The sequence below is a fragment of the Polypterus senegalus genome, chromosome 16 (genome assembly GCF_016835505.1).
Source record: "Polypterus senegalus isolate Bchr_013 chromosome 16, ASM1683550v1, whole genome shotgun sequence".
Lineage (NCBI taxonomy): Eukaryota > Metazoa > Chordata > Cladistia > Polypteriformes > Polypteridae > Polypterus > Polypterus senegalus.
In genome coordinates, this window is record NC_053169.1 from 23252729 (window position 1) to 23396907 (window position 144179).

Here is a 144179-nt window from a genome sequence, read left to right on the forward strand (position 1 = left end):
CATTTTCCTAGTAGGTGGTAACCTACTGGACCTAAGCTGGATCCTAAGAGTAGCAACAACAAGTCTGTGGTCAGAAATCACAAACTGGGCACTTCTGTAGACCCTGCAGCTTTGCAAGAGCCTCCAGCGTCTGCCCACGAGGATGTGATCGATCTCCTTCACCGCACCACCAGTATTGGAGTACCAAGTCCAACGATGCGGTTCAGGGCGCTGGGACCAGGATCCAGCAATTCGCAGCCCCTGACCTTTTGCAAAGTCAAGGAACATGGAGCCACTTTCTCCACGGTCACCAGACCTATGGGGACCAAGACAATCCTCCTAGCCAGCCCTGTCAGTGCCAGTGGTGGCATTGAAGTCACCCATGACCAGAGGAATGTCACCTCGTGGGCACCCTTAAACCACCAAGCAAAGCTGCAAATAAAATGTCTCCCTTGCCGAGACATCACTCCTCACGGTCGGAGCATACACTGAGACAACAGACAAGGCACCCAGGGAGTGCCGTAATCTGAGCCTCATAATACGCTCGTTGAAAGGAGTGACATCGGACACCATCGGAAGATGCCAATCCACTACAGCAACAGCTACTCCCTGAGTATGACAGCCATCAGACCGACCAGACCAATATGAGGTGTATCAACCTACAGAGATCTGGCCAGTGCCCGGTCTGCGCACCTCAGAGAGTGCCGCCACTGAAACATGGAGTTTACGCAGCTCCTCCAGCAGCAGAGGAAGATGATTATCTTGCCGGAGAGACGAGATGTTCCATGCACCCACCTGTATGGTCTGCCTCAAATTGGGCATGGCCACGAATCAGATAAATATCTGTCAGTCAGAGTGCCCACACTGATCCCTGTCCACCCTGAAAGTGCCTACAATGGGCCTGTGAATGTCACAACTGCACCGTGGAGAAATGGAAGAAGGTGGCCTGGTCAGATAACAACAACAACATTTATTTCTATGGAACATTTTCATACAAACAATGTAGCTCAAAGTGCTTTACATGATGAAGAAAGAGAAAAAAGACAAAATAAATAAGCATTAAAATAAGGGAACACTAATTAACATAGAATAAAAGTAAGGTCTGATGGCCAGGGAGGACAGAAAAAAACAAAAAAAAAAAACTCCAGACGACAGGAGAAAAAAATAAAATCTGCAGGGTTTCCGAGGCCACGGGACCACCCGGCCCCCTCTAGGCATTCTATCCAAAATAAATGACCTCAATCAGTCTTCATTGTATTCAGGGTTCTCATGGAAGAACTTGACGATGACTGTCATGTGGACTTCTAGTTTAAAAGAAGATGCAGCTGATGAAACAATGTCATATGAGACAATAAAACGATTTACCTGTAATTAGCAGTACCCAGCAAAACAAAACTGTGTTGATTTAGAAGTTTATAGTGTGTACACAAGATAAAGGTCAAGTGAACAACAAAAGACAATGATGTTCTAGGAGAAGGGTGACGTCGTACACAGGATGTTCCAGTAGGATTAAGAAAACGGCAGATGACCTGCACCCAACAAAGACTGGACAGTTGTCATATTACATAGAAATTACAAGGGTGAGGGCTGAACCTGAGAGATATGAGAAAAACAAGAATGTAGCATACCACATGCAATGTGTTTTCTTTTAGGTCGTGTGGATGTGGCTAACACGGTACGACACCCTAGTACTACAGATCATGTGGACAAAAGGTTACGTTTACCTGTGGAAGAGGTAGGGAAGCAGGATACACTATGGGAAGAATGCAACCCAATGGATGCAGTGTAATGATCTTGGTGATGTTCTGCTAGGAAACCTTGGGTCTTGGCATTCATGAGAATGTTACTTTGATATGGACTACCTAGCTAAAGATGACTGCAGACCACCATCATGGCAATGGTATTTGCTGATGGCAGTGCCCTCTTTCAGCAAATAATGTGGCTGCCACACTGCTTTCAGGAACATGACAAAGGTTTCATGGTGTTGACTTGGCCTCCAAATTCCTCAGATCTCAATCCAATCAAGCATCTTTGGGATGAGCTTGAAAAACAAGTCCAATCCATATTGGGCTTCCAGGACTTAAAGGATCTGCTGCTAAAATCTTTGCTCCTGATACCTCAGGACACCTTCAGAGATCTTGTGTGGTCCAGTGCCCGATGGGTCAGAGCTATTTTGACAACAAACGGGGGACCTACACAGTGTTAGGCAGGTGGTTTTAACGTTTCTAGCTGACTGATGTGTGTGCGTGCGTGTATAATATATCTATATTTTATTTCCTTGCGCTTCTGTAAAATTTTAATTTTCCCTTGGGCACAAATAAACTGTAATCTTATCTCTCTATTACAAACAACTCCGATGAGAATCATCCAATGAAAGCAGTAGGAATGTTCTAGATTTTTCTGTTATACATTTTAACATCCAATTACATATTTTTCTCTCCGCTTGCTCAGCTTTTACCAGCCGTAGGGTCGTGACCTCAAGTGGGGTCACTTGATATGCTAAAGGGTTTGCAATAAAATATTTAAAAATAGAAAAAAAAAACATTAAATAATGTATTGAATGGGACGCGAATGCCAGTATATCACACAGCTGGGGTCGCAAAATACTCAGATTTCCAAATGGGGTCAGAAACCAAAAAGCCTGGGAACCCCTGCCTGGCTCTTATATTGGAGTAGGCGTCTTGGAAGATAAATGGATGAATTAAGTAGGATTATATTACCTTACTAAATAAATAATTTACAAAGTAAGCTAACGTAGGATGGGAAAATTCTTGGCAAAATGGTGGCTTGCATTTAGAAACTTTTAAATGTCCTTCTGTTTTCAAATACACATGGAAAACACAAGAGCGTCCTCAGAAAGGCAGAGCCATAGTTAAGCAGTACTTTGCTTCCTGAAGACTCTTGACTGCCATGTTTGTGCCAGGGCTTCAGGCCAGACTATTAATTGTCTGTTTTCTTGATGTTACAATGTCCTATCAAACCAGAGCTTTGGAGCTTCAAAGTTCAAATCCTAGCCTGTCCTTTGCTGTATGGTGTGGATTTTTTCCAGGTTCACCAGTTTTCTCCCACATCTTTGGGTTTGAGTTTTGGCTGGTTGTTGTCCATGTGGAGTCTGATTGTTTTTCCTGGGCACATTACTTTCCTGCCACATCCCAAATGTTTCCATTTGAAGTCATGTAATGACCCTTACTGACATTGGTATTAGAGGTGCTGATTGTTGTGTGAAGGAGTCATAGGCATGGCAGAAAGGGGTGTGTGCCCTGCAAAAAAAAAAAAAGATCCCACAAACAAGGCCACTACTTTCAGTGACCCGCCTAAAGGTAGTCTTACCTCGGGCAGCCTGACCCCAAACTCAACAGGCAGATTTTGACCTGTTCAGGCCCAAAATGACTTTAAATGTTCAAAAATATACAGTGGTGTGAAAAACTATTTGCCCCCTTCCTGATTTCTTATCCTTTTGCATGTTTGTCACACAAAATGTTTCTGATCATCAAACACATTTAACCATTAGTCAAATATAACACAAGTAAACACAAAATGCAGTTTTTAAATGATGGTTTTATTATTTAGGGAGAAAAAATCCAAACCTACATGGCCCTGTGTGAAAAAGTAATTGCCCCCTGAACCTAATAACTGGTTGGGCCACCCTTAGCAGGAATAACTGCAATCAAGCGTTTGCGATAACTTGCAATGAGTCTTTTACAGCACTCTGGAGGAATTTTGGCCCACTCATCTTTGCAGAATTGTTGTAATTCAGCTTTATTTGAGGGTTTTCTAGCATGAACCGCCTTTTTAAGGTTATGCCATAGCATCTCAATTGGATTCAGGTCAGGACTTTGACTAGGCCACTCCAAAGTCTTCATTTTGTTTTTCTTCAGCCATTCAGAGGTGGATTTGCTGGTGTGTTTTGGGTCATTGTCCTGTTGCTGCACCCAAGATCGCTTCAGCTTGAGTTGACGAACAGATGGCCGGACATTCTCCTTCAGGATTTTTTGGTAGACAGTAGAATTGATGGTTCCATCTATCACAGCAAGCCTTCCAGGTCCTGAAGCAGCAAAACAACCCCAGACCCTCACACTACCACCACCATATTTTACTGTTGGTATGATGTTCTTTTTCTAAAATGCTGTGTTCCTTTTACGCCAGATGTAACGGGACATTTGCCTTCCAAAAAGTTCAACTTTTGTCTCATCAGTCCACAAGGTATTTTCCCCAAAGTCTTGGCAATCATTGAGATGTTTCTTAGCAAAATTGAGACGAGCCCTAATGTTCTTTTGCTTAACAGTGGTTTGCGTCTTGGAAATCTGCCATGCAGGCCGTTTTTGTCCAGTCTCTTTCTTATGGTGGAGTCGTGAACACTGACCTTAATTGAGGCAAGTGAGGCCTGCAGTTCTTTAGACGTTGTCCTGGGGTCTTTTGTGACCTCTCGGATGAGTCGTCTCTGCGCTCTTGGGGTAATTTTGGTCGGCCAGCCACTCCTGGGAAGGTTCACCACTGTTCCATGTTTTTGCCATTTGTGGATAATGGCTCTCACTGTGGTTCGCTGGAGTCCCAAAGCTTTAGAAATGGCTTTATAACCTTTACCAGACTGATAGATCTCAATTACTTCTGTTCTCATTTGTTCCTGAATTTCTTTGGATCTTGGCATGATGTCTAGCTTTTGAGGTGCTTTTGGTCTACTTCTCTGTGTCAGGCAGCTCCTATTTAAGTGATTTCTTGATTGAAACAGCTGTGGCAGTAATCAGGCCTGGGGTGGCTACGGAAATTGAACTCAGGTGTGATACACCACAGTTAGGTGATTTTTAACAAGGGGGCAATTACTTTTCACACAGAGCCATGTAGGTTTGGATTTTTTTCTCCCTAAATAATAAAAAACATCATTTAAAAACTGCATTTTGTGTTTACTTGTGTTCTATTTGACTAATGGTTAAATGTGTTTGATGATCAGAAACATTTTGTGTGACAAACATGCAAAAGAATAAGAAATCAGGAAGGGGGCAAATAGTTTTTCACACCACTGTATATATCAAAAATGTCCTTCAAGGGGAGAGTATAAACCATCAAACGTGTGTTGTTAATCACAGGGCCAACAAAGAACCTTTACAAAGGAAGAAAGGATTTATTTAGACTAACCCAAAAGAGAACAACAAATGAAAAAAGGCAAAAGGATACTCCTAAAAAGCAATCCAATCCAATGCAAAGCAGTCCAAATTCACAATCCAATGCTTAGAATCCAAAAACAGTGACACAATTCATCCATCCATTCATTTTCCAACCCGCTGAATCCAAACACAGGGTCATGGGGGGTCTGTTGGAGCCAATCCCAGCTAACACAGGGCAGGAACCAATCCCGGGCAGGGTGCCAACCCACCACAGGGCACACACACACACACCAAGCACACACTAGGGATAATTTAGGATCGCCAATCCACCTATGGGAGGAAACCCACACAGACCCGGGGAGAACATGCAAACTCCACGCAGGGAGGACCCGGGAAACGAACCCGGGTCTCCTAACTGCGAGGCAGCAGCGCTACCCACTGTGCCACCATGCCGCCCAGTGACACAATTCATAAAAGCAGAAAGCCCACAGGGTAAGCACTCCCTGCTGGCCTCACCAACACCTCTTCCAGCAGCAATCCAAGCTTTTCACTGATGGTCTCCCATCCAAATACTGCCCAGGCCTGAACATGCTTAGCTTCAGCAGGATGACATCTTCTGAAGTGCAGGTATTATGGCTGCTGGTAATAACCCTAGGTGTCCCACAACTGTGGTGCAGTAACTTGACAGTGCCAGCCAGTATCACCTCCTAACTAACTAGTATCATGACGGAAAAGGACTCGAGAGTTTTGGAATTCGCTCCCCTACACACTTTCTGTGAAACTTCTATTTTAAGATGTACAGATTATCATGTCACAATGTGTTGTGATTCAGAACTAAGAATGTAATAATTTAATCTTCACCCTGTCAAATATGCAAACCACCTGCCGCTGTGGCGCAACATCAGAGGGGATATAAAAGTGTGTACTGTTTGTCAAGTGCTGTATCACATGTCTATGAGCAGCTTCTCGCAACTTTGAGGAAGAGGTGGATGTTTGCTGACTGGCCGATCAGCTACAAGCGTTAGTTACCTGGTAGGTGACCACCACCTAAATAATCGGATTGTGATTCAGAACTAACAATGTAATATATATGTACAGTATACAGTGTATTTGTAGCTAGAAATCCATAAAGGGTGAAGATGACTGGTATCTTAAAATAGTTTTTTTTATTCCTAAGCCTTCTACCCCTACTGGGAGTCATCATCAGAGAAAATGATTAGACATACAGGAAGGAATCAAAGGCAGTTTATAACCAGTGGGGAGAGTGTTGTTGGCCATGAAGTCTTATTTAATATGTGGATGTTCTTCTTTTCAAGCCTGCATATGCTAGGTTCACATCCAAGTGTCTGTTGGTAGCGTTCTCGTTTGATAGCCACGATTCAGGCAGCTCTCTGCCACTTTTAGAATCAGCCCTGAATTTTACTTGCACTAAATCCCAGTTAAACGTGTGACCGGTTGAACTTGTATGTGTGTATATCAGGGACCGTGGGTCCTTCCTTCTGCTGGCATTTTGTCCCACATATACAGCCGGGCATGCACTGCAATGGTATTCCTATACTGCGTTCCTGCATCTCTGCTGCTGATTCCTGCATTTTGCCATTATAAAGTGCTGCCCGCAGAGTGTTTGTTGGTTTTTGTGCTACTTTGATGGCTGACCTGGCGAGGATGCGTGCTGTGGTTTCTGATACCCTGTAATGATAATGAAGGCTCTGCCAGGTGGAATGGGGGTTCATGTTGGAGTCAATAGTTTGGCGTCTCCTGTGTAAGAATTGTTTAATAAATGTCTTGGGTAGCTGTTTGATGTGAACAGATAGAAAAGATAGCGCCTTTCATTATTTTTGTTTTCTTCATATTACAATGGGTGTAAATCCTTTTATGCACCGAAGGGTGATTGCTAGAAAAATGTAATATTTTGTCTACATTACATTCGTTACGATAAACAGTCGTAATCAAAGTGCCGTCGCTACCTCTTTCAATGGAGATGTCCAGGAAATAAATGCATTGGTTCATTTGTCTTTCCACAGTGAACTGGATTGCAGGGCATATTGAGTTGACATACAGTATATTGTAATGATCGGACCACAGACTCGGAGGGTCACAAGACTGGACAGCAGCTGAGCACCGTGCAGGCCGAAGGTCCACCTCAGCAGGAGGAAGAGGAGGAGGAGGAGCGGAGGTCAAGCACATGGAGTGGCACGTGTGGGAACGACGTACAGTGACTGACGGTGAGGTTCATGGCTGGTGAGGCACTGACTCCTTCAGAGTGAGTTTTACAAATATATGAACCCTAAAGAGAGGCTTATTCACTATTCAGTTGGCGGCATGCACACTGTCTGCTGGTTATGTTTCATATCTCATCAGCATTTCTTTACACACACACGTAGGTAACGTACATATTTGTCACATTTATAGCGGCGAGAGAGAGACAGCAGAGACAGCGCATTTGCTCTGCACCCTCCATGTGTTCTAAACTTGCCGTTGCAAATCCACAATTCATACTCGTTCAATACAAATGAAAGTATAGGGAGGTGTACAAAAAACAGAATTCAATTTTGACCTTAATTGAAATATTAAGTTGTTTTTAAAAGCTTTTAATTCTGATGCTTTAATCAATTTAAATACAGACTGTTCAACAAAAGGATAAGAACAAAAACAAAAAAATATTTTATTTAAGGTCAAGATTTAGTTTTTAAATATTGATTTTTTTTTTTTTCTTAGTCTGATTCCATTTTTTATAAAATTGAAAACCGTTTATGGTTTTTCCTTTATTTGTAAAGGAAGTCCATGTGCCTATCCTTCATGAAAATATCCCTCACTTTCTTGTAAAAGTCCTCCTTATTTTCCTTTAGTTTAAAAAATCTTAATCTTCCATTTTGGTAGTCAGTTGGAACAAAAAATAAAAATAAACGGGCCGCGGCAGTGCACTTGACTTTCTGATATCGCTAACTTATTGGCGCCCTGAGCGTCTGCGTAGAACAACAGCAGCAACAAGCACCTGTTGATTTAGTATGCGTATACATCAGTGATCGTGAGTCCTTTCTCCTGACGGCGTTGTGATGTTCCTCTTTAATGCTAAAAACAAGAAATTGACAGCAGAAACACAAAAACGCAGTTTATAGCATTCCATGCAGTTCATGCTCAGCGGTATACATTGGACAAACATCAAAAAGAATCGCAACATGTATACAGAAATATCGCAACGCCGTCAGGAGAAAGGACTCACGATCACTGATGTATACGCATACTAAATCAACAGGACATACATTTAACTGGGACGATGTACAACTAAAATTTAAAGCCAGTACTAAAAGTGCCAGAGAGCTGGCTGAATCCTGGTTATCAAATGAGAACGCCATCAACAGACACTTGGACATAAATCCAGCATATACAAACTTAAGAAGAACTTATTCATAATAAAAAAGACGTTACACCCAATAACCCCGCCCCCATCACACTGACTTAGCCACCAAAATGTAATTTTTGCTGTATATTGCCTTTGATTCTTGTAAGTCTAAACATTATCCTCTGATGAAGGCCCCTGGCAGGGGTTGAAAGCTCAGGAATAAAAACTACTTTATGATACGTGATTCATTTTTTCTCCTTTTGCGGACCATCCATCTGCAAATATGCAAACCATATCACAGACCTTCTCTTCCATATATATATATATTGTGACAGATTAGGTGCTTTCCTCGCACCCTTGTACCCTCAGACCACACGTCAGACACCAGATAAAAAGTCCAATAATTATTTATTATAATAATAATTGTGCACAAAGCACCACCACTCCACTATTCTTCAATAACAATACAATAAATCACAATCCTCCACTCCCAGACGCTTAGCCACCCTGCCTCCCAACTCAGCTCCTTGTCTGGGAGCTCCCACAGTCCTTTTATATTCCCTGACCTGGAGGTGTTCCTGCCCAACAGTCCACAAGTCCTTATTCCTTCCGGGTCAGGGTAAATAGTCCCTTTCTTCAACCCGGGAGCATGTCGTTTCTTCCTGTCACGTGACCGTGACGCACTCCCGGATCATAGGGCACATAAGAGCCTACGAGCCCCCCTACAGCGACGCCTGGTGGCCCCCAAGGTATCCAGCAGGGCTGTGTACAAACACTACATAGTCCATGATGCCCTGCTGGAACTCGGGCATGATCATGCTGTCGGGAGAGCTCCTCCTGGCGGCCTGGGGTTGAGGGCCGGAGTGAAATGCCGGCAATCCACCACAATATCCATCCATCCATTTTCTAACCCGCTGAATCCGAATAGGGTCACGGGGGTCTGCTGGAGCCAATCCCAGCCAACACAGGGCACAAGGCAGGAACCAATCCTGGGCAGGGTGCCAACCCACCGCAGGACACACACAAACACACCCACACACCAAGCACACACTAGGGCCAATTCAGAATCGCCAATCCACCTAACCTGCATGTCTTTGGATTGTGGGAGGAAACCGAGCGCCGGAGGAAACCCACGCAGACACGGGAGAACATGCAAACTCCACGCAGGGAGGACCTGGGAAGCGAACCCGGGTCTCCTAACTGCGAGGCAGCAGCGCTACCACTGCACCACCGTGCCGCCCTTCCACCACAATATATATATATATATACTTTGTATATATATTCTTAGATCTTATATATATATGTGTGTGTGTAAAAAATGCTAAATTATATACATATTGTAAGAAAGGCGCTATATTGTGCCTGACCCGACACAGATTGGACTCGGGAGGCACGTGTAAAACAAATAGTCTTTTATTTTTCTTCAGCTGGAGGGCACGTCTTCCCCGTAATCCCTCCAGCCACAACACAGTCCCTTGCACAAATAACACCCAAGCACTATCCTCTGTCTCTTCCGCCACCACTCCTCCTCCTCCTCAAGCTCAGTCCTCTCCCCAACTCTGGCCAACGAGTGATGGTTTCTGGCTCCCTTTTATCAGGCACCTGGAAGTGCTTCAGGTGGTTGATTGTTGGCCTCCAGCTGCACTTCCAGGTGCGGCAAAACCAGTGCCCAAAAGGGGCCAGTCATTCCTGGTGCAGCACTCCCTGCCGGCGCTCGTGGAACCCCACAAAGCTGTACAGAACTCCAATCCGCATGAAGCCCTGGGGAAGTCTGCGGCACCGCTGCAACCCAGGGATGCTGCCATCTAGCGTCCAGGGGGAGATGCTGGGCTTCCCACCCTTGTCCACCTGGCAGAATTGGTGAAGGGGCACCCCGTCCATCTGCCACAATATATATATTCTTCTTAGATCTTTTTATTTATATATATATATATATATATATATATATATATATATATATATATATATATATATATACGAGGTGTGGCAGAAAAGTAATGAGACTGGCAACACTGCAAGCGAACTAACGCTGCGCTGTTGTCCTTGATAGAGCACGTGTATCAGTACCCTCCCATAGCTCAGTGCGAAGTTTCAACTCCTTCCGTTAACTACGTGATTTTTGTGACTGCTATTAACAAAGTTGTGTTTTTGGTTGTGCGTCACGCAAAATGGAGCAGCGGAATTTGGAGCAACGTTGTGCCATTAAATTTTGTGTTAAGCTTGGAGAATCGGCAAGTCTTCCTATGGGGAACTTTCTTTATCCTGAGCTCAAGTTTTTCGCTGGCACAAATCATTTTTGGAAGGCAGAAAACACGTTGAAGATGAACACCGCTCAGGGAGGACTTCAACTTCGAAAACCAATGAAAACACCGAAGGTGTGAACACTCTTGTGAGATCAGACCGTCGTTTAACATTAAGAATGTTGAGTGAACAATTAAATTTGAACAGATTTACCGTTCATCAAATTTTGACTGAACATTTGCACATGTGAAAAGTCTGTGCCAAAATGGTGCCGAAAAACCTCACAATTGAGCAGAATTTTTGACCTCAAAAGGCATTCCTGTGGTTCCCCTGCCCCCTTATTCACCTGACCTCAGTCCGTGTGACTTTTTCCTTTTTCCTAAACTGAAAAACGTCCTCAAAGGACGTCATTTCGACTTTAGAAAACATCCAAAAGAGTGTAACGGACATGCTGAAGACCATACCGTTGAAGACTTCCAGCGCTGCTACCAACAGTGGGAACAACGTCTCCATCGGCGTGTAGCTGCCCAAGGAAACTACTTTGAAGGGAATAACATTGATGTTTGAAAAAAATAAAAACTTTGGTAAATAAAAAATCAGTCTCATTACTTTTCTGCCACACCTCGGTATATATATATATATAATGTGTGTGTGTGTGTGTGTGTGTAAAAAATGTTAAATTAGAACAGCTGTAAGTCATCCCCTTTGCTATGAAACCCAGAATAATGTCTGGTCCAACCTGTTAACTTCAGCAGTCACATAATTAGTTGATAAGGGTCCACCAGTGTACAACAAAAGTGTCACATGATCTGTCAAATAATGCCTGTCCTGAAAGGCCCCTGACGTGGCAGCACCACTGAGTAAAGAAAAATGAAGGCCAAGCAGCACTCCGAACAGATCAGAAACAAAGTTGTGGAGAAGTACAGAGAAAAAGTCCCACAGAGCATCGTTAAAACAAAATGGAAAGAATATGACAGCACTACAAACCTGACAAGAGAAGGCCACCCACCAAAACTCACAGACTGAGCAAGGAGGGCTTTAATCAGAGATGCATCAAAGACACCAAGGATAACACTGAAATGGTTACAAAGATCCACAGCAGTGGTGGGAGTATCTGTTCATAGGACCACTTTAAGCTGTACACTCTACAGAGCAGAGCATTATGGAAGTGTGACCAGAAAAAGAAGAACAAAATGGAAAAGTGTTTGGAGCTTTCTCAATAGCATGTCGTAGACTCCACAAACACATGGACGAAGGTTCTCTGGTCAGGTGAGAGTAAAACTGAACTTTTCAACCATCATGGGAAACGCATTGTGTGCAACAAACTCAACATTCCCCATCACCCTGAGAACACCATTCCCACAGTGAAACATGGTGGTGGCAGCATCATGTTGGGGGGACTGGAAAACTGGTCAGGATTGAAGGAAAGATGGATAACACTAAATATAAGGCAATTCTGGAGGGAAAACCTGCTTCAGTCTGCCAGAGATTTGAGACGCAGGACAATGAAAGACCCTAAACAGTCTGCTGAAGTAACATTGGAGTGGCATAAAGGGAAACATTTAAATTAAATGTCTTGCAATGGCTGCATCAAAGCCCAGACCTCAATCAAATGAAGTATCTGTGGCACGACTTGAATTGGCTGAGGGGTGAATACCTGTGCACGCTCGAGAGTTTTGATTATTATTTGTGTCACAATAGGAACTGTTTTGCACCTTCAAAGTAGTAGGCATGTTGTGTAAATCAAATGATGTTAACCCCCACAAAAATCCATTTTAATTCCAGGATGTAATGCGACAAAACAGGACAAACACTGGTGGGGATGAATATTTTTGCAAGGTACTGTGGATGGATGAAAAACACAATATGATAGACAGATACATATAACTTTATGTATACCCAAGAGGAAATTTGGCATTTTATAGAGGTTCATTAGATAGATAGATAGGAGTGGGCTGGCACCCTGCCCGGGGTTTGTTTCCTGCCTTGCGCCCTGTGTTGGCTGGGATTGGCTCCAGCAGACCCCCGTGACCCTGTAGTTAGGATATAGCGGGTTGGATAATGGATCGATGGATAGATAGGAGTGAAAGGCACTATATAATAGATAGATACTTTGGTTGGCCCTAAGATAAAATTTGGCTTCTTACAGATAGCTCAAATAAATAAATGGATAAATAAATAAATATACACACACATTTTGGTCTGAACACACACCAGAATGACTGAAATGGAAGAAAATTAAAAAGAAAGAAACGTTCTGACTTGACAGTCCTAGTCACAATGAGGCATTATGCAGGCGTACTGTATTGCTGTTTGTATAAAGGACCCCCATAGCATTTCTTCACATGCTTCTGCTGAACATTTCGTTGTCCTCACAGTGTTAGTGTGTCAGAGAGTGGATGTGCAGCATTGTTCATAATGGCACTTAGTTCTGTTTTCATTCTTTCCTTTGCTGCAACATCTCAGGGGTCCAAAGTGCATACCATAACTGAGACTGCCCTTTTAATTAGCGTATGGATTCGGTGAGCCTCTCTTGAAGTGATGTTACCAGCCCAGTACACCACAGCGTAGGAAATCACCCTGGCTATCACAGTGTTGTAGAAGATGTGAAGTATGTCACTACCCTCATTAAAGTCTCCTAAGGAAGAAGAGTCTGCTCTGCCTTTTCTTATACAATTCTTTTGTTTCCTGAGTCCAGTCCAACCTTTCATTATTATGGACCTCCCCAAGTACTTGTAGGAGTGGACTACCTCTACATCCATGCCTCGAATAGTGACTGGATACAGAGGCTATTTGGTTCGGTAAACTCAATAAGCAGTTCTTTGGTTTTGCTGATGTTAAGTTGCCAACAATTCTCAAAGTTCTCCCCCTAACTCCTTCCATTATCAATGCCTCCCATAAGGGCAGGATCATCTGAGAATTTCTGCTAAGTGACATGACCTGCTGTTACATTTCTAGTCTGAGGTGTACAGACAGGCCTGTTTCTTGTGGTGCTCCAGTGTTACTCACACAGTTCTTGAGCCTCACAAACTCTGGTAGATCAAAGTGAATGTGGTGGGACATGTTGGGTGGACGCCCATCAGTCCTGATGAGGACCGGAGAAGGTGAAAGGAAAGAAGCCCATATGTGTCTGTGTGTGCTTGTTCTACCTTTCCAAGTTGTATTTTTAACATTTATTTATTATTTATTGACTGATTTTACTCCTTCATTGGTGACATGTTTCTATTGCAGATTATTTATTTTATTCAGTATACTGTATATTTAAATGAGATCTGCACTGCACTTTGTTTGGAGCACTTAAAGAACTGTAACAACAACATGTATTTATATAGCACATTTTCATACAATGTAGCTCAAAGTGCTTTACAAAATGAAGAATAGAAAAATAAGACACAGTAAGAAAACAAAATAAGTCAACATTAATTAACATAGAATAAGTAAGGTCCGATGGCCAGAGGGGACAGAAAAAACAAAAAAAAAAACAAAAACTCATGGCTGGAGAAAAAAAATAAAATCTGCAGGGATTCCAGACCATGAGACCACCCAGTCCCGTCTGGGCAATCTACCTCACATAAATGAAACAGTATGAAATGTCTGCACTTTACACCATCCCTTGCCTGCTGGCTCATGCCAGTCATGCCTATCAAAGGTCCCGGGTTTGAGAAGTGCCATGGGTGGTGGAGCCAACCCAGACCGTCACACTGGTACCCCTATCTATATGTTTTTGTTGATGCACACACTTATTTATTATATTAAATTTAAAACAGCAAAGGAAAACATTAAATTACATTTTGCACATTGTTATAAAGAAACGACAGTATTTTCACAGCCTCTTTAAAATATGCATGCATTGTGAATGTAAATGTATCCTTGTGTGCAATACTATACTGTAATCACTCTAATATCATTCCAACTTTTTGTGATGTACAGCAATAAAGTAACTACATTTAATAAAACTAAATGTCCTGTGTATTAAAAATGCATAAAAATTCAAATAGTACATTGTACTACTTACCCCACCGAGAGAACTTCATTTGTCGGTCACCGGCACATCCCAAGCGCACAGTTTCAGGTGTCATCAGGTTTGCAGGTTGTTGCATAGCAACTAGCGTGTCAGCTGATTTCAACAAAGACAGCATCAGAGGTGCAGCAGGAACAGCTGAAGCATTTCCTCCTCTTCAGGTCACTCACGATGTTCCAATTCTCTAATCTTTTACTCCAGAGTTTTAGGGGAAAAAAAACGTAGAAATGTGTATTTTGAGTTGACAAACCTGACATGTTGGAGTCACATTCAGATGTTTTACGTTGGTCCTACAGTACGTGGTGGACGGCCGGTGCCCTTGCCCGGCTGGGACTCCTTCAGACTGGAAGGACCCCGGAGAGAGAACATGCACAGGGCATTAGCACTAGATGGCAGACCCCACCCCGGGTTGTAATGGTGCCTTGTATTCCCTCAGGGCTCCATGGGAGTTGGAGTTCGGCACAGCCCTGTTGGGTTCCAGATGTGCTGCAGGGCCTGAGGAGTCTCACTCTGTTTTGGATTTTGCCTGACCCAGAAGTATTTCCAGATCAAGCAGAAGGGTGACTGGAAATGCTCCCAGGTGCGGCTTTAAAAGAGCCCACTGCCACTGCTCCAGGAGCCAGAGTCTCCAAGCTTACTGTACGAGGGGAGGAGGCAGAATGAGAGAGAAATAGAAAGAGAGCAGAAAGACAAAGACAAGCGGTGTATTTATTTATTTATTATGCTTGGTGTATACTGTGCTGTGCAGGTGGGAAACAAGTGAAAGTGTTTCCCACAGTTAAATAAAAAATTGTGTTGTTCTGAACTTGTGCTTTGCGTCTGTTTGTGTCGGTTTGGGCAGCTGGTGCACCCCCTGGTGACCACAAGTATTATACCCAAATGCACACAGCATTTCCATGAGTACAGTAGAACCTCGGGTCACGACCGTAATTTGTTCCAAAACTCTGGTCGCAACCTGATTTGGTCGTGACCCAAAGTAATTTCCCCTATAGGACTGTATGTAAATGCAATTAATCCATTCCGGACCATACAAACTGTATGTAAATATATATATATTTTTTTAATCTTTGAACACAAAAATAGTTAATAATACCATTGAATTTACAGCGTAATAGTAAACTAAATGTAAAAACATTGAATAATACTGAGAGAACAGAGAAAACTAACATTGCAAGAGTTCACGCACCAGCCTTACGAACCGCTCACTTTATGAGTTTTAAGCACAGAGAAAAAAAATGAACACTTGAAAAATCCGTAATTTATACAAAAATTGACCATAAACAACCAAGAAAAGTAACTTTGCTTGAGTCGAGTTCTGGCATGAAGGAAGTGAGGAGGAACTGCGTGGAGAGGAGATTACAGTTTTGAGGTGAAGTCTATGACGATGCGAGTTCGCTGCATGCTGCCATCTCGCTTCTGGGAGCCCTTAAACCCGTCACCGTCTGTAATGTTACCAATGAGCACGACAGTGAGGCACTGCTCAACTGGAAGAATCCTAAATCCTAAGCACAGTGCTTTCAGAATCCTTCAATAAATAAATAATCCCATAAAAACAGAAGTGAAGTGGAGGTTAAAATCCAATAGAAAAAAGTCTTCATTAAATACAACAAGGTTAAAACAATGCTGGAAGCAGTCTCTTTAAAAACAAGCCCGGTGCATTCTTTAACTGTTGAGCCCCCTGCTTCTCCCTATCCAGGCTTCGCAACAGGGAGCCACTCTACCTGCAGTTGTCCTTCCTTCTTCCTTCTAGTCTGGAGGCCTCGTGATCCTGGCTTCGGTTGCGCACTCTCCAGACCAAGACTTGGCTTCCCTAGCGACCAGGATGCCCACTTCAGGGAATTCACTGCCCAAGTCTCACGACTCCCACTGCCTTCTCAGCCTTATGCGGCCTGCCGTCCTTCTTCTGGTCACTCCAGCTCCTTGATCGCTCAGCTGGAGCGACCACTTCCTTCTGCCCCACCGAGTGTCGGCCAAACACCTCTTCTTGGGCTTACTGTCTAGCTGCCTTCCTGCGAGCACGTGCTCACTCACTCCAGTTCTTTCTGCACTGCTTCCTGCTTACTTCCTCACTTCGCAACCTCCGTCTTTCTTATCTTTTTCCTAACTTTAGCCGCCTCGCACTTCTATTTATGAAGAGGACGTGGCAGCTGTAGCTTATTTAAAACTGGACTCTTGACATGAGCTGTGGACCCACTATACCACAAAGTCCCTCTGTTCGATGCACATCTGACCTAGAACAATATACTGTACAGGAAGAGACTGAACGCGTGCGTAAATCACCGGCGCATACAAACTGGAAGGGAAACGAAATAGAGCATAAAGAGTTCACAGAGAATGCACAGGGAGAGACTGAACACTTGTGGAAATCACGTTTGGAAGGACTGGGAGAGACGGTCTGCACAGGGCATCGTCTCTCCTGGAATTCTAGATGGCAGCCACAGATTTCCACAGGGCATCATGGGAACTGGAGTTCTTTGACTCCTGGGTTTTACATAAAAGAAGCCGCCTGTCTCAACTCAGGGAATTAGAATCAGGAGGAAGGAGGACAAAACTTGCTGAGAGGAGCAGAGGAGAAGAAGGCAGAGAGTGACTGAGAGAAGAAAAGCAAAGTGATACTGTGCCTTAGCTTTGTAATAATATTGCATGAGGTGTGGGAAACTCTTCCCCATAAGAGTATTTTTTTTTAGCTCTGTCCAGAAGTAGAAAGTAAATGGAATGCGTTCATTGCCTTCATGTCTATTTAAATGTTTTCAGTCATCAGTGGGACTGCTCACATATTATAACTGACCTTCACATTCCTGTTGATCGTGGATTACCGCTTGAGGTACTTCTTCTTAGCCTCAGTTCTGTCTTCCATCCTGCTGATCATAACGCTCCCCTAAAGCAGCTGAAGCTCTGTACTGAACGTGCTGGCTGGAATGAACCTCTGTAGAGGAATGGAGTCCATTGGTCTGGTGGTCACTTGAGTAGTCTGCAGCTGTCCCTCCTGTGATGTGCCTCGACTTACAGTGCTTACAATACTAATGTGTCATACTTGGATACTTGATTCACTTCAAGATGACATTCTTTTTTTTTTTTTTTTGCATTGTATTGATTTTGTTAAAATCAAATAACATTCCATACAAGCAAGTCTGGTTTAACAGTAACAAATCGACCCCCACCCATGAGAAAGAGAGCAAGAGTGAAACTTTAAACTGGTAAAAAATAAGTAAATAGATAAATTGATAAATGAATAAAAATAAATAAAATAAGAAAGAGGGGAGAGAATCTGCTTCCTTGATTTAAATGCTTATTCTATAATGTTATTGATTAGATCCTACCAGCTTTTAAAAAACGTTTTGAACAGGTCTTCTTAGTAAGAATTTGATTTTTTCCAGTTTCAAATAGCATATAACATCAGTTACCCATTGACTTAGAATAGGAGAGTTAGGGTTCTTCCAGTTGAGCAAGACAATCTACATGCTAATAGTGACGTAAATTCACTTACAGTTTGTTTGTCCTTCTCCACTTTACGCCCATCTGGAAGTACACCAAAGACAGCTGTTAGTGGATTAGGAGAAATTGTGACACTCAGGCTGTCAGAAAGGCTTTTAAAGACTTTGGTCCAGAATGATGTTAATTAGGTACATGCCCAAATCATATGGCCTAATGATGATTTTTAAATATGAAGGTCACTTTTGGCTTCATATCAGGTATGGACAAACTGATTGCTTTCCTCAATAACAGTAGTTAACTTACTACAGCAAAATATGAACAAAATGGGACTGTTCTGTAAGAGATTTCCACCTCAACTCAAAAACCTCGTCTCCTGCTCACTAGATCTCCATTCTGAAGCCTTTCTTCTATTATTCGCAATCATCAGTATTGAAACCTCACTTGATGGCACTCAGCTTTGCAAGTCAAACCTTCTGAAGGGGGTGGCGTGGTTGTGCTGCTGCCTTACAGTAAGGAGACCAAGATTCACACCCTGGGTACTCCCTGCATAGAGTCTGCATGTTCTCCCCGTGTCTGTGTGGGCTTCCTCTGGGCGCTCCGGCTTCCTCCCACAGTCCAAAGACGTGCAGGTTAGGTGAATTGGCAATCCTAAATTAGTCCTGGTATGTGTGTGTGTGTGTGTGTTTGTCCTGCGATGGACTGGTACCCTGTCCGGGGTTTGTTTCTGCCTTGCACCCTATGTTAGCTGGGATAGGCTCAAGCAGACTCCCATGACTTTGTTCAGAACTTAGCAAGTTAGATGATTGCAATGACAGACTGACTGACCTTCTGAAGGCCACACCATCTGAGTGTTCCTCTCCTCCTCTGAAAATAGAAATGTACTGTCATGCCTGCATTCTATTCTCAGACGGATTACTGGGATCCATCCATGCTTATTTCAAAGACTGCTTTGTTTTCATTTATCATGCCTTTAATAGTCTTGGATTGTTGTTTCCTGTTACTTAGAATCATGAACTTCCTTGCTTTGTAAAGTGCCTTTGTTGTCCTAGTAAAGTTGGTATGTAAAATGAGAATTCATTTATTGATCCATGTCTCATATTCACTTTCTCCATTCAAGGGTGGCTATCCTAGTAGTATCAGGCAGAAGGCAGGATAACAAAGGTAAGTGTATATTGCCTTCACAATGTATTTAGACCCTTTCACTTTTTTCACAACAACAACAACATTTATTTATATAGCACATTTTCTAGCACAAATAATGTAGCACAAAGTGCTCTACATGATGAAGAAAAGAGAAATAAAAAACAAAGTTAGAATTAGAATAAGACAACACTAATTAACACAGAATATGAGTAAGGTCCGATGGCCAAGGAGGACAGAAAAAACAAAAAAAATACAGACGGCTGGAGAGAAAAAAAATAAAATCTGCAGGGGCTCCAGGCCACAAGACCACCTAGTCCCCTCTGGGCATTCTACCTAACATCAATGAAACAGTCCTCTTTGGATTTGGAAGGACTTGATGATGATGGTCATGTAGACTTCTGGCTTTTAATCCATCAATGTAGGGACATCACGGTGCTTTGATTAGCTGGTGATGGCGCAGGTCGCCACCACAGAAAACCGGGAAAAGAAACAGAAGGGAGAGTAGGGGTCAGTATGGATTTTATAGCCACCATGAACAATTATGATAATGAATTGAATATACAGAGTATCAGGATTAAATTAAAATGAAGTTATGAGAAAGGCCATGTTAAAGTCATGTGTTTTCAGCAGTGTTTTAAAGTGCTCTACTGTATCAGCCTGGCGAATTCCTATTGGCAGGCTATTCCAGATTTTAGGTGCATAGCAGCAGAAGGCCGCCTCACCACTTCTTTTAATTTTTGTTCTTGAAATTCTAAGCAGACACTCATTTGAGGATCTAAGGTTACAATTTGGAATATAAGGTGTCAGAGATTCCGATATATAAAATGGGGCGAGATTATTTAAGGCTTTATAAATCATAAGCAGAATTTTAAAGTCAATTCTGAATGACACAGGTAACCAGTGTAGTGACATCAAAACTGGAGAAATGTGTTCAGATTTTCTTTTTCTAGTTAGGATTCTAGCAGCTGCATTCTGCACTCGATGCAAATGATTTATGTCTTTTTTAGGTAGTCCTGAGAGGAGTGCGTTACAGTAATCTAGTCGACTGAAAACAAACGCGTGAACTAATTTCTCAGCATCTTTCAGTGATATAAGAGGTCTAACTTTACTTATGTTTCTTAAGTGAAAAAATGCTGTCCTAATGATCTGATTAATATGTGATTTAAAATTTAGGTTACAGTCAACAGTTCTTTACCTCAGTCTTGACTTTTAATCCTAATTCATCAAATTTATTTCTAATAACCTCATTAGATCCATTATTGCCAATCACTAAAATTTCAGTTTTCTCTTTATTTAGCTTGAGAAAATTACTATTAATCCAATTAGAAACACAAGTAAGATATTGTGTTAGTGAAATAACAGAGTCGGGGTCATCAGGTGCTATCTATCTATCTATCTATCTATTGATAAGTACAGCTGTGTGTCATCAGCATAGCTGTGGTAGCTCACGTTGTGCCCTGAGATAATCTGACCTAACGGAAGCATGTAGATCGAAAAGAGCAGCGGACCCAGGATAGAGCCTTGTGGAACACCATATTGGATATCGTGTGTCTTCGAGTTGTAATTCCCACAACTAACAAAATATTTTCTCCCTGTCAGGTAGGATTCAAACCAATTTAAGACACTGCCAGAGAGGCCCACCCATTGACTAAGGCGATTTCTAAGAATATTATGATCAATGGTGTCAAATGCGGCACTCAGATCTAAGAGGATGAGAACAGATAAATGGCCTCTGTCTGCATTCACTCGCAAATCATTTACTACTTTAACGAGTGCAGTTTCTGTGCTGTGATTTGTTGTCTTAAATTTTACTTAAGACAGGCAGGTTAGAAATGGGTCTAAAATGTTCAAAAGCAGAGGGGTCAAGATTATTTTCCTTGAAGAGGGGTTTAACTACATGAGTCTTAAGACAGTCTGGGAAGACCCCCGTATCTAGTGACGAGTTTACTATGTCAAGAACATTATCAATTAGCACGCCTGATACTTCTTTGAAAAAACGTGTTGGTATTGGGTCAAGGACGCAGGTGGAGGCTCTCAGTTGAGAAATTATTTTATATAAATCAGGTAAATCTAGCCTTATGCTTAAATTGTTTAAATTCATTTTTTCCTTCATCAAGTAACACTCAATACCCCAAAAGTGAAAAGAGGAAATTAGACATTTTTGAAACTGAAATACTGTATCACATTGACATAAGTATTCACAGTAGCCCTAACCCTAAGCCTAATCTTGCCCTCAGTACTTTGTTGAAGCCCCTTTCACAGCGACTGCAGCCTGGAGACTTCATGGGTTTGACACAACACGCTCCACACACAGGCATTTGGAAATTGTCTGCCATTTTTCTCTGCAGATCCTCTCAAGCTCTCTCAAGATGGATGGAGACGATTGGTGGTGCAAAACAAAGGAATTTTTTGCTAAAATAATATTGAACAGATACATCTGAAAAAATCCGAGCACATCATAAGCAGGAAATGCAAGTCACATGAGATTGAGATTTTGAATTCAACATCCACCAGTCTATTTCATTTATTTTTTTAATCGTACCACTGGACAGCTGACATGTGGATTCTGCGAGACAAGTAACGTGATTTTTTTTCTTCTTTTTTTGCATGAATGTTTTCCACATCGATTGCCATTGGACTGTATTACATCATGAACTTTTTTAGCTATGTTTTTCATGAAAATATGACATTAAACATTTTTCTCTGGCATCACTACAAACTAAATGAGGTAACATATACAAAAATCTTTATATATATATATATATATATTTGGATGGAATATTCCTTTAGGTAAGTGTAACACATGGAATGTGGTGTTCCTTTATTGACAGAGGATAGAGAAGACCAATCAATCATTGAATAAATATGCAAGGATATCCAAAGAAGAAACCCCCAGCTCCTAGTGAACTGCTTAAATAATTTTTTACAAGGCACATAAAACTACAAGGGTACAACCCCGAAACCACCCTACTGCTTCTTGCATTTGTACAGCATACTCAAAACTTCAGATGATGCCGCTCTTTAAATTAATGCTAATTTTCATAAAATGGATTAATCTACGTCAACTACATCCCCTGGAATAATAAGTTGTGTCCGGTTTTGGAATTATGTAAATCTGGTCAGGTAGTTCATGTACAGAAGTCCTTTGCCAATGCTGGGCGTTTGTTGCACACAAGACTACATTCCCCAGAATTCCATACGGCTCACTGTACGCTTGCGTAATTAAGATGCGATCGCAGACTGGCGTTGACAGCTGCAAGCAGGAATAAAGCAAAATAAAATAAAAAGGACACCGGTTTGGGTTCTGTAGTGGCTATCGGAGAAACCGAGAACGGACAGAAACTGATAAAGACAGCTGAACTTTGGTGCATTTACTATCTGTGGATCTGTTTAGTAGAAGCTTGTGGATTAAAATAGTTGTAATAGCTGGGGAAATGTTTCCAAGACTTCAGAAACAGAAAAGCGTCAGACCGAGATCTTCGTTGGGCGGCAAATCGTCAATGTGCTTTCGTTTCGTCGCGCACCATAAGCGAGTGGTCAAGAGTTTCCTTTAAATAACTTGCTGTCCTCCCGGCGTATAACGAGCGCGCCGCGGGTGCAGCGGTACTGATGAGTCAGAGCGGAGTCGGCGGTCACAGCGGCAGCAGACTGGAGCTCCACTCGTGGAGGAGGAGGAGGCGCGTTTAGCCGGCTTTGTGTTGTTAAGCGCCGGTGCCACCATGTACACTTTCGTCACCAGAGACGAAAATAGCAGCGTGTATGCCGAAGTTTCCAAAATGCTGCTCTCCACCGGACAATGGAGGAAATTAAAACGCGACAATCCCAGATTTAATTTAATGCTGGGAGAAAGGAACCGGCTACCCTTTGGAAGGCTTGGTGAGTAGCCAGTGGCTCTTGACTGTCAGAATTGAAAACCGGAAAGAAAAGCAGTAACAGAACCATGCATTTCATTTGATTTATTTTAGTTGTAATTGTAACATTGCTTTCAAAATATTAACGTGAATCGATGCCTTAAAACGGATGTTTCTGCATCTTGTAAACTAGGGTGGGGTTTGCTCACGTGACACTGCCATTGTCTTCAGAGGCCATCCAAACACATCCCCAGTTAACCTGATTTGACTGGTGTCCTTAACAGATCCGTTATTTAGGGATCCTGTAGGCTTCTGTTCTTTGTATTTTTTTTTAAATCATTTTTCTAGTTAACCTCGGCTGAACAACATTTCCAGTAAACTACCATGATGTTGCCAGGAATGCCCCAAAACTACCGAGCTTGCTGCTGGCGTAAACTCACTTAAGTTGTGACATTTTAAATCAGTGATTTCCCCTTTTACTGGCACCAACTGCAATTGTGGAATTGTTGCACTAATTACCATTGATGCCAAACGGTTGCACTAACAAACCCCCAAAGGCTATTGAACTTATTTCAGTTTGTCAAGTTCTGTTTCACTTAGTTTTTAAGATAGCATTGTTCAGAAATATCTAAGACTCCTTTGCTTTCGGACACTAGAAATTAAGGTGATTTCTAAATTGGGATACAACAGTCAATGGTAACACAGGTGGCTCTTCCAAGCTATCCTGATGTTAATGTCATGGCAAAGGACGCTGGAATCACTGTAAACAGAACACAATTCCACAGAAGAGTAACAGTGGGCAACAACAACTTCTGTTAAACCTAAGATTAGACATTCTGCTTGCACTGCACACTAGACTAATGGAGTATCAGGAGCCTATTTATGTCAAGTCAAGATTATTGTCAAGTATGTAGTACAATGACATTTTTACTGGCATGTCTCCTCAGAACAGCTGACAAAAATTTGATGCAATAGTACTGTAATTTGTGAACTTCTCTCAATGTATATTATGATCAGAAAAAACTGGCAGTGTCAAATGATGTAAAATGCCATTCCCATTGATTTCTGTGTATAGGAGGAATATGTTAAGATGAGAATCCTGAAACCATACACAACCCTCATTCCAATTCACCATTTCTTCCCATACACAGAAATGTAACAAACATGGACATAGGAAATTTGACAAACAAGAGGAGACCGTTCAGTCCATCAAGCGCGTTTGTTTAGCTAATAGCTAAGCTGTCCCCATATCTCATTCAGATTCTTCTTAAAAGTTTCTCAAAGTTTCTGTTTCAACTTCGTGTCTCAGTAGTTTGTTCCAGATTCCCAAAACTCTTTGGACAAAGAAGTACTTCCTGGCTTCAGTCCTAAATGCTCTTCCTCTTAATTTCCAATGAAGCCCATCTATCCATTATCCAACCTGCTATATCCTAACTACACTATTAGGTTGAATGAACTCTACTGGATCTACTTCATCAATGCCTTTGAGAGTTTTGAAGACCTGGATTAGGTCCCCATGCAGTCTCCTCAGCTTGAGACTAAACAGGTTTAATTCTCAGAGTCTGTCAGAGCATAACATGTTCTTAAGTCCTGGGATGCACTTGGTTGATCTCCTCTGCTCAGCTTCTAGTGCTGTGATGTCTTTCTTATACCGTTGCTGCTGCTTTGTCTTCTTTGTAGTGCTGTGACCAGAACTGCACACAGTACTCCAGATGTTGTCTCGCTAGAGTATCATATACTCTAAATGCATAATAACAATTGGCAGAACATAATGAGCTAATCTGAGAGAATAATTCGGTATAGCGACTTTGCTCTTCAATCTCATGTAGATTTAAAGTGTCTTTTTTGCTAAGCATTCACTTGAAAGCCTTTCATAACTTTCTGCTGGTGGGGCTTCCATCAACTGCTCTTAGACCTCTTCAGCTCCTCCAGAGGTCAGCTGCTTGACTGGTGGCTGCAAGGGTCCAGTTCAAAAATCTTCCCTTGACTTGTAGTTGTCTGAATAGTTCTGCTCCTCCGTGTCTCCAGTCTTTGGTCTTTCCATGTGTCCCCTTCAAGACGTCTGTGTTCTACCTCTGCCTGTTGGCCAGACATGCCAAGATTGGTCAATTATTCACTCTTACTCCAAAGCTGTGGAATGATCTCCTTTTGTCTATTTGAACTGCACTCAATTTACTAATTCTTTAGATTTCTTTTGAAAATGCAGCTTTTCGATAAATATTTTGGAACTACTTAGTCTGTCTTCTGCCAGATACCTGCTGTTGGGAGACTGATTCTCATCTCAGTGTAGCAGCATGTACTGTATAATTACACACTAGTACTACTACTCCCTCTGGCACAGTTTTCTATCTTGTACTCTGTTGCTTTTGTGATTGCACCTTCAACTCATTCTTGTAGTATAACTTGCTTTGTAAGGTGCCTTAGATAAAGACATCTTCTAAATAAATAATGTTGTTGTTTGCATGTTTCCTACATGCAAGTAAGATTTTCACTGTACTCTGTACACATGACACTACCACCGCCACTACTACTACTACTGAAGTTTGGTGGATTAAGTGACTTCGCCAGAGTCATTTAGTAACCCAGTGATGGGACTTGAACCCGCTATCTTATGGTTTACTGTCCTGCAGAATATGTAGTAACTTTTTTTCAGTCAGGAAAGTTTATATTCTATTCACAATTTAACATGCCATTCTTAACTTGGTGTACTATGCAAGATAAGATAAGAACTTTATTCATCCCAAGGGAAATTCTTATGTCATTGGCATGTTCAGTACAACAAGAAAAATAAAAATAGTACAATAAAGATAAAGACAGCATATGACAATTGTGCAATATACAAAAATATAACATTATTATTATTAAATACAAATTATTAGTGTCGGTTATGAAAAGTGACTTAATACTTGTGCCTGAGTAAAATGAGCCACCTGCTTGTGATGACAGGATGGGACTAACATACCGCAATAAAGGCGGAAGAAGATCATGTAGTGTCATTGGTTATTGATTAGCAACTTATCATCTTATGTAGTGTTCCATCAAGTGAATATTTTAAAATAACTTTTCTTTTTTCCCCACTTTTAGGTCATGAGCCAGGGTTAATGCAGCTTGTGAACTATTACAGAGGGGCAGACAAGTTGTGCCGGAAAGCTTCATTAGTCAAGTATGTACCGCTATTGCTAAAATTGACCTTTATGTTTTTAATTGATAAGGACTAGCAAGATTAATGACTGAATAGCTGAAATAAGGTTAGGGGATACACAATAAGAGTTTACTTTTACTTTATCTGCCAAAAATCTATAAACATTAGAAAACTGTGACGAGAACAGGCCATTCAGCCCAAGAAGCTTGTCCATCCTATTCACCTAGATTTCCCAAAATAACATCAAATCAATATTTGAAGGTCTCCAAAGTGCTGCTGTCCATCATGCTCCTTGGTAGTTTATTCCAAGTATTTGTGGTTCTTTGCATGAAGAAAAACTTTCTAAGGTTTGTACAAAATCTGTCTTTTAACAAGTTTACAACTGTGTCCCTGTAGTCTTGTTGCAGAATTTATTTTAAAGTAACTACTGGGATCTACTGTACCAATTTCTTTTACAATTGTAAACACATTTCAATTATGTCACCTCCTAATCTTTTGTTTGCTTAATACAAAAATTAAAGGCCAACATTGTGGTGTAGTGGTTAAGGCTTTGGACTTCAAACCGTGAGGTTGTGGATTCAGATCCCGCTACTGACACTGTGTGACCCTGAGCAACTCGCTGGACCTGCCTGGGCTCCAACTGGAAAACCAAAAGTAATGTAACCACTTGTATCGTAAATGTTGCAAGTTACCTTGGATAAAGGTGTCGCTCAAATAAGTAAATGCTCACTATTTTTCTGAACAAGTTTATTATAGTATAGGCTTTGGTGATAGTATGTTGCAGCAGCATTGGAGACGAAGCAGTAACTGACCCTGCAGAGTCATTCAGGCACTTACTGTTACTATTCCAGTTATCCTGCACATCTTTGGGGTATGGATGATATTTGGTGTACTAGGAGAGAACACATAGTAGGATTAGGATTTGAACGCTAGTCTCTAGGGCCATGAGGCCTTCTATCTCGAACTACAATGCTACAGAGCCATCCTTTTAAATCATTATTCATTCTTAAAATCTGTACCATGGGAAAAGATGCATACAGTCGACGTTGTTTGCATGCATTTTCAAACCTGTCTGGCAGAATGGATACTACGCTGCAGTCACTGTGTCACTTATGTTTTCCCTAAAAGATGAAGGTAAACACATTTTGAGAGGGCGGCACGGTGGCGCAGTGGTAGCGCTGCTGCCTCGCAGTTAGGAGACCCGGGTTCGCTTCCCAGGTCCTCCCTGCGTGGAGTTTGCATGTTCTCCCCGTGTCTGCGTGGGTTTCCTCCGGGCGCTCCGGTTTCCTCCCACACTCCAAAGACATGCCGGTTAGGTGGATTGGCGATTCTAAATTGGCCCTAGTGTGTGCTTGGTGTGTGGGTGTGTTTGTGTGTGTCCTGTGGTGGGTTGGCACCCTGCCCAGATTGGTTCCTGCCTTGTGCCCTGTGTTGGCTGGGATTGGCTCCAGCAGACCCCCGTGACCCTGTATTTGGATTCGGCGGGTTGGAAAATGGATGGATGGATGGGGACATTTTGAGAGGTTTTATAATTCTAATAAACACGGTCAGATAGTTTGAATTTGCCAAGGTCATCCATCAAAATAAAGGTAATCTCGTTCAATGACCTGGAATATTGTATTAATTGTATTAAAAAAAAAAGTTTATAGTACCAGATAGATAATCACCACCACCGTACTCCCAGTGATGCACTGTTTAATCAGTTTCTGTATGAGATTATCAACAATTACAAATGTTAAAACTTGGAATTTATCTGACAGTAGGTTTACACAGTTAATGATTTCTTTATAGTAAAAACAGAGGCAAAAAAAGATGTTAAGCCTTCATTATTGTTCTTGTAAAAATATTGACAACAAATCCGGTAACTTGAACTTATAATTTTGGAATTTCGTATTATTAATGTAACTGATGAAAACAAAAAACACAAAGAAATGATAAGCTGTGTGTACAATGTTTTCTGTAGGTTAAGGTTTTGATGAAATATTGTAATGTTTTGAAATTAAGTGTGGAAATTTTAGTTTTTTGGTGTCCGCACTAATGTGTTGCTGCAAAACAAATTTACAAATCTGTGACCACAGAAAGCATGTTTAAAATCAATTTTAGATCTCTTTCATAGAACATTGTATGCCTTGAAACAAGAGTATACACATGTAGTTTTAGTGAGACAGTTTAACTTTTTAAGATATGTTGTAGGTAACTACAATTTTACATGTGTCTGGATGTTTAAAAAAACTTTAGCCAAGTTTATAATCTTAAAAGGGCGATATATACTTTGTCCATTGCAGTAGCGGGACCTTATACATAGAATATGCTAGATGATTATAATACATTGGTGTTTGTTTGCTATTTTCAGAAATGGAATTAAAGTCTAATATGCAGTGCAGATTGTTAAGTTGCTCTGGGCAAAATAAAATTGATTTGGCATCAGCAAGTCCAAAGAGAAATACCTGCTCAAGTAAAAAATATTACATTAGGGGATAATAAACTGCTTTTAATACAAACAAAACAATGCTGCTCAAAATATTGTTATCTACAGATTTATAAAGACATGCCCAGAACTCTCCGAGTCCTGCAGCTGGTTTCCTGAATCATATATAATATATCCCACAAATCTCAACACCCCTGTGGCTCCAGCAACAAATGGAATCAACCATATGAAGAGCAATCCAAAGACTGATGAACGTGAAGTGTTCCTTTCATCCTACCATCGAAGAAAAGAGAACAATGAAGGGACTGTGTGGATTGCCAAATCTTCTGCTGGCGCCAAAGGTAAAGAAGCTTTTGAGAAGCTGGATGTTGAAAATGCCAAATGTCTAGAAAGCAGGCTTACTACACATTAATGTCAAACATGTAGTGTAAGCTCACTCTGATAACTGCAAGAATACATTCTCCTCCATACAGTATACTCTGCAACAGCATTTCAGTAAGTTCTTCACTGGTGCTTATGAAGCTCATCAGTTGTGGTCATTCACCAAGAAGTGGCCTCACCCTCTTTGTCATTTTTACCATCAGTTTACTGAGTAGTTACAGGTACTCCTTACTGCCTCTAAACGTTACATTTTGGTTGTATTTGCATGTTGTTATTCCCGCCCTGAAACTTTAGCTTTGTAACTTGTTAATTGATTTAACGGACTGCTGTTTAGGTGCCATATTGTGTACACATAATCAAAATTTCATAAAGCATTCATGCTGATCTCTTACAGGATGTCCTGCAGTACACTAAACATTGGAGGACCAACGTGACAGCAAGTTTTCATTCTAACCCTTTTCTTAAATAGTGACCAGTTTTTACTACTAATTAACTCTTTGGCCTTAAATATAACTGACTTGCAATTTAAGACTCAGACCCTTTACTTATTTTTCCTTAATTAGCAGCCAAACAATAATGAGTTACAAAATGAGCCAACATATGACCAGCAACCAGTGTTGATCATACGATATCTGAAAATGAAGCAAGGCCAAGGTCTCAGTAATGCTGATCTACTCTGGTCCACTAACATTTTGACAGTGTCCTTAGAAAAAAGGAAAATCGACAGTTTTGGAAATGTCTGCTGTGGCAGAATGGGAGCACCAACAAGACTGGAATTTAATAATGGATTTAATTAACAGCAAGAATTGACTTCTAAGTAAGAAACTGGTTGGAGTGAAAGCCCCGACTTAGCTGGTTATCTGCTGGCTCATTTCTATTTGGGTGTCATTTAAGGAAAAAGTTGGTTATTTTTTTAAGATTCAGTCATTTGAATTGCTTCAATTAAAATGAAGAGAAAATAAATTTTCAACATAACTGGCCACTAAATAAGAAAAGGGTTAGAATGAAAACCTGCAGCCACAGTAGTGCTCCAGGAACAGAGATGGGGACCCATGGTATTTGGGTAGCTGTCGTGTTTGCGTGCCAATGGCATGTGGAATGTACTTCACTGTCCCTGACGGTCTTGCTTTTAGTTCGTCTTCTCAGCCTTATGGTATTTATCACTCTGTTTTTCAGTGAAGTTCATATGCTGAACTTGGGCTACATCACCTTGCCTTTTTAAAGTGGCCCGTGCAATGCGTTTCACCGAGTTGTTTGTGAATGTGCTGCTCTGCCTTTCTGTTGATGGCGCCAGAGTTTCTGTTCCTGTTTGCAATGTTGTGTGCCTACACCTCCCTTTCTGTTTTCATGTCAGACATGTGGGGACCTCGCTTGGTCATGGTTTTCGTGTCAGCTGTGTCAAGCACGCACACAGCCATGCATTACTTGGCTGGTGATGCACACATTGCTCAGATGACAAAATCATAGGTCGTGTTGTGTGTGTGTGTGTGTGTCATGAAAAAAGCGGTCAAATGAGATCAAGCTTTAAAGGCAAGGGGTGCAGAAGTCTTTGTGTGGAAGGCCAACAACCCTTAACATTTTATATACTGTACATTGAAATACTTTTTTGAGATTTTTGTATAGCTATGAAATCAATGGAAAGAATATAGCCATTCTCTTTGATAACAAAGAAAAATAAATCTTAAAAGTGTATTTTCATTTGGGAGATAATTAATAGTGGTATGTATGTTACTGTTGGCGCACCTATGTTTAGCTTTACTTTTTTACTTTATTAAAGTTCTCCATTTCACAGCAGAGGAATTTGTGGGGGAAGTTTGAAAAGCTTATTGCAGTGAGGCCTAATGCTTACCTTGGGCAAGTTTCACGGGTTTTATCTCCCTCCTTTACGCACAAACACATAATTAACCTTAGTTCTGCATCCTCCCATCCGGATCTTTAAAACTGTTTTGTGTCATACAGTATCAAATTAAATATTAAGGAACCCCCAACAGGAATGCCTCCAAGTGTCAATTTATTGCTACATACTGTAAAAAGAGACAAGACAAATGAAAAACATTTCGGGCAACACCGTGACCCCATATATTATAAAGGCAAAGTTTTAAGGGCTTAACAACAAAAAAAAAGCATGTCTGTCAGGACACGAGGCTAAGACCAGACTGACAAAAATGATGACACTTCCTGTTAAGTGCAGGCCAGACAAGAAGAGGCAGGTCCAGAAGTGATGTCAGAGATGGTCAGGCTGTCAATCATTTGGTCTGTAGAAGGAGGAAGAGAAGAAATGTTAGTTAGTATACACTGCCACCTTGTAGACTGGCATTGAATTACCACCACCAGAGCCTTTAAGCTGTCCCAAAGGTGCACATGTGTGACAGTACAAATAAATAAAGCCTTTGCCTGAAACTGTGTCATATGGTCAAAAGCCCTGACTAATTTCACACATTTTGCATTGGTTTTTATTTTTAGCTCACTTATCACTTAGGTGTTTGCTCTGAATGCCAGATTAGTTTCTTTCTTGACAACCGTGTTTTATAAGTAATTACGTAGACATGAGGAGTGTAAGTGTTGGCAATTAACTGACATTTTTTTCCCCACATTTTTACATGTTGTAGAGAGCAGCTGGTCTTTTAACTCCCAGGTTATCAAGAATTAAGATGGGTCGATTTACTATAGGTATCTGATTCAAAGTAATAATAATTTATTCTTGTATGAGGAACAAGTCTGGCTGATTCCTGCAAATTACATTATTGACAGTATGAATACATTTGCCTCTTCCTCTCATTCACTGGTCAAGATTCCTGCCTTCCGTTCAGAAATGCAGTATTTTGGGAATGTGTTTCCTCTTTATGAAGTACGCTAATTTTGTCTAAAGTAACATTTAATAATACTTTAGTGACAAAATGAATGTGTTTTGCACATTTTGAACATATAGTTGGATAGCGGACATATCGATTATGCAACACATGTTATGTAGATTTTTTTTTTTTTCGTGTGCATCATTTAGCATTGTCCTGAGTTGGTCACCATTACGTTCTATTCTATAGTGAACTCTTGTTCTTCACGAAAACATAAGATCAACAATTTTCTCAGCTATCTTTTACCAGACTACACAGGGTAAGTAACATCTCATTTCTGGGTAGAGTATTCATTCCAAAGTGAACTGTTATTCATGTTTTGTCAAATGTATTTTTTCAAGTTCACATTTGTTTACAACTGCTATTTTTTATTTTGCTTTTCTTTGTGATTACAGATTACGATTTCAGCATTAATAATGCATTTCCTTTTTGTTATTTTTTTATATTGCAGGTGCTGGAATAGTAATTTCTTCTGATGCCAACGAACTGCTGGAGTTTATTGACAATCAAGGTCAGGTTCATGTTATTCAAAAATATTTGGAAAGACCTCTTTTGTTAGAACCAGGCCACCGGAAATTTGATATTAGGTAGGATTTCGCTTTTATTGTACTACTCTTTATTATATAAAAATGCATTGCTTTCTGTTTTAACGTATTTTATTATTCTTCTTTATGCAAGTATAGTGTTTCTACATGAAAAACCTATTCTCGTTCTAAATCGTAATGAAGGGTGTATTTTATGTTACAACTTTCATCCATTTTGTCTTTCTAGTTTTTTTTCTTTTTCTGTCCTAATCACTGAAGACTAACTTTATTTGTAATTGATGTAGATGCAAAAATATAAAGTCACCGAATAGAAAGAAAAAATTACATACCAGCTGTTTATAGTGATCACCGTCTTAGTTTACAAGTTCAGAAATACAGTATATGAAAAACAGATTTATTCCATGGAAAATCTGGGTGTGTTTAAAACATTGTCTTTTGTTTAGCGCATTGTCGGGTAACCGGAGTGCGCCGCGGAACTTTGTAGGGGCGCCGCGAAAACTTTTGTAAAATATTCAAAATTTTTAGTGTATTTGAACTTTTGGTTGATTAAAAAGATAATGTTTTTAAAAAAAATATTTTATGTTGGAAAAACAGATAACGGAACACTTACGGAAATGAAGTCTAAGAAACGCGAGAGACTTCAAATGATCGACAAGGAAATGCGCGTCTGTCTTTCGAAAATTGATCCTCGCATCAATCTCGTATGTGCTGAAAAACAATCTCAACGTTCACATTAATTAAATTTAAGATTTATCCTTTGATTCCTTTATTAATAAAATGTCTTTCAAACTTGTAAAATTAACTGTTTTTATTGGCGATTGTCCATAGATTGTGTCGTCACGACTTTATTTACCGTCAGTCCCTCAGGTGCGCCGCGAAAGAAAATTTTTGGACTTAGTGCACCGCAATTCGAAAAAGGTTGCCTTTCACTGGTTTAGCGCACAATTAACTGTGCAGAATGACTAATGCATTGGGTGCTCTAGACTGAACTAGAACGAGGGAAAAGGATCAAGCAATATGTTAGAATGAAAAAATCTGGCTAGCTGTACAAAGTGTCATTCATACTAGGATTGTATGATTTTTCTTTCCCATCCTTTATTAAATTTTCTTTTTAATTTAAGGGCTGAAAAAAGAGTAGAGTTGCATGTTCGTATTTGTTCTAAACTTAATTGCAATGCAGATGATAGGAGCCTAATCCAAAGATACACGATACACTATGTTTGGAATTTGAATTTCTCGCTAATTGATAATGGTTTCATTGATTCTTGGGACTAGCTTGTATTGTTCTATGCTCTGTCATGGTCAGTTGTGTAACCGTGCCTATAGCGCTTGTTCCAAGTAGACCCCCAGAGTGATGTTTACTTGATTATTTCAACCTCTTGTGTAAGTAGCTTTAGATAAAAGTATCTGCTACTTTTATTATTTTATCTTTATCATTACTTGTAAATGTAATGTAAATGCTCGTATGACATCCAAAACTTTTAAATCAGCTTTACAGAGTAACATACTGTGTATTTATGGCACTGTCTGTATAGCGCCTGATCCGGCACAGACTTGACATTGATGCAAGTGTAAAACACAACAAAAGACTTTCATGTTTTTCAGCTGGAGGACATGTCTTCCCCGTGACCCCCAGCCACAACACAGTCCCAAGTACTAAGTACAAGAAAAAAACTCCCGTTTGGCACCACCACTCCTCCCTGGCAACCTCGTCCTCTTCCTCCCGATTCTGGCCGCTGAGTGGTGGTTGCTGGCCCTTTTTATAGCCCACCCAAAGTGCTGCTGGTGCTTGATCACCTGCTTCTGATTGCACTTCCGGGCGAGGCTGTAGAGTTGTCCACAATGTCCAGGTCGGCTCAGGGACCCATGCAGCACCTCCTGGCAGCCACCCCAGATCCCAACAGGACTGTGGAGAACTCCATCTCCCATGGAGCTCTGCAGGAAACTGAGGCACCATCGTCAGCCAGGGAGGCTGCCACCAAGCATCCCTGGGGAGGTACTAAGAAGCCCATGGTTGCTCCCCTGGATCATATGTAGATGGGGTGTCTCGGCTGCCCGCCACAAAACTTTAGGAGGAATGTTTTGTGTAGTTATTTTTGCAGATATGTCTTTGTTTTTCCCTTCAGTAAACAGAAGTATTGTGTATGGTGCCATTTAGCAAGTTACACGTTCCATCCTCCTCTGCCTTATTTTTACTTTATCTTTGGTTCCATACTTGCATTGCTATTTATTTTTTTACCATTTTTATTACAGGTCCAAAGTTATTAGATAATTTATTTTATTATTGTAAATGTTAGAATCAACTTGTCAGCACTGGAAGTGGACCTTTGCTGATAAGACTGATCCAGTGAACACTTCTTTTCTTTCACTGTATGCTCTCCTTCTTCCAAAATTTAAACCATGTACTGTACTTTAATTCTCCTGTAGTTAAGTGCTGTGTTAATTTCAAACCAATGGGAAGATTATTGGGAATTAAGTTACAGCTTGCTGCTGTATTGTGAAAAGTGGCAAGAGGAAAAGAGAAAGGCCTAAGAAAAAGTTTATGGATGTAGTAACAGAAGACATGTAGGAGGTGGGTGTGACAGAGCAAGATGATGAGGACAGGAAGATATGGAAAAAGATCTGGTGTGGCAACCCCTAACCGGAGCAGCCGGAGGAAGAAGACGACTTTCTGTTGTCTGATAAAGAAATATTGGTGTGCCAGTTTTGATTCACTGCAGTCAGAAATTCTGTTCTATTGTTATCCACTCCGCAAATGTGATAGTATAATGAGTAAGTGCTGCTGGTACATGGATCTTGCAATGTGTCTTGTCATTGTGTATTTAGAGTTGAATTGGCCCTGTGTGAGTAAATATGTAGGTGATGGACTGGCACCATTTCTAGGGCTGCTTCTTGCCTTGCATCCAGTGCTGACAGGATTGGCTCTATTCCCTTACCACCCTGCAGTGGATTAAGTATGTTTGCAAATATTATGTTATACAGTATTAATTAGAACATAGACCTATACCTTAGTTTATATTTTAAAATGTAATGAATTTAAATTATGATTTGGTTCTAAAAGAGGTGAGTAAAAACATATGGGTTCCAAGGCAATAAACTAAATGACCTACTTATGCAAAAAATATAAATTATTATAAACTTGAAAAGGGAAACCAGTCATTTCTTTCCTTTCTTTTGCAGAAGCTGGGTGCTTGTGGATCATCAGTACAGTATCTACCTCTATAAAGAGGGTGTATTGCGGACATCCTCGGAACCATATAACAGTTCTGACTTTAATGACAAAACCAGTCACCTGACAAATCACTGTATCCAGAAAGAACACTCCAGAAATTTTGGGAAATATGAAGAAGGCAATGAAATATTTTTCGATGAATTTGCACAATACCTGCAGTGTTCCTGCAATACGTCGTTGGAAAGCAGCATTTTACCTCAGATCAAACAAATAGTAAGGTAATGTTTGAATGCATCTTACAAATAGTTGTACTGTAAACTGATTGCTATTTATCACTAATCCTGTTGTAAAATGTGACGTAATATATTAAAATTGGAACAGATAAGATTTTTTTTCCATTTTGACATAGCCTTTAAAGTACTTAATACAGTATATGTTATCACACACGTGCTAGCCTCGGGCATGTCCCTTACTTCTGCTTAGCTAGCAAACAAGAGAACTACTTTACGGATTTAGATCGGGGTTTTTTTTTTCTGTAATTAGCTTTGTGAATTTCCCCTTGGGATTAATAAAGAATTTATCTGTCTATCTATGTATCAATCACATAGTGCCCTATCTATCTATCTTGAACATTCCAGTTGATTTTGCGACTTCTCTCATCGCGCTAAGAATCATAGTTCACTTGCAGGAGTGATATATGTGTGCTAATCTGAGACAGAAGCTGCATGACGTCAGGAGTGGGGAGCTGGGCAGGGCCCTCCTTACTGTCCTGTTTCACTACTAGGTGAGCGGACACGCAGGGGACGGCGAGTGTTAAATAAAATACTATTTTTTAATTTTATTGTATCCTTTGACATTGTACCATGATGTGTAATATTTTTCCAGATACACTGACTAAATGTTTTATAGTAGAGAATGGTAGCTATACAGTTTTAACTAATATGCATTTGATTGTTCTTTTTGTAAGTAAATATTTTCTATGCACATTGTGCACATACTGTAGTTTTGCATAAGAGGTTGAAGACTACTTCGTCAAATACTTCACTGTGGGGAAAAAAATAACAATATAACCAGGTTGTATTTCAGAAATAGTATGCTAAATATTATGGATACTACTAATCGGACTTGCACAGGTTTTAGATTTCCTGCCTCCACTCATTTCTTACTGCCTTGGGTGCTTCTTGGAAAGACAAAATCTAAGGTAGTGAGCACTGATAGAATATATAGGGTCAGAGTTAATAAGCCATTCAGATGCTGCCTTTAGCTTCTCTCGGGGTGTTACTGTGAAATTACTGGTGCCAAACGATATTGATTTTGACCATTTCTCTGAACTCTCCAGAAAATACAAAATGGGAGGAAAGGGGGGGGGTCTACTGCACACACACTAGCCAGTTGCCCTTCTGAAAGGCAGGCTTGAACTCTGAAGAAGATTTTCTGTCTTTACCACATGCCATATATACAATGTGAAAAGCAGCAGATTGAGGTGTGTAAGACATACACACATTGTTAAGGAAATGCTGCCTTTGATAGCTCAAGCATGTTTGGTGTAGCCAAGGCAGTTGAATATGAAGAACTGTTCATAATGGTGTAAGTGATTCGACAGGATGCCTCAAACTGTGTTTTAGACATCTATGCACAAGGTGATGTGTAGATGATTGGCATGCATACAAAGCACCAAGAGGACATTGGTAACAACTGCTCCAGGTACAGTCACAATGTGCTTAATTACCTTAAATTAGGAGAGGAGAAACTTCAGCATCTTGCTGAAGAAAATCATTTATCACACTGGTGCTGCTACCTACAGGTAGCATTGCATTCTTGCATTGTTCTTTACAGTCACAGCCAACTTTGTATTAAGTAAGATTGTCAAGAAGCACTTTCATAATCCATTATTCTATATAATAAAAGGCCAGCGCCGTGTCCGAGTCCGCGTAGCCGCCCCGTAGAAAAGCCCCAGTCTGTCCCCTCTCAGAATTCCTGCTTACCCCCCTCCGTTCTTTCCCCTTTGCTTTTATTTTTCCTGTTCCCAAAAATCTTTTCAAAACAAAAGTAAAGAAATGGACAGAGCGTCACATTAACGTCTTCTCCCCTCTGCCTATTAAATAATCAATAAAATGAAATAAAAAAATCACGAAAGAAACAGAAACCACAACCTACCCTTACAGCGTCCACCGCGCTTCTGGCGTTACAGCCAAACACGTGGTGTATGCAGGTTATGAGGTGTGACGCTAATTAACGCCCGTACTACAACAGATTATATTGTTCATATACTATTAACTATTTACAGGGATCAACTCTTTTGGGGAAGTTCATAACAAAAAAAAATTAAATAATAAATAACATGTGCACTTGAGTATTTCGAGCCCCGCGTCTGAGTCGGATGGTTCCCCTGGTCACCAATTCGTGTGTTTCACTATGCCTTTCCGTCTTCAGCTACCCATATGCACTTGTACGGAGGAGACCTTACGGAACAATGCCGAAACGAAACACAACTAAACCTGCTGTTGCGAGAGAGGACACATTACAGCGTGATCACAAAGCGAAGAGGCAAAGGCATTACAGTCACTCGCAAGAAACGGACACTCAGCATTCACACAGATTAGCTCAATGACGCGTCTCTGCCGCACAACGAAAGGCAACTGAAACCACTACAGAGAGAGAAGACAGATTACGCCGTGATCGCGAAAGAAAGAGGCAAAAGCGGGCCAATGAGACACCCGACGAGAGGTCCTTACGATTGAGTCCTTCAACTGTGGTCATCCAACGCAGCGTAGCGCCAAGTTGCTAGTATTTAATAATATAACAGATGGCATGAACTCCTACTGCATTACCATTGACTGGTAAAGGTGTGTGTTTTTCACAATGCTAATAATTAGAAATTTAAAATGTTATAATTACGGCTAATGAGAATTGCAAATATTAGAAATATGTAGATTATGAATTGTAGCATTACAGGGCAGTTGCTTAAATATAAAAGAAGTAACTAGCATTTCAGACATTCATAGAAAAGTCTAGATTTATAAACCGCTAAAGACTTCCTGCAAGAAAGACCATTAGAACAGCTAATGGAAACAAAATGAACAGCATTCCTATGAAATATTCAGTGTGGTGTACAAAAATATTTCCAAGTAAACACAATAAACAAGAAACATGTGAACCCGTAGGTGCTGAGATGAGAAGATGGGAGATTAAAGTCAACAAGTAATGTGTGAACAGTGAAATAAAATTTCATGTGTTTGTAGAAGTTGGAAAGCATTGATGTAGATACCATGAGAGTCTGTTGGATCATATTCTGGCCGTCATATTATGTTCCTCTTAGTTTCTTGTGTCCTCCTTAAAACTGCATTCCACCTACTATCTTCACCAGCAAATCTCCAGAGTCGTATCTCTTTTTCATGAAATGGTAAAACTAAAAGTAGTGCTCAAACCCCAATCAGAATCGTTTGTTCTTCCCACAAACACACACATAAACACATCAGGCTATTCTTGATCTGCCGCACCAATACTACAAGTGCCCTAAAGTCACCATCTTTTTCCTGATCCGACTGGTCAAGTTATAGCTGTTTTACGTCCACACTGATCTTCTGTACAGATTTTTTTACATACACTGGAACACTACTTGTAACTGCAGTTATTCTTTTGTTAGAGTATACAGTGGTGGTAGTCGTATATTTTTCATTTCACTATGTATGTTCACTTTGAAAGACATGGCATTTACTGTACATAATAAAATATTAACATAAATGATGAACTCTAATGTTTTTATTATGCAATTGTATTTTATTTTCTGTCAATTTTTGAGAATTTAAGCAAAGAACTAATTGGAAATGAGACAGTTATTTTGGATTTTCATTGTTAACTTGCTATGTTTCAGGCTAAAAACTAAAATGGCTTGCAATTACAATGTTCTTGTGATACTGAAGATAAAACATTGATAACATTTATTGTATCTTTATATGCAGGAGCTGTCTCATGTGTATTGAACCTGCTATCAGCACCAAATTATTATCTTATCAGAGCTTTCAGTTGTTTGGTTTTGACTTCATGGTGGATGAAGATCTTAAAGTCTGGTTGATTGAAATCAATGGAGCTCCAGCATGTGCCCAGTAAGATCACATCAAGTTCTGTTAAGAAGCTTTTCATTCAGCTAATATTTGTATTTATGTTGTATGGAAAATTTGGCAGTACTGGTGAACAACCAGAGCTTTTATATATGCAGTCTCGAAACTGTGTATTTTTTCTTAATTTAATTTATCTGTAACATTAAATAGTGGCCTTGCAAATACATGAATGGATGAACTATACAAAGAAGGGCATGCTATGTAGTGTACACATAGAATAGGTTAGTATTGTTGAATTTTTGTGTAGATTTGTATTGTTTTCTGCAATTATCTGTGAACAGCCTTGGTATTTAAGTGCTTAGACACTATGGAAACTAGTCTGCTTCAAATATTCTTTAGTTTGTGGTGCTGCCTAATCTTTCCATGTGAGAAATTGTAAATAAAAGTATAGCGCTGTCCTTATTTTTATAATGCTAAAGATTTAGTGCTGAGTTGCCAATGATACCTACAGTGCATCCAGAAAGTATTCACAGCGCATCACTTTTTCCACATTTTGTTATGTTACAGCCTTATTCCAAAATGGATTCAATTAGTTTTTTTCCTCAGAATTCTACACACAACACCCCATAATGACAACGTGAAAAAAAGTTTACATGAGGCTTCTGCAAATTTATTAAAAATAAAGAAATTGAGAAATCACATGTACATGAGTATTCACAGCCTTTGCTCAATACTTTGTCGATGCACCTTTGGCAGTAATTCCAGCCTCAAGTCTTTTTGAATATGATGCCACAAGCTTGGCACACCTATCCTTGGCCAGTTTCGCCCATTCCTCTTTGCAGAACCTCTCAAGCTCCATCAGGTTGGATGGGAAGCGTCGGTGCACAGCCATTTTAAGATCTCTCCAGAGATGTTCAATCAGATTCAAGTCTGGGCTCTGGTTGAGCCACTCAAGGACATTCACAGAGTTGTCCTGAAGCCACTCCTTTGATGTCTTGGCTGTGTGCTTAGTGTCGTTCTGCTGAAAGATGAACCGTCACCCCAGTCTGAGGTCAAGAGCGTTCTGCAGCAGGTTTTCATCCAGGATGTCTCTGTACTTTGCTGCAGTCATCTTTCCCTTTATCCTGACTAGTCTCCCAGTTCCTGCTGCTGAAAAACATCCCCACAGTATGATGCTGCCACCACCATGCTTCACTGTAGGGATGGTATTGGCCTGGTGATAAGCGGTGCCTGGTTTCCTCCAAATGTGACGCCTGGCATTCACACCAAAGAGTTCAATCTTTGTCTCATCAGACCAGAGAATTTTGTTTCTCATGGTCTGAGAGTCCTTCAGGTGCCTTTTGGCAAACTCCAGGCGGGCTGCCATGTGCCTTTTACTAAGGAGTGGCTTCTGTCTGGCCACTCTACCATACAGGCCTGATTGGTGGATTGCTGCAGAGATGGTTGTCCTTCTGGAAGGTTCTCCTCTCTCCACAGAGGACCTCTGGAGCTCTGACAGAGTGACCATCGGGTTCTTGGTCACCTCCCTGACTAAGGCCCTTCTCCCCTGATCGCTCAGTTTAGATGGCTGGCCAGCTCTAGGAAGAGTCCTGGTGGTTTTGAACTTCTTCCACTTACGGATGATGGAGGCCACTGTGCTCATTGGAACCTTCAAAGCAGCAGACATTTTTTCTGGAACCTTCCAGATTTGTGCCTCGAGACAATCCGGTCTCGGAGGTCTACAGACAGTTCCTTTGACTTCATGCTTGGTTTGTGCTCTGACATGAACTGTCAACTGTGGGACCTTCTATAGACAGGTGTGTGCCTTTCCAAATCATGTCCAATCAACTGAATTTACCACAGGTGGACTCCAATTAAGCTGCAGAAATATCTTAAGGATGATCAGGGGAAACAGGATGCACCTGAGCTCAATTTGGAGCTTCATGGCAAAGGCTGTGAATACTTATGTACATGTGCTTTCTCAATTTTTTTATTTTGAATAAATTTGCAAAAATCTCAAGTAAACTTTTTTCACGTTGTCATTATGGGGTGTTGTGTGTAGAATTCTGAGGACAAAAATTAATTTAATCAATTTTGGAATAAGGCTGAAACATAACAAAATGTGGAAAATGTGATGCACTGTGAATACTTTCCAGATGCACTGTACATTATTATATGGGACCCAGTGCCTTTGGAAGGTAAAGAACGCTGCATTTCTGGTTCTTCTGGCATTCCAGTGGAAGGTGTCTAGTCTAATTGTTTTTCTTTCATGTCTCCAGTCTCTGTCCTGTTGCTCACTGCTTTATGTTTGGGATAAATATGCTATTTTCATTTTAAAAAGTATTTTTTAAATGAGCCACAATCAGTTGAAGGCTAACCCAGGGTTAGTTCCTGCCTAGCATCTGACTGCCCAGGAGTAAGTGTGTTAATTAAGGGATGTATAAGTGAAGCACTTGGGAATTTTTATCATATTGTTTTAAAAATGTGAAAGCATCTCCTTTAAAATGAGAAATGCACTGGTACATGATTCTGGATAGATGCAAATAATCATTCTGATTTTATTGACAAATACAGATATGATATTAAGGTAAAAAAAGTTTAAATATTTTCTTATTGACTGTGATTTTATGTGCCAGTAAATAGAGAAAATAAAAAAATAAGTAAAAGTAGTAAAATATACACCGCCGTTTTGTTAAAACCAAAATTTAAGATTGGCAAAAATGATCTGTTAATTTTATATATCCGCTTCATATGGAGTATATTGTAGAAATGATATCCTACAAATCTGGAATTATGTTGATTAGTATGTTATGTACAAGATAATGATGACTTTTCATAAATATGAAGAGTACATGCAAGTATGTGATTTTTATTTGCTCTCATCTATGGTATTTTTATTTATTTTTTATTACCATTCATCCAGGTTTTATGATACCAAATAAAAAAACACATATCCTGGAATAAGGCTGGTTTAATAATTAATCAAAGTCAAAGAATATATTTATTAGACAATGAATGCAATAATGAACTTAAGATAAAAATGCATAACACATTTCTTCTTTTCAGTAAGATAAATGATTTCCATTTGAAATTTCTTTATAAGATTTAACCCAAAGGGCATGTTACAGGGCAGTATTTAATATTGAATGTAATAAAGCTAATGTAGAAAAAACAGAGCATATATTTTTGTACTTCAGTAAGGGACTGTTTTAATAGAAAATGTAAGTAGTTTAGTTGAATTCTTTTGTGTTTTTTAAATGATCACATGTGGTCTTTATGTACTGGTCTGTTGAATTGAATATCTGTGTTGCTCCTACTAATTATAAATGCCTTGCTGCCTTTTCCTAAACATTCTGACTTTTTATGTTTACTTTTTCTCCAGTATAGCAACTGGTATGCACTAAAGCATATATCACCTTTTATCCTTATTATTATTGGTAGGACAGGAGCTAGTCTTATTCCTGCTTTATTCTTGCTAACACAAAGGATAACATATTTCTTATTGACTAGAATATTATCAAACTTATTTTCTTCATCAGGCTGTATGTTTACTTTTATATTGACTAAACATTTACTTGTATCTGGCCAGTACGGTTACTCTTCTCGCAGTACTTTGTGCACAGCGTTTACCTTCTACAAAGCAGCATTACAGAACAGGTTGCATCACTGTGTATCAGCAAATCGAAAAAATAGGTAGAAGTTCACATGTTGAAAAAAACAGAAAAGTAGGTTAGAGATGCAACATTTCAGCTATGTAGCCATCACATCATCAGTTGTATTGGCATTTATATCCTAAAGACAGGAAATGAACTGACTTCTAAGTAGTTATTGTAGACTGCAATTAATATATTTGACAATCAACATCCATTCAGCAAATTTTGGAAAGTGAGGGGTCAGAATAATGTGTACGCAGCCTTACTTAAAAAAGGAACACTGATACACCATACATACAAAAATGATAATATGAAAAATCAAAAACTGGTCCAATATTCTCTACTTATGAAACACTGCCCATACAGTATCTCTAAATCATAAGTGTAGTCCATAATATGAATCAAAATGTTATGGCAATGGCAGCAAGCATAAGAAAGCATTTACAAATAAACAACGGATACTTTTAAAATGAACAAAATATGAATATGGGCAGTACAATGGCACATTGGCACTGCTGCTGTCTTGTATTATGGAGACCAGGGTTCACGTCCTGGGTCCTACGTGCATGGAGTTTGTGTGTTCTCTCTGTGTCTGCGTGAGTTTCCTCCAGGTGCTCCAGCTTTCCTTTAATGTCTAAAGGCATACAAGATTAGGTGAATGGGTGACACTAAATTGGCCCTAATGGTGTGTTTGGTGTGTGGGTTCATCCTGCAATGGACTGGTACCCTATCTAAGGTGTGTTCCTGCCTTACGCCCAATGATAGCTAAGAGAGATTCCAACCACATGTGACCCTAGTGTGGATTAAGCAGGCTAGAAAATGACATGGAAAAATAAAAATATCAAGTATCATATGTCAGTCAGTTTGGAATTGGTGTCATTGCTAGCATGGACTGATTAACCCATTTTTAGTTTGTAAATGGGCAGGCATACAGTTTTCTGACCATTTTGAACTGGTTCAGCTATAGGAGCAAACTTAAAGAAACAAACAAGATAAAAGCCATAAACTGATTTTTTTTCTTTAAACAACGACTTTACTTTGCAGTACCAATTGGGTGAACTGTTTTACTGTATTTTACTAAAGCTTTTAAAAATGAAGATATTTTGTTTCTGGAATCATTTCAATGTGTCACACTATTGCCAGAATCTAATAAAGCAAACTCTCATTTTTTATGTTGATAACCCTTCATAATGAAATTCTTCAATAAAATTTGGACATAATACATCTTCTTTAATTAGGAACTTAAAGTGAGGAAATCATTAAAATGTATAAGAGCTGAGAGCGCCGTGTGTGTGAGAGAGACGAAAGCTTCCAAAACGTTTTGTTGCATCGAAGGATTTATTTTATATAATAAATAGAAAAGATTTATTCTTCACAAAAAGTATTCCAATCACAGTTATGCTCCATAGAGCAAAATGGAATTGTCTGTGACATGAAAGCAATCCAAACCAAACAAGTCTCATTACAGACTCCAAAAGCAAGGTCAAAAACACAGTGCAGAAGGTTGAAAATATCCAGAGAAAAATCACAAGGCACATAACATTTACAAAAAGCACAAGAACTCATCGCTTCTAAGTGCATTTGAATGAACTGCCAGGAACCGTAGAAGAGCCTCTGGATTTCTAAGGGCACAGGGCAGGTCCTGCCGGTGACTGGAAGGTGTTTCCACCTCTTGGGGCACCGCCCGCAAAACACATGGAACATAACAATGGCAACGTAAAACCTCAGATAAAAAAAGAAACACATAATTAACATATAAATAAACCAAAAAGACAACAAATATTTATTTTAACCCAGACATGGCAATAAATTTACATGTTTAAGAAAACAAATCACACATATAATTGAAATAATTTTACAGCATTATCACTTGAAATAATTTTTATAGTATTAAATAATTTTTTAGAGCATTATCATTGTAAAGAAAGAGGTGTGTGCTGATTCTATAGATGTGTACTCGGTAAGATGTGCTAAATTAGTGGTTATAAATGCTGATATTTTTATTTTCTTTTTCTTTTTTAAAGGAAGTTGTATCCTGAGCTGTGCCAAGGTATCATTGATATGGCAATCTCCCCCATATTTCCTTTGAATGATTCTACTCAAAAAACTTCTGTCCAACAGTCTATATTTATCAAGCTGTAATGTACAGTATTTGAAAGACCCAAGTGTTTCACATCTGACTGCTTCTTCAAAATTCTCTCCAAGATTTCATTTGACTACTACTTTGCTGGATTTAATTTTCTTCATTTTGTTTTATTTTTATTTTTTGGCAACAACATGTGGAATGATGCAACAAGAAAGGAATAGATGGGGAAAAAAACAATTTTCAAGAGACCTGCAATCATCTGCACTTCTAATTCTTGATGAAGTGGAATTCATTAATTTTTTTGGGACGTGGGGTTTTGACTTTTGTTCTCAGATGGGTTACCAGCATGCTTTGGTATGTGGTACGGGTGCCAAAGACATGCAAGATACACAAGGAGAAAATACTCAACCTATTATGGGAACATGGTAGAATTGCCAGGATATAAATACTCAAGGGTGCATTTTTTCCTTCATGTTGGCAATTGTCCTTCTACAAATGACAAGCTGTTGCATAATCATGAACACTGGGATGCTCTGCCATTCATAGTTATGAGGGTTGCATACTTTATCATACAGCATTTGTGACTTTAGTGCCTTACATCTTTTCACACAAATGGAAGATATAAGATTTTTTTTAGTGTGGTATCTAAAAAATTATGAAAAGGGATTAAAGTTTCATGTTATTAAGAAATACATGTAGAAGTGCATAATTATTGTTATAATTGTAACATTTTTATGCATCCTGGTGAGTGCAGAAAGACATTTCTTTCAGTAAAACCTGCATGCTTTAAACTTGGTAATTTGTTTTGTTTAGTTTTGGTCATACCATACTTAGCAGCAGACATCCTTAATGGTGAAGTAATCTGGCATCTGTTACAAGGGAATGGACAGTAAGATATCTAGATTTCTGTTACCTTTGTTACGAATACAAAGTATTACTCACCATTTGATAAAAGCCGAATATATATATGTTCCATATTGCCAGTGTACAGTAATGGCATAGTCGCTGTGATTTAAATGTTACAATACACACTCATTAAGAATAATTAAAACATTCTTCATAATCTAGCATAAAACCATTCATTTTAATATGTTAAGATTTTAATTGAATGTTGACCGACCTGACTAGTAAAGCCTTAATTACGCTACTTAAATATATCCAGTGGCTGTTAAGTAATAAAATGATCCATTGCCCAGTAAAACTTACATACAGAGATTTCCTAGAATAGACCCCCTTTTAAATGTAGTAATTTGTTTTTTGAGCACTTGTATTTCACAGGTATTTTTTTTTTTTTATCAATGTTGCTATATATTTTCACATTTTGAGCAGATAATCAATGTTCAATGAGCCATCACATTATCTGATAACTTAGACTTTTCAGGGAAGTTCACATGTAGATTGTGCTGAACCTTGATTGCAGTTAAAAAAAAATCTGTAATTAAGACCTCTAACTTGTGATGAATTCAATGTATTGCCAATACGTATTAAATGTTTTATCGTTTTATTCTTCTAAGTTTACATTGGACAGATCTGTTACTAGCTAACTACTAGCTAGGCCATGTTACATTATGCACCTTTTCCAGCAATTTTCAGTCCGCAGCCTTCATTAAAATGACTTTAGGGAGTCCAAGGCAGCCAGCAGTACGCGTCTGTGAAACCCGTCACCTAGTCTGACATACCCACCGACTCGCTCTAATTAGTCCATGACTTGCTCTGACAAAATCTGATAAAATCAAACAGGTTTGATTTTGCCTTTATTTGTAGGGATGGGCTCTGTGTGCATGAGAGCTGACAACAAATTAATGCTCATGCAGAAGTACAATGCATAGAAAATAGCAATGAGGAATAAAAAATGTGGGTGCTTAGACCTCACAAACACAAGAGAATCTCGTCTGTCTGATGTCTCATGTTTTATGTACCACAACAGAATACAAAAAGAAAAAAAAAGTAGAGATTGAGGCTGAACTCACAGTAGCTGTTAGCTATTCGTAATGGCACTGGCTCCATCAAGCAACACACTATTGGCTGTCACAAAAAAGGGTGAAGGTCAGCAGAGAGTCACGTAATTTGATATTTGTGTAAATCGATGTGGTTCAGTGAGGAGATCGGCAACCGAGGTCAGAATGTCTGACATACCCCACGACTAGAGGCCATAGCTGATAATTTAAAATTAAATCTCATTCTGTAGACATTGTGAGCTATAGGAAATATTTTTGATTTAAATTGGTTTTTGTTTTTATTTCAATTGCAGAGTTTTTTTTATTATTTAAGAAAGTGCAGGCCTTTTATTTATAATAAATATATGAAGGACCAAAAAACTTACCTAGGAGAAGGCTACAGCATGTTGAGGAAAGTTTCAGTTTATAGATAAGCTAAGCATAATACATTAGCAAATTGTTTCCTTGTAAGACAATTTTTTTGCTTCTGTTTGCTAGACAATACATACATTTTAAAGGGTGCTTGAAAATGCATTAGCTTTTATTATAAAAGATTTGTTGATTCTGAAAAAGTGACTGCGTTTGGAGAAAAAGAAGATCGTACAGAACTGAAAAAATGAAGCTGAAGTAAAAGTCAAATTTTTTTCTGTAAATGTATTCTTCACACTATAGAGAAAACAAACGAGTTGACCACAATCAGGGTCAGAATTATAATTCTAATAAGGTGTTGCTTGGTTCCCCAGTTATTCAGTTGGTTTTGTTAAGCCTGTTTTTAAGCAATAATAGTTGCAATATTTTCCTGCCATAATAGTACTGGAAAGGCATTAAAGAATAGCACCTTATGAGATTGTTTTTAGGTTTGATCAAGTATACTTTTGAAGAACCATGTTGTCTAATTTCATAGAATATTTAGGTGACTTTTTTTTAGAAATGTTATTATTTGTACATTTATTTGGGGTTTTCTTATAAAGCAGAAGGATAGATGTGTTGATTTAAAGATTGGTTTGAAAGTCGATGTAAGCGTTTTTCTATTTATACTTTCAAAGGTAAATGCTAATAAGTTAAAATGTTTAAAGGCTGTTTTCTTTTTCACTGACAGGTAGATTTGGTTTATGAAGTGAATGTCTAGAATCTGCCACCACCAATATGTAAGGAAAAAAGTAGAGCCTTTTTTTTATTTTAGATAAAAGGAATATTTTGTATACTTTTCAGTTAATAGCAAAATTCCTTATTGGCTTTACCGTTAGTTTGCAGCTGCATTTTCTATTGAATTATTGTCAGATTTCATACAAACTTTATATAAAAATTAAAAAGATTCCATGTGAAACGTCCGATTTGTTCACACGTAGTCCTTTTTGTTACGTACATCCTAGCCTCTTGGGGACACATTTAAAAGAAGCTCAGGATTACACCTATATTGCCTATCATCCCTCTTGGCAACATAGATCTATCTGCCTGTCATTTAAACCAAACTAACTTGACTTATTTTTCTATTTGTCACTGCAAACTTTCGACATGCCTGTGTGTATAATCAAACAGATAAACACGATGAAGACTGTAATGGTTATCAAAAGTATTTGTTTCAATTGGAATAACCGGTATAGGACACCTTGTATGTAAAGGTGATTTTAAAAGAATGAACTGTGAAAGGTCCGTTTCTGATCCAGTCGACACTCCACACCATGCAAAGTCTTCTTTTTCAGCTAACAGTTATGACAACTGAATGTGTTTTTCCTGTCTGGAAATGTGGAAGAACAAAAAATAATAATTTGCTAAAGAATGATTAAGAATGTTTGTATTTTTTTTTCTTTTCTAGTTTGGTGTATAAATGTTTGTGATTAACATTCATTCTCTACAATTAATTTCCTTCGCCCTTTTCTAAATAAGTTTCCTTGGAAAAATTCATTCAAGTCTGCCTGCTTTATAAAATTGGGTGTGTTTTATTCATTTGCAACTGGTGCTTTTCTTCTTATTAGATATGCTTGACAAATAATTGGCATGTACACTTCTTAACAACTGAGAAGTGGTTAAATATGATGTAACTATTTAGTAGGAAATTATGTTGTAGATATGTTGTGTTCATAAACTCTGTCACTGCGTAAATAGAAAAACTATTATGTATCTTCTATTATTGAGTTTTTGTACTGTGAAATACCACTCCGTCTCTGTGGATTTAATTTTACTAAAAAGTTTATATTCCCACCCAACCACAGTTTGTAAAAATGTGTTCATAAACACAGTAAATGAAGTTTACAACAGAAATGGACAGTTTCCCATACAGAGTTTACTACTACAGGGGTAGACCCACAATTCCTACGATCCTGTTATGGAGTATGGAGCTGTAGAAAATGGACAGTTGGGAGTAAACAAAACGAATGTTCACCTGCATACACACTTGGGTAGACCGTGTGGAGTAGTGGTTAAGGTTTTGGACCTCAGACCTTGACGTTGTGGGTCCACATCCTGCTACTGAGACCAAAGTGACCATGAACAGGTCACATAACTAGCCTGTGCTCCAATTGGTTGGGGGACCCCAAAAGAAATACAAGCAATACTGTAAGTCGCCTTCGATAAAGACGACGGCCAAATAATAAGTAAGAGATCAGGTGCAAATCATCAGGATAAATCCTGTTTTGCTTCAGTACTTTATTGATAACAATGAAGTTAAACCAAAACTCATGCAAAGCTTATTTTTTTTTATACATTTTTGCGTAAACTCGAATCATGCTTTAATTTAAATCACAATTTGCCCAAAGCTAAAAGATGTCTTTATTTTATATGTGGGTGTTTTGGTGCGAAAGCTTACAAGTAGGTGTATATTACAGGCCATTTTAAGGTTTACACAGAGTGTCCTATAATGCAAGCACCTTTAGCATAAAGAAACTGTTACAGCTTGTAGAGCAAGTACTAAAATAAAAGAGGATTTAATTACAAACTTCTGTACGCAAAAACAGCCTTACGCATGGACAAGTAAAGACTGCATGTACAATGGCTCATGTATAAAACACTCACTTGAAATTTAATACATCATGATTTACTGCCTGCGGTGGGCTGGCACCCTGCCCGGGCATTTGTTCCTGCCTTGTGCCCTGTGTTGGCTGGGATTGGCTCCAGCAGACCCCCGTGACCCCGTGGTTAGGATATAGCGGGTTGAATAATGGATGGATGATATACTGCTTTTGAATAAGACACCACAATTTTATAAAATCTTTGTAAATTGGTCGTGTGCCTAAACATTTATTTTTTCTCACCTCTGAAGACGTTTGCTGAAAATAATGAACTAAAATGTATGTTTGCATTAGTCTGAATTGTTAGAAAACCAAAAATATTTACTTTACAGGTATTACAAATGCCATCATGTCATAACACGTGATCCATGGTATGACATGATGAGGTGAGGAATTCCAGCATTTTTGCATTTTTTTCCAAGATCCAGCCTCTAATAACTACAGTACAGCCAATCACTTAATTTTTCCCCTCCATACAAACTTCTCCAGTTAAGGAATGGATGAATGTAATGGAATAGCTCAAAATCAATATGCTGGTTTGAAAGTAGGGCTGTGAAATGGGGAATGACTTAACAAATATTGTATAGCATATACTCTTAAACCTGTTCATGTTTAACAACTATTTTGGGAGAAACACTATAAGCGCTTTGCTCTGGAAATTGTTTGCAATAATCTGTGTAACATTCAAACATATTGTATGATTGCTGTTATTTTACAGAAACCAACTAGACTGTAAATCTTCTAAACGAACAGATATCGTCAAAATACGAGTGAACTAGTTTTATTTGATCGAGTCTGTACATTAAACAGTCTTGTGTTATAACCTTTGCTTAGCAGAATGCTGCATGGCGTCATGAGGTTCCTCAGAACACTGTCATGAAAAAATAAAGCTGTGTCTTGCTCTCATTGTGTGTGTGATTTATTAATATGTAAGCTTGTGTTTGCTTATTTGACACATTTATACAGTGGATGTTTTACCATTCAAAGTACATGCCATCTTCAAGACAGTACAAAAAAGTGAATGTGTTCTCTTAGTCTGCTGCAATAACTCTTTGTACTGAATTGCTCTTTGTTTTTATAAAATTGTAACTTACCTTGAGTCACCAAAAGAGACACAGTAGTGGAAGCCGTTCCATCTCACAAGAGCTCCTGCACTGCCAGGTCAGAAGTCCCCCAAATATGACCTACTGAGTTCTGACTTGGCACAGCTGCCAATTTTCTAAAATTCCTTTCCCCAATACAGGATCATGGGAAGCTGGAACCTATCCCAGTGGACCCCCAAACCCCCGCCCCCCACCCATGTTATTAGTTAACCTAAGCTGCCCATATCGGGGGGATGAAGGAGGAATGGAAGAAACATAGGAATAAAATGTGCAAACTCCAGTAACCTGGCCAGGAGAAAGTGCAATGCAGCCACCCTATTTATATCATAGGCATGGAGTAAATCTATTCTGTCTGCACTCTTTAATTTTGATTTTTAGACTTTGGCCAAGTGTTAACCATACTAAGCTAAGCAAACCCAACAATTCTTCAGCAAGTTGACAGCGCCTCCTGTGTTGCTCATCCTTAATTGTTACTATTCAGATACAACTAAAACAAACTCCACAGAAAAAAGTGACTGAAACTAAAAAGTAAGCACTTAAAGAAAAAATACAAGGGCCCAGGAATTCCACTGAAGGAACTGTAAACTGTCGCTGATAAATTGCGTCTACTCAGCTTAGTAACAACTCTGTCACAATGCCCTATAAATATAAATCTGATACCACTGTAATTAAACAACGGGACCAGCTAAAGGAATCAATAACTGACTGTTTTGAGAAACAGTTTGGAACAAAAATCTGAAGCCCCAGGGAACTGAACTTAATAAGAAAAACTGATCCAACGACAGCGAGCTACATAAAAGCACAATGAAATGGGAGACAGCCAAGCATTGTTTGCCGATTTTATTCAAGTACTGGCGTGGGTTCGGGTTAATGTCATTCTCACTAACTCGAATAATGAGAGAGTTTAAGAAAGAAGCTTCTTCGCAGCTTCTACCCCCCTCCTTGCATACCTGAGTCAAGCAGAACGCTCACCATCTCTTTCTTCGCCTTGTGCCCGCCAGAAACCTAAAATGATTTTTGGTCCGAATTGTTTCCCCTACATTGCGTTTTGTGTGGGCGTGGTAGTGTCGCACTGGCTTATGGGATTGTAGTCCTAAACTTCATTAAGTGCTCCGTTATCCAATTAAAAGAAAACTACATTACCCACCTCGGAGAAAAGCATGTTCTACAGTTACCTCGACTATACGCTAAACTTGATTTAGAGAAAACATGGATTCTGCTTCGAAGTGGAAAAATCTGCCAGCTGCCCCATGTTTGAAACATTTAACTGATTCGGGATTTGGCTCAGTGCCTGCGGAACAGCATGCTGCGGTACAGGAGCTGACGAGAGCTCACATTGAGTCGTTTGATCACGCAGCTACAAATGGGTTGTGTCGAGCGGTGCAGGTTGGTACATTGTAACGATACGGCATGCCGCACGCTTCTGCGGGCTACACGTGGGTAGGTGTGCTCCAGTGGAGGTTAATGAAGTAGCTGGGGATTGCTTGTTTAAAGGGAGAATGCGAAACTGACAAGAGCGTGTTCTGAAGTGAAATAAAAAGTAAATGAAGTACAAGCTTGACAGTAGTTTGTTTATATCAGCCGGGTTATAACAGGGACGTCCAACTCCGGTAGTGGAAGAAATGAAGCAAGTAAGGGGAACAAATCTAACAAAAACAAGTCAATTAACATTGATTAAAAATTTTAATTAGCAGCAAAAACAGGCCACCAATTAAAAAAACTGAATGAGAATCTGCAGCCACTGTGGTCTTCCAGGACTGGAGTTGTCACAACATCTAAAGCATATGGCAGTTATTTTTATATTAGTTTAAGAAAGCAAGCACAAGTATTTATCCAACCCATTCTCAAGCAAGGTTTGTATTGCAGTGGTTGTTAATTACAAGTTTTATTTGTGGTGTAGGTGATGTGAGGGATTGCTTTTTCACTTTGCAGTCAGGACGGCAGAAATCTGTTCGATTTGTCAAGTAGGTTTATTTATTGGCTAAAGTGAAATAACCATTGCTTTCTCTATTGTTACCTGGACTTGGAGAAAACTTAATTTTCAACAAATAAACCAAACATATCTGCCACAATAAGCCAAATAATACAATTCATTTATAAGGATAATAGAGGATGGTTATTTTTGTGTATGTGTATGAGTGTATATGTATACAGGGGCTCCTCGGGTTACGACACAGTTCTGTTCCTACAACAGTGATGTAACCCGAATTTTGGTGTAAGTCAAAACACACCCTAGCCTAAGTCACTTACCTATCCTAACACGATTGCAAAATTATAATCTAGAGCATGAAAAACACAACTAAGCCACATAAATATACTGTACTGTAGTAACAGAAAAAATTACCTTCATTCCTTCTGATCTGTTTACGATGTCTAATTTCACTTCCATCGTTATGGCTTTCCTTTTCTTCGAAGCACTAGCATCTGAAGACTCTAACTTTCATCTAGGAGCCATGATAAGAGCCAAAAAGTCACCAAATAAAGCAACCAAACTAGTTCGCCAACTCATTCATACACCATGTTAATGTGTATTCTTCCGCTGTGCGCAACCAAACTAGGTCGCCCACACAGTCTGTAAGTATGACGCTAATAGCGTAAGCCGAAACACTCGCATCTCAATTTTTTTTTTTTTTAAGTTTTTATGGGAGTGACCGTTGTAAACTCGAGACGTTGTAACCCGAGGACCCCATGTATATATGAGGGACGTACAAAAAGTTTACAAACTTTTTTTTGCTCTAATTATTAAGAATTCCGAAAACACATTACATCACTTTTCTACATTGTCACCTTCCTCTGTGATGCAATTTCCCCAGTCCCATGACACTGTCAGACGCAACCAATTACCACTCCTCCCACCTTCACGGTTTCCAACGAAAATATAAAAGTGCGGAAACTTTTTGAACTCGTGTGTGTGTGTGTGTATATATATATATATATATATATATACAGTAATCCCTCCTCAATCGTGGGGGTTACGTTCCAGGGGCCTCATGTATAAACGGTGCGTACGCACAGAAATGTTGCGTAAGAACTTTTCCACGTTCAAATCGCGATGTATAAAACCTACACTTGGCGTAAAGCCACGCACTTTTCCATGGTACCTCATGCCTTGTCGTACACAAGTTCTCCGCTCGGTTTTGCAGACTGGCAGCACCCAGCGTCAAAGCAGTGCTTCTGTTCCTGTGTGGTTACTCATTATTTTCCTGACGCGGCTTTATAAATACACTGAACCTAACCACATATTGTTTATTAGTGTAACGCATCTGATTGTAATTAACTTGTAACAATATAATGGTACAGGGAATAGCCATAGTATTCCAAATACCATAACTGCTTTAGCGTTGTTACTCTCACTTCTCCTTCTCCTTCTTCTTCTTCTTCTTTCAGCTCCTCCCGTTAGGAGTTGCCACAGCGGATCATCTTTTTCCATATTACTCTCACTGCACCACTCTGAGTATTTATATCACTGTATCTGAGTGTGAATCCCAGCAGCAGCTGATCGGAAAGAGAATTATCGGTATACAGCTTCAAGGACATGATGTCTCAGCCACTGCAAAACGTTTTAAAGCCTTTCCTGTACAGACCTCGCGGTTCAGAAACAGTTTAATCTCAAGAACTTTAAATGCACTCAATCAATTGCTCCTTGTAGAACTGTTTGTACTTATAAGTACAATCACCCCACTGTAAACTTGCACTACAGTTATAATATCGCACAACCTGAGCCACTTTATAAAGCGCGTATTTACATATGATGACGATATCATTTTTAAGGTGAAATGCAGCAAAATATGTTTATTAAATTATACAGATAAAACTTTAACTTCATTTAAATAATCTATATTCTTCACTGGGACTGGCGTTAAGGATAGAATAATTAAACATGTACTACGAAGATATTTCAATGTTCCTTAAACGTTTTGAAGAATCGCGCTAAGCTTACAGATGGCTTAACGTCTATTACAGAGCTGATTGTGTGGCGATCGGTTACTTGGGGAAAGAAAAGCACTGACTGCAGTGACGGCTACGCCAATATATATTGAATATAACACAGAAAGAGAAAATAACAACACAGCTAAAAACACAGCGACAAATTTCGGCAAAAGTTAAATGCTTGTGTCATGAGCACGAGGCGGCTATGCAGTATCTGCAACGGACGAGGCCATCCACCATGCATAAGATACTTTACTGACATTGGCGGGCGAAGGAGCCACCGATTCTTCCTCTGCCCAGTGCCACCACAAGCCTAGAGCCGCCCCTGAGTACTGCTGCAATAAATTATTTCATCGAAGTGAAACACGTTTAATAACGTGCTTTAACTCCTATCATCATGAAAATGATATCACGTATAAATCTCAGTGTTTTAGTTATTCAGAGAGCTGTAATTTCACGAATGTAATGGATTCTGTGTCCAGTTGGAGGAAGAGAGCCGGTTTAAGAAGCAAGTAGTGATTCACACACACAGAGCACATAGAAGATCAAATACAAAACAAAGCATTTAATGTGCTACTTTAATTATGATGGGATTTGAGAAACTGGTTAATTAAACGATTTTAAGATGAAGTTTATGATGTTCTACTTAAATGACAAAATAAACTACGTGATTAAAGTGGAAATGTCGAGATTGAAGTTGACATTTCATGCTTTTTCCCCACTCTGTGCCTTTTTTTCTCTGTACCCTAATAAACTTTCATATGACACTCAGACAGTGGGCTACAACTCGTCTTTTCACGGCGACTTTGATATGTGATTTCTTTTTTATTTCCATCACTGTGCGATTTTGTGAACATGAGCTTTCAAGTTTCTCCAACACGCTATGTCACTCGATCAACTTCCTTTTGTTGATTATACCACGGCTTATTTGAACAAATAGTATGTTTTTCCTTTGCCTCCACTTGGTATTCGCTGAAATTCTTATATTTTCCCCGTGCTTTTCCCATTGTCTTTTCACAGAAGGCTGAGTTTAAGGGCGATTTATATTGATTTACATATTCAAAGAGGCGTAATTCTGGGAGGAGTTGGGGCGTTACATAAAGCGCGTGCACGAGCGTTAGTTTTCACGCTGATCGGAATTTATGTAGCGGAAGAATGTGGGAGTTGGAGTACGCACAGATTTCTGCATCTGGATTTTTCTGTGCATAAGCACATTTCGGCTTTTGTGCTTACGCCATGTTATAGTGTGAGTTCTACGCACGGCGTTATACATGAGGCCCCAGAACCCCCCGTTATAGGTGAAAATCCGCGAAGTAGAAACCATATGTTTGTATAGTTATTTTTATATATTTTAAGCCCTTAGAAACTCTCCCACACTGTTTATAAATATTCTCCGCACAGTTGTACAGTGAACCCTCGTTTATCGCGGTTAATCCGCTCCAGACAGATAAATGAATTTCCATGAAGTAGGATTCTTTATTTATAAATCTAATATTTTCGCAGTTAGAGCATAGAAAACCTGTTTACGACCTTCTAAATACGTTTTTTAACATTATTAGAGCCCTATAGACATGAAATAACACCCTTTACTCAAAAGTTCAAACTGTGCTCCATGACAAGAGAGAGATGACAGTTCTTTCTCACAATTAAAAGAATGCAAACATATTTTCCTTTTCAAAGGAGTGCGTGCGTCAGGAGCAGAGAATGTCAGGGAGAGAGAGCGAGAAAAGCAAACAATCAAAAATCAATAGGGCTGTTAGAGCTTTTAAGTGTGCGAAGCAGCGCGCAGGAAGCATATCTTATATCATTGAGGAGTTTTATTTAATATGTAATACGTGCTCTGATTGTGTAGCTTCTCAGCCATCCGCCAATAGCATCCCTTGTATGGAATCAACTGGGCAAACAAAATGAGGAAGCATGTACCATAAATTAAAAGACCCATTGTCTGCAGAAATCCGCGAACCAGCGAAAAATCAGTGATATATATTTAGATATGCTTACATTTAAAATCCGCGATGAAGTGAAGCCGTGAAAGTCGAAGCGCGATATAGCGAGGGATCACTGTATTTGAGAAATACCTAGACGAAACAGCACAAAAAAAAATAAAGCTCATAGTTTAGTTGATTTGTCTCTCACTGCATACGACTTATGAATTCAATATCCTGACATGACCATGTGTCACACTGCATGACCTTTTGTTGTGGTATGACCAATTTGCAAACCACGGGTGCTGATCTCACACTCCCCATCATGTCATATTACATGATTGAAAATTGCACCACAATGTCACATTTTCTGAATCTGGAATTCAGCAGAAATCTTGATCCTTTATTTCTTCATGGTGTATTAAACATGAGACATCAGACAAACGAGCTTCTATTTGTTTCTGAGGTTCACTGCCCTCGTGTTGCCTGATGGAGCAGAAACTGTACGAAGTGTTATCGTGTTACATACAGAGAGTTCAGTTTCCATTCTCTTTTAACATGTAAAACACAAGACATCAGCCAGACAAGCTTCTCTTCTATTTCTCTGGTTCAAAGTATGCATGCACATTATTCCTTGTTGCTTTGTTCGGTGCATTTTTATTTCCAGATAACCATTCAAACAATTCACAACAAAAACTGACAACTCTTTCCTCCTCCACTCTGCCCTTGTGAGCGTCACTCAGCTCTGACTCTCCTTTCACACATGGGGCATTTCCTTTTTAACCTGAGCAGGGGAGTACTTCTGGTGCAATAAGTTTGTCACATGGAAACGCTTCCAGGTCAGGTTAAATCTCTGTCTGATAGGGGAGACCACTTGCAGCAGCTCCGTCTAGCGATACCTGAGGAACCCAACAGGGCTGCCTACCAGAACTACATCTCCAGTGCAGCCCTGTGGGTGTGCAAATGGGAGCAGTAGCAGCAGGATGTTGCCACCCAGTGTACTGGAGGAACATGTGGCCCCAGAAAGCACTCTACCTTTGTTCTGTTGCTATGACGGCTTCCAAGCTGGAAAACATTTCACTAACCAACGCAGCCAGGATTCCTTTACACCCGCATCCACCTTTACATTGTAAAAAGTGAACAGTTTAATGATAAATGAATTAATTTTGTAAGGGCAGGATAATAATTACTCATTGTTCTTGTTAAGGAAATAGTATTTATGGTTTAACTTTATGGTGCAGCACACCAGGCACTGAATCTTTATATTAAACCTCAAACGGCAGCATTTCCAGATATCAGGCGGATCCCATGTTGTTGAATAAGACAAGTCTCTGTTGTGTCCCCGATGTCTTTATTGTAATTTCAGTATTTCTTGTAGAGAAACTGAACATTGCATACTCAATCCAAACAATACATAAATGCCATCTTTTTGTGGATCGTTTGAAGTTGCACTGAAAACACTGTATTTTAATAGCCCTTGTAAAACTCTTTAATGACATTAATTGGAAGACATTATAATCTAGAACATAAAAACACAACTAAGCCACAGAAAAAGGAAAAGGACATAAATATACTGAAACATAAACCCAGACGTGTAAGTGGAATGAAGAGCTTTCTGATGATGTAGAAATTGTACACTTCTTTATTCGGGTAAAGTAAAGGACTTTACATAAAGCTAAAAGTGATTAGTGTGTGAGTGGTCCCTGCAGCGATGGACTGGTGTGCCATCCAAGGTGGTGTTCTGTCCTACCCTCAGTGGGTTCTGGAGCCGCATGGTCCTGGAGTGGAAAGCTTAAGAGTGATATTTTATTTTAGAGCATTCATGTGTGACTATTACCAAAAGTAGAAGTGTCATTTTATGTCAAGTGCACAAGTGTTAATGAATTCAACATGTTTTGGTGAAATAAAGTTTAAGGGAAGTTATGAAATTATGCTTACATCTCGCAGCAATCCAGCACAAAAAATAATGTTGATTATTGTTATTCCTGCAGGCTATACCTCCTCTGGAGATGATGTACAAAAACGATCGGCTCACATTTACATTTGTCGATGCTGCAGTGCACTCGCCAGGGGTACCAAAAGGAAGTATTTGTAAAGAAACAAAAGTGTTCCCAGCAGAGTGCAGAGGGCGTAAAAGCACTTACAGAGGAAAGATAATGGTAACTACAATTATTTATTGTAATCTGGGGAATATACTTGCCTTCATTTTAATTTTATGGAAAGATGCCTCCCTTAGGGGAATCACATTGATCCTTCTGTTAACTGTTTGTGGAGTTTTGTTTAAACTTTAGGAAAAATACAGAAAAGGTGATTAAAAATAATAATAAAGGTGATTTTTAGCAGGGCTGTGGAGTCGGAGTCAAAGAGAGTTTTGGGTACGTGGAGTTGGGGTACATTTTTGCCGACTCCTAATAAATTTAAATTGTAATAAAAAAAAATACAGCAAATTCAAATGTCCCATTTTACAAACAGTCATAATTAAGTACTTCTCTGATGTAAGAATAAAGCCCGGTGCAGAGTCGTGTTACTACTAGTGTGAAGTTCAGCTGAGCTGAGCTATTATACAACCTGACATTCCCATATTGTAATCTGAATTATGGCACATTACAAAAAGTGATTTTGTTTTATTTCAGATATAATGTGTTTAACAAGTGTAATGATGGAGGTGGAGGTGTGTGCTATGGCCTGATGTGTGTTCAGGGGTTCTTGTCTTAGATAGATAGACACTTTATTATTCCCAAGGGGAAATTCACATACTCCAGCAGCAGCATACTGATAAAAAACAATATTAAATTAAAGAGTGATAACAATGAAGGTATAACAGACAATAACTTTGTATAATGTTAACGTTTACCCCCCGGGTGGAATTGAAGAGTCGCATAGTGTGGGGTCTCCTCAGTCTGTCAGTAGAGCAGGACGGTGACAACAGTCTGTCTCTGAAGCTGCTCCTCTGTCTGGAGATGATCCTGTTCAGTGGATGCAGTGGATTCTCCATGATTGACAGGAGCCTGCTCAGCACCCATCGCTCTGCCACAGATGTCAAACTGTCCAGCTCCGTGCCTACAGTAGAGCCTGCCTTCCTAACAAGTTTGTCCAGGCGTGAGTCGTCCTTCTTTATGCTGCCTCCCCAGCACACCACTACGTAGAAGAGGGCGCTCGCCACACCGTCTGATAGAACATCTGCAGCATCTTATTGCAGACGTTGAAAGACGCCAACCTTCTAAGGAAGTATAGTCGGCTGGCGTCTTTCAACATCTCCAGTAAGATGCTGCAGATGTTCTATCAGACGGTTGTGGCGAGCGCCCTCTTCTACGCGGTGGTGTGCTGTTTAAACTGGCCAATACGGTAGAGAGTCAGCTTCCTAGCCAGTAGTTCTGTGGTTAAATGACGTGTATGTTGCCTTCCTTCAATCAACATGGAAAATATATTAGCATTTTAAATACAGAGGAGTCGGAGTCAGAAGTACCGGAAGTGAAGGAGTCAGAGTCGAAGGATTCATCTACCGACTCCACAGCCCTGATTTTTAGGCATGTTGCCTGGAACATTTCATCGATTTCAAATTTTGTTTCTTTAAAGTATACAGCTATACATGTTCAGTACTGAAATATTAAGTTTATTGCAAATAAATAATTTTAAAAAGTTTTGATTTCTTAAGCCATTTGTTAATAGTAAATATAAATTATTGTGGCGGCACAAGATTACACAGAATTGTGGTTAGCAATATTGCCTCACGTTTCACGAGTCCTGGGTTCATTTTCTGGCTTGAGCCTTTTCTGTGGACTTTGCACCTTCTCCCAGTGTCTGGTTAGGTTTTCTATGGATTACTCCCCACACTTTCTAAAGACATGGATGTTGGAAATTGGAAACAGTAAATAGTTATGTACGTGAATGTACCTACTGTGGATATGTTCTTTATTTAGCCTTTATACAATTTCTTGCATTAGGAATTTGTTAGTTTTCACATGGGTGGCACGCTGGCACAGTGGGTAGCGCTGCTGCCTCACAGTTAGGAGACCTGGGTTCGCTTCCCAGGTCCTCCCTACCTGAAGTTTGCATGTTCTCCCCGTGTCTGCGTGAGTTTCCTCCTGCAGTCCAAAGACATGCAGGTTAGGTGCATTGGCGATTCTAAATTGTCCCTAGTGTGTGTTTGTGTGTGTGCCCTGTGCCCCTGCCCGGGGTTTTTTTTCCTGCCTTGTGCCCTGTGTTGGCTGGGATTGGCTCCAGCAGACCCCCGTGACCCTGTAATTAGGATATAACGGGTTAGATGATGGATGGATGGATAGTTTTCACATACCCCTTGGGGTCAGAGTGCTGTGTCAGCCATTGTACAGCACCCCTGGAGCAATTGTACATTAAGGGCCTTGCTCAAGGGCCCAGCAGAGTGGCAGTGACAGGGATTCACACTGGCAACCTTCTGAATACTAGTGCAGATCCTTCGCCTCAGAGCCACCACTCTGCCCCAGTTGTAATCTTTCTTGAGCCCTGTACTGCTTTAATGAGCTCCATAAATAATACTAATAGTCCTAATACTCTGAACTGTAGTAAATGAGTTTTACAATGGATGAAAGGGGTTAAGATTATTTAAGACAGGAATATCTGTGTATTCTGTTGGTTTCCTAAGACATTAAAGGTTCATTATGTTATCATGACATAACCTGGGTTAACTTGCTCATGTGAACAGCAGCTGTGCACAGACAGAACAGGTAAGAGGTGCTAAGACTGTGACACCATATGCATATTTGAATGCACTGAACTTCTATATGAGTAATGGAGCAAAATGTATAGAGTTAAGTTGCTATGTTCTGCCCTTTGACCATGTGGATTCTTTCAGAATACTCTGGTTTTCTCCCACATCCTGAAGATATGTATGTTAGGCCAATTGGTATTTTATAATTAGGCCGGTGTGTCTATGTGAAAGTGTGCCCATCTAGAAATGACTCCTTGCTTGGGCATTGATGCTGCTGCAGGGCCTGTAGCTTACTGTGACCCTGAATTAGACTAAGTGAGTTCAGGAGCTCTGGCTTTAATTAATTCTTTTTAATGGTAGTGACTTAGCTAAAACATGTATCTTGATTAATGAATAGTCATTTTCTAAAATACATTTGATTTTAAAATGGTTTTCTTTTTTTTTTTTTTTCTTAGGCAGATATTAGCTGGTCTGTTAATGGTATTCCAAAGGGAATTATTAAGCAGTCCCTTGGTTATGTGCCAATCATGGTGAAATCGAAGCTCTGCAACCTACATCGCCTTTCTCCAGAGGGCCTCATTGAACATCATGAAGAAGCTGAGGTAAGAATGGCTATAGAATTCCAGTTACTTATTTATATTTTTTATATTTATCTCCATGCATCTTATTAAGCATGCAAAGTGAAGATTGGCTTCTTCATAGGAACAACTAAACACGCTTTACTTTTAAAAATTCGCTTAGACACAGCCATCGGCAGTGTGTCTGTCTATGAAGAGAGTGTCGACCTTGTTGAGAGGTTTACTTACTTCAGCAGTGACATATACGTCTCTGGTGACTCTTCCTATGAAGCTAGTAGGATTGGGAGAACATGAAGGGACATGAGGTTGTTGGAAAGAGTGTGTGGTACTCTTGATATCTCTGCAAAAGGATGAAGGTCTGAGGTTTTTAGAGTCCTGGTGCTTCCTGTTTTGCTATATGGTTGAGGGACATGGATGCTATCCAGCGACCTGAGACAAAGACTCGAGTCTGTCTCTCTCTTCTGAGAATTCTTGGGTACCACTGGTTTGACTTTGTGTTGAATGAGCAGTTGCTCAAGGACTACCGAATGAGGCACATTACCTGCATTGTCAGTTACGGCACCACAGACATGTGGCGTGATTCCCCGAGGGTGATCCAACTTGCAGGATCCTCATTGTTAAGGACCCCAGTGGCTCGACCAGATCAAGGGGATGCCCATGTAAAACCTGGCTGCGCCAGATAGATGGTCATTTCTGGGGTTGGGGGACTGGACTGTGTGTCTGCTTGGGGGGTTGCCAGCCAGGATTCCGAGCTGTTTTGTCGTGTGTTGGGTGCGGCAATGTGCTGTGCTAGTGCATGCTCCACAACCTGACCTGACCTGCTACAGGTACATTATGTACTGCAAATATATATGGAGTACATTGATGATACAAGATGAATTTGCACAAATAAGAGTTACAATAGAAATAAAAAAAAAAACTCTTAGGAATTAAAATAATTGGAATGCTTTTTATGTATGAACAGGGCCACATCGATATAAACACAAATCATGGCTCAGAGTCAGTATGTCTTAAATTTAAAATGTTATTTACTTGCAGTGCCCTCTTCATTTCCTTCATTATTACTACGAATTAAAAATGCATACATTTCTTGTCAAATATGTCCACATCAGTTCAAAAGGTAGTAGTAGTGGCAATACTATACGAAGATCCTAAAGTCACTGTCTTATTTTCTCTGCCTTTATTAGGCCTGTCCATGCTTCTTCAGAAATAGCTCCTTTCGGTAACACTTTACATTAAGTGTCCATGAGAGCAAACCCAAAACTGCAAAAAAAATGCAGCTGTAATAAAAAAATTAAATTGCCTTACGCATTTTACATTGTGGAAAGCATACCCCCGGATACAGACAGACCGACACCAGAATGTCCAAAACACACTTCTTTATTTTTCCAAAACCGCACCACAATACCTTCATCCACCAACTCTCTTTCTTTTCTCTCTTTCTCTTCCTCTTTATCTCTTGACCTCCTCTCCCCTCCTCACAAGCTTCGTCTTCTTCCTCCCAACTCTGGCTCTTCTACTGGAGGAAGGCGGCCCCTTTTATCATGACCCTGATGAGCCCCAGGTGTGGCGGAAGTGTCAGGAGAGCACCTGAAATTACTCCGGGTGCCCCGGGGATTGCTTCCGGCAGCACTCTCAGGTGTGGCGGAAGTGCTGCCATCCAGGATTCCCTAACTGTCCGTGCACCCCCGGCAGTGGCCATGTCCTCCCGTAGGGGTGAAGCGTCCCTGCTCCGTTCCCGTGGCCCTCAAACAGACCCGGGCGGCTGCCCTCTCGTGGCCCAGGGGAGGTATCGTCCAACTCGGGGACATTCCAGGCGTCCCGGCTGGGCAGGGTCCCCGTTCATCTGTGACAACATTTGCTGATGTATTACTTAATAAAATAGAGGTACCCCCCCCTCTCCGCCACTGTGACTAGACTTGCCAAAGTCAAGTTGTCTGTGGTTTTTCTACAGCATTGGTTCATATTACCAACGGTGATTTAAAAGAAATTTAATATCATTCAGTACCTCACTTGATCACTAAAAATGTCCCAGACATAATTGCAAAAGTATTTAATTTGATGTAAATTAAAACAAAACTTTGCTTTATGACAAAGATACAAACTAAAGATAAACATTTATCAATTTATTTTGTAAATGTTCGGTAAGTAAGAATAGTAAAAAAATATTTCGAAAACTCTGCTGAAAAACAGTAGAGGCTGGAATACTAAACATTGGCAATTGTAAATAACAGTAAACTTCTTTGTAAGTAAGTCAAAATGTTAATCTATACGATACAAGTGGTGACTTTAAAAGGGATGTTTGGATTATTTTTTATTAGGAAAAAAACAGTAAACCAGAAAATGTAATGTTCATGTGGTTTAATAGTGATGGTGTTATAAATGTATGAAAGGAAAAAATCTCTGAGCTTATTGGAATGTCGTTTTTTGTAACAAACTGAAGTATTTCACCATCAGTACCAGTGAGACTGCTGCTTTCCTCATTTGTGAATTTAGGCGCCAACCTGGTTATAGAATTTTGAAAGCATTATTAAGACAATTGAAAATAAATTTATTCAAACATCTGTGGTGATGACACCCTGACGCACACTAGAGATCTTTTGAAAAGAAAGGAAACTTTATTTGAAGAACAGAAAGTCATTTTTTGGAGGAGAGTTTAATGCAGCAAACGTGTTAAATGTTCCAGACATTTTAAAGGGGTGGCTACTGCCTTTAGTAAAGCCTGACTGCAGTACTACTGACCTGATTTAAGTCAGTGCTTCTCAACCAACAGTTTGAGACCGACTTTTGGTTCTCTTCTTGCCGCCGGTGGGTCACAAGTTGCTTTAGTTTATAATGGTAGTAGGCTGTGCAGTAGCTTGCTGCTCCAAGGATCATCTTTGATCGAAACTATTTACTCAGTGAAGTATACTTTAAACTTTAGAACAGTGATGTTACAACCAAAAAATCTTTAGAACATTTTCTATAAAAATCTATATTCTACCAGAGTGCATTGTTATGTTTTAAAGTCATCATTGGCCAGTTAGGCTGTTGCCTTATGTACCTCCATGGTATAATGTATTTTAAGCTGACCTCCTGCCAACCTTGCATATCCAATCTTTGTTCCAAGCAGTTTTATAGTATGTACTATATAGTATACAGTGCATGTAGATTAGAGTGCTTTAATAATCAATCAATCAGCCACACGTCATGTAGTTTTGAATACGTGTTATGTTAGTCAAACACTTCAACTGTGACAATAATTTTGTTTTTTCTTCTTTTAGTTATATTTTATTACCTATTACTGTAAATATATTATTCTGAAGTATGTATTGTACATATTTTTGCTTACAGATTTTTGAATTGCTTTTCTTCATACCTCACACTGTGAATTCTTTGTAACGAATAAATTCACTGTTTTCATGGAGTTTTTGGAAGGACATTTTCTTTTTATAACAGACATCTTTCCTTTTATGCAAATGCAAGATGTATCATATGCTCATGTACACATCAATAACCATATTTATTTAATTATTGACTTGATTGTAATAAATATTTTAATAGGAAATGGGAGGATATTTCATAATAAATGGAATAGAGAAGGTAATAAGAATGTTGATTATGCCCCGAAGGAATTTTCCTATTGCATTGGCAAGACCAAAGTGGAAGAGCAGAGGTCAAGGCTACACTCAGTATGGTAAGTTATCATTCTTGTGTAATTTATATTTCTTTGACATGTTAAAGTATTTCAGTAGGTTTTTTTTTTGTTTGTTTTTATAAATTATTGTTTAGTGTGACAGCCTATTGGCCAGGGTCCTTGACTTGAAACCTGCAACTTTGCTGGTTCAGCCCATTCCCATATTTCACTCCTTGTTTGTTTTTTTAATTCCCCAGGTGTTTCAATGCGTTGTGTAAGGGATGAGCACACTGCTATTAATATGAACCTGCATTATTTGGACAATGGAACTGTAAATGTTAATTTCATTTACAACAAAGAACTTTTTTTTATTCCACTGGGTTTTGCACTCAAGGTATGGAAAAATAACACATTGTCTTTGATTTAGCAGTTTTACTATACAGTTGTAGATATTAAAGTTACTTTTTATATTTTGCTAAAAAGTGGGGGCAGTGAAATATGATAGATATTAATTACAACAACGTCTTTTTTATATATAGCTAATTTTCATACACATGATGTAGCTCAAAGTATTTTACAAGATGAAGAAAGAAAAAAGAAAAATATAAGATTAGGCAATGCTAAGTAACAAAGAATAAAGTAATGTCCGATAGCCAGGAGGACAGAAAAAACAACAACAAAAAAAAAAAATCAAGAGGCTTTAGAAATAAAACAGAATCTGCAGGGGTTCTGTGGCCATGAGGCAGCCGAGTCTCCACTGGGTAAACAACAAGAGTACATTGGAGAATTCGCACAGAACACAGAGTGTGTTCTGAATTTTTTTTGTAATTTGACACAGATCTTTGCTTACCAGAGCTTTACAGTCGGTACACAAAATCTTCAACTCCGACCCCTCAATTTATGGTACCATCGACTCCAACTCCTCTATTTGTAATTTAAGCCAATATATAGTACTGGTCAACCCGAATTTTTGATAGACATTGATACTGTCTTTATCAAGATGCCATTAAACTGATTTAAAAATTTAGCAAAGGCATTACTAGTGTGTGTAACGGCTAGTACTGCTTGAAATAACTAACTATTAATGTATTATTTGTATATGGCTGCATAGTTTTGTTTTCAGCAGCAGTCCTTTTAGTGTCATAATGGTAAACTCCCCTAGGTTGTCCTTAATTAGTCATGTGTTAATGCTAACTGGTTATTAGAGAAACCTTTTTAACTGTACTAGCAGCACTGAAACCTGTTGTCCTGTTCAGTTGTGTTACAAGGTACTAGCATTCCTAAATTTCAGTTCTGGGTTCAAAAATAACCAAAATGAAACGGCTTCCTCAGGAAACATATCAGTCTATTGGTTTTTCAAATGTGAGAAACAAATTAAAAATCAGTCATTTCAAGCAATATTTTTAAATCAATGTAATGGCATCTAGATAAAAAAGTATCATTTTTGTATCAGAAACATTAAAATTCCTGGGTGACCCCAAAGTTTTGTACAGTATAATATTTACTTTGTTGACTGAAAGCACCCAACATGCAAGATACAAAGCATTTTAGCACTGCCATTGTGAATCATCGGGCTACATTTTAACCTGTTAAACTTTGTGTTGAAAGGCTGTAGTAATCCAGTCGTGGCTTTTTATATTATTTATTAAGGAAGTTGCTAACTTTGATAAGATTAAAGAAATAATAAAATGTACAAAATTAAAAAAGTGGTTACATTTTTTATCAAAAGGCTAGAAGAAAAATAGGTAACTTGAACCAGCATATGTGAAATTGGAAATTTTAACACATTATATTACATTTAGTCGGAGTCGGTACATTTTTACCAGCTACCACAGCCTTGGTTTTTGCCAAGTATAAACTGCGGATTATCAATTTTATTATTCTTATAGGCATTCATTAAAACATGTCTTGATTATGGACTGCGTAGCAGTTATGTTCAGGGATGATAATATGTACTCTTCAAGTGATTTTTTGTTTTGTTTTTATGTAGAATCAGAACAGTTGTATTGCAGTTAATTATGATATAGATTGGCAAAAATGTCTCCTGATGATGTGTATTTAATTTTTTTCCTCTAGGCTTTAGTTGACTTTACAGATTATCAGATATACCAAGAACTAATCAAAGGAAGAGAGGACAATTCCTTCTTTAGAAACTGTGTGACTGAAATGCTGCGTATGGTGATGGAAGAAGGATGTATTACGAAGAAACAGGTTCTCAACTATCTTGGTGAGAGATTTAGAGTGAAGATGAACTTGCCAGACTGGTCCACCAATGAAGAGTGTGCAGAAATCCTTTTAGAGTGAGTATGCCTTTTTTCTTTGAATCAAAACAGATTTATAGTCTGTCTTGATTTTGTGTGATCATTTTGTTGGTTAAGTAGATTTTTCTGCACTTCTTGTACTTCCTATAATTATACATTTTTTTATTAGACAATGTTTTATGGCACCTGTAAGTTTCAGTGTTGTATTTTCATTATACAGATATTAGAATGGGCAGAAAAATCATTTTTTGTAACATAGAGGACAGTTGCTGTTTGTTATACACTACATCCGAGTGAAAGAAAACATATCTCTGATGAGATAGAAAAGGGAAAGACAATGTGACTATCTTATGACGTCAAATAAAGAAATGTAATGTAGTTCTTGGGTGTGCAACAGGCTTTTTCAGGAGTAAAAATGTGTTGGATTTTTATTACACAAAAAATGTTTTTAAACTGGTTAATTTTTTTTTTTGAAGTCATTTATTTGTTGATCTGCTGTATCTAAAACTCAGAATTCCATTCAGTTTTTACTAGGGATATTAACAATTATTAAGTTATATTCACTGTTTAAACCAAATATTGTTATGTGGTTAATTTGCCTCGTTATTTTATTGCCCAATATAGCAATACATGTTGTTCATTTAAATCAACACTTGAGGAAAATATTCTAATTAAACATGATTGTTTTGCACATGGAAACAGAAAAAGTGTTGTAAATGAAACTTGGTTTGGAAGTATTTCATGCAAAAGAGAAATAAACATCCCTGCAAACTTTGTATTACAATGTTCAAATGCAAAAGCCGCAAATCTACAACACAACTTAAACAAACAAGCGTGTCCCTTCTGAGGTTTCTACCGGTCAGTTAGCTCTTATGGTCCCTCGCAATAAGTGTAAAACTAAGGGGGACAGGGCTTTTACAGCTGCTACACCTCGTCTGTGGAACTCTTTACCTCGTTACATTAAGGTGTCACCTTCAACTGAACTGTTTAAAATGACACTGAAGATGCATTTCTGTTCTGTAGCTTTCGGTGACCTTCACTGATACTGATGGTTGCCTTACTCTTAGTCATCTTCTTTCTTTTCTTTAACTCACCACTGGCTGTATTTCATTTTATTGTACTTTATTTTATTTATGTTCATTGTATGTTTTAAAGTAAAGCACTTTGGATACAGCATTACTGATGTTGTTTTAAATGTGCTCTATAAATAAATTGACATTGAGGTTGGATTGCAGCAGTTTAACGTACAGGCAGCAAGCACTAAGATGGAAAACTAGTCTGACTGGCATTCCCTGAAAATCACACACATACACACAATGATAAAACAGGCCATCAATGCAGTTGACTGCAAAAGTCGGTAGTCTTGAACCAGGGTACAACATTCCATCTGGAGGCGCTGTCGCCAGCCATATACAGAAACGTTTTTATTGAGAAAGCTTTAAAAATTGAAAACCAGTATTTTTTTGCCAGTAATATTTGACATACTCATTATAATTAAATCCTTAAAATGAATTAAGTAATACATCAAGTACATTTTATTGAACAATACAGCATGTGTTTGAAATGATTATTTCAAGTTTGGGTTTTGAAATTGGCTGGTGTTTGATACAGGTTTTATATATATATAAAAAATGAATGAAGGGCTTTACTTTCTAAAACTTAGGTTTGTGTAATGCATTTATTTTAGCATGGATTATCAGTTTGTTCTGTTCTTTTTTTTTTTTCTTGCAGTCGGTGCGTTTGTATTCACTTAAAATTTAATTCTGAAAAATTCTATCTTCTGTGCTTAATGACACGGAAGTTGTTCACTTTTGCCAAGGAAGAATGCATGGAAGAAAACCCTGACAGTTTAATGTGTCAAGAGGTCTTAACTCCTGGACAGCTCTACCTGATGTTTTTAAAGGTAGGTTACGAGTAGCATGAGCTACACAGCTTTTGTGAGCTGTTCATGGGAGTAGTTCTCATGTGGCTTTACAATCAGCTCACCGTCTAAGGTCATTTGTGGCTTATGTACTATATGTACTATATATGTGTGTGTATGTGCGTGTGTGTGTGTGTTTATATACTGTATATATGTGTATATATATATGTATGTATATATATGTGTGTGTGTGTATATGTATATATGTATGTTTGTACTTTTGTTTTGTTATGTAAAGCTGAGACTGGACAAGTCTTGTATATGCTTTAGCAAGGAAAGAACTGAACTGCATAAAAGATTTGTTAAATAAGAAAATTACATATTTCCTTTTGAGTAAAATATCTGTTAACACTGGAGTGACATGTTCAGCTTCAGTTTTCTTGATTTTATTCCCCAAAGCACCAACCTCTGTGTGTGTGTGTGTTTTTTGAAGTGTCCACGCTTTCCCTGTGTTTGCATAACATTTTTTTGGATTCTCTGCATTTCCTCCTACATCACAAAGGAGTACAAATTAGATTATGATTGTCAGGTTGTGTGTGAATGTGCCCTTATGAAGGACTGCCCTAACCTCCAGCATGGGCACTGGTACACTGAACTGCAAGGGTTAATGTGTTTTCAATTCAAAACACAGCAATAGATTATATATTTTTTTTCTGAAATGTGAAGAAGTCGATAACCTCTGAGTTGCTATTTACTACAGAGACTATTGAAGGGGTACTAAATGGCATGGAAATTAAAGTGAGAGAGAAGTGCTGCAGAGATTAAAAAGGCTGAAATAAATAAATTACCCAGTACTGTATAATCATTATCCTAGAGTGCTTAAGGATTTTTGATGATTGCATTTAAATGTCATCTTTTAAACTTAAGGAAATTATGTTGATAAAAATGTAACCAACAGACTGTTATGTTAGCAGATGACCCACTCTAGGAGTAGTTCTGAAGTAGTGTAGTGGATAGTAGTACCTCTGGGACCTTCACATTTTGACTTTATCATATTTTGTTGAAGTTCTCTGAATAGGAATTTGTAAACTATATTGGAAAATGTCCTGTTTATGTTAAAATTGTTCTAATATAAAGTGCACTTGTTGGGGTAAAAACATCCATAACTAAGATTTCGTTAAGGTACTGGGTCATTTAATATTCCATGGTACCATTCGTAATAATCATAAACTTGTCACATATCTCTTTGGGATTAACTTTTTCTTACTTATCATTAAAGCATTGTATAAAACTATTAAAATGTGTATCCTAGTGAAATTAAACACACACTGGTCAAATGCGTTAGTGTTCATAATTTGTGTACATTTTTTTCAGGTTTGGTTCATAGCATATGTGACACATAGTATATGAAATTGTTTATTTTTATTATTTCTAGGTTTATAATATAAAATTATATTAATACAGTTTAAACATATACCTTATTTATGAAGCATAATTTAAAATTAAGAGACTCCTGAAATAGTATACTTTAATTTCCGTGCTGCTACTTGATGAAGAATCCATTTCAAGAAAATATATTTATTTTTTTTAATCTATAGGAGCGAATGGAGGCTTGGCTTGTATCTGTAAAAATTGCTATGGAGAAAAAGGTGCAGAAAACAGATGTTCCTCTAACCTCAGAAGGACTCATGAAAGTTTTTAATATGGGGATGGAGGTTACTAGAGCCTTTGAATATCTTTTAGCAACGGGAAACCTTCGATCTAAAACTGGTAAATATTGAGAGCCATGTCTGTTATAAAAAAATCATTTTAGATTAATCATTTGCCAAATACTCAGCAAGAGTTGTCAATAGAATCCGTAAAAGCAGGGTTCCTCAGAAAAATACTGTGTGTGCTGCTGTGATCTTCATTGTGTTGGGTAATGTGGCGTCACTTGCTCCAATATTAAGTTTTGTGTCACAGTCCATTAATATACTACATGTCCTAATCTTCATTTGAAAATACTGCATGAGCGCTTGTAACAATTCAATGTAGAGGAAAAAATGTAATGACTCACTTGGGTCAGTTAGGTGTGAAAATGGGTGCCATCATACAGAGTGCAGATATTTAAAATTGGAAGTGTGTTATCAGTCTGACCTGCCATTGCTTAATTTGCATACACTTGTTAACAGTTGTGTCGTTCTGATTTATACATTTCTTTGGGAGTCTCTTGTCTCTTACGCACTTGTAAATAGAACAAGAGATGCGGTTAAAGGAAAGCTTTAGTGTCTGAAACTCAGCAACACAATCTTGAGAGCAGTATTGTAATAAAAGTAATGTCTGTTGTGTAGTCTGATTACTTTTTAAAGTAACACATAACCTAATGCAATACTTACAGGATCTTATTGAAGTAAAAAACAAAAAAACATACCTATGTTATTATTCAAGCAGCACTGGGTGTAAGGCAAGGAGCACACGTACTGTGGAACCTCTGGTCACGACCTAATTTGTTCCAAAACTCTGGTCGTAACCCGATTTGGTCATGACCTTAAGTAATTTCCACCATAGAATTATATGTAAGTACAATTAATCTGATCCAGATCGTACGAACTGTATGCAAATATATTTTTTTAAAGATTTTTAAGCACAAAAATAGTTAAATATACCATAGAATGCACAGCGTAATAGTAAACTAAATGTAAAAACATTGAATAACACTTACGCGGGCAGCCCTCTGTCTCTCTCTCGCTCGCTCAATGCATAGGGAGAGACCGAACACGTGCGGAAATCATCGGCACGTACGAACCGGAAGAGAAACTGGCTTGTTTGTCACCCAAGTGTGTGGTCGTGAACAGATGCAAAAGTTTGGTGAACCTTTTGGTCGTAACCCGATTTGTATGTGGTCCGAGACGTTCGTGACCCGAGGTTCCACTGTACTAGGTAATTTGCAGGGCTCAGGTGCTCAGTCAAGCAGAAAAAAAATTACTCTGTGCATTCCGGTAACAGAAACATATAAATAAGTCATCAGTTTGACTAAACATATTTATAAAAAACTAGCTGTGTAAGCCTGTGCTGTAAAAAGCCCGGGGTCCTAGAAACTATTGAAATCGTCAGAAAAACAATTTAAATGGAGAGATGTCTGGTAATTGAAAGGAACTACTCTGGGCATCTCTCTCCTAGGAGGTTTTGTTTTGCCGACATGCTTGCATCGCTTGTGCATTAACGGCTGTTCATCTTTGTCTTTCTTTTGGGGTTTTGTTTTGCTGACGCGTTTGCCTCGCTTGTGTATTAGCGGCGGGAGGAAAATTAAAAGGGATACCGATTTGCTGATCTGTATTAGTGGCTAAGCGGTTTCGTTTTGACGACATGCTGTCGTCGCTTGTGTATTAGCAGCTAAGCGAGTTTCTGTTTCCTCAGGGGTGGACCCCTTACCCCAACTCCACCTCTCAGTTCCAGACCAGACAGACAGACAGACAGACACACTTCCACGCATAGACGTTTATATATAAGATACGAAAGTTATCACGAGTGTCAGGCTTTTCTTCAGTTTGTGCACAGTTTAATGATGTTAAGAGAGTTTTGCCAAAGGAGAACTTCATAAGATAACTTGCACATGTAAATGTGGTTCATAAATCAGGTTTCTTAATTGGTTTATTCACTATAAGAGGATTATGTATAGGTATGTGCATGTGCACTGCATTTTTCAGTTCTGTAGGGATGATTCATGACCTTGCATATAAACAATAATTCTAGAAATAGGTATTTATTTTTACTGTGAACAGCTGATTCCTTTTTGTTAATTATTTGATGTTGTGTATTTATATTTTAGGCCTGGGAATGCTGCAGGACTCTGGTCTGTGTGTAGTGGCTGACAAGCTGAACTTTATTCGATACTTATCTCACTTTCGTTGCATACATCGAGGTGCTGCTTTTGCCAAGATGAGGACCACTACAGTGCGGCGACTGCTGCCAGAGTCCTGGGGTTTTCTGTGTCCTGTTCATACACCTGATGGAGAACCTTGTGGTCTTATGAATCATATGTCTGCCACATGTGAAATTGTATCTGAATGTTTAGTTTCACCTACCATAGCTGCTCTGCTCTGCTCACTTGGTAAGTGTTAGTCTTCAGATGGCAGTTTAACTGTGTATTGCTTGCTATTGCACACTGATATTATTAAATATATCTTCAAAGTGATCTATTTACAAATAACTCCTTTTGATGTCTTCTTGCTTTTCTTTTAATCTATTGTTTCTTAAAAAAAGTAAATTACAAGTGCTTCATGCAGATAACAATTTCTAAACCACTGCTTTAGTATGATACGTTTGCAATAGGTTTATTTAATAACATTACCCTTTTAAGGAACATAACCAAAAATTGCTGCTTTATGACTTTAACATTATAAATCAAAGTCTCCATTGTTTTTATTTTCTCGGTTTTTTCCATAGTATGAGTAGGCAGACAAACTATTATCTGTAAATATTTCTGTTCTTAAGAGAAATTACTTTTGTTTTATCAGTGTAATTTTTGGATAGAAGGTAAATCTTCTGTCACCTTGAAAGATCCAAGTCTGTTGTTGGATCAGTATTTTGTGGAAACAGGGAGCAGGAGCAAGGTGCTGGAAAAATCTATACGGGTACATCCCAATTTAAATATGCTATGTTAAATTAAGTGACAATTCTAAATTGGTCCCTTTTGAGTGAGTGTGCCATGAGTTGGACTGACTCTTTATGTCCTCTGCTGCTGTTTTCGGCTGCAGCCTCAATGATCCTGAATTGGATTAAGCAGGGTCGACAATGGGTGAATTGATAGAAAAATATGTCTGCTCTGTCCAGTCTCGGCATTATGGATCCTATACTTGCCAGGCTTAGTGCAAGGCAGGAATTAACCCTAGATTGGGCACTAACCTAATTCATTTACAGTGGGTACGGAAAGTATTCAGACCCCCTTCAAATTTTCACTTTATATTGCAGCCATTTGCTAAAATCATTTAAATTAATCTTTTTCCTTATTAATGTACACACAGCACCCCATATTGACAGACAAAAAAAGAATTTTTGAAATTGTTGCAGATTTATTAAAAAATAAAAACTGAAATATCACATGGTCCTAAGTATTCAGACCCTTTGCTCAGTATTTAGTGGAAGCACACTTTTGAGCTAATACAGCCATGATGCAACAAGTTTTTCACACCTGGATTTGGGGATCCTCTGCCATTCCTCCTTGCAGATCCTCTCCAGTTCTGTCAGGTTGGATGGTAAACGTTGGTGGATAGCCATTTTAGGTCTCTCCAGAGATGCTCAATTGGGTTTAAGTCAGGGCTCTGGCTGGGCCATTCAAGAACAGTCACAGAGTTGTTGTGAAGCCACTCCTTCGTTATTTTAGCTGTGTGTTTAGGGTCATTGTCTTGTTGGAAGGTAAACCTTCGGCCCAGTCTGAGGTCCTTAGCACTCTGGAGAAGGTTTTTGTCCAGGATATCCCTGTACTTGGCCGCATTCATCTTTCCCTCGATTGCAACCAGTCGTCCTGTCCCTGCAGCTGAAAAACACCCCCACAGCATAAAGCTGCCACCGCCATGCTTCACTGTGGGGACTGTATTGGACAAGTGATGAGCAGTGCCTGGTTGTCTCCACACATACCGCTTAGAATTAAGGCCAAAAAGCTCTATCTTGGTCTCATCAGAACAGAGAATCTTATTTCTCACCATCTCAGAGTCCTTCAGGTGTCTTTTAGCAAACTCCATGCGGGCTGTCATGTGTCTTGCACTGAATAGAGGCTTCCGACAGGCCACTCTGCCATAAAGCCCTGACTGGTAGAGGGCTGCAGTGATGGTTGACTTTCTACAACTTTCTCCCATCTCCTGACTGCATCTCTGGAGCTCAGCCAAAGTGATCTTTGGGTTCTTCTTTACCTCTCTCACCAAGGCTCTTCTCCCCCGGTAGCTCAGCTTGGCCGGACGGCCAGCTCTAGGAAGGGTTCTGGTCGTCCCAAACGACCATTTAAGGATTATGGAGGCCACTGTGCTCTTGGGAACCTTAAGTGCAGCAGAAATTTTTTGTAACCTTGGCCAGATCTGTGCCTTGCCACAATTCTGTCTCAGCTCTTCAGGCAGTTCCTTTGACCTCATGATTCTCATATAGACAGGTGTGTGGCTTTCCTAATCAAGTCCAATCAGTATAATCAAACACAGCTGGACTCAAATGAAGGTGATCTCAAGGATGAGCAGAAGAAATGGAAAGCACCTGAGTTAAATATATGAGTGTCACAGCAAAGGGTCTGAATACTTGGGACCAGGTGATATTTCAGTTTTTCTTTTTTAATAAATCTGCAACAATTTCAAAAATTCTTTTTTTTGTCTGTCAATATGGGGTGCTGTGTGTACATTAATGAGGAAAAAAATTAATTTAAATGATTTTAGCAAATGGCTGCAATATAACAAAGAGTGAAAAACTGAAGGGGGCCTGAATACTTTCCGTACTGTGTATACTAGGCCTGCACTCATTTATACTAGGCCAACATAGAGCTGGTAATCAGCCTACATTTTTGGGTTATGGGGTAAAATCCACCTATGTGTAGCAAGAAGGTTATTTGTGCCAAATGTAATTTGTGAAATTTATTTCACAAAGCCATGCAATTCAGCTGAGAGAGAGAAAGAGAGACTGCCAGGGAGATTGACAAATTACAGGTGTAAGTCAGTTTAGGGAGATAAGCAGAAAACGTGAAGGACACAAGCAGTTACTTTAAAAGGTGCCGATGTCTAGTTGACCAATATAGTTTAAAAAAAAACAAAAACCCAGAGACTGTGAAGGCAAGTAACTAGTTCTTCTGGTAGTTTATTATTATTTTTAGGATTATACATTATACTCTGGGAATGAATGTTATCTTTTAAAGCAAGTTAAATGCATACATCTCTTTTAGTACCAAATTTCTGTCTTATAATTATTTTATGCCATGGGTACAAAAGGGATGGTTTTGGGTCTAGTCAGTTCTGCGTCAAGAAACACATCCTAGGGGAGAAAGAGCACCCCCCTGCTGGTTATACCGTGTAAAATCCCACACAGACATAAGCAGTACGTGCAGATTTCTCCACATTGATAAGAAATGGCATGGGCTTTCAAAACTACTTCTTAGAAACTAGTTAAGGATATGGGTAAAGCTTAAGCTTGTTGATGGTAGCTGCATGTTTCGTATTTAAAGGCAGCATCCTCTTATGGAAATTTGCATCAATTTATTTATGTTTTAGAGCAGGCGTCCTCAATCCTGGAGGGCCGCAGTGGCTGCAGGTTTTGCAGATTTTGAACCCTTATTGCTTATTTTAGTCTTAAACAGCTGTACTCTTGGTTTTTAATTACTCCTAATTAGCAATAACATGCAAATGACAGAATAGACCAGCATTTCTCCATTTAGCTTGTTACCATTTACACGTGTGTGTATTTATCATGCAGTATTGGGTTTAATTAACTACTTGGAAGGAAAGTGAAGAGAAAAAAGTGAAGGACTGGGAATTTTGCATCCATTTTAGCCTTCAAATCATTTGGATGATATCCTTAGAAAGGGGAAGAAAATCTAGGATATGAGAATGAACCGACATAGCAGAGTTAAAGCACAAACAAGCCATGAAATTAAATTATTGGTAAGAATTGCTTTCTAATTAAGCAACCAGGTTAGAATAAAAACCTCCAGCCACTGCGGCCTTCCAGGACTGTGATTGAAGACCCCTGTTTTAGAGCATTTAATTACGTATAGCTAATTCACGGTGCTGCCACAGCATCTTTGTTTGCCTGAGGCCTGGACTCAAAACTGCAAAGCAAAAGGAACAACTTCTAAATGTATATTACAAAATGATAAAAAAACCAACTCTTGTTTATATGCACAAATAGATTTACCTGTACAAGTAATAAATACTTTTCACATTTAAATGTGCATATAAATCAACTGATATTTAATTTTTTTGCAGTGTGGACAGTTTTAATGATATGAGATTTTTTGAATCCTAAATAAGGTAACATGCTTTTTTGAAGAAGGTAATATAAAATAATATCTAGAATTTAACTGGTAAAATAAGATAAATGAAAACCATCTGATTCATGATTTATATTATCTTAGCAGGAAGTGTTATGTGTAGATTTCTTACATTTGATGTTACCAAGACATATTTGTACTTACCTACAATTAATATATGCTGTTGTTTAATTTTTTTTTTCTCTTCAGTGTTTTATTTTGGGTATGGCTTCTCATACTTGCAGCTTTTTGATATTCTTATTTGCTGTACTTTGTTATGAATCTAAGTTTCCAAGTTGAACTGAACAATGTCAGTAAGTGCATGTAACTTTTCTGTTTTGACGGAAAACTTGTCACTCCAGTCTGTGTAAAGTAAGTACAGTTTGTGTAAAGTAAGTAATACACAATTACAAACAACTGAAGTGAGCATTTATAAAACAACTAAACTGGCAATGTGGCAGTAGAGGCTGCACACAGTTGGTGACTGTGACTTCATCACAATCTTGTTAAGAGGTTACTGGCTTGAACAGGTGCTGCATAAAGAACAAGAATGAGTCTTGCAAATTCAATTTCATGCTTGGATCCTAAAAACTTAGCTTAGTCTGCTCTTGTCTTATTGTTAATGGATAAAGTGTCATAAGTAGTGATTTTTCATGAGCAATTCCTATATTTAAGTAAATGTCCCCAAAACGTCACGTTTTCTTTCTTTTTTAGTCATTCTGGAGTGTGTTCAGATCATAGCGTGTGAGTTATTTAATAAATGAGGTTTGGTTAAAAAGCCAAGTTTTCCCCCTGTGTTAAAAATGAATTTTTATTAGTCCATCTTTCTGTCTACCTATTTTAAAGGTACTTTGATTTTCAAATAAGTAATGTTCATTAGTGCTTCATTTTTCAGATAGCACAAGTGTTTGAAGACCTTTTGCATTTGTATTATGTGTTTCAGGAGTTACCCCAGTAGATGCCACTCCATGTCAGCCTTACTCAGAAAGCTACCCTGTGGTTTTGGATGGAAACATGATAGGCTGGGTTGAAAGAAATTTCGCTCCTGCTGTGGCAAATGCTTTGAGAAAATTTAAGGTAACTTGAGAATTTATTAATTCTGGCAAAGCTTTCTTTATGTCAGTTGTACTAACAGTTAAAGTGCAGTGCAGTGGGTCACATGATATGTTTGACTACATTAAGTAATCAATACATTCTGAAATGCAGTCAGTGACGATATAATAATAGTAAAAGGGTTTATTGTATGTTGGTTATGGTTTTGAATCGTCATTTGCAGTAAGTGCAGTCAGTATTACCTACTAAAGCATACAGGCCACATGTCATCATGTACCATCAGGCCCTTCAGACAGAAAGTTGTAGTTCTTTATCATTTTTTGGGGACTTACAAAGTTTAATCTCACACAGTGAGTGTTTTTACAAGTGTTTTAATCATCTGCCTTTAGTTATTTGGTTAGACTGCAAAGACGTTGATAATGTTAGCAAAGACTACTGAATACGTTTTGCATTTTACCACCCACAGTATTAGCAGTATTAATAATAATGTTGTTCACTGCTTTTGTAGATTAAAACCCAAGGGTAACTTGTTATGGTCTGCATCACTGCTTAATTACTCCTCATACCCTCTAGTTTCGTAATGATTGTAAATTGTAAATATAATTAGAAAGAACTGAGTAAAAGGGGCTATCTAAGTAAAATTACAATGAACATTGCCACAGGTACTTAAGGAAAAGAAGATCCCACCAGCAACTGAAATTGTTCTTGTTCCAATGACTGGAAAAGCTAGCATTTACCCAGGACTTCTAATCTTCACTACACCCTGCAGAATGGTTCGACCAGTCCAGAATTTACTACTGGGAAAAGAAGAACTGATTGGCACTTTTGAACAGGTATAAAAAAAAAATGGAACTTAACTGGTACTTCAGTTTTTCATCAGCATACTTATGATTTAGGATCTGAAAATAATTATCCCATTAATGAAAATGAATTTGATCTTCACTTGAGACTATTCAGTTTTATTATGGTGTAGTTATCTGATCATTTTAACTCATCAACTAAGAGTTTATTTTTATGTGTATAATTATTGTATGTGTGTTTTCATTTCTTATACAAACTATTTCATCTTACAGCACAAGATAATAATTCAATAGCAAGGTTACCACATTATACTTTTTAATCTGTCTACTAGTGATGAGCAAACCCTGCAGAGTTTACTTTGCCATTAGTTTGGCAATGTCATGGAAATATTTCAATGGAAGTGAATGATAATACACGCATAATTTACACACATATATACACATATACATAATATAGAAAGCATGCAAACTTGATCAGTAGGTTTTTTCTATTTTTTTAACCAAATATTAGAATGGGTAAGGCACAACTTTGATTTTGGGAAGACCGTTGTCCTGTGAAATGGTCATTATGGCATCTTAGAAGCAGCTGCCTGCTTGGAATTCAGTGAGAAAACACGTTTAGGGAAGAGGTCAGAGTAGAACGGCTGTACTCAATCAAGCTAACTGATCGGCTAGAAATACTCAACTAACAGCTCTTTATAGCAGTGGTGTGTGTGTGTTTCTGAACGTAAGTCATGTCAGACCATTAATTATATACTTCTGTTAAAATTTAACATGTTAAGGATCACACAAGAAAATTACAAGCCATTTTAGCAATTGCATATTAAAAGTGAAAATATATCACTTTTGACCAGTGGGCAGTCAGTGTTTGTGTTGGGTATGTATTGTTCTTTATTTTGATATAATTTGTTAATTCCAAGGGAAAATTGTCAGTTGTCCTTTTAAAACATGCAAAAACTCCCCAGCACTGATACACAATTTTAACACAGACATGAGTAGTTAGTTACTCATAAACATAAATTAACTTTTATTAATTGACTTGATCAGTATGTGCATAGTTATTCATATTTATTTTTATATTAACATACTATTGGAAAACACAAATTGGTAGTTTACAGATTGTATTTTTAAGTCATGTCGTTTTTGAACCTGCTTAATCCAGACCAGGTTCATGGGGGTTATAGGGTGGTGTCTGTGTTTTTTTTTTTTTTCCTGGACCCTATCCCAGCTAGCATAGGCTTTCACGGCAAGAGCAAACCCTGGACAAGGTGCCAGGCCATTGCATGGCAAGCGCAGGCACAAACACACACTTGGGCCAGTTTAGTGTAGGCAACTCGCCTAACCTGCATATCTTTGGACAGTGGGAGGAAACCAGAGCACTTGGAGGAAGCCCACACAGACATGGGGTTAACATGCAGACTCCACACAGGGAGGACACAGGACCTGAACCCCGGTGTTCTTACTGTGAGGCAGGCATCCGTGCTTAATGCTGCGCCACCATGCTGTTTTTGTTAAGTGAAAAGTAGAAATAATAATTTGTTTCCGAGTATTTTTTGTGAAGGCAATTATTTCAGGATGAATGCCTTTAATGTTTTAAAGTAATATAGTTTTCAATTTTCAGGTAAACTAAAATGATCACAATGCAGCTGCTAGCACATATCCAATCCTAGTCTGATAGAGGCTGTAATTTGCAAGAATACTGGAGTTCATTTCTTCAATTTTCTTTTCTAGCTTTTCATTGATGTTGCAATAACGCCAGATGAAATTGTTCCTGGAGTTACATCTCATCAAGAGCTGTTCCCACACAGCATGCTTAGTGTTGTTGCCAATTTCATCCCATTCTCCGACCATAACCAGAGTCCCAGAAACATGTACCAGTGTCAGATGGGTAAATGATTTATCTTTTTGTTTCCCTTTATTAGATTTCATTCAATTATGTTTTATCTTTTTTTATGATATTAATTGTGTTGTATCGACTCAAAAAAAACCCCACAATACCATAAGCCAGGTTCTTGGAATGGCCTGGTGCTAGAAGAGTCAGCTGTGGGGAGTTTGTGTTTAATAATTTTTAATAGTTACTTTTTAAGCACTATTCTTCCTAGGGCACATGTCCTAAAATGATTATCATAATTTCTTAAATAATTTACTGACTGATCCCAGCCCCATCACCATCATTCCACAAACTCTTGAATCACTAATTGAAGTAGTATTCAACACTTATGACACTTACTACATTTTTGAGTAGCAGGAGAAAACAAGGTTCTTGTGATACTGTATGAAAATGGCATTATTGGATTTACAAATTTAGACTGTATTTTTACATTTCATTAACTAAACAATGAATTACTCTGCCTTCTCCTCCTCCCGACCACATAAAGGCTTTTATTATAATAATCAGTATCAATTAAAAAAAAAAAAAATACGATTCAGTGTTGTTTTTTGTGAATGCTAAAAATAAATGAAGAAAAAATCCATTTAGTTAAAATACTGTCTTCTCAGATTTAAAATATAGCAGAGAGCTATTTCACCTTCAATAAGAACTAATCAAATGAGAAAATAATATCCTGCAGCTGTACAGCTCTTCTTATCTGCTTTATTACATTTCCAGACAGTGAGTAATTTCAAATAACTTCTACTGTCTAAACAGAAAAGAAAAACTTGGCAGACATAGCTCCACAATACCCAACACTTTAAAGCTAACAGTTTGTACACTTGCACATTTAACTCACAGTCAGTTTTGGTTCCTGAAATTGTCACTCTTTCATAAGCAAGTACCAGTTTCCGTTTATAATAGTGATTTGTCGTAAAACATCCACTTTGAGGCCTTATTAAATGCATCAGCATGGTGACAGTGGGGGGATCAGGTTATCCTTTGTTTCTCACCGTTGATTTAATACACACTAGTGTTGGTGACAGTGGGAAAGCAAGTAATGGTCACATTCTATTATAATGTTAAATGTATGCAACAATTTAAGTAAAAACTGTTATTCTTATAAATGTCTTTATTGCAAGATTTACATTTACATGTATTTGCTTAACAGACACTTTTATCCAAAGTGACTTACAAAAGAGGTAAACACAATTGAGTAACATTAGGCTAGGGCCTGATCAAAGGTGCTCAATGGCCAAAGAATTGTTATACTTGAACTTTTGGGAGGGAGGGCTTTTGAAATTATAAGGTAATGGTGAATCTGTTTTGCAGGTGTCCGAATAATAAAAACAAGTGCAGATATGTGTAAACCTAAAAATTATTTACATGTTTAAAATAAAAAGTATTGATGTTAATTAGGATATGCTAAAGTTCCACAGTGGCAATGTTCACTGAGACAAGGTGACCAAATTACCTGTCCTGGCATACATATTGTATTAAACCGATGAATTCACAAATGAGAACATTTGTACACCCATTACAGTTAATGGATTTACCCCCCAAGCTGTACCCTGCACGTGGCTAGTACATTTCAAATGCACTTTGCATCTGATCATCACTTGAATTCCTCCCTATTAATCACGTTTTAATAATGATGGGATACTCTAATTTGCACTGTTGTGTTAGCTCAGCAGGCTATAGGGCGTCTCAAAACCAGTATGCATGCTTTACCTATAAGGTTCCCAGACAGATAAAGTATGTGGTGCATAACTTGCAACAGCACCAGCTGATGTCTTAGTGTACATTTGGAGATCACTTATTTGATGATGTAGACAGGCATGGAGGTCATCACTATATCAGTTACAGGTAGATGTTCTCTATTACCTGCTTGGCATCTCTGCCTGGCGCATCTTCACCTGCAATGACATAGTTGACGGTGGGGGGGTCCACAGTTCAGTAACATTTTACTCCTTATTCCTTATTCTGGTATATCTGTTGGTGGTGGAGCAGTTGCATGGACGTCTTTTTGCTACTCCCTGCATCTGGCTTTTGGTCAGGTGTTATCACCCCAGCTCCGGTTTTTCCTCTTGAGACACAATCAGAAGCTGCGTTTCTCGGCCTCTTCTGACAGTTTTCTTCCTGCTCTGCGTCGCGTAATTCCTGTAACCACCCCCTCCACACCCACCCCACTGCCTGTTATATACATAATGTGACCTCACACAGCCTATGCCCACTTAAGTATCACAAAAAATGGATGTGGACCATGAACAGCAGAAGTTGGAATAAAAAACATTTACAGCTTTCACAATATATTGTGTATTTGTGTTTTTATTTTTTGGAACGTTAAATATGAAAATACAGCATTTAAGGTAGAAGATTGAAATGTAAATGTGTGCGTTCATGTTTTGCATAAAGACATTGATTATTTTTTTATACTATATTCTCAGGTAAACAAACTATGGGTTTCCCTTTATATACATACCTAGACCGGTCTGACAACAAGTTATACCGTCTCCAAACACCTCAGAGTCCACTGGTGAGACCATACATGTATGATTATTACAATATGGACAACTACCCCATTGGGACAAATGCGGTGGTAGCTGTTATCTCTTACACGGGCTATGATATGGAGGATGCCATGGTAAGTGATATCTATAGTTATATCATGTATAATTAAAACGTGTTGTAATCAGCTAATAGGAAGAAGTAGAATACAAGAAGAAAGCAAATATCTTAACATAAGAAAGTACAAGATCCAGTACATTACAACAACAAGCGCAGCACTGGAAATTCTTGTAAATATAATACAAAACCCAGAGAATATCACCCATCCAGTGAATCTGGGAAGATATGCCGGGCTATGGATGGCTTGTTGAGTCACATGTATGTATGTGTGTGTAGGTATACATACTAAAATACATTGTATTTGTGTGTTCACTTTTAAAAAGAAGTGTTAAGTAGCACTTCACCATAAATTACTTTAATGTCCATGGAGGGCAGCAACCAACTGATTCCTAAAAACCTAGTTTTCAGATCATCCCTACCTTGTGCTTATTTGTAGCACTCTGTTTTCTAAAATGCAGGTTAAATGCCCAGGATAGTTATTATTGCTCTCTAGTTTACATCAGTATTGGCAGAATCAACAGCCTCTGCTATGTCCCACATTTATTACAGAGCACAGCCTCTCATTCACAATAACTCATCCCCTCATTGACTCGAGTAAAAAAAAGACATTCAGGGGACCAAAATGCACTTTCTAGATTGACTACTTCAAACATGCAAGTCAGATCTTTCATTACACGTGGTATTGTGCCATCACACCTCAGGCATTGTCTTCAGCAGTGGTTGCCAACTCCGGTCCTGGAGGACCACCATGGCTGCAGGTTTTCATTCTAACCCTTCTTTTAATTATTGACTTGTTTTTGCTGCTAATTAACTTCTTTTGAATTCATTTTAATTGACTTGTTCTTGAAGACTCAGACCCCTTAATTGTTTCTTTTTCCTTAATTAGCAGCCAAACAATAATGAGATACAAAATGAGCCAAAACAACTGGTGTCCATCATACAATATCTTAAAATAAAGAAAGATCATGGTCACAGGAATGTTGATCTGCTCAGGACCCCAAAACATTTGACCAGTGTGCTCAAATCAACAATTTCGGAAATGTCTGCTATTACACAACGAGAGCAGCAACAAGCCATGGAATTAAAGAACGGGTTTAATTAACGACAAGACTCTGCACCTCATTAAACAGCTGGTTGGAGTGAAATTAGAGTTTGACGCCCTCACTTCACATTTCATTTCTGTTTGGGTGCCATTTAAGGAAGGAAATGAAGCAATTCAGAGGAAACGAAGAAATTCAGGGGAACAAATCTTAAAAAAGCAATTCAATTAAAATGAATTCACAAGAAGTTAATTAGCAGCACAAACCGGGCACTCATTTAAAAAAAAAAAAAGGGTTCGAATGAAAACCAACAGGCAACACCTGGTCTACAAAACAAGCTTCATTTATATTACCGCTCTCTCATTTCTGTATTTTCAAAGCTTTAAAGAAGAAAGTAATACTTTGAAATTGGTCACTGTGTCCAAACTTACATAATTTGGAATTTCTTCTATCAGTTATGGCAACTAGTTAAATCTTAATTTCTCATAGCACAAATCTTATACAAATTCAGTTTCAATATTTAGACTGTAGTTTTGTAATAACTGCTAGTCCACAGTTTCAGGCCCAGGAACCATCTTGTTAACCTGTTCTTATATAATATGCTGCACAGTGTAATTGCACTCTTATGTACTGTCTGCAGATCGTGAATAAAGCATCCTGGGAGAGGGGTTTTGCTCATGGCAGTGTTTATAAGACCGAGTTGGTGGACCTTGACGAAAAGATCAGAAAGGGCGATGACTGCATGGTTTTTGGCGTTAAGCCTAATGATCCAAGAAAAACTGATAAATTGGACGATGATGGACTTCCTTACATTGGAGCTGTTATAAACTATGGCGATCCGTATTACAGCTACCTTAACCTTAATACTGGAGAGAGTTTTATTGTATACTACAAGTAAGTAAATGGATTTGATCAGTCTGAATAATGAACCAGTAACATTAATCTTTTGTAGTTTTACAGCATTCCATGTGGTTTTGTGGTATGTAAACATTTTGTCAGTGATCCAGACATACTTGTATTTTCATGATTACGATTATATACACTAATGGACAAAAGTTTTAGAACATCTCAGTTTTCCTTCAGATTTAATCAACTGAAATGCAATGAATGACCTAAAATGGTTAAAAAGTAAGCAGTAACATGCCAGAGTTTTAAATTTAAGTTTAGGTTAGCAAAAACTGAAGAAAAGGGAAATTTTAGAATATTACAAATGGGTCTTCTTTGGTGAACAAGTAATAGGTTACAACCTACAGATGTTCTGCAGCAATTAAAGTTAATTAAGCCTTGCAAACAATTTGCACAGGTGTCCCTACTTCTGTTGATTACTTAAAAACCCCTCTCGCTGTCTTACACCAGAGTTGGAACAGACTGTGTTACTACACCCTCCAAAGTGGGACAATATTACACTGTAGATAGTTGTAAATTCCAGTGATAATGACAAAAAAATGGCATGACGCAGAGCGTTATTACCTTTTGAACTGTTAGGCCTTTCATTTAGAGAAATTGCAAAAAAAAAAAATTAAAGTGCCAGTGAGTCCAGTGGTGTCCTACGCAATCCAAAGGCAATTGGGACCTGGAAGAAACTCTTGATAGGAAGAGATCTGGTAGACCCAAAGTCTCAAGCCAATCAGAAGACAAGTTTCTGAGGGTTACCACCTTGCGTGACAGGCACCTCACAGCACAACAGTTTCAAGCATATCATAACAGTGGTTGAAAAAAGCAAGTCTCGGTTTCAAAATGAAGAGGAGACTTTGTGCTGCAGGTTTGACAGGACGAGTGACATTAAGAAAGCCATTCCTTAGAGGACAAAATAGGACCTTCAAATACCAGCTGTGGACTACTGCAGACAGGAAGAGGACAGGAAAGTCGTATGGACTGATGAATCAAAATTTGAAAGCTTTGGTTCATCGTGCAGGGTGTTTGTGTGCCGTCAAGTTGGTGACAGGATGGTTCCTCAGTGTGTGACACCAACTGTCAGACACGAGTGAGTAAGTGTGAAGGTCTGGGGTTCTTTTTCTGTAGGCAGAGTTGGCAGTACCTTCCGTGGTTCATCCTACTGTAACACAATGACCCAAAACATACCTCCAGGTTATGTCAGAACTAGACATTAAACTGCGTGCAATTCCATAAAAACTGAAAACACTGAGGTGTTCTAAAACTTTAGACCAGTGGTGTATAACTGATATGCCAAAGAATTCTTCTGAGGGTGAATCAAGTATAATACAGAACTACTGCGGTGTGTTATCATCGTGTCCACTGTCAGACTTTCATCTTGTTTCTGTTGTTCTTTTCACGTGTTGACAAATGTTTGGAAGTGGACAGATACTTGAAATTTAAATTATGCACATAGTCACTATTTGCATTGGTATTTGATATGCTTAAATATGAAACCCTGTACATTTTAATGCATGCTAGCATCATGTTGGTTGGTTAAGGTTAAAGGGAAGACTTATATGTAGCAAGTCCTATTAATTATTTCACAGATTTCTTGTAAAAAACATTTTCACTTGTTAACATATGGATGGTTTACATTCTGATAAATATCACCATACCTAGATGGAGGCTCTGCTTTAATTCAGGCGGAGTGGTGGCTCTGAGGCTAGAGATCTGCACTGGCAATCAGAAGGTTGCCAGTTCGAATCCCGTAAATGCCAATAAGGACTCTGCTCTGTTGGGCCCTTGAGCAAGGCCCTTAACCTGCAATTGCTGAGTGCTTTGAGTAGGGAGAAAAGCGCTATATAAATGTAAAGAATTATTATTATTAACGCATATTTAATACTTTTTGAAGATTCATTAATACTGCTTATTAAAAGTTGCCTTTCAATTTGTAATTCACACTGCTTTTATTTTCCATCTTGAAGGAGCAAAGAGAGCTGTGTTGTGGACAGCATTAAAGTATGCAGCAACGAAAGTGGCACTGGCAAATTTAAACGTGTCTGCATCACCACCAGAGTGCCCCGCAACCCAACCATTGGTGACAAGTTTGCTAGCCGTCATGGGCAAAAAGGTATCCTTAGTCGACTGTGGCCCGCAGAGGATATGCCTTTTACAGAGAGTGGCATGATGCCCGATATCCTCTTCAATCCTCATGGCTTCCCATCTCGTATGACAATCGGTATGCTTATCGAGAGCATGGCAGGCAAGTCGGCAGCTTTACATGGACTGAGTCATGATGCCACCCCTTTCACCTTCAGCGAGGAAAACTCAGCCCTAGACTATTTTGGAAAGATGATGAAAGCAGCCGGGTACAACTTTTATGGCACAGAACGGATGTACAGTGGCATCAGTGGTGTGGAATTGGAGGCAGATATTTTCATTGGCATTGTATATTATCAGCGTCTCCGTCACATGGTCTCTGACAAATTTCAGGTGAGGACTACTGGTGCAAGAGATAAGGTCACAAACCAACCAGTTGGAGGAAGAAATATTCAGGGAGGCATCCGATTTGGGGAAATGGAACGGGATGCTCTTCTTGCACATGGCACCTCCTTCCTACTCCATGATCGTCTTTTTAACTGCTCTGACCGCTCAGTAGCCCATGTCTGTATAGAATGTGGAAGCCTGCTGTCTCCGTTATTGGAGAAACCTCCACCTCACTGGTCAGCCACACGACACAGAAAATATATCTGCACCCTCTGTAAGAAAAGTGAATCTGTTGATGTGGTGTCTGTACCTTATGTTTTCCGTTATTTTGTAGCTGAATTGGCTGCAATGAATATCAAAGTCAAACTTGACGTGAAATAGAAATTTAAACTGGTCAAGACTGAAAACGAACATTTCATTTGGAATGAATGGGAATGGCTGTCATTTTGTATTTGGTTAATTAATTAGCGGATTGAATTTTTCACTTTTTCAAGTTGTTCAGCATATGATAATGGACTGTAAGTGCCAGTGTATCCAGGAGAAGTTTTGCTCAACAGCTTTCATGAAGATATGTGCCTTGAAATTTGCAGGTACAGTATGAATAGTTACATTTCCATCAGGGTTACTTTATTTAGTGCAAGTACAAATCGATGTACTGACGATAAAAATGTAATTTGACGCAAAGTCCTTGACAGTTAAGTCAGAATCAGTCAATGCTGAATTCTTCCAACCATTCTTAAACACATTTTCATGCATGTTTAAAGCTTTACAAAAATATAAGTGTATTATATGTACAATATAAAGATTAAATGTATTTAATCTTCAAACAAAACATGCAAGCTGTATGTCCATATGTAGATAAAAGTGCAATTGCATATTGTGTATGAACTGTGAAAGCAGGTACACGACACAATGAATCAATGAATGCTAAAATAAGTGTCAGTGCAAGCTGTATTTTTGAAGAATCTGATTACTATATAATGTTATAGTAAACTACTAGATTTTATATGTTGGTTTATTTACAAAATGTAATAGGCTGAATTAAATATTTATTTTAAATAAGTATTTATCTACTTGTTCAATTCATTTCTTATTGTGAATCTACATATTCAAGACAACCTTGCTTTAACTTCTACTTTTCCTTATGTTGATCAAATCATTTGTTTTATTTTTACATTAAGTATTTTTCTAAAGCAAGGTCAAAAATGTTCCATTATTAAATCAATAATAATGTAGGTTGATTATCTTTCTGTATATTTAAAAAAAAAATCCTGGAATGTAAAAGCAAGGCGACGATACGTGATCTTCTCAGAAGTTCTCGAAAGACATTTTAAAGACCCGCGAGATAAAAAATACTGGCCACGGGGACCGAAAACATGAGATTTGGTGCCAAGAGATTGTGCCAGGGCAGTCTCGCGGGGACGTGGAACATAAGATTCTTGCAAGACACGCCCTTCTTATCAAATAAGAGCACGGACAGCCAGCAAAACATTCAGTCATGTACAGTCACGTGGCACACACAGATACTGTGCTCTCAGCTAAGAAGAAAGAGCGGCGCGGAGAAAAGAGACCGAAAGCGCGATACACATGCAGAGAGAGTTACAGAATATGAAAGCAGTAACAGTCGAAAGTATTGTAGCGACCCAGTCAAGCTGAAGCCTTTTTTGTTTTAAGTGACTGTTTGGTCTGATCGAGGGAGGGAGGGCGGAGTACAGCACATAAGACTGATAGCTGGGTGCTCACTGATGCGGTAAGGTGGAGGAGCGACCTGTGGGAGGAGGGGTTGGAGAGGGTGCTAGAAAGTTGTTTTTTGGGTTACGCAGTCGGCGATTGTTAAAGTAGAACTTTTGTGACACTTTATTACGTCAGTCGCTACAGTATCAAAAAACATCGCATTAGCGCAAACAAAAGGAAATTAGTTTAAGTCAGAGAATTTCAAAAACGGGGTTTAACTCACACGCATTTATTGGTTATTTTGCAAAAAAAATTATTAACTGCTGATGATGTGGATTGTTTTGTCTGTGCTAAAATTCCAAACAGAGAAACCTATCCTGAATTATGGTACAAAGTCATTAAACACAAGTCTCACAGAGCTCATTTAAAAGATTCAGCATATTGGGACACGAAAGATTCCAGAAGTTCTGAAATAAAAGTGAAACTAATGAAATAGCAACAATTCAAAGAAAAAAAAAATCTTACAAGTGTGTATCCAGAAAACCAAACACAGGGGTTGGCGAGCAAAGCGAGCAGGGGGTGAAGCCCCCTAGCTATGTTTAAAAAAAAAAAAAAGAAGACCTAATATTCTTCATTTAGTTAAACTGTTTTGGGTTATTTTCTGGCAGTAAAATCTGAATATGGGATTACAGATGAGTGAAAAATATATCTCGCAACCATTTTATTCTTAGATGGATATGTCATCTGGGATTACATTAGAACGGTGCAAATGGCCCAGTTTTAAGGTTTGCTTAAATTATTTTCACACTTCAAGTTTGGAGATGATTAGTTACTTTGTTTCAGTTTCCCATTTGGTTGCGTATCACACAGCAGATTTTCAAGTGAAACGCAAATAACAATAAACACGCCGTGGGCATGTCATGGACGTCTGTCATTAAATAAATACGATGGGAGAAATCATCATGAAGTATCGGCCTCCGCATTTGCTGTGATGTTGTGGTTTATTTAGCAAAACAACTCTATGAGCAGAAAATGTGTTATGTTAATATTAGCAGAGGGCATGAAAATGAATCTTCACATGTGACAAATTACATGTTTCATCAAGGCAACTACAGGAAAGAGAGCAACACTGCTGAGGACAAACAGTGATAGCTTCAGTTTCATTTAGACGCTAGATGTATGGGGTGAAGTTCATTTCATTGTACAGTAGGTTTGTTACATATCTCCATCTTAATATCGCCTCTTTCTAGATTATATTGAATCATATGTCTGTCTTTAGGCCTGTAAATACTTGTTAATAATGTTCACTTTAAAATGTTTGATTAAAATTTACTACACAGTATCAAAATTGATGGAGCGATTGCTTTGAGAAGATATCGACTTGTGAGAACCACTCTTGTGGGGTACAATTAAGGGTTTGATCATTGGTCGCATAGAACAACACCTCAAAGTGTGGCTTTATTGACCTGATCACAAGGGAGTTTTTATTTAACGTAGTCAACTGATACCCAGTCACGAGAGAGATAGAGAGGCTGAGCCTCAGTCTGGCGCTAGGCGTGTTCTGAATGACTGGCACTCGTGCAACCTGCTTTAGGTGAACTTCTAAGTGTGGATGTATTTTTATGCCGAGATTACCTAATTATAGCCCAGAAATGGTGTAGTGTGATGACAATGGCTTTTTTTGTAACACTTTTTTTCCCATAATACACAGTATTCTCTGTACTTGAATTGTTCTTGTGTTGAATCACATTCATACCTCACATGAATCACTGCAGGGTTTGCTTGGTTCTGCATGTATGGTCCAATTGCTGTGGTCTGCACTGGAGTGCAATTGGGATTTTTGACATCTGCCAAAACACACCAGACTAGAGGGAAAAACGCTTCGGAGTACAAAAAAAAAAAAGCTCCAAAGACCTTGCCAAGAACAAAAAGTGCATAAAGGCTACAGGTTTAAAATTTCATTAATATTAGACACACAAAACATTGAATTGCCTCTAAATGTTTTCATAAATATTTTTATGAAAACAGAACTCATACCCACTAATGCTACTTGTGGTGGTTTTGTGGATGTTGAACGCAACTCCACAGACAGGAACAGAGACTAAACCCTCGCAGGAAGTTAAAACCTAACTAGATATTGACAAATCCACCTCTAAACATGGCATTGGCTCTCCAGGCTTCTCCATCAAAGGTGGTATCTCCTCAACTCTGGCATTGCTTCATGGGAAGTACCCTAGATGGCTGCGGGGTGTCTCACAAACAACTCACAGGGTGCCACAAAGTTGGAGTTTGTTCTACAAGAAGAGAGTCGCCTAAATGAGATTTTGAGTTTTGTTTGCTTGCATGAACCAATTTAACCGTTTATAGTATTCAGACATTTTAGATTCAGTGCACAAAAGGGTATACGACCTAAAGACTCCGCCGTACTAACACTGCTGTGTGTGGCAATGCCACATTGGGTAGAAAATATTCAATTCACTAGACAGTTTAGGAGTGCTTTGGCTAACGCACCTCTTTAATGTTGTGTGGAAGGTGGAGACTGTGAGTTGGGACAGGCACAGTGGGCTGGTGGTCCATCTTTAAAAAAAGAGTTGCAAGTAGCTTTGTTCCAGTTACCAAGAGATCACACTCCTCACTGTTATACTCGCTAATAACAGTACTGGAGAATGAAGATGTGCTGCATGTTGATGATTACATTCAAGTAAAAATTTTATTGTACATGTGCCATTAATTACCCCTAGAACCCTTGGCCAATTTCTAATCATTTTTATGCCTCAGTTAACCATTATAGTTCATAAATCCAAAGACGACGATTCTTCTTTTGGCTGCTCCCATTAGGGTTCACCACAGTGGATCATCTTTTTCCATATCTTCCTGTCCTCTGCATCTTAGCTCTGTCACACCCTTCATGTCTTCTCTCACCACATCCATAAACCTTCTCTTGGGCCTTCATCTTTTCCTCTTCCCTGGCAGCTCTATCCTTATCTCCCTTCTCCCAATATACCCAATGTCTCTCCTCTGCACATGTCCAAATCAATGCAATCTCGCCTCTCTGATTTTCTCCTGACTGTTCAACCCGAGCTGATCCTCTAATGTACTCGTTCCTAATCCTATCCATCCTTGTCACACCCAATGCAAATCTTAGCATCTTTTACTCTGCCACCTCCACCTCCACCTCTCACCAACATGAGGCAATTGCTCACATCATAGACCTACAAGTGGCTAGCCTTTTAATCTACATGGTAATCCAAATGTGTGGAAAAGGCCGCATGTCAGAAAATTCTGGGAGGTTATAGCTGAGAACCATTTTCCTGAAAGTGTTTGGCTACCACATTTTAGAACGTTAACATCAACATTTGAAGTGCTGTGTAGCTGTATGTTACCATTTGTCTGACCACTAGGTAGCTACCAACTGCCAATTCCAACCTGAAAGCACACTGCGATAGCTCTGTACAAATTGGACAATTGCAGGCGAGTACAGAGTTGTAGGAGTAACCTTTGGGGTCACTAAGACCATCTGTTTACACATTACAGTATGCATGACCGTTCAAGAGAGAATACACGTGATGAAAATCCTGTCCTACGATGACTCAGGGCTGGATTATGATCCTCACGGGCGCCTGTGTCACTGCATGAATACAAAGAGCTCCTTAGCAGAATGTTGATCACACCTAACATTGCAGCACATGGGCAGCCTGCTGTTCAATGTGAGTGGAGAGTCAAGCAGGTGGGCTCGGGGTTCTCCATTGGTGATCTCAGCACATGGTGGGAGGATTTTGATTTGTGAAAAGACCCCTTTACATCATGGGCCCCTGTCATATCAAAAACATTTATACTACATTTTTTCATAACATTTCAAGCATTGATAAACATTTAATCTGCTAAAACTAAATGGAGAAAAGTCTTGTCGGTATTTGTAAAATGCGACCGTTTAAAGCATTTTTTTTACATAAAATCTTTTTGGTTGCAAACTTATCTTTACTCATGTGATATTTGAACTGGGCTGTGCTTATTGTGAAAATGTAAATGGCTAAGCTCAATGTGTATAAGCAAGACCAAGGAGCTGGTGGTGGATTTTAGGAGGCCCAGGCCCCTCATGGACCCTGTGATCATCAGAGGTGACTGTGTGCAGAGGGTGCAGACCTTTAAATATCTGGGAGTGCAGCTGGATGACAAATTGGACTGGACTGCCAATACTGATGCTCTATGTAAGAAAGGTCAGAGCAGACTATACTTTCTGAGAAGGTTGGCATCCTTCAACATCTGCAGTAAGATGCTGCAGATGTTCTACCAGACGGTTGTGGCGAGTGCCCTTTTCTACGCAGTGGTGTGCTGGGGTGGCAGCATAAAGATGAAAGACGCCTCACGTCTGAACAAACTTGTTAAGAAGGCAGTCTCTATTGTAGGAGTAAAGTTGGACAGTTTAACATCTGTGGCAGAGCGGCAGGCACTAAGCAAACTCTGTCAATCATGAATAATCCACTGCATCCACTGAACAGTGTCATCTCCAGGCAGAGGAGTAGCTTCAGTGACAGACTGCTGTTACCATCCTGCTCCACTGACAGACTGAGGAGATCATTCCTCCCCCACACTATGCGACTCTTCAATTCAACCCGGGGGAGTAAATGCTAACATTAATTTTATTTTAATTTTTTTCATTTTTATTACTATATAATTTAATATTGTTTCTTTGTATCAGTATACTGCTGCTGGATTATGTGAATTTCCCCTTGGGATTAATAAAGTATCTATCTATCTATATAATACAATGTTTTAAAACAATAGAATGCCAGTATCCAGTACCTGCAGGAGACAAAGCAAGTTGTTTAGAACATTTATTGCAACAAAAAAATCATAATTTTTCCCATTATTCCATTTTCCTTCATTTAAAACATTACAAAAATTCCATGTAATGGTGATCAGTTGAGATGGGTCTAACTGCAGCCTGCAATACCTGTGACTTGGGTCAGGTTAATGGCCAGAATGTCAGTCATGAAAGAACCTTTGTGTCAGCCAACCCTCCCACAACCGTAATCTTAACCGCAGTATAATGCAGTAGGCGTTTCGTGATGTTGGGGTGTTGCTTGACTGACCTCATAGATACTACGGTCTGCAATTACACTCCATTTGGATCAATTTATGCTTAACTTTTCTATTTACCACACCCTGCTGTATACTTCAACACACACACACATTTTCAGTTTGACTTTTTCTTGTTTATAATGTTCAGAATCTTAGGGACATCAAGTATCGAGTTTATTAAATATGGAGGACTGATGAGTTCTTCCTTGAACTTCTTGTCAGATGTGCACAGCCATATGGTTGCTTTAAAGCCTGCGTTGATTCCCCCTTGAATATCTGTATCAAAGGAGTCCCCAACCATTATACAACAACTAGGTTTTACATCCAAGATTTTACAACATGTCAGGAATATTGAAGGGGCAGGCTTTTGTTCTTTATAATCTCCTCCTATCACCACAGCATCAAACCACGCCTCAGCCCCAACAGCATTTACCTTCTCTCTCTGTGTCTGTGTATCTCCATTAGTAAGCAGTAGTAATTTATATACTTTTCGAAGTTTGACTAACATGTTCCTCACAGGTTCTGCAATGGCTAGGTGCTGTAAACGTGTGCATTTCCACATAAGATAGCATTCCTCAGCCAATGACCTACTGGCTCCGGTACCTTTAACTTCTTGTATGGCTTCTTCCCAATGTGATATTCTTAAATCATCTATAGTCGTCTTGGAGGGGTCAAATTCTTCCTTTAGGAGTTTGACAGAGAATGTTCTACAAATATCTGCAGCATTTTCTTCAGCACCAAGTCTTGACTGGAGAAGTTCAGTCACCTTTTGAATAAAACAAAATAATTAAAGATAACATATAGCATGTTACATACACAGAAACGCTGGCACACTGCTGCCTTGCAGTAAGAAGACCAGGGCCCACGTGCCACGTGTTCACTGTGTGGAGTTTGCATGTTAGTGGCATGTCTGCGTGGGTTTCTTTGGGGTACTCCTATTTCCTTCCACCGTCCTGAGACATGCAGATTTAAGTGAACTGGCACTGTTAAATTAGACCATTTGTGGGTGTTCACCCTGAGATGGACTGGCACCCTCTCCAGGTGATGTTCCTACTTTGTGACATATGATAATTTAATTTCATTTTCGATGCATGCTTTATCCTGAGTAGGGCTGTGGGGAAGCCGGGGCCTATCCTAGCAAGCATAGGGGATGAGGAAGGAACAATCCCTGGACAGGATGCCATTTTTAACCTGATAATGCATGAATTGTTTAAACATTATTTTAATACAAGTTGGTGGGAATGCATCTATCCTAACTGGCACTATATGTTATTGAGGTTAATTGGAGGGCACACTTGTGTTCAGTGATGGCTCCAAATTGACCTGCTGTTAATCAATGCAACTGGCGTATCTTTGACATTTGGAATCAAACAGGCATACTCGGAGAAAACCAACACCAATATGAGGGTAACATACAAATCCCATAAAAAGCTGGGGTTTGAACCCATGAAATAGGGGCAAGAATGCTAACTACTGTAACACTTTACATTTACTTAATCAGTATGGAATAACTTCGTTAAAATGCACATCTTAGTTGCATGGGGTCACACTGTCTATTAAAAGTATTTTGAAACACGTTCAGTATATTCTGCTAGGATTATGAACCCGATATCACTTGTCTATATTATAACATATCTGTAAACTACCCACATTAATTTGATAACAGTCTCGTGCATAATAAACTGTGATATTAAAGAGCCTGGCATATTTACCACCTGTACTGCTAATTCCCACGCATTTGCCACGGATGCCAATGTATTCCGTGAAAGTTTAAACTATGAACAGTTTTGGGTATTTATAGGATATCCCATTGCACTTTTTTCTTAGTTTTACAATCACAGCTAAGAGGACTCTTATTATCATATGCAGTGGATTCCTTTAAAAAGGAACAATAAATCATAATAAAGATTACTTCAGCTCCGAGAATAAACCCGTAAGCGTCAGTCCAGGCTAAAGACGTTCTTTAATTAAGCAAGCCATGCTTGACAAACCTAGCGATAAAGTGGTCGTTGTGGACACCAAAGTGATAATATGCGCTACTGTAACTGCTTTTAAAAGGCGTTTTCGGTGAAGTGCTTGAAACAATTTCAACAGCATTCCCCTTCGCCTCAATAATGCGGCTGGCGGCACATCCACGTCACCGACCTCCCAGTCCTTCCACGACGCCTTCTGTCACGTCACGACGCACAAACTCCTGAACGCACCTTTTCCAATGCAAGCACTCCGACTCCTGCAGTATCAATCAGTGTGTTGTCCAAATCAAACATGATTGCTTTAACCGTGTCGCACTCGTGGCTTTCCATGTCTAAATAATAAGAGTTAAAATAAGCGATTTGTTCCAATAATATCCACACCGGTGCGCCGTAATTGCGGAAGTCACCAAGCTCGTGCAAATGCACTGACTCGCCAATGAGCATTCGGGGAAATGTAGTGTACCTATAAATGCCCCGCCTCGACAAGGAGCATTCTGGGAAATGTAGTGTACTCAGCCCCCTAGGCATGCAGTTAGTATTCTATTACCTGCATCGGATAGTAAGCCGTATACGTCCGCTCTGTTTCTGATCCCCTTAACATTTCAGCATTTACCTGATTACTACGTTTTAATTATTCCTTGCAGCCATCTTATTTCTGCCATTCTGGGGTGGACATTTGGTTATGTAGGGTGGGCAGCTAAATTTAGTATGAGAAGCAGTCAACAGCATCCGAGAACTTTCTCTGTGTGTTTTACAACAAGTAATATACAAAACGTATTCTGGTAAAACATGAACGTTGTAAATACATAACAGAGACTTAGGCGATGTTTTTTTTATTCCGCGGTTTAGAATTTGTCACATTACGTAGCCCTGCAGTGACTTTTTTTGAGGAGGGTCCAACTGCGGTGTCATGCACGTGAGGGCGTGCCTTGCGCATCAGAAGCGACGTACTAATAATAGGCCAGTCAAAACTCGATTTAGGCAGCGAAAGCGAAGAGGAAAGAAACTTACGCGTATATTTTAACTTTAGAAATATCACGCGAAAAAAATCCCCACTTTAGGTTTATACTATATTTAACAACTTCTTTAATGATGTTTGATCGTTTCTGGGGGATTCAGGTACATCACACTATACGATTCATTTCGTCATCGCTTGAATTACGTTTTGTGTCATAAGAAACGTTCGTTCTTCCGTGCCTTTATTTGCTTTTGTGAAAGTTAATCGTGTATGAAAATATATGAATATTTTAGCGCTGCTGCTGTGTACCAGAGTGGATCATTTTTTTGCGCTTTATATAGCCCTTGTAAGTGGCTCGCTGTTCTTAAAAGGGCAGCTCGCCGTCCTTTGCTGCACTGGTTGGAGCTCCGTTTGCAACCTTTCAGGCGTTTTTATAGGCACTCCTGCCGCTGGATTTGAAGCCGCTCATTTGCATGATATAATATCGGCTCGTGACATTGGTGGTCTCATCCCTGTTTGATACAACTTGTTAAGGACGTAATGTAACTGTAGATATTGTAGCGCCCCTGGTACGGACTTGTGAGTGAAACGATCCTCGGATGTCTGACCGCTGAGTGGCGGTGCTACCTTGAGAGGCCGGCCATAAAAGCAGCTGCTGTGACTGGGGAGTGGAAGGAAGGGGGCCAAGATGATACCACCATTTTTTAAATCGATATCGATACAAATATTTTATGTGTCAGATTTCCGATACCGATGCTGAACCTCACGAACAGATGAAAGGCTCATCTGTCTGATGTCTCGTATTTTAAATTCCATAACAGAATGGAAAAAAGAATTAAAGGACATAGATTGCTGATGAACTCATTGCAGCTGTTAACCCTTCAAACAGTGGGCTATGTGTAAGGCAGCACGCTATTGGCTTTTAGATAAAGGGGTGAGCACAACTTCGCTGGACCATTGGGCGCTCGGCCGGTAGATGTGACGTGGGTTGCAGTTGTGATTTTCATTCGTGTTATTTGACATGGTGCAGCGACGAGGTCAATGAATTCGATCGGCAAACCTGACATTGGCTCAATGTCAAATAGTCCCATAATGTGACATCAGCTTAAGAAGTGACAGTTTGTATGAGACAGTACGTGTCCCGCCTTTAGATCAATGGATCTGGGGTTAAATTTCTGGAATTGAACCCCCTGGCGGACTCCTGTCATTGTGAACCACATCTGCTCAATCTTGAAATCGAGGACAACTCTCGTTGTCTAATCGGCAAATCGCTTGAATGAGGTTTCTGTCTTTAATTGACTCTCTTCTTCTAACTGTTCAGCTTGTCCTGAGTTTGAAGTTAAGATGTTCTGATAAACTTAGTTGGGAAGAATTTGTGGATTCAAGAGAGAGGAGGTTAGGTTTATGGCTGTCCTGGCACTCAAAGTGGGGGCAATCCCATGACAAGTGGTAGTTATGTCATTTCTTAAAAATCTTAAAAATAGGGTCAGCAATTCTCGATATTGTAATTTTCTCTTTTGGTTTGTCTATAACATTAAGGGTCAAATCCGGAGGTTAAATTTAATTTTACGACCATGTGGAGCAAAGCTGTTTACAATCCTACAACATAACTTGTTGTCTTCAGTTTGAAATTATGTTTTGGGAAACCACACAGCTGATTATTTTGAAGGAGTTACATGAATCGATTCAGTGGAGCTCAACAAGAGTTCTGTGGCGCATGCGTAGTGTCGTCAGTCTTTGCCTGCGCAGATTTGCCAGTCTGATTCACATGATTTTCGTTCACTTTCATTTATGATTCTTTCAAGTTCAAACTAAACCATTACCCGCGAATAAGGTGTATAATTCTTGCTCACTTATGCTTCTCCAAAGTAATTATACAAGTGGTACTGACAAGTGGCATCACCCTAGGGATGACACCAGTGGTGGTTCCAGACCAAATTTACCAGGGGGGCCAGGGTGGGGCCAGTGTTTTTTCATGGGGGCGCAGAACATCACCGTAAGTATTTAATTAAAATGTTATCTCTTCAGCACAGGGGCCATAACAGGGTCCAGTGCCAGTTCTACAGGGGCACTGGCCCCTGTTGGCCCCCGTCTAAGACTGCCTATGGATGACACTATGAGGAGCCACCAGCTGTACAAGCTGGCATTCTGTCATGCAAATGACCAGCTGCCGGGGAGCCTATAAAAATGGCAAGTCTGCCAAAGTCACATATGAATTCCAATTAGAGCGGCTAAAGCGAGCCACCTAAAGAGTGATATAAAAACTGAGAATCCATTGGCACTCAGCACAGGTGAGCACAGTGCTACAATATTGTTAGATTGTAATTATGCATTTTTACTATGCTGTCATATTTCATATTTTCAAACAGGGCGTTATATGATATGAATTATTAGAATGTGTAACCCAGCATATAACAATGAATTAACTGAGAAAATTTTTCTTCGATCCACTCAAAGGTCAGTCAGTCATTTTCCAACCTGCTATATCCTAACACAGAGGGTCTGCTGGAGCCAATCCCAGCCAGCACAGGCAGGAACAAACCCCGGGCAGGGCGCCAGCTCACCTCAGGGCACACACACACACACTAGGGACAATTTAGGATCGCCAATGCACCTAACCTGCATGTTTTTGGACGGTGGGAGGAAAACGGAGCACACGGAGGAACCCACACAGACACGGGGAGAACATGCAAACTCCACGCAGGAGGACCCGGGAAGCGAACCCAGACCTCCTTACTGTGATGCAGCAGCGCAACCACTGCGACACCCTGCCGCTCCCGCTCAAAGGTGACGAAGGTTTTTTTTTATTTTACTGCCGCAATCCCTGAACTGTATTGATGAGTCAAACGAATCAACAGAATCGATTCACATAAATTGATCGTTAGGAGGACTCGAATCAGTAAAAGGAATCAAAATGCCCTTCGCTGCCGAATCTGATGAACTTGTACAACATTTAAGCTTACCGATCTGGGGTCAGGTGTTTGTCTTGGCCAATGCGTCAATCAAAAGTTGCCCCGCCCAGTATTAGTGACGTGCTAATAACGACGTACCATGGGCATTTATAACACACGCCTCGAAGCAGCGCTTCAAAACATCGTCGGTTGTCTTAGTGGAGCGGCTGCAGGCTTGTGAATCCTAAGAGGCTTCGTTTCATTTCCAGAGCGTGTAGCTAATTTTTGCCTCGTCATGCACGGCCGCATCCCAGTTTTATTCATTTTTCTGCACGGAGTTCAGCTCCTGCTTTCGGCTCCTGTACAGAACTCAACGGAGTCGGGGGCACCCTGGTTTTGCCGTGACCTCGAATGTCCAGCGTACGTCGTGGTCAAGAGTTACGAGGTGAGGAAGTCGCATGCAACTACTTAATGATGCGAGGACGATGTAATAACTGGCCATGTTATTCAGTATTTCTATTTTATGTAACCGTGAAAACGTTAGGTAAACAGTGCATTACGAACCATTTAACTTAGAACGAACTGATCTGAAATACGAGCACAACCTGCACTGTTAGACTTTCTTTGTGGTACTTCGTGGTACATTTGTGTGGCTTCATTACACTGGATTGAAGTTGGCTACTTATTCTGTGGCGTATGACTCTGCAGTGCCAGTTGGATCCTTCTCGCTTGATCGCCCTCTGTTTACTCGCATTCTGCGTTCTCCCCAAAATGCCCTTGAAGTTTGCCTATGTAGCCGGTAGATAGCGGTGTTGACTGTTGTTCACTTGCTATGGACTTGTCCTTTCTGTCTTCTGCGTCTTCGCACTCTGTTGGGTAAGCGAACACGAGTCCCGTGTGCCGAGTTTTATTGTGGATTTTTTTGTCGGACATTCTTTATTGAAACTAAAAATGCAAACATCAGAGTCATATTCCCATCTGTATAAATGGCAGACGTCTGAGTAGTTTAAGAAATAGACTACATTATATTTTGAAATAACAGTATATAACAATTAAAGAAAACGAGTTAAATTCTGCTCTCCAAAGAGACAGGGTACCTTTTATATTGCGTGATTAGACTTACTGATATTTAAGGAAATAAAGAACAACACTAATTCTTTATAAAAAAATGATGATGATAGGAAGAAATTTTAAAAATCTGTTTTTGTGTATAAAATGTTTAGCTGAAAAATTGTTGATCAAAATCCAAATTGAGTATTTTCTACTAGGAATGTATGAAGGATATTTTTTTTGCATACTGTAAAGCCATTTGTTTTCAGAACCCCAGCTGTACAGCAGATCAAGATATGATTTGTAGTTTCTGTATGATTACAATAAAAGCAATACTTGCTAACCTGATTAAATGTCAATGTTTAAAAGTCGTTAGACAGGTATATATGTTTGAAGAATTGAAATTGTCTCTTATTTTGCTTTTGGAGGATAGGAAAGGAAATATATTCTGTTGTAAGTTTAGTTGTTTTTTGAACAAATTATCACTTTTACGCTTTCCTGGATAGAATTTATTACTCACAATTATCAAAATAATTGTATTGCAATTTGTTTTACCTTTGAAGTTTGTTTCCTAGCAACAACAGTTTTAAAAAAAGACACTGTGGTAAAATACAAGATTAACTAAAGCTGAAGGAATAGCTTTCAAAACCGTTTTGTAATATTTTACTAAACAATTTCAACTGACTGCCAAGCTCCTTATCGTCCATGAAACCCCAAGTCCCCTTATCCCTCCATTCTTGTAAAAACACACGGATTTCCTTTTAACTCGGATACACCTGTTGTTCCACTTTGGCACATTTTTGGGAGAAAAACGATGCTTGTGAAGGGATTTCCAATGTAAAAGGACTTGCTGGTGAAAATTAGAAGATATCAGAGGCAACCTGGACAATTCAAAATCCCATTTTAAACGAAATTCCACCTCACTTACTTCAGCTGAAGATTGTTAAAAGGGTTTTAGAACAAACCGACTGATTAACACTAGAATTACCAGAGCCTACGAAAAAACTCATAATTCCGTCCCACCTTAAATCGCTTCTTAAATCCCTTCACACCTCTCCGCCAGCGTCCTTTGTCCTCTAAATGTGCTGATAAAGAGAAGCTAGGAGCAGCCGGCTATTCCATCCCCCCACCAATTTGGAACGTGCACGAACTTCTCTCAGCTCATGCCTTGATTGAGTATCTGGGAGTGAAGAAAAGTTTTAGAGTGGAAATAATAGATCGTTATTTGGAACACACGCATTTCATGTCTGTTCCGTTTCTACAGTAATCTGTGTAAACACATTGTTAAAACAAACGTTTTTTATATTCTAGTAGTAGATGACAAAATGTAGGCATAAACCATATACCTGTAATGTATGAAGCCTGAAGTCCAAATATCAAAGAAAAAGGTACAAATATAACACAACAATTGCGCTTTTATTCAAAAATATAACCGCAGAAACAAAAAGCCGCCTTAACAAGCGACATTGACAGCCATTTATTGTAATTTCCTCTGTGGTTCAATAGAATCAGTTCCCGTTTGGGAATCAAAAGGTCACGAGTTCGATCCTGCACCACTCCGTTTTGAGAAGTAATCTGCTCTTAGTCTTACTATTTTAGAATAAAAGCATACATTTGATTTCGGTCTGTAACAGCCGGTGCAATTTATGATCCTTGTAAAGGTTAGCTTTTTTTTTTTAATTCACTTTTCATTCTCTCAGTCGCGTTCAGAATCAATCCATACAACCCCATCTGACACGGCTGTTTTCACATAAAGACGCGCTATAGCTCTGCAGTGTACCACGATGCGTACTAAAGCCCCCCCAAGTTGCTGACACACAAACGCTGGCGAAGCTGCCTTCTTCGTATCTCACCGTCACTTGATTTTCTTTTTATTCAGTTTTATTGAGTGTTCCTGCCAGTCCCTACATGTTGCTATATGCTGTTTCTTTTGTACTCCAGGACATGCAGAGGAGAGAATGGTAAAGGGCAGTAACTTCGACGCTATATGCAATAATCAGACACTCCCCATCTGCCCGTTGTGTTGTTACACTTTCACACCAACATATGTTCCTGTGTTTGAGCATGCTCAAACGGGCATGCTCAAAAAATACACGTGTAATGCCACGAAAAGTACACGCAGACACTTCATTTCAAACAAAACAAGTGCACTTTTATTCAAGACTACCTGTATAACCAAGAAAAAGAAAGCAAGTTACAGTAGGTGATTGATACGACAGCTTGCATGGTGCAATGCTAAGAAGTGCTGATTTCCATTCCGTGCTATATAAAAGCATGACATTCAAATATTAACAGTTCCCAGATACCCAAGGACCGTCCTTCCTACATTTACGACACGTGCACTTGTTGCAATGCACACACCTCTCTGTGCTATGGTTCCTATTACACTGAATGAGCACCTGACACTGTACTTTCTTCCCTGGGGGACGGTCCCACATCAGAGAATTTCCAGTTCCTGCATAAATTCACACCCGATCTGACGCTGTTCGTTTTCAAATAATATTGCATTAGTTACTTTTCGTGGCATTACACGTATATTTTTTGAGCATGCTCAAACACAGGAACATATGTTGGTGTAAAAGTATAACAACACAACGGGCAGATGGGGAGTGTCTGATGATTGCATATAGCGCCGAAGTTACTGCTCTTTACCATTCTCTCCTCTGCATGTCCTGGAGTACAAAAGAAACAGCATACAGCAACATGCGGGGACTGGCAGGAACACTCAATAAAACTGAATAAAAAGAAAATCAAGTGATGGTGAGATACGAAGAAGGCAGCTTCGCCAGCGTTTGTGCGTCAGCAACCTGGGGGGGCTTTAGTATGCATCGTGGTACACTGCAGAGCTATAGCGCGTCTTTATGTGAAAACAGCCGTGTCAGATGGGGTTGTATGGATTGATTCTGAACGCGACTGAGGGAATGAAAAGTGAATAAAAAAAAAAAAGCTAACCTTTACAAGGATCATAAGTGGTGCAGGATCGAACTCGGGACCTTTTGATTCCCAAACAGGAACTGATTCTATTGAACCACGGAGGCAATTACAATAAACAGCTATCAATGTCGCATGTTAAGGCGGCTTTTTGTTTCTGCATTTTGTACCTTTTTCTTTGATATTTGGACTTCAGGCTTCATACATTATATAGTTTATGCCTATATTTTGTCATCTACTACTAGAATATAAAAAACGTTTCTGTTTTAACAATGTGTTTACACAGATTACTGTAGAAACGGAACAGACATGAAATGCATGTGTTCCAAATAACGATCTATTATTTCCACTCTAAAACTCCACTTCACTCCCAGATACTCAGTCAAGGCATGAGCTGGAAGAAGTTCGTGCACGTTCTAAATTGGTGGGGGGATGGAATAGCCGGCTTCTTTTTATCAGCACATTTAGAGGACAAAGGACGCTGGCGGAGAGGTGTGAAGGGATTTAAGAAGCGATTTAAGGTGGGACGGAATTACGAGTTTTTTCGTTGGCTCTGGTAATTCTAGTGTTAAGAGAAATAAGAGACTGCAACTGTTTCAGTCTTAATTCACCATTCATAGTAACAAACTCAGTAAAGCTTATTCCGACGTTCTCTCCTTTCTTATGTTATGGCGTTTGATTTTTTTTTTCCCCTCAAAGTTGCAGTTCAACTTCTCAGCCTTTTTAATGACTTTTGGAGGTCATCACTAAAAGAGAAGCAGGATAATTTATCCTAGACAAGTGTTCCATTTCAGTAAGCAGCACTCCTCCAAAAATTTTAACATCCCTCTGTAACCACAAAACTAAAGTGAACTTCCTTTTCTTTAACTTATTCAGAATGTTTACCACTTCACATATCTTGGGGTCTTTGGTTATCGTTAGACCTAAATATTTAACCTCTGTTTTAACGGGTATGTTATATGAACTTGACACATTACACTTGTGAATAGACACAAGGTTTAAATTTAGATGTAGCCCAGAAATGTTAGAAAAGGCTTCATAAGTTTCAAGAGCAGCAGGAATTTATCATTCATTTTTCTGACACAATGTTGTATCTTCTGCCAATTGACTTACTGTGGCCCTCTGAACACGGTGGGCACAAAGAGGTGATCAGCTAACGCAGCACATTGTGCTGGAATGCTGCAGACTTTATCTTTACACTGCGGCTCTGAGTTATTATTCTGGCCTTTGAAAAATAGTATAACAGTATTCTGCCTAAAATTAATGAGAATTTTATTTCTTTTATTATTACCTTGTGAACATTGCGGGTGGGCACATACTGTATACTGATGTTGATTGGCTTTTCTTCTTATCTCTCTTGGGTTCTCTCTGTTGGTTATTTAAAGCACCTCAGGATTTTGATATTTTAGTCTAAGAGATTATTATCATTGACCTGACGTTCGCAACATTTGACTAAGCATTGGTGCTGTCAGAACTCCTCACTGATACCAAACTTGATATACTGTGTCTAAAGGAGACTTGGCAAAAACTGAATGAATTTACGTCACTCACGGAGGGAGGCGACTCCACCTGGTTTCACTTTCCATACTGAACCTCGCAGCTATAGACAAGGAGGTGGGCTAGCAGTAATTATCAGAGCAGACTTAAATATCAAACGAATCCCAATTGACTGTCCACTGTCTTTTGAGTGCCTAGGTCTTAAACTAAGAACAAAATCAGGTCCTGTCTCACTCATTGTTCTTTATTGTCCCCCAAAATACAATGCATCCTTCTTATCCGATCTGATTGAACTTTTAACCCACCTAAGCTCTTACTCTCAGAGAATTATCCTTCTTGGTGATTTCGACATCCATATTGACACTACTATATCTAAACTGAGAAATGAATTCCTTTCCTTACTAAACTGTTTTGACTTGACACAACATGTTGATTTTCCCTCCCACTCTGGTGGTCATATACTGGATTTGATCTGCACTTCTGGACTATCTGTTGCCAGCATTTACAGCACTGATTTGGGTCTCTCTGACCATAAAGCAGTATTTTTCACTGTCTCACTGCCTTTCCCTCCTCTTACCTGTAAACAACAAATTTCTTACAGAAACCTTAAAACTATCGGTCCCTCTATCCTTTCTGGATCCATTTCTAATCTTTTACTGTCTGCACCTATTCCATCAACACTAGATAGTCTTGTTGACCACAATACCTCAGCCCTTCATTCAGCATTAGATAAAACAGCTCCTTTAAAACATAAGGAGGTTTCCTTTAAACGTTCAGCTCCTTGGTATAATTCAGAATTGCGATCTATGAAAGCAGCTGGCCAACCACCTTGAGAGAATATCACGTAAGACTGGCCTCACCGTGCACATCCAGGCTTTCTCTGACCACCAAAGAGCTTACAGAGAAGCACTAACTGCTGCTAAGAACACCCACTATGGCAGAATAATAGAAAGTGGCCACGATAACCCAAGGGTTTTGTTCTCTGTAGTTAATAAACTACTCAAACCTGCATCTGGCCCAACTACCTCTTCTACTGAAGTCTGTGAGGATTCCTCCACTTTTCCGTAACAAAATTAAAGATCTAAATAATTCAACTAACATAAATACATCATCTGTTTATATCTTTCCCTGTTTTCCCACTCCATCCAGCTCCTTCTCTAAGTTCTCACCAGTCACATCTGCATTTGTTAATAACCTGCTTTGTAAGATGAGGCCGAATACTTGTGTACTGGACTCCATCCCCAGCACACTACTTTAAATCCTGCCTTCATGCCATAATCCCGACTGTTACAACAATAATAAACTCATCCCTTGACACTTGGTCTGTGCCGCTCACATTTAAAATCTCTTCTGTAACCCCAATGTTAAAAAAGTCTGGTCTTTATGCTGACAATCAATTTCCAGCTTATTTCCCACTTACTTTTCCTGTCAAAAGCTCTTGAGCGTGTTGTAGCCTCCCAGCTCACCAATTACTTAACCACTAATAACTTGATGGAACCCTTTCAGTCTGGTTTCAGGGCGTGGCACAGCTGTGAAACTGCTCTGCTACGGGTAACCAACGATCTGCTTATGGCAGCAGACTCTGGACAAACCAGCATATTAATTCTGTTAGACCTCAGTGCAGCATTTGACACTGTCAGACATGACATTCTACTGTCCAGGATGGAGAACATGCTGGGTATCTCTGGCACTGCCCTCTAGTGGTTCAGGTCATGATAGGCAAGCATTTGTTAGTCTTGGCAACAGCAGATCCAGCTCGGCGCCAGTCACACAAGGAGTTCCTCAGGTTTCTGTCCTCGGCCCTCTTCTCTTCTGTATTTATATGCTTCCCCTTGGCCATATTATTTGTAGCTTTGGACTGGTTTATCATTTTTATGCAGATGATACTCAACTCTACTTCAATGTTAAAAGTGGAACTTCATCAGAGCTTTCTCAGCTCACAACCTGCCTTAGTGAAATTAAAACCTGGATGGAGCAGAACTGTTTAAAATTAAATTGCAACAAAACTGAACTCCTGCAAATTGGGACTAAAATGCAGGTTAATAAAATGAGCTCCTACTCAGTCCATCTTGATCTCATCAGACCTGCCTCTACTGCAAAGAATCTTGGTGTCATTTTTGATTCCTCCCTCTCTTATTCTGCCTACATAAATCACATTAAGAAACTTTCTTACTGTCACCTCCGTAACATATCCCGTGTTCACTCCTTCCTCTCCTTCTCTAATGCTGAGAAACTTGTCCACGCTTTTATCACATCCCGCATCGATTATTGTAACTCGCTGCTGGCAGGTGTCCCTTCTAATCTTATATCACAGCTCCAGCTTATTCAAAACTCGGCTGCAAGAGTCCTAACACGGACCAGCAGCAGCGAGCACATCACATCCATCCTGCTTTGCCTTCACTGCCTCCCTGTGTCTTACAGAATCGAATATAAAATCCTTCTAATAACCTACAAAGCCTGAAATAACCTTGCGCCAAACTACATCAGTGACCTTCTCCATCACTATGTGCCTGCCCGCCTGCTCACTAAGGTCCTCTGATTCTGGTAATCTTGTTGTTCCCCACACTGATCTACACTCCATGGGTGACAGCAGGGCCTTCAGCTGTATAGCGAGTGCCCAGACTCTGGAATGACCTACCGAAATTAATCAGACCAGCCGACTCCATGAACTCTTTTAAAAAACAACTCAAAACTCATCTGTTCAGGAAGACTTTTAGCTCTACTTGACTTTATTCCCCTTCTCTCAGTTTACCTCTCTGTCAAGATGCTAATGTAACCTGTATGTGTGTGTTAGACCATCAATTATGTTGCTTGTTAGGCTTTCTCTGAATTTATTGTCTTAATCTCCTTTATTTATTTATCTGGTTTAGTACAATGCTATATACCGTATACTCAGCTGTTCTGTCTTATATTCTGTAAGTGCCTTGAGCATGGGAAAGGTGCTATATAAATAAAATGTATTATTATTATTATTAAGGAAACCTTTTTTTATTAGGACGCTCTGAACACAGCAGGTGTGAACTTCTATATCCAGGCACTTGTAAAATATCACTTTCCAAGTCTCCATTGAGTCAAAACCCTTGCAAACATCAAAGGCCTGTCGATGCATTAAAGAACATAGAACATAGAAACCCCCTGACATCTGAGTAGTTTAATTAATAAAATACAATACGTTCTATTTTAAAATAATAGAATTTATAACAATGAAACAATAAGCTAAGTGAAACTCTCCAGACAGGGCGTGGTTAACTTCCTGATATTTAAGGAATTAAAGAATAAGAGGAATTCTTTAACACATAATGATAGGAAGAGATTTTAAAAAATCTGCTTTTGTGTATCAAAAATATTGTTGATTGAAAAGTATAATTTCTGTGATAAACCAAATTTAATATTTCTTAATTTGAATGTGTGTAGGGTCATATTTTTTTGCAAAAAGCCATTTGTTTACAGGACCCCAGAAAATTCCTGCTCCATTACAATGGATCATAAAACGATATCTGTAGTTTCTGTATCATTACAATAAACGCAGTTAAATTTCAACCATTAAAATTGTATAGATTGTTTAAAATGCTTAACTCCCCATCTTTTGCTTTTTGGGGGACAGGAAAATAAAGACATTCTGTTCTGATTTTAGTGGTAACATTTTTTTGTATAATCTGTGAACAAATAATCTCTTTTACGTTTTCCTGGATATAGTTTATTAGTCATAATTATCTTAATTTATTATTACAGTATTGTTTCCTTTAAATTTTGTTTCCTAATGACTTTCTTCTTCTTCTTTTGGCTGCTCCCGTTAGGGGTCACCACAGCGGATCATCATCTTCCATATCTTTCTGTCCTCTGCATCTTGTTCTGTCACCCCCATCACCTGCATGTCCATAAACCTTCTCTTAGGCCTTCCACTTTTCCTCTTCCCTGGCAGCTCTATCCTTAGCATCCTTTTCCCAATATACTCCACATCTCTCCTCTGCACATGTCCAAACCAACGCAATCTCACCTCTCTGACTTTGTCTCCCAACCGTCCAACTTGAGCCGACCCTCTAATGTCCTCATTTCTAATCTTATCCATCCTTGTCACACTCAATGCAAATCTTAGCATCTTTAACTCTGCCTCCTCCAGCTCTGTCTCCTGCTTCTTGGCCAGTGCCACCATGTCTAAGCACTTTGAGCTACATTATTTGTATGAAAATGTGCTATATAAATAAATGTTGTTGTTGTTGTTATCTCCAACCCATATAACATAGCTGGTCTCACTACCATCCTGTAGACCTTCCCTTTCACTCTTGCTGATACCCGTCTGTCACAAATCACTCCTGACACTCTTCTCCACCCATTCGACCCTGCCTGCACTCTCTTTTTCACTTCTCTTCCACAATCCCCATTACTCTGTACTGTTGATAGTATTTAAACTCCTCCACCTTCGCCAACTCTACTCCTGGCATCCTCACCATTCCACTGACCTCCCTCTCATTCACACACATGTATTCTGTCTTGGTGGTCTTATTGACCTTCATTCTTCACCTCTGTATAGCATATCTCCACCTCTCCAGGTTCTTCTCAACCAGCTCCCTACTCTTGCTACAAATCACAATGTCATCAGCAAAGTTGGTTTCCTAATGACAATGACTTTAAAAAAGGCGCCGTGGTATATATAGACACTGGACCCTTACTAGATGAACTAAAGCTGAAGCGGACGCTGCCTTAAGAGATGATCATTTACTGGACTTTCACAACATTTGACTCGGGAACCTTCTTTTATTTATTTATTTATTTATTTTTACAGCATATACTTGCATATAAGTTGAGTCTTGAAACCTGAAAAATCAATCATAAAATCAGATCCCGACTTATACGCCCGTTCAAAAATACAATTTTTTTTTTCACATCTTCTTGCCTCCTCCAATTTTGCACCAGTTTCTCAGACACATTAAATTTTTTTGCAGCAGGGCAGTTACCAATTTCTTTTGCCACGTCAATGACTTTTAATTTAAAACCAGCTTCATATTTTCTTCTGATTGAATGTGGGATTATAAATTACAGTGGTGCCTTAGTTTGCGAGCATAATTTGTTCCGGAAATGTGCTTGTAATCCAAAGCACTCGTATATCAAAGCAAATTTCCCCATAAGAAATAATAGAAACTCAGATAATTCGTTCCACAACCCAAAATATTCATAAAAAATGATTAATACAAAATCTAAAGTAAAAATACATAAAACAAATGTATGGGCACTTTACTTTGAAAAGAATTGTGGGTGGTGTGAGGGAGACGAGAGAGAGAAGAGGAGGAGGAGGAGGAGGAGGAGGGTTATTGCGTAGGACGACTTTCACTCTAACTAACGGAATTACTGCTGTCTGTTGGCTCACTGAAATCTTTTTCGTTTTTTGCGACGTTAACAAGGAGCCTATCTAATGACAGTTGCTTTTGCCTCCTTTTGAGGATTTTACGGAAATGTGACATTGCATTGTCGTTAAGCAGATTCATCACGCGAACACAAAATAAAAAAAAAGCTTTTCTCACACACACACACACACACACACACGGTCACAATGCTGTAGTAAACTGTATCCGCTCGTACGGACGTTGATTATATGAGTAAGGCATACTGACTGAGACTGAGCAGAGGAGACAATTACCCACAATCCTGCACCAAGTGAGAGAGAGAAGAACCGTCGACTCAGCTGTGATCACATGACGTTCGGCAGGCAAAACGTATACACACTACTCGTATTGCAAAACCTCGCTCGTTTATCAAGTTACAATTTATTAAAAATTTTTGCTCATCTTGCAAAACACTTGCAGACCCAAGTTATTCGCAATCCAAGGTTTTACTGTAATAAACAATGCGCTGTAGTGAGACTTCTTTGGGCAGAGGGAGTGAAAATTGCTGAAATTCACCAAAGGATGTTGGCTCAGTATGGAAGTGAAATCAGCCACGACCAAGGCTGGTGCCACTGCTAAGGTGAATTAGGGATTTGTCTAGGGCGCAGATCATAATTGGGGGGGCACGGATTAGCCACCAAACAGTCGGTTGGCGGACTAAAAAGCTTGGCCTAGGGCACAAAATAACCTAGCACTGGCACTGGCCACGACTGAACGAAGGGTTTATGAAGGGGGGAAAAGTTTTAAAGCAGGAAGAACAAGTGTAACCAAGAAAGCTCAATCTGGTTAACCAGCAACATCACACACACACACACAAGCCCACATCGAGATAGCGAATGCCGTCATCATAGAAGACTGACGATTATGTTGTCTGCTCTTGCTGCACATTTGGATATCTGTCATGGATTTGCCTGTGCCACAGTGCATGATGACTTGGGGTACCATAAAGTTTACTGATCTGCATAAGCTGACATCCTTCAGTGAATTTCAGAGTTGCGTCCTACCCAACAACTCAGACTAATCCAGACCGGTCTGCATTTCCAGAGCCTTAGATAAACTATGGGTGTTGTGTGATGGTCGACCAGTTGTAAACAAATCTGTCTTTCTAGTGTTGACCCTAACAGCGTGTGGGGTCTGCCATCTTTCAAAGACGAGCATGTCTGAGCTGCTAAAGCAGACTTGATTTGTTCTGGCATTTTCAATAGTTGCTCAATATCATTGCCAACATTGTAATACGTGTCAATAAGGTGACTTAACAAAGCACCAAAAAGGACTGGTGCAGCTTGTCCAAAGCCCTTTCGTGCTCACTGAAATGGTAGCTTCGCCAGATCCTAAGTACAGTATGTGAGTTTGGAGTATTTGTTTTTAATTGTGGGCAAGTTCAGTAGGTGGGTAGAAGCAGTTCCATGTAAAAGGGCAGAAGGTTTGCTGTATCAAGAATAATTTTGAGTGATTGCGGAGCAGTCTTTGTGAACAACGTTTTAAAAGACGTTTGCAAATGATTACAAATGAAGCATAACTTTCACTGTTCTTATTATTCTCGGTCAACAGGAGTGGTTAAGTGAATGAAACAAACTATTAAAACTTAAGATACATAACGTTTGTGCAGAAATAGATTTGAAGTGGACAGATACTGTTACTCTCATCCTAATTTCAATTTGGGGTTTCCTTAACAGAACAACTGGATTGTCACCTCATGAAATTTTAATCTGCCAAAGAGATGGATATTCACTTTTTGACCAAGGAAGTGCTTAAGTTTTGCATGGCACTGACCAAAGAATTAGGCTGTGCTTATTACTCGCGGCTCAAAGAGGTGGTAGCTGACCCTGCTATGTCCAAATGCACCTTCTGCCAATGTCATATGAACGCAACTGCTATGAAGTACCAATTGATCCATCTCCGATTTCAACATTCAAGTTCAGGTTTGTTATGTGTATACAACACAATGCAATTCTTTAAGTGTATAGCGGTCCGGTGATTCATTTATTTTTTTGGTGGAGATTCCAGGGATGCACGCAGCCTTGGCCCGACCTGCACACACTCACAAGCAGAGGCACAAAGCCAACGAATGAATAAATGATATATTAAATGAAAACCCAATACACAACAACAACAATCAGACACACCTACCCTTTCCCCTACGGCATAACAATGAACCACAACACTAAACACTCACGACAACGTCCTTATACAATGTCACACACGTGCGCATGGGGGGCAGCTAAAGGGCTTGAGTGAAGGCAGTTCGGAGGCATGCCGGGATGTGGCAGAGTACACTGACTCTTTATCTCCCGTGCCTGTAGACCATTCCCGGGGAAGTCTACGTGGCTCTCTTGACATCACTTCCGGGACTGAGCCAATGGAAGTCGACCTCACCAGCTCTGGCCCCTCTGATGTCACTTCCGGCTGTGATCCAATGGTTGAAGACCACGTGCTCGATCCTTATGACCTCACTTCCTGTCTTCCCCTTTAAAAACCTTCCCCTTTTCCCTTTTCCCTCAGTCTTGTTTCGGACTCCGTTGTATGCACTTCAGTGCTGGTTATTGTGACAAAAACGACTTTTGCAGCCATGATACCATATTACACGGGTGGCTGCCCCAAGCCTTTATCTGTTCATGTCTCATTATTGTGACAACAGTCTAATAAAGCAAAAGCGGATGAAATGTGAAGATGACAATCCTGAGAACAGCTTCTGTAGTAAATGAATGAAGCAGTCCTAAGCAGCGAGGGGTGAGATTAAGAAATAATGCAACCAGCTATAGTCACTTCACAGAGCAATTTGCCAGCATGCTGGAGCTGATCAGTCAGTACCGTACATTTGTTGAGCACTCGGCTCATGGCCACTGTCGGCACCGCAGCATCACTGTCCCTGGGATTCAGCCGCTGCACTAGACGAGCCTGCAAGCGTCAGCGCTTACCTCTGTGTGCTGGCGTGCAGCCAGTTCAAGCGCAGTACTGAATTCATCAATGCCGTCAGTAGCACCTTATACATATAATAATTGATTGTTGCAGTAGTTTTTTCAAATGTTTTTACAGTTCATTGGCAGGGTGTAAAGTGATCAGTGCTGCAGTAATTAGTGATGCTCTTTGCATGAAAAAAATGCGTCCCATTAAAATTTCACATTTTATTTGTGAATTGTGACGTTTACTTAAAAAGTGCAGCTAAAAAGTATTTGGCATACAGGGGTGCATTAACCCCCAAGTATGTGGCGGTTTAAGGGTTAAAAACCCCTCTGTCTGTCTTAAAGCAGAGTTGGAACAGACTGTGTTACTACACCTTCGGAAGTACTACTTGGACAATATGACACTGTAGAAAGTTGTAAATTCTAGTGATAATGGCAAGAAAATGACAATTAACAAATGAAATGAGGCAAAGCATTATTACCTTTTGAAGTGTTGGGCCTTTAGAGAAACTGCAAAAAAAAAAGAAAAAATCAAAGTGTCAGTGAGTCCAGTGGTGTCCTGCACAATCCAAAGGAATTGGAAACTGGAAGAAACTCTGACAGGAAGAGATCTGGGAGACCCAAAGTCACAAGCCAGTCAGAAGACCAGTTTCTGAGGGTCACCAGCTTGTGTGATCACAGGGCACCTTGCAGCACAACAGTCGGTCCACAAAAGCAAGTGTCAGTTTCATTGAAAGAGGAGACTTCGTGCTGCAGGTTTGACAGGGCGAGTGACAATAAGAAAGACAAAATAGAGCCGTGAAATACCAGCTGTGGACTACTGCAGACAGGAAGAAAGTCTAAAAATTTGAAATCTTTATTTCATCACACAGGGTGTTTATACGTTGTCGAATTGGTGAAAGAATTATCCCTTAGTGTGTGACCCTGTGGTAACGTGAGATAATGTTTAATAATCTGGTCATTTTAGACAGTTGTTTACTAATTAGCACACAAGTGGTTAACACTGAAGTTGTCTGCTCTTTTCAGAGACATTTGTGCTGGTCTCTGCTATCCTGTATTCAAATAAAATTAAGAAAGCAACCTCCACAGAAAAAGGGAATTAAAAAAGTACAGACCTGTCAGCTATTTAAGCAATGAGGGCAATTAAAGGACCAACTGAGTGAGAAGCTGATTGGAACAAAAGCCTGCAGCCACAGGGGGGGTGCCGCGGACTGAACGTTGAGGACCACTCCACTAGACGACACTGCTTGCCTATTTAGAATTCCTTTGTGGAATCCTTGTCTATATACTGAACTGGCCAAGTTGTAGAAACTCTGTATGAAACCGCGGGGCTTGTACAAAACCCAAGTGTCGGCATTTTTCACATGCTGATTTTATCTTGCAGAATTTTGAAGAACGGAGATACGAGGCATCTCGCTGGATGACAACGGAGCTTGAAGGGTCCTATACGCGTGCTGTATACTTGGGTTTCATGCGTCTTTTTTGGTACATCAATGGAAATAATGCAGTTGGTAAGTGAAGTTAACACTTTTTTTCCTCAGCTACCGTAAATACCTGCATATAGGACGATACCGTGTATAGGACGCAGTGGATTTTTGACCCTAAAAACCATGGAAAAACCCGTTTATAGGACGCATCCTGATTTTGAGTTACTAATTAAAAGCTGCTGCTGCCGCCAGTGCCAGTGATTGTATCCATGCGTTTGTGTTAGGCTGGAGTCTTTCTGAACAACAACAAAGAGCGAGAAACATACTAAACGGCGAAAACGACTTATCGGTGACGTGAAAATTCAAAATAAAACAATTTCTAAACGTTACAATAATGCATACAGGTGGATGTATTGTAAAATGAACTTTCAAACACGGTCATTCTCCAAAACCGATACAGTATTAGCGACGCTACACCTGAAAAATACTTAATTTGAAATGGTGTGAAATGCCAGTGCGGGGGCGACGGCTAATCGCGAGCGGACTGAGGCATACCCTAGTTGCTACAATAGCAGCACTGTTAACCAACTGTCGCTTGAAAACAAACCTTGAAATTCAAATTGGATTCAAACCACTCCTTTCTGTCCCCGTCACACATCTATCAAAGGTGAAGGAGAGGCACTGACACATGTGCACACGATCATAAAGTCCAATGGGGGAGCTGGGGGTGGGCATATGAGCAGGCAGTGTGCATGCCTCGAGATCGAGGGTGGACGCGGGAGAAAGCGACTCAGGATGTGTTTTGTGAGGAGTTGGGAGCGGGCACATGAGCAGGAAGTGCGCATGCCTCAGGGAGGAGGGTTAGAGTTGGCGGGCGGGGCTCTGTCTTGCGTCTGTGCGTATCCCATGGTTGGGCGACTTGGTGGATTATATATAGAAAAGCAGCCGGAACCAAAAAGAACAATGAAAAGTCAACGTGGATCAGAGGTGCATGTGGACTGTAGCACAGACGAAAGCGACTGAGGTGGTGTTTGCTGAGTTGCTGCGTGCCTTCAGAGCGAGGGTGTACTCAGGAGGAGGGTTAGAGTTGGCGGGCGGGGCTCTGTCTTGCGTGTGTCTTGCTTGCCATGTCTTGCATGTGTCTTGCTTGCCATGGACTTAGTGAATTATATATATAGATTTATAATTTTTGTAATAAAAGTATCCATGTATAAGACGCAGCTGGGTTTTTAGGCCTCCTACTTAAGAAAAAAAATGCGTCCTATATACGGGTATTTACGGTACTGAAGCTTGCCGAGCAGCAGACATCTAGTAAGAGCTTTGTTTCTGACTGATCAGCTTTGTTATCCTGTTAAAAATGGAAAGAGAAAAGAGCTCAGAAAAAAATAAGCTTATCTTTTGAAAGGCCGAAATATAGCAGATGAAAAGAATAAGCATTGGTGCTTCTAGAGGTGGAATCCCACAAGTCTCCCGGCGGTTACTGTTACTGACAAACAAGACTCTTGCCATTGTTTGACAGGATGTGGAAGGACTTCTAAATAACTTGGCTTCGCTCCACTAAATTACTTGGATTCATTCATCAGTACACAAGTGCTGGATTGGCCGCTGTCTGCCCCACACACGCTATCTCACATATGAAGAAAGAAAGAGAATGGAAACCTTCATTTCTTCCTCACAGGAGTCAAAAGCTCTCATTTACTAAACATTTTCTGATCATGAGGTAGCTGTAAAGGATTTTTTGGCTTTGATTCTTCAGCACATTCTTGCTTGCTTGTGAGTGAGCTCCATTATACAGGGAGATTCCCTCGAAAGAGGTCCCGAATATTCCGTTGTAACTCCCGTAAGGATGAAGCAATCTGAACCAATCAAATATGCTATATTCCTTGACGTATGTGTAATTGATCGCATTACATGCGATGCTGGAAGTGGTTTCCGTTTTCTGCCAGACACATTTTGAAGCGGCGCTCCATGTTTTTGAATGTATCGGCAAGCGCCTTGGTGGGGGGAATAGCAGCAATTTCACGTTGGATGTTTTCCTTCGAATCTTCCACGGTGCGAGGCTTGTTCCGATAGACTTCCTTTTGAGCATTCCCCAATGAAAAAAGTCTGGTGGTGTCCGATCCAGCGACTGTGGTGGCGAAAGCCCCTTTGAAATGACCCCTTTGCCGAAGAAGGACCCAATTTCTATCATGCTCCTTGGTGATGTGTGACACGTTGCTCCATCTTGCTAGAAATAACTCACGATCATCCAGTTGATTCTGACATCGATTAGATGAATCGGGGACCCAGTAGGTTTACACCAGGAAGACGTGCTGCTCAATTAAATTTCGCAACAGCTATCCGGCGCCTACCTCATCGCTATGACGCAGGGGCATCCCAGCTTGTTCGACGCTCCATATACCGAGCAGCACATTGCACGTTGTTTCATTCAGATTGTTTCATCCTGGCAAGAGTTATTGCAGAATATTTGGGGCCTCTTTTGAGTGAATCTCCCTTATTATTTCTACATTTTTGGGTTCACGTTCAAGTCTAGAACGTTTGTTGTCTGGCTGTGTGGATGGTAAAGGGTTCGGGTGTTTGCTCCCTTATTGTAATCAGACATTCTGCAGCGTTGAATGGGCTAATAAATGTGTTAGGAATTATAGGGAATGTCACATTGTGTAAAGTTAAACCGGAAATTGCTTTTTAAAACGGGCATTTTTAATTTGCATCAGCTGGGTTTTTGGTCAGTATCAAGAAAATGGTGGTCTGCGGCCGAGACTGAATGTTCTGGAATGTGCTTGAAGTATCTGAATTTACATATGCTGTGTAGTGATTAGTGGGTCTGGTGTGTTGCTGAAAATTGAGCACGCCTTGTTTTCTGCGTTCTTCTGTACACAATTCTTCCCAACCTCATTAACAAATAATATTTTTGCTTAATAGGTGAGAAGATCCCAATGACTACTCCAGTTATTACTCGGGTAGCTCCAACGACAGATGGGAAACACTTAACGAATGTGTCTGTGGCTTTCTTTGTGTCCCCACAAGTGGCAGATCCACCTAAACCAAATGATGAGTCAATCCATTTGTCAAGCTTCTCGGCAGGAAATTTTTATGTTCGGTAAGTACTCTTAAGTAATAAAACTGTATGTGTTTTAATAAATTATTGACAAAGCCCGTAGGGAAACAAAACATGAACAAGAAGAACTTGAGCAGTCTCTGGACTGCAGAACTGTCCTGCACCATGAAGGAGAAAAACCAAAGCAATCTCCATTAAAAACCATCAGTAGAAAATCATGATAGTTCTGCAGGATTGAAACGGAAATAGTCACACATGTGCCACTGAATGTGAGGGACTAATGGGTGAGGTTTGTGCACTGAAATGTACAACAGTGACGACACATGTCAGCATTGGAAAGTTGGTAAGAAAATGCAGCTTAGCAGTAATAGAGAGAAAATGTGACCACATTCCAGAAAAAGGAATGGAAAAACTGGTCACATGGGAGTTACCGTTTGTGGCAGAAAACTAGACACGAGTGTCAAAGGAACATACCTGGACAAGGAGAGTAGGACTCTAGAGACCTGCAAATCCCAACTCTTGGTGAACAGGAGTGATGAGCTGGTTGGACTGATTGGCCTGTTTTGGTTTTGATCCAAGATTTGCACCCATTCTTAATATGAGACTCCAATTGTAAATGTGATTGTAAAGCTTTTTACAAGCTTACTGTAACATGAAACAGAAGCTGCTTTGGCACAAAATGCCCTCTGTGAATAAAATACTACAATTTTTAAAGGCTTCTATTGACGGCAGCAGAATGCTTAGAGGCTGATGCATTTCTGATTTTATATCTTTGTGGATGTAGCATCAGAATGGGATCATTTTTTTCTTTGTATTTTGAATGAGTTTTTTCTGTGCAGATGATGTACTCATTTTTGTCTATTGTGTATATTCCCTCGTTCCCTATTCATGTTATGCCAAAATTAGCATTATAGTAGAATGTTTACAAGGTTGAGTGTTGAAAACCTGCTGCAGGCGTATTCCAATCAAAGTGCAGATTTTTAGACTACATCTATGTTTCATGTTGTGCTAACATTAAATTATGTTTCTCATTGTAAATATAAATAAGCTTAATAAGCAGGAACTAAAACTGAGAAAACAGTTGGCTTCTTATTAAATTTAATACCAGTTCTAGCTGTGCTACCCGTCCTAAGGTGGGTTGAAAGCTAAGTAATCATTGTAGACCTCGTGTTTAATTTTTTTTTTTATGTCGTACCTGGGTCTGGTACAGTATAATAATACACACCCAATTCCTCTTTGGATAGAGCCACCTGTTTTTGCTGCTTCCTCTTGGCATCGCTCCTCACACTGACCACTCTTATAGTTGAAGTGTTCCGCTAAGAAAATGCAGCGTTGGCCTCGTTTAGCGACTCTAGCCTAATCGTGTTGCGGCTTTTGTTTCCAGGCGTGTACACTGATTTATCATCATTTTCACTCATCCTTTACCCGCCATGAAAAGTCATCAGTCATTAGTATTGCAGCTATAAACCTCGTTCACGTGGTCTGAGTGGGTGCAGGAAAGTAGCTGCCATACTGCTGTTTGTTGGCATAGAGGGTCAGATAACAGAATAGGCCGATAAGAAGACTTTCCTCATTTTTATACCCTTACTTGGTATTTCTATTTTATGTATACAGGTAGTCCCCAGGTTACGGACATCTGACATACGACATACAAACGGGGCCGCAGCTGCGACACATGTGCCTCAGTAACTGCCGCTCCGTCATCTTCGGTCTGGGGACGCTGCAAGCAGTGGCTGGAGGGGGGGGCGATTTCGCTGCTCGTGCAGTGTAGCGTCCCTCGGGTGGATCCCGGCAGCAAGCGGTTTCACTGCCAGCCCACCACACATGACTGCCCATTCATTCTCGGTGGGCGGCTGGTAATCCTGCAAGCGGTGATCCGGTTGTGGCTGAACGGAGGCCATTGAGGTTGAATGGGGCAGCAAGGGGTAGCATTATAGTGTGCCTCGGATGGCTTTTGTTGAATGGGGGTCGGTGGTGCAGCAGACACTGCGGGCAGCATACTGTAGTGGAGGTGACTGTGAGGTGGGCTGGTGATGAACCGCCCCTCGCTGCCCCCATTCATTCTCAATAGCAAACCTGCTTGTACTGTTACGCACATAGCAGGAAGTTGTCTCTTATCAGTACAGGGTGGTCCAGATCTAATTATGCAGATCCAGATCATCTGGGTGACTTTGACTTATGCGGGGACGATTCCAGTTCAGTGCGAAGTCGATTCTTCATGTCGTCAGTTCGCACACTTCTCGATGGTCTGGGATTTTTTGAGTGATTTTCTATGTAATAAACTGAATAAGTTATAGCGTAATGAAAATTGCATGATTAGATCTGGACCACCCTATACATAAGACGTGTTGATGATGGGTGCCTTCCTGCTGTGATAGCGTGTACAGTGCTGTGCAGAAGACACCCTTCAAGAATGTCTCTGAAACACAAATCTGATGCAAGTGCTGTTGATACAGTAAAGAAGAGAAAAACCATCACCATTGAAAATAAAGTAGAAATAATAAAAAGGTCAGAGAGAGGTGAAACTCCCATCATTCATTGGCAGAGCGCTTGGTTACAGTCGGTCAACAATAGCATTTATTAAATTTATGTACCTGTTCCGACTTACTTACAAATTCAACTAAAGCACAAACCTATAGTCCCTATCTCGTACGTAACCTGGGGACTGCCTGTTTATGTATATGTAACCATCTTCTACATGCTTTGCCTATAATAAAATTTCCTTCCTAACCCTAGCAATTGGACGGACATACAGACACATGTCCATTTAATTACGGCTAAGGATGATCCTGTTTCTTTATGCTTTCAGTTCTTGTTTGTTCTTCAATAGAAATACTTTCAATGTAAATTATTAGCTAAAGCACAGGGCTTAGGGACAAAGCAAAGGGTTACAGTGCCAAAAGTCTGACCTGAGTTGGCTGTTAAAAATGGTGTCCCCCAGGGGTCTGTACTTTTTATTTTTAATGTGTATAAATAAACTGGGCAGAAAAATAAGCAACAAGATGATAAAGTTTGCAGATGGTCCCAAACTAGGTGGGATGGTAGATCATCTACAACCAGCAGAATCATTACAGAGGGAATTTAACAAAGTACTGTAAATGTTTGGGCAGATTTGAGGCTGATGAAATTTAAGTAAGAAGTGTAAGGTATTACATATATGAAGTAGACATGTTAGATCTGAATACACGATGGCAGGCCTTAAACTTGAAAGTAACCCTACGGAGAAGGACCTGGGAATCCTATTGGACTTCTCACTATCTATATGTAGACCGTGGACAGAAGTAGTGATGTGTCGTTCGCAAATGAGCCAGCTCTAAGAGCCGATGCTTTGAAGCGAACGAGAGGAGCCGATGCCCGTCGAGCAGAGCCAAAGCTTCAGCCACTCCTGCTCAGATCTGCTGAAAATCCATTCGGCAGGGGCGGGACTTTATTTATATGGGCACACAGAACATTTGCTCATAATGCCGGTTCGTTCACAAACGACAAATCGGACTAGGATCGTACCACTATGTGAAAGAAGGAAGGGGGGTAGATGGTCCAAAGACAGCGAGTGTTGGTACAGGCCAGACACTGTCGCTCTGTATACCTGTCGATGCGACAGACGAGGAGCCAGATTTAAATGCAAGCGCATCGTGAAGAAAAAAAAGAAGAGTAAAGAAATGAGTGAAAGCCGAAAAAGAAGCAGCATCTGGCTGCATTTAAGTGATATTGGAGACTGCAAAGCTAAGTGCAGAATTTGTAATATGAAAATATCCGTTAGAGCAGGGTCAACAACAAACCTGCACAGACATAGGCTATAAGATCCACCCACCCATCCGTGCAACTGGAGGAGAGCGTGCCCTCTCTCCTGCCATCCACTGACCCTGGAAAAGAGACAAGTACTTCTGCTGTAGCATCCACTGTCTTACCGAAAACTGCAGGTATAATGTTAAACAGTGTGTGCGTCAAACTGGTGTGTGTCTGTGGCACCAAATCCTAATCCTCGATAAGAAGGATGAAGCAGACCAGAATTAAGGTAGGAAGATCTTAATTAACTACTGAACAATGCAAAGGAAAGAATAGTTGCAATGGCTTTGTAGAACTTAACGTTTATTTGAAGACAAATATTTATGTGTGTGGTTTCTGAAACAGAACAAATACAATAACATAAAATAACTCACAAAATAAAGGCTCCGAGAACGCTAAACATGTAATGCCCAAAAAGGTCAGTAGATGGCAGCAGAAATTAACACAGCGCCATGACGTGCTTTCATTGACAAAAGGTACTAAATAAAACTTACGAAATACGTTAGCGCTGTACAGACTCGGACAAATCAATACTTAAGCAAATATTACCAAGTCTGTTTTCTTGAAGCTCTTATATATAATAAAGAAGCAATATTTCTGAATGTACTTATACAATTTTGAACGTTAAACTGAACACACTTTGACATAAAGGGTTGTCTGAACTTGCTAGTAAAACAACGTTACGAGATTTACCATTACTTGCAGAAATTATTTCTATTGAAATAAACAGCAGAGCGTGACTTACATCAAACAGACGCACACAAAGTCAACAAACAATGGAATAAATGCAAGTGCGTTCAGACTCCTGAAAGTACAGCGTTTTCCGCGTATCAGATACAGAAAACAACACGTGCGCACGCTCACGCATACAGAACCTGTGAGCGTGATGACACAACAAACAGCGTGTTCCGACTTTTGTACATATAACATGGTCTTCAGTTCAAACCAAAATAAGCACATTTATTCCAAAACAAATGATGCCAGACAAACAAAATAAGTGCCGATGAGGAGCTGACTAAAATGATATCTAGCGACTTTCAACCATTTTCCATTGTGGAGGACATTGGATTTACAACTTTTGTACAGGCCTTAAACCCCATGTATGTTCCTGGCCTAAAAACTTTTATTCAAATAGTCATAGTGTTGTGTTGTTTTTGAGATTGGCCTTTATTTGTTTGCTGAGGTTTTGTGTTAAGTTGTTCATTTAAAGCTTTTATTAAAATGTTAAACAATAGTAACGGTATATTTTTTGTAATGGAAAAAATGCATAAGAATACGTAATGTCTGAAAACAATGAATAAGAAATTGCGTATATACAAACCATTCATAATTGCTTATTTAGGCTGAAATATAGGCATCCAAGTGATACTAAACGAAGAACCATTTGGGAGCCGTAAGAGCCGGCTCTTTAAAGGGAGCCGATCCAAAAGAGCCGAAGCTTTGAAAAGAGCCGGAGTTCCCATCACTAGACAGAAGCCATTAAGATGGCTAACAGGTCATATATAGCATGATATGTGGAGTACAAGTCAAAGAAGGGTATGCTTAAGATTTATGACCCATGGGTGGGTCCTCACCTGGACCTCTGCATGCAATTATGCTCTCTTCATTATACAAGACCAAAAGCCTACCAGCGAAGGATAAAGCCTGGAGAAGAGCGAGTACACTCTTCTGGTGCCAAAGTCATTCTCAAGAGAGATGCCAAGGGGATCAATTTTGGCTCAAAAAAGAACCACCCATGTAAAGGGTCCAGAAAGGACCCTTATTTAGATCCATAACAAGCTACATAAATGACACTTGCTGCATACAATTACACTGACTTCAAGTTTCCTTTCTCTTGATCTGTTAGTAGCAAGGTACCCTAATGTGCATTAAAGATTTGTGTTTTGTTCACGTATTAGGAACCTTCTGAAAGCTCAAAGAAACCAATTTCATAGGTAAAGAACCCTCCCCAGAATTCAAGCATTGGTTCTCTGTTGTCATGCTTCCATGAAAATGAGAATTGTGTCTGGACGGCTATGCTTTATGGAGGGGAGACATGGACAATATCCAAAGCCATGTGGACATAGATTAAAGCAGCTGAGATGCGATTTCTCTGACAAATGAAGAAGTGTGTGTTAATGCTGTTGGAAAACAAAATGACCTCTTGAATGTTTTGGACACATAATGTGGGCTTCAGAACAAAGTTGACACTGGAAACATACAGGGTACTAAGGGAAGAGGATTGCTATGATTCAGTTACTTAGACCATATGAAGAACAGCTTAGTAGAAGTTGGCATGAAAACAGAACTTGAACACATGACATAGGATGAGCTCACTGGAGGAAATATACTGTATCACCTACATCGTTGACAACAGGACACGCTGGTGATGATGAATGGTTCTACGAGGAAACCCACAGAACGTATAGTCTGATGCTGGGATGAGAGCTATGAGGAAAGATTAAAGGAGGTGAGCTTTTTCAGCTTGAGCATACAGAGACTAAGACGTGACAATGATCAAAGGAAATTGTACAGTCGATCTAGGCTGTTACTTTAAAAGAACTTGAACAAGAACACAGGGACACATTTGGAGGCTTGTTAAGGGTAATCTTCACAAGAGAAGAGAACTGGAACAAATGACCAAGTAGTGTGGTAGTCAGTCGGACTTTACGGATCTTCAAAACTCAAATTGATGTATTTTTGGAGAAACTGAGTGAGCTTTATTGAGCAAAATGGCCTGTTCTCGTCAAAGGTTTTCTAATGTTGTATTAATTTCTTTAATTTGCAATGTGTTCATTATTGAGCTTGCTATTCATTATAGACAGGATATATGAGTAATAGGGGTACAAATGTGGAGTAAATCTAAATTGTGCAGTTTAATTATGCAGGAGTAGCTGTTTTAGGTTTTGCTTAAACTTAAATGAGGTATTACATTTAGTAATTTACATCTTTTTGTGGTTTGTCGTCTTCTCCTTCAGCTCTTTTGGAGGTTTTGCTCTGGAGCAAGACTATATCAAGAACATCAAAGCTCTCGTGGAGGATCTGAAGGTGGCTGGGCTGCCCTTTGATGATCAACATTATATCATTGCTGGATATGACCCTCCTTTTAGGTTCATTAACAGACACAATGAAGTCTGGCTTTCTTCTGCTTGAAGCTGCTGCTGAGTTGTTCGTTTGCAAAATAAAAAGCAATTCAAAATGATCTTCCTTGTAACTGGTCAGAGTTTTTAACTTTAATCTTTTAATATAATTCTGTACTAGTTTTCAAGTGCACTTATTGTACAATGTATGCAATTGCATAGAGATTTGGAGAGATTGTGTTTTTCTTGTGATTAGTTACAAGACTTTCCAATGCATCCTTGCTTTCTGCAGTAAAGAAACTGTTATAAATTGCCATGCCTCACAAATGGCTGTGTGTGGGTTTGTGTTTATGCAATTGTGTAGGGCCTGCTGCTGTTTCAAATGATAAAAATGCATGTAGGATAACAGGACATGTAAACCTTCAAGTAGAATTTTCTCATAATCTGTTAACTATCACTTAAATGCATATTGGTCATTACCTTAGTTTGAGTAAGTCGTCAAATGTATGACACATTACCTGGAAAGGACAACGCCTGCTGTAATAGTTGAGATAGATTTGTACTTCATAATCAGAAATGGAGAAAGTATGAAGCTTTGGATTAAAGCCCTATTCGAATGGGAAACTTTTGGGACACATGTCTGTCAAGTCACTGTTACCACACAATATCGGTCATTTTTACCATGGATTCACACGGGATACTTAATATTTAGAAAAATTCCTGAGATAGGCGTGCATTCTACGGTTATGCGTAACCTTAAAACAACCACATGCATTGTTGCTGCGTAACTGTTGGTCATCCCCATGACAAGTTCCTTTGTCTACAAACTCTTCCACTTGACCAACATGCCATGAATCGTTTTGATGTCGTTTGCACAAACCGTGGACAGCTTGTTTTTTTCGCAATAGACTTGGAAACCTGAGGGGAAAATGTTGTTGATTGAATTTTACTAGGACCTTCTTTAAAATGGGATTATTTTTTTACAGAGTTTTTGTAGAAGGTAAAGGGCTCTGTAATCTTTACTGAGACTTGAACAAACTCGTCATTCTCCAATCAGGTTTACTGTTAATTGATTGGCCGATTTTCTGATTTTTAAAAAAAAATTTTTTTACAGTAATCTCCTGCATAACCAGACATATAGAAGCCTTTTGTCCTATATTAAAGTGTATTTTTATAATTAAACTATCGACCACAGATGTCAACTGTTTTTTTGTTTTTTTGTTTTTTTTTTTTAATTAAAATGAAATTCTGTAGGCTTATTGTTCAGTGACCATAAACATATTAAGTAAAATTTCCTTAAAATACATAAAAATAAAATACGCAGAAATATATGTATTCATAACACATATGCCATAAAAGAAAATAAAATACCATACTTGAAAGCTGTCGTATGTTTGTTTTTTTCTGTAATTTGCCGATCTGAAAAAAAGCTTAATTAAAAAAAGTTTTCACCTTTTCTCTAATATCAAAAAATATATACACACATACACTCAACACAATCAATTAATTAGTATTTTTACTGTTAAAAGGAAACATTTTCTATATTTATATAGACTTTTTATTTTTCTTCAGTGTATCAGATAATAATAATAGTAATACATTTTTTTTATATAGAAATTCATAATTATCAGATAATACATTTTATTTATATAGACATTTGTAATTATCAGATAATAATACATTTTATTTATATAGACAGGGTTGGCACGGTGGCGCAGTGGGTTCACTTCCCGGGTCCTCCCTTTGTCTGCGTTGGTTTCCTCCGGGCGCTCCAGTTTCCTCCCACAATCCAAAGACATGCAGGTTAGGTGGATTGGCTATTCTAAATTGTCCCTAGTGTGTGTCCTGCAGTGGGTTGGTGCCCTGCCCAGGATTGGTTCCTGCCTTGCGCCCAGTGTTGGCTGGGATTGGCTCCAGCAGACCCCCGTGACCCTGTGTTCAGATTCAACGGGCTGGAAAATGGATGGATGGATTTATTTAGACATTCATTATTATCATATAATATTAATAATAATACATTTTATTTATATAGACCTTCCTAATTGTTGAGGTGTAATCATAAATATGGATTACCATTTTAATAATGCAGTACTCGTTTCTTTTCAAAACTTGTACTGTGTTTTTTATGCAGAAACAAATAATAAACACTGTACAAACCTTTAAAAAAAATGCAAATGTATCAAATATTCATAAGTTGTTTATCAAGAAGAAACAAAACTCAAATGCTTAACAGTTTCTAATTAAGAAACGTTTTCTGTTAAGGTAACAAGACTATTATTATTACAATTAACTATGCAGCAATTTCAAGTTTGTCTTTATCTTCTTCTAATTGAAAATGTAAGCTGCTGCACTCAAAAGAAGCTGGCTGTCCAAACTCCCAACGGTGTCCGTTTTAATTTAAAGGACAACATAACAAGGTGGCAATTCATTAAGGAAACTTTTCTTGCTGTTTGTGCCGTTTGTTTAACTACACAGGACAACTCCTGATTCCTTTTTCTCAGTTTATTACTCCACTTTTTTGTGATCGCTCAATTTACTGATCACTGATTGAGTCTTTTATTTTAGTGAAAATCGGCTGATTTAGATTGGCGGACGACTGATTGGAACATCTCTGGTCAAAAGTTACTGACCTGAGTGATTCAGACATAATGACAGAGAGGTCATCTGGTAATAATTTCTTTACCTCACCTTCCAGTATAAAACTAATCCCAAGTGAATAGGGCTTAAGATGCACAGTCAGTTTTGAAGATACGTAATTTTAATTTCACATACCTGTTTTTTTTCTTTTTAACGTTTTTAGACATGTGTAATACTACTGTTCTTAAATCGTCTAGTTTAAATTTGTTATTAACATAAAAATCTCAGCTTTTTTAATGTAGTTCTGTTTTCTGTAATAGTGCTTGGAGTTGCAAGTATTGCAGTTTTGCATGCAGAAGTTTTGTCAACAGAAAGTGTAATAGATTTAGTAAAGCCTTAAGCTATCGAGATACATTGGTATGCATTCATGACCTCTGAGTTTTTGAATCCAGATTTACAGATTGGCTTGCCTCCCTAAAAAGACAGTGGTCTCACTTTCTTCTTTTGTCTTCTCTACTCTGCCTTCTGTTTTGTTCCTTTTTCTTAAATAAAGATTGTATTTCACGTTTATTTCCCTTGTAATGTGATTTGTTACATACAATAATAGAATGGCTTTGGGACTCTGCATATTATAACCGCTAACTCCTTGTTCTTGGCTCTGGTTCAGTTCCGGGCTATGCTATGCTTTAAGGTTTTTTTTTTATTTAATATAAAAGGTTATTTGCTTTGTTTCTTGTCAATGGTTTAATAATTGAATTACTTGGATAACTTTCAGGATGGCTAAACGTATAGTATGTCATTCTTTGTATTTATGGACTGAAGTTCTGCGTGACTTTGTTGCCAGATGTCACTCCAGGAGGGCTGTGGTGGCTTCAGGTTTTTGTCCCGGCCCTGCTCTCTGATTATAACGTAATCCTCACTGATAATGGAACTTATCTAATTTTATGGCTTGTTAATGTCTTCATTGTGTTGTGTCAGGTCATTGTGATATTGTACTTTTTTTTCCCTTTCCAGGGACATCTTCCAAATGATTTGTGACTCAAAGCAGGTTAGTAATTCTCCTCAGTCCTTCACTTTTTTTTCCCAAATTTATTTTCAAATATTTTATTAAAACAGATACTCCATGCAGAACTCACAAGTGTAAATGGGATAAGGTTTGATGGTGAGCAGCTGCTTCGTTGTCATTCATTGTTCAGAAAATAAGATGCAGTTAAAAACAGAAAGCAACTGTTTTAAGATTTAAAGAAACTATTAAGTGGTAAGTTAACTAAAGTTAAGCAAAAAAATGTCACTTGAGCCGTAACTGCTTCAGCAGCAGTACGTAAGAACGTTGGATATTCTGACAAATGGAGAGGGCGTAGCAGCCACTCAAACCGACACAGACAGACGCAGGAGGCACACTAATAAAAACACAAATGTCTTCATTTTCTTTCTTCACCTGTGGGCAACACCTTCCTCATTTCCAACAGGCACACACACTCCCACTAAGCAGAACACCACAATACTTTCTTTTTCTTCTCTCTTTCTCTTTTCTCCTCCACTCCTTCCAGCAAACTTGATGTCTCCCTCCTCCCGACTCTGGCTCCCCGAGTTGTGTCAGCTGGCCCCTTTTATTTGTTACCCGAAGTGCTGCAGGTGCTTGATGATCTTCTTCAGGCAGAACTTCCAGGTGTGGTGAAAGGATCACCCACAAGGGCTCAGGAGCAAATGCAGCACCCCTGGATCCCAACAGGGCTGTAGACAACTCCATCTCCCATGAAGCCATGCGGGAGTCCAAGGCACCGCTGCTACCCATGGGGACTGCCATCTAGCGTCCCATGGCGGCTAAGGGGGTTTAGTACTTTTCTGATCACGCTTGCTTCCCTGGTCCTTTCTACAAAGAGGCGTCTTGGCCTGGCAAGGACCCCGGCCGTCTGAAAATATTTAAAAACCAGGACAAGACCATTCAGTCCATTGTTTTCATTTGCTTAGCAACTTCTTAAAGATTTTTGAAGGCTTCTGCTCGGCACATGTCTCGGCAATTTGTTCGACGTACTTTCTGAGGAGGCTGAGGAAGTTTGGTATGTCGACTAAGATCCTCAACAACTTGTACAGCTGCATTGTTGAGAGCACCTTGACCAGCTGCATCACCGTGTGGTACAGCAACACTACTGCTATGGACCGTAAACGCCTGCAGAGAGTGGTAAAGACCGCTGAGAAGATCACCAGGAGCCCACTGCCCTCTCTGCAGAGCATCTAGAACTGCAGAGTCCGCAGGAGAACTGCCTCAATCCTCAGGGACACCAACACGAACTGTTCACACTCAGGCAGGAGGTATAGAAGTATAAAATGCAGGACTTCCAGGCTAAAGAACTCCCTCTGTCCCAAGGCCATTAGCCTCCTGAATAACTGACTGGAGTTTATAACCGTGGTTCACCTCATTCTGTCTACCTCACACAGCTGTATTTGACTTGTCCATCACACCTACCTGCACAATCACAATTTATACTTTATACTTTATGCTGCCTCTGCTACTTATTATTTAGGTTTATCTTTATACGTTGGTTTTGTCATTTGATGTGGACAGCAAAGAAAGAATTTCCATGTATAGGGAAACGTGTTTCCTTACTGTGCACATGACAATAAACTTGAACTTGAATAAGGAAGTGTTTCCTGACTTAAGTCCAAAACGCACTTCCTCTTAATTTCACTGGTGTCACCGAGTATGTGATCACCTTGAACCTGATAGGATTTTGCTGGATCTACGTTGAGGTTTTTAAATTCCTGGATTAGGTCCCCACACAACCTCCTTTGCTCGAGACTAAACAGGTTTACGCTGTCAGAGTACGACGTGTCTGTAATCCCTGAGACGCACCTGGTGTGAGAGACGGTCCGGCAGTTTTAAATAATCGTGTGTGGGGCTCCACTCGGGTTCAGGTGGGTGCAGGGACACTTTGCTCTTTGGATATTTGGAGTACTGGGCCGGCCACGTCGCATGCAAGTGTGACACGAGTGGATCGCTCAGGCGCCTCCATTGTGCCTCGGAGGAAGTGGCTTGTCACACCTGCACCCAATTAGAGAAGACAGTTGAAAAGGAGCCTGTGTGGAAGGAGAGGGGAAAGAAGATAGACTGGGCAGTGAAGACGAGGGAGAGATGGAGGTTAAATAAAGAGTAGAAGAGAGAGACTGAGATGAGGGAGAGTGCGAGGGCGCGTGCAGCATGGAGTGACAGGAAGGTGATTGAGAGTGAGCTGCAGGAACGGCACTCCAAATGCGGGATTACCAGGGAGTAGGAGCGGCCCGACCTGCGGGGTCTCCTGTAGACGTCGAGGGACAAAACAGCTCAAGATGTGTGCTGCTCAGCATGGCACTCCATGGTTGCTGATGGCCTGTTCAATGCGGACCCGAGCCTGGATATAATGATTGACTGGACTTGTCGGTTGGGCGTCTCCTCTACTGCCTGATCCTGTAGAGGATAAGCTGAGGAGAAGTTGGCATTGAGGAGGCAGCACCGGAACTCATGACTGTTTTAAAGGAACTGCCTCTCTGTTTTGTTTTAACCTTATTGTTTTTAATGGAATATATTTAATATTGGAGGGCCGCGGTGGCTGCAGGTTTTGGTTCCAACCCAATTGCTTATAAGAAGCATTTATTGCTCAAGTGACACTTCTGCTTCACTTTAGTTGTCTCACTCGTTAAGATTTTGAACCCTTATTGCTTATTTTAATCTTAAACAGCTATATTCTCATTTTTTTAATTCACCTTAATTAGCAATAAGATGCCAATGACAATTTAGCTTGTTACCTTTTACACCAGTGTGTATTTATCGTGCACTATTTGATTTAATTAAATACTTGGGAGAAAAGTGAAGAGAAAAAAAGTGAAGGACTGAGAATTACTCATCTATTTTAGACTTCAAATCATTTGGATGATATCCTTAGAAAGGGAAACAAAATGTAAGACCTGACACGGCAGAGTTAAAGCACTAACAGGCCATGAAATTGAATTATTGGCAAGAATTGTTTTCTGATTAAGCAACAGGGTTGGAACAAAAACCTGTGGCCCTCCAGGACTGACTCTGCCCACCACTGTATTACTGCTTTTAACCTTCACCTTCACACTGCTTTTATGGATTATTTATTTGAAGAGTTGGCACACTGCACTGTTCACATTTTTTTTGGAATGATCTCTTATAAATATTTCTCTTCTGGTTCGTCCTGCTTCCACTTCAAAACCGGTCCCGCCCATGTGCAGCTGACACGGCATTTCTCGATTCCTATTCGTCCTCTTCCAAACCCTTCCCCACGCTGCCTGCGGCTCCTCTTGAAAACCGGTCCCACCAACAACACAGCTGACACGACATTTCTCGATTCCTATTCATCCTCTTCCAAACCCTTCTCCACGCAGCCTGCGGCCTCCCACACACCTTGCTATTTTCGTTATACTGCGACGGTTGTTTCCTAAGCCTTTGTTATAAAATGAACGACAGTATTCTGGGTTCCGTCAACTGCCTGTTCCTATCAGTGGGTTATTTCTTGACACAAATCGTCTCCAGCAAAACACACAATTCACAACTGCATCTTTCAAGAAGTAATTCTGTCTTCTTGATTTCTGAATTCCTTTCTCACCATTTTCCGTTCCTATTCTTACACCGGCGGGCGCGGCTATTTAAATAAAAGAAGTAACTCACTTTTGCACCTACCCCAGATGTGATCACACTAGTACAATGTGTACACAACGCTTCTCGAATTATATTTTAACAGTTTTTATGATATAACTGAACATTGTATTTGCTTTTTTTAATAGCTTCTGAGGAATATGGTGTGACAATGCAACACACTATCCTTTTAAAATGTCGATCACTGTAGGACAGTACCTCCCATCTTGTATTTGTAGTTGACGTTACTTTTGCCCACACGTAACAGTTCGTTAACATTAAACTGCAAATTTCGTGGTGTTCACCCAGTTCCGAAGCTTCTTCAGTTCTGCCATTTCTCCAATGTTAGCATCATCTACAAATTTCACACATCTGTGGCGTAGTGCAGTTTTGAAATAATCACATCTCGTGAAGCGCAGGCTCCGACTGGGGCTTTGCTCCGGGGTTGATTGGGATGCTTGGCCGATCGCACATACAATTCACAGTGAGCAATGCACCACACATGCCCCCAATCAGGCAAGATAAAGGAGCTTGCATGGAGGGGGGCTGAAAGAAGGAACAAAAAAGAACAGAAAAAGAAGGAATGGAGGTTAAAGAAAAGGACAGAGAAAAGGGCAGGAGTAGGATGTAAGATGGTGTGATGCAGAGTGGAAGCAGGTGGATGGGAAAGTGAGCCCTGGGTGATGAGTGTGTGGCCAATGGCCAACATTCGAGGTGGATGAGGGCTGCTGCCTGCTGAGCATTTGTTTGGAGCAGGAGCAGCCAAGGTGCACCGGAGGCTCCCATTAAAGCCCGACAGCCTGTGGCAGCAGAGGGATAAAGAAGTAAAGGAGCAAAGCTCAGCGTGGTGCCCTGTAAGCTCTGACAGACTGGCAACAGGGGCCCGAGCTGAATTGAGGGCTGTCTATGCCCGTCGGTTGAAGTCTCCTCGTGCTGCGGAATCTGAAAGGGGTGAACCGGGGAGACATCAGATTTTAGAAGGAAGCACCAAGGCTCGTGGTTTTTAAAGAGAAAATGATCTCCCTTATGTTTTAAAGTTATTGTAATGGAATTATTTATTAGATATTTTAACCTCAACATTCACTGATTTTTATGGTTACTTTATTTAATCCCTGGAGCACTGCACTTTTGCACAATTTCTGAGTTGCATTTTAATGAAAGCACTTGACACTTTTTGCACCAACCCCTTGTAGAATGTTTTGTGTCCTCATTGGCCCAGTCTATGACTATCGATGGTTTTGGGGGTGAAGAGGCTCCTGAAATCGACATGGGAGTGTGGAGCTGACCCAGACGGTCACACACCAGAATCTGTCATTCGTTCTAAATCGGAAAGAACCCCTGGGGGATTCCACTGATGACCTCGCTGCAAGTGGACCATTCTCCTCTTATCTGTACTCTTTGTCTCCTGACTGTTCACCAACTTAAGGTCTTGTTTGGTAGGTTAACCTTTTCTGCCTGCAGTTTCTAGTTTTAGAATTAATCTTCAAACACTTCCACAATTACGTATGTTTTGCTTTTGTCAACTCTTGTGAAAGATTGGTTTGACAAGACCTTCCCCTCATAAAGCCATGCTGGCTGTTACTTAGTATATTCTTTTCACATAGGTACTTTTCTAATTTACTTCTTATAATAGTTTCCATATGATAATTAGCTTTTAATAAATGAATGGAATTAAAACCTGCAGCTGTTGTAGATCTTCAAGACTGAACTTGGGAAGCCCTGTGCTGGAGCCAACACAATTGAGGATTTTTCAAATCAGAATTATCTCTATATATAATCTTCATTTGGGTCTTGATCTTTGTTTGTCCGCGAATGAATTAGAAGAAGCACTAGATGGCAGTAGAGAGACAGCTAAAACATTGGCATTGCATTAAGAATCTCCTCCAGGCAGGTCCGCGGCTTCAGTTACGCAATTACGCGGGACTGGAGCAGCGGGGACACCGGCTTCAGCAGAGTCTGCTGCTTCATCTACGGCACAAGAAGGCACATTTGAGCTATCTGAACTGAAAGTGTTGCTCGCTGAGCTCACGCAAGATATAAAGGAAAGCGAGAAGGCTAATGAGAAAGCAACGGCAAAGGCACTTGAGAGACTGAAACAGGAATTAAAACAGCAGATGAAACAGGCCAATGAATGTCTGCGACAGGAATTCCAACAGGCAAATGAAAGGCTGCGTCAAGAGGTCCAACTTGAACTTCGACAGGTGCTGGGCAAAATTGAAGAGCGCATTGAGAAAAACTCGCTAAACTGAGCACGCTTGCTGATCGATTGGAGCATCTTAGTGAGACATTCACGAATCGGATCGAAATAGCGAACATCTAGCTGCCAGTGCCGAGGAAAGAGCAGTAAATGTCAGTTCGAATGTAAAAACTCGGAGAAAAACTTGGAGACAGACTGGCTGCTTTAGAAGATGGCAATAGAAGGTATAATGTCAGAATTGAAGGCCTGCCGGAGAATCGAGAAAGTTTAAACCCTGTGAAATTCGCAACTGAACTTTTTTCCAAAATAATCGGGGGCGACTTTAAAGCAGAATCTGAGATAGCAGCGCTTACAGCGACGCGGATCAAACACCGTCAGACCCGACCAAGATCTTTTATAGTTCGTTTTGAACGATTATCATTTAAGTTAGAGGTGATGGAACTCCTCAGGAAAAAAGGAAGATATTATATATGAAGATTGCCACATTCGCGTCTTCCCTGACTTCTCTCCAGCAACAGCTATAAACGCGCCTTCTATAATATTAAACAGCTGCTACGGCAAGCCAATGTCAAATACGGCCTCCTGTATCCGCAAAACTGAAAGTGGAATGGCAGGGTCATTTCTATGTTTTCGCTAGCAAGGAGGAGGCAGAAAATGAGTTAAGAAAGCTGATCCCGGACTATTCTGATACATAATTGTGAGTCATGGCGGTAAATGATAAAGCTAGGATTAATAATCTACTGTCTGATCTATTTGTTTTAAAATACGGGTTTTTATCAGCATATATTCTCATATTCTTATATTATTATTACTTACTTATTACTTATCATTACTTAGTATTACTAGGGCTAAATGTTTATGTTTTATTGTGCTTAATTACGTTTTCCTCCTCTTTTTTCTTTTCTAATTATTTCATGTGTACCCTAAATGAGACTGTTCAATATCATACCCTTGGTTTGCTGTTATTGCTATTACTGCATTAAGACTTGTTATGCTTGTTTTGGACACATCTTTAACACCATCACCTGGGTTTATTATCTGGGGATATCATCTTAATGCACTAAAATTGATGAAGATTATATGTATGTATGTATGTATATATATATATATGTATATGTATATGTATGTGTATGTGTATGTATATATATATATATATATATATATTAAGTGCAAAATTCTTTTCTTTTTTTCTTTTTCCTCTTTTAAAGACTATATTGGTAACAGATATCTCTATCTTTTAACCTTAAAGCGCCACTGCATGGGGGCTTGATGTGCTTTGGACGTGCTCTGTCTCTGGGTATGTCAGAGGACTGGGACTGCATGAAGTGGGTTTTAGCCTCACCTGGGGAGGCAAAAAGGGAGGGTGGGGGGTTAAGGGGAAGAGAAAGAGAGCAGGCTTGATCTATATCTAATCTATCATCTCAATCTTTATAATTATAACTATCAACGTAATAATAAGCTGCATGGCAACAACTCTTGGGGGAATAGGAAATTAAGACCTAAACTATTTCACTTCCAGTTAAGACTATAATATGACACCAAAAACTCAGAATCAGTGTCTCCATGATGGGACAGTTAACTTCGTAAGCTGGAATGTTAAAGGCCTGAATCACGAATTAAAGAGAAAGAAAGTACTTTCTCACCTAACAGGTCTAAATGCTAAAATAGTATTTTTACAGGAAACCCACTTACTAAGTAAGGATCAGTTCCGCTGCAAAAGACTGGACTGGCCAAATGTTCCATTCTAGTTTTACAAAGAAAACTAGAGGGGTGGGAATTCTCATACATAGAACAGTACCATTTGTAGCATCAGATGTAGTATTGGATCCTGAAGGGAGATATGTGATGGTCATGGGAGACTTATCTAACTGTAAAATGATTTTGATAAATGTTTATGCACCTAATGTTGATGATAAGGAATTTATACAAAATTTATTTGCATCCATTCCCAATCTGAACACTCATAAACTTATAATGGCTGGGGACTTTAATTGTGTTCTAAATCCACTTTTAGATAAGACTTCCTCCACCAGGGGAACGCAACTAACACCGCAAAGATAATTACAAAGTTTATAACTGATCACAACTTATCAGATCCCTGGAGGTTTTAAACCCAAATTCAAGAACATATTCTTTCTACTCACCAGTACATCATTGCTACTCAAGGATTGATTACTTCTTTATAGATAATAACTTCTTGCCTAAGATTAAATCTTGTAAATACGATGCTATTGTTATTTCAGACCATGCTCCGATGATCTTGGAGCTGAAATTACTAAGCCCCATACACTCACCCCAGATGGCGCCTCAATCCGCTTCTATTAGCTGACGAGAATTGTACTGAATTTATATCCAAACAAATTGAATTCTTTCTAGAGACAAATACATCCCCTGAGATCTCTGCAGGAATACTCTGGGAAACTCTTAAGGCCTTCTTAAGAGGACAGATTATCTCATATCTTTCCCACAGAAATAAATCCGAAGCGAAGAAAGTAGCAGAGATAAAAGCGAAATTACTAAAATAGATGAAGAACATGCCAGACTACCAAGCGAGACTCTACATAAGAGGAGGCAGGCTCTACATTCAGAATTAAACCTCTTGACAACTAAAGAAACCGAACAACTAATTTACAAATCCAGACATCATTATTATGAACATGGAGAGAAAGCTAATAAGCTTTTAGCGCAACAAATTCACAAGCAAGATGTGCAACGCAATCTCGTAATTACTAACACGAATGGAGATAAAATCATCGAACACAAAAATATAATGTACACTTTTAGAGACTACTATAAATCCCTATATACTACTGAGTTTAAAGAAGACAATATACAATCTAATGCATTTCTGGATAAATTACAGATACCACAAATTGACGCTTTTAGTGTGGAGGACTCGATAAACCTCTGTCATTATCAGAATTACTGGATGCTATAAAGTCACTCCAAGGTGGAAAAGCAGCAGGCCCTGATGGCTACCCTGCAGAGTTTTACAAGAAATTCTCCGCTCAGCTAGCTCCCTCCTATTAGCAACATTTACAGAAGCCAGAGATAACCAATCTCTTCCACAAACCTTTCGCCAAGCACTAATCACTGTCTTTCCAAAACAAAATAAGGACTTATTACAATGTGCATCATACAGACCAATTTCACTTCTGAATAACGACGTTAAAATACTCTCTAAAATCATAGCTAGAAGGATGGAGAAAGTGCTCCCTCAGTAATATCACAAGACCAAACTGGATTTATTAGGGGCCGACACTTATCTTCAAATCTTCGACGCCTGTTTAATGTAATATACTCACCAACTAAATCAAACACCCCAGAAATATTATTATCATTGGATGCAGAAAAGCATTCGACATGATTGAATGGAAATACCTTTTACTATTTTGGAGAAGTTTGGGTTTGGCCCAACATTTGTGCATGGATTAAATTACTGTATACTAACCCAGAAGCTTCAGTTTGCATCAATAACATTTGCTCAGACTACTTTAAACTAGAACGTGGCACAAGACAAGGATGCCCTTTGTCACCACTGCTGTTTGCAATTGCCATTGAACCACTGGCAATACATTGTCGAAATACTGATCAGATAAAGGGGATTAGCAGAGAAGGACTGGAACAGAAAATCTCATTATATGCAGATGACATGGTACTGTATATATCGGACCCAGAAAATTCTGTGCCTGCAGTCTTAGCAGCACTCACAGAATTTCAAAAGCTCTCTGGTCTCAGAATTAATCTGAATAAAAGTGTACTCTTTCCGTGAATTCAAGCATATAATATTAGATTAGACACCCTTCCTTTTATCATTGCAGAACAGTTTAAATACCTCGGGTAAACATCACAAGTAAACATAAAGCTCTTTATCAACAAAATTTCGTGTCTGTATGGAAAAAATTAAACAAGACTTGCATAGATGGTCAACCCTTCATCTCACACTAGCTGGAAGAATTAACACTGTTAAGATGAATATTCTTCCTAAGCTCCTTTTTTTATTTCAAAACATACCAATATACATTAATAAATCGTTCTTTAAGCAATTAGATTCAACAATAACCTCATTTATTTGGAATTCTAAACATCCACGCATCAAAAGAGCGACCCTACAAAGACAAAAGGCAGAAGGTGGCATGGCTCTACCTAACTTCCAGTTTTATTACTGGGCGGCAAATATACAGTCGATAAGAACCTGGACACAAATAGAAGAACATACACAGGCATGGACCGCAATAGAAGTAAAATCCTGCAGTACTTCTTTGTATTCCTTGCTTTGTGCTCCAATAAACACACGTTATCGGCAATACACTAATAACCCAATTGTGCTCCACTCACTTAGAATCTGGAACCAATGTAGAAAGCATTTTAAGACGGAGAAGCTTCTTTCTGTGGCACCCCTGCAAAAGAACCACCTCTTTCAACCCTCACAAACATATGCAGTTTTAATATCTGGAAAAATTTGGAATTAACTTGCTTAGAGATCTTTATATAGACAACGTCTTTGCATCCTATGAACAATTACATTCCAAATTTAACATTCCAGCTACAAATTTCTTTCACTATCTTCAAATCAGGAACTTTGTTAAACAGAACCTTCCAGATTTTCCTCATCTTGCACCCTCATCCACGCTGGAAAAATTATTGCTCAATTTCAAGGAGTTAGACTCCATCTCTACAATATATAAAATCCTTTTACAATCCCTTCCTTTCAAAGATCCAAGAGGACACTGGGAAAATGACCTCTCAATTAATATATCAGAAAAGGAGTGGAAAGTAGCAATGCAGAGAATTCACTCAAGCTCCATATGCGCAAAGCATACAATTATACAACTCAAAATTATATATCGAGCACATCTGTCTCGACTAAAACTCTCAAAATGTTTCCAGGGCATGATCCAACCTGCGAACGTTGCAACCAAGCCCCAGCCTCACTAGGTCACATGTTCTGGGCCTGCACCAAATTAACATTATTCTGGACAAAAATTTTTAATTACCTCTCAGACAGTCTTGGACTCACAATCCCTCCTAACCCATTAACAGCTGTGTTTGGGGTTCTTCCAGAGGGTCTTAAAGTGGAGAAAGACAAACAAATTGTGATTGCATTCACTACACTGTTGGCACGCAGACTTATTCTGATAAACTGGAAGAACCCAAACTCTCCTCTTTAAGTCAGTGGGAAACTGATGTGTTATATTATTTAAAATTGGAAAAATCAAATACTCAGTTAGAGGATCTGTGCAGACTTTTTTCAAAACATGGCAGGATCTAATCAGTAATATTTTGAAATGAGTTTATAAAGCACAGAGAATTTGTTGATTTAGGTATTTTTAAAAGCCTTAAATTTTACACCATTTGGCTTGCTCTCTCTCTCAAGGGTGGGGATCGATCTGTTCTTAGCATAATTCTTTTTTTTTGTAAAAACTTGATTACTATGTATTGATTATAATAAAATTAATAAATAAAAAAAAAAAAAAAAGAATCTCCTCCAGGCTTATACTACTGAAGACTGTAGTACGCCAGTCACACCTCAAAACACAGACATTCAAACTAAACAAATTGTTGTGCTTTAAATTAACTAAAGAGATCTTCATTTAGATCTTGATCTTTGTTTGTCCACGAATTCCACGCATGCGTAGACCACCGTCCAGTTTAGTACGTTGTTGTTACTCACGGATGTCAACAATGTGCCGGAATAACGAAAGGGGTGGTGGAGAGTGTTACGCTGGTTATCTCCTGAGGCCTGGCTAGAGAATGAGATTGCCGAAGATAAAAGGGACATGCCTACGTAACATATGAGTGAAAGAAAGACAGTGGGTAACATGAATGACAACGTAACAGCACGTTCCGGAAATTATTATTGTTACGCTAGCCGGCGAGTGCTGCGCGTCTCACAGTTGTACCGTGGCTTGCTCACGTCAGTGAAGTGATCCCTATTTATGCTTTAAAGTGCCTGGATACCTATGTGTCCCCCTTTTATAACCATTGCTCCGTGTATGTTGCCTTACTCTTTGGATTGCCACAAAGCAACCTGCGAGATTGGAGGAAGGTTGAGAAGACATCGTGAGAGGAAATGACAGCATTGTGAAAACGAGACGAACTGTGAATGGACAGAAGCAGAAATGCTCCTACACCACCACATAATTACTATTCGGACAGTGATTCTGAGTGGGCCATTCCTATCAAATCATTATCCAAGGGTTTTCTTTTTTAATTTTGTTTCCCTCATAAAAAATCGTAATGCTGTGCGGCGAAGGGCCCAGTTCACGACTGGCAGCCGTGTTTAAACAGGTAGCCCTTCATAGACAACTTTAACACGCGCAACGTAGTTGGCCGCACATGGCTAGTTTCTTCATAATCATTCTCGCTTTGCGCCCTTCCCCTTCATTTACCTACCGTTTTTGGGGCAGGATCATCAAAAAATTTTGTTCTCTGGTTTTTGACAGAGCTCAACGTTTTAGGGTCTCCTGATACCGAAAACATCGAAATCTCCATGATGGGTGTGCGTGTGTGTCTGTGTGTCACAGTTTCCTGAGCTAAAACGGCTGGACAGAAAAATACCAAACTCAAAAACTTAAGCCTGTTATGAGATGACTATGTGCTGATTAGTTTTTGAGCCAAATTGTACAAGAAAAAGAGGCACTGTGGAGCAAGGGTCGCCAAGTCTGGTCCTGGAGGACCACCATGACTGCAGGTTTTCATTCTAACCCTTTTTTTAATGAATGCCCTGTTTGTGCTCTTTGATGGATGGCTGGCAGCTCATCCAGGCCGCTGGATGGTGTCTTCCCTGCAGCATGGAGGTGCCCATGGAGAATTCCCGCAGGGTACCATGGGAGATGGAGTTCAGCTTCACAGCCCTGCTGGGTGCCGTGGGTGCCATCGTGTGACGCTAGCAGGGAGACGCAGGGATTTTTATTTTCCCTGTAGCTGAAGAAAAATATAAGTCTTTATCCGACCCAGAAGTGCTATTGAATCACATGGACAGAAGGACAGGAGCACTTCTGGGTCACGGACTATTTAAAGGACTGGTGAAGACACAGCAAGGAGAGCCGGAGTTGGGAGGTGGTGTGACGGAGCTGCTGGGAGTGGAGGATTGTTTTATTATATTTCTATTGATTATTGGATTTATTGTGTATTGTGGTGGTGGTGCTTTTGTGCACTTTATTGAAGAAAATAATTTAAAAAATATTTCTTGGTGCTTTTACCTGGAGTCTAGCACGTTCTGTCTGTGGGTTTTGAGGGGCGACAGCACCCTCTAGTGTCACAGCTGTTAATTAACTTCTTGTGAATTCATTTTAATTGAATTGCAAGAAGATTTGAAGGTTTGTTCCCCTGAATTTCTTCACCGTTCACAATTATGTAAGTTTGGACACAATGCCCAATTTTAAAGTATTACTTTCTTCTTTAAAGCTTTGAAAATACAGAAATGAGAGAGCAGTCATATAAATGAAGCTTGTTTTGTAGACCAGGTGTTGCCAAGTCTGGTCCTGGAGGACTACTGTGGCTGTTGGTTTTCATTCGAACCCTTTTTTTTTTAATGAGTGCCCTGTTTGTGCTGCTAATTAACTTCTTGTAAATTTATTTTAATGGAATTGCTTTTTTAAGGTTTGTTCCCCTGAATTTCTTCATCGTTCCTCTGATTTGCTTCATTTCTTTCCTTAAATGGCACCCAAACAGAAATGAAATGTGAAGTGAGGGAGCCAACAGAAGACCAACTAAGTGAGGGCCTCAAATTCCAACCAATTTCACTCCAACCAGCTGCTTAATGAGGTGCCGATTCTTGTCATTAATTAAACTCCTTCTTTAATTCTGTGGCTTGTTGCTGCTGTCGTTGTGTAATAGAGACATTTCCTAAATTTTTGATTTTCTCTTTTCTAAGAGCACACTGGTCAAATGTTTTGAGGACCTGAGCAGACCGACATTCCTGAGACCTTCATGTTTCTTTATTTTCAGATGTTGTATGATGGACACCACTTGTTTTGGCTCATTTTGCATCTCATTATTGTTTGGCTGCTAATTAAAGGAAAAGAAACAATTAAGGGGTCCG

The 144179-nt window shown here is 39.5% G+C and overlaps 4 protein-coding genes and 1 long non-coding RNA gene across 5 annotated transcripts; 3 read left to right on the forward strand and 2 right to left on the reverse strand.

Moving 5' to 3' along the window:
* Nucleotides 1-22483: 22483 nt before the first annotated feature.
* Nucleotides 22484-48833, forward strand: ttl (tubulin tyrosine ligase). The gene is made up of 7 exons (XM_039738953.1): nucleotides 22484-23140; nucleotides 26200-26278; nucleotides 28794-29026; nucleotides 32370-32505; nucleotides 35644-35913; nucleotides 39598-39741; nucleotides 45353-48833. The coding sequence occupies exons 1-7, from the start codon at nucleotides 22984-22986 to the stop codon at nucleotides 45468-45470; spliced, it is 1137 nt and encodes a 378-aa protein (XP_039594887.1). The 5' UTR covers nucleotides 22484-22983; the 3' UTR covers nucleotides 45471-48833.
* LOC120516933 lies at nucleotides 44677-53973 on the reverse strand. The gene is made up of 2 exons (XR_005630948.1): nucleotides 53807-53973; nucleotides 44677-45051 (listed from the first exon to the last, which is right to left on the reverse strand). It is a non-coding gene; the product is annotated as an uncharacterized LOC120516933 (long non-coding RNA).
* On the forward strand, nucleotides 52616-89689 carry polr1b (RNA polymerase I subunit B). The gene is made up of 15 exons (XM_039738952.1): nucleotides 52616-52848; nucleotides 59309-59476; nucleotides 62460-62606; nucleotides 66126-66258; nucleotides 66456-66592; nucleotides 68275-68498; nucleotides 70191-70362; nucleotides 71919-72090; nucleotides 74129-74410; nucleotides 79242-79375; nucleotides 80014-80184; nucleotides 81883-82039; nucleotides 84469-84665; nucleotides 86330-86583; nucleotides 88551-89689. Exons 1-15 carry the CDS (start codon nucleotides 52672-52674, stop codon nucleotides 89431-89433), a joined length of 3408 nt encoding a protein of 1135 aa, XP_039594886.1. The 5' UTR covers nucleotides 52616-52671; the 3' UTR covers nucleotides 89434-89689.
* A 5862-nt stretch (nucleotides 89690-95551) lies between these two features.
* Nucleotides 95552-98202, reverse strand: LOC120516490 (N-acetylneuraminic acid phosphatase). Its single transcript, XM_039738191.1, has 2 exons — nucleotides 98013-98202; nucleotides 95552-96574 (listed from the first exon to the last, which is right to left on the reverse strand). Exons 1-2 carry the CDS (start codon nucleotides 98109-98111, stop codon nucleotides 95924-95926), a joined length of 750 nt encoding a protein of 249 aa, XP_039594125.1. The 5' UTR covers nucleotides 98112-98202; the 3' UTR covers nucleotides 95552-95923.
* A 3578-nt stretch (nucleotides 98203-101780) lies between these two features.
* soul2 (heme-binding protein soul2) lies at nucleotides 101781-127239 on the forward strand. The gene is made up of 4 exons (XM_039738276.1): nucleotides 101781-102075; nucleotides 116777-116903; nucleotides 119742-119919; nucleotides 126621-127239. Exons 1-4 carry the CDS (start codon nucleotides 101926-101928, stop codon nucleotides 126793-126795), a joined length of 630 nt encoding a protein of 209 aa, XP_039594210.1. The 5' UTR covers nucleotides 101781-101925; the 3' UTR covers nucleotides 126796-127239.
* Nucleotides 127240-144179: the final 16940 nt, after the last annotated feature.

Bases quoted from the DNA above. Each gene is read 5' to 3' on its own strand.
- ttl (XM_039738953.1), top strand. From the start codon at position 22,984: ATGTACACTTTCGTCACCAGAGACGAAAATAGCAGCGTGTATGCCGAA. The intron at 23,141-26,199 runs GTGAGTAGCCAG...CCCCACTTTTAG, and splicing joins GCTACCCTTTGGAAGGCTTG to GTCATGAGCCAGGGTTAATG. The intron at 39,742-45,352 runs GTAAGATCACAT...TCTTTTTTAAAG, and splicing joins GGAGCTCCAGCATGTGCCCA to GAAGTTGTATCCTGAGCTGT.
- polr1b (XM_039738952.1), top strand. From the start codon at position 52,672: ATGGATTCTGCTTCGAAGTGGAAAAATCTGCCAGCTGCCCCATGTTTG. The intron at 52,849-59,308 runs GTTGGTACATTG...TTATTCCTGCAG, and splicing joins GGTTGTGTCGAGCGGTGCAG to GCTATACCTCCTCTGGAGAT. The intron at 66,593-68,274 runs GTATGGAAAAAT...TTTTTCCTCTAG, and splicing joins CACTGGGTTTTGCACTCAAG to GCTTTAGTTGACTTTACAGA.
- LOC120516490 (XM_039738191.1), bottom strand. From the start codon at position 98,111: ATGGAAAGCCACGAGTGCGACACGGTTAAAGCAATCATGTTTGATTTG. The intron at 96,575-98,012 runs GTGCGTTCAGGA...TTTATTCAAAAG, and splicing joins GAGTGCTTGCATTGGAAAAG to GTGACTGAACTTCTCCAGTC.
- soul2 (XM_039738276.1), top strand. From the start codon at position 101,926: ATGCACGGCCGCATCCCAGTTTTATTCATTTTTCTGCACGGAGTTCAG. The intron at 116,904-119,741 runs GTAAGTGAAGTT...TTTGCTTAATAG, and splicing joins CAATGGAAATAATGCAGTTG to GTGAGAAGATCCCAATGACT. The intron at 119,920-126,620 runs GTAAGTACTCTT...CTTCTCCTTCAG, and splicing joins GCAGGAAATTTTTATGTTCG to CTCTTTTGGAGGTTTTGCTC.